General features: G+C 37.9%; 9 protein-coding genes and 1 long non-coding RNA gene across 18 annotated transcripts; 3 read left to right on the top strand and 7 right to left on the bottom strand.

The window, feature by feature from the left end:
• Positions 1–19,447: 19,447 nt before the first annotated feature.
• Positions 19,448–25,255, bottom strand: LOC131329426 (uncharacterized). Its single transcript, XM_058362527.1, has 2 exons — positions 25,118–25,255; positions 19,448–20,644 (listed from the first exon to the last, which is right to left on the bottom strand). The coding sequence occupies exon 2, from the start codon at positions 20,354–20,356 to the stop codon at positions 19,640–19,642; it is 717 nt and encodes a 238-aa protein (XP_058218510.1). The 5' UTR covers positions 20,357–20,644; positions 25,118–25,255; the 3' UTR covers positions 19,448–19,639.
• A 651-nt stretch (positions 25,256–25,906) lies between these two features.
• LOC131329834 (large ribosomal subunit protein eL30y-like) lies at positions 25,907–40,817 on the bottom strand. Of its 5 annotated transcripts, none has more exons than XR_009200866.1 (5): positions 40,639–40,811; positions 40,277–40,406; positions 34,051–34,200; positions 26,265–26,337; positions 25,907–26,173 (listed from the first exon to the last, which is right to left on the bottom strand). XR_009200866.1 is itself a non-coding variant. In XM_058363230.1 (4 exons), the coding sequence occupies exons 1-4, from the start codon at positions 40,779–40,781 to the stop codon at positions 34,051–34,053; spliced, it is 315 nt and encodes a 104-aa protein (XP_058219213.1). In that variant the 5' UTR covers positions 40,782–40,811; the 3' UTR covers positions 33,031–34,050. The 5 variants fall into 5 exon arrangements, 1 of the variants encoding a protein (XP_058219213.1); XR_009200867.1 differs by having other exon boundaries at positions 34,051–34,093; XR_009200868.1 differs by lacking the exon at positions 34,051–34,200 and having other exon boundaries at positions 40,277–40,367; positions 40,639–40,817.
• LOC131329835 (uncharacterized) lies at positions 28,032–29,744 on the bottom strand. The gene is made up of 3 exons (XR_009200869.1): positions 29,559–29,744; positions 28,513–29,439; positions 28,032–28,449 (listed from the first exon to the last, which is right to left on the bottom strand). It is a non-coding gene; the product is annotated as an uncharacterized LOC131329835 (long non-coding RNA).
• Positions 40,818–74,722: 33,905 nt separating the features above from the next.
• LOC131329328 (heavy metal-associated isoprenylated plant protein 24) lies at positions 74,723–77,665 on the top strand. Its single transcript, XM_058362418.1, has 2 exons — positions 74,723–75,611; positions 77,244–77,665. Exons 1-2 carry the CDS (start codon positions 75,455–75,457, stop codon positions 77,537–77,539), a joined length of 453 nt encoding a protein of 150 aa, XP_058218401.1. The 5' UTR covers positions 74,723–75,454; the 3' UTR covers positions 77,540–77,665.
• Positions 77,666–85,375: 7,710 nt separating this feature from the next.
• On the bottom strand, positions 85,376–85,684 carry LOC131328422 (uncharacterized). Its single transcript, XM_058361369.1, has one exon. The coding sequence runs from the start codon at positions 85,682–85,684 to the stop codon at positions 85,376–85,378; it is 309 nt and encodes a 102-aa protein (XP_058217352.1).
• A 4,945-nt stretch (positions 85,685–90,629) lies between these two features.
• On the bottom strand, positions 90,630–92,786 carry LOC131328421 (uncharacterized). The gene is made up of 4 exons (XM_058361368.1): positions 92,480–92,786; positions 91,505–92,337; positions 91,009–91,417; positions 90,630–90,919 (listed from the first exon to the last, which is right to left on the bottom strand). The coding sequence occupies exons 1-4, from the start codon at positions 92,784–92,786 to the stop codon at positions 90,630–90,632; spliced, it is 1,839 nt and encodes a 612-aa protein (XP_058217351.1).
• Positions 92,787–109,082: 16,296 nt separating this feature from the next.
• LOC131329531 (agamous-like MADS-box protein AGL66) lies at positions 109,083–117,461 on the top strand. Its single transcript, XM_058362697.1, has 9 exons — positions 109,083–109,390; positions 111,775–111,828; positions 112,021–112,053; positions 112,525–112,552; positions 115,676–115,743; positions 116,279–116,309; positions 116,396–116,457; positions 116,733–116,832; positions 116,924–117,461. Exons 1-9 carry the CDS (start codon positions 109,227–109,229, stop codon positions 117,002–117,004), a joined length of 621 nt encoding a protein of 206 aa, XP_058218680.1. The 5' UTR covers positions 109,083–109,226; the 3' UTR covers positions 117,005–117,461.
• On the bottom strand, positions 116,527–122,381 carry LOC131329532 (uncharacterized). Of its 5 annotated transcripts, XM_058362702.1 has the most exons (5): positions 121,749–122,381; positions 120,682–120,708; positions 120,004–120,091; positions 119,155–119,290; positions 116,527–116,815 (listed from the first exon to the last, which is right to left on the bottom strand). In XM_058362702.1, the coding sequence occupies exons 1-4, from the start codon at positions 121,857–121,859 to the stop codon at positions 119,283–119,285; spliced, it is 234 nt and encodes a 77-aa protein (XP_058218685.1). In that variant the 5' UTR covers positions 121,860–122,381; the 3' UTR covers positions 116,527–116,815; positions 119,155–119,282. The 5 variants fall into 5 exon arrangements, with proteins under 5 accessions (XP_058218685.1, XP_058218684.1, XP_058218683.1 ...); XM_058362701.1 differs by lacking the exons at positions 116,527–116,815; positions 120,004–120,091; positions 120,682–120,708 and adding an exon at positions 117,268–117,767 and having other exon boundaries at positions 121,749–121,951; XM_058362700.1 differs by lacking the exons at positions 116,527–116,815; positions 120,004–120,091; positions 120,682–120,708 and adding an exon at positions 117,948–118,222 and having other exon boundaries at positions 121,749–121,951.
• On the top strand, positions 117,549–118,346 carry LOC131329533 (agamous-like MADS-box protein AGL104). The gene is made up of 3 exons (XM_058362703.1): positions 117,549–117,679; positions 117,777–117,876; positions 118,078–118,346. Exons 1-3 carry the CDS (start codon positions 117,597–117,599, stop codon positions 118,219–118,221), a joined length of 327 nt encoding a protein of 108 aa, XP_058218686.1. The 5' UTR covers positions 117,549–117,596; the 3' UTR covers positions 118,222–118,346.
• Positions 122,382–132,588: 10,207 nt separating the features above from the next.
• Positions 132,589–138,060, bottom strand: LOC131329871 (low affinity sulfate transporter 3-like). Its single transcript, XM_058363283.1, has 12 exons — positions 137,606–138,060; positions 136,837–136,885; positions 136,529–136,736; positions 136,255–136,429; positions 135,944–136,009; positions 135,620–135,850; positions 135,243–135,369; positions 134,482–134,768; positions 133,393–133,586; positions 133,220–133,302; positions 133,050–133,126; positions 132,589–132,966 (listed from the first exon to the last, which is right to left on the bottom strand). The coding sequence occupies exons 1-12, from the start codon at positions 138,041–138,043 to the stop codon at positions 132,808–132,810; spliced, it is 2,094 nt and encodes a 697-aa protein (XP_058219266.1). The 5' UTR covers positions 138,044–138,060; the 3' UTR covers positions 132,589–132,807.
• Between the last annotated feature and the right edge of the window lie 6,119 nt (positions 138,061–144,179).

The following is a 144,179-nucleotide window of genomic DNA, read 5'->3' as shown; positions in this document are numbered from 1 at the left end:
GGACCAGTAGGTAAAATACCTAAAATGCCTCTATAGATAATTTGCTGCACTTGCTCTTACAACAGGAAACTTTTTAGAGCAACCTTATTAGGCTTAACAACCACACAAAATTCACATCAAGCCCTTCATTTCTTTCATCTCACACTAACATCTTGTCCGTTCAATATATGGGGACATAAAAAAAAACACCGAATGGGAAATTTTTTCCTACTGTGTTGTACATTAGTGAATCAGCATGTACGACTATTGGAAGTTACTCCCCTTTCTTGTAAAATAATTAGAAAAATTTCACAACAATAAAACACAAAGAAATGATGTAAACAGATCAATTTCGATGAGTATTTTGTCATGTTATTGATTGAAGAATTTAGTTTCGTTTTCGAGCAAAATAAAGTACATATTTTATATTTTGTAAAAAGTATAGAATAATGAAGAAAAAGATGAAAAACTGAAGAAAAAAAAAACATGTAGAAGAGAGAGTTAAGGAGAGATCTTGGTTAATTTGAGGTAAGTACATTCTTATAGTATATAGTATAGATTAGTGAATTGGCCACCTACAACTCTTGGAACTTACTCCCTTTTCTTGTAAAATAATTAGAAATTTTTTACAACAATAAAAAACAAAGAAATGAAGAAAACAGGTCAATTTCAATGAGTATTTGTTATGTTATTGATTAAATTTAATTTCCTTTCAAGCAAAATAAAGTACATATTTATATTTTGTAAAAAGTGTAGAATAATGAAGAAAAAGATGAAAATTTGAAAAAAAATACATGTAGGAGAGAGAGAGAGAGAGAGAGAGAGAGAGAGAGAGAGAGAGAGAGTACATATTTATATTTTGTAAAAAGTGTAGAATAATGAAGAAAAAGATGAAAATTTGAAAAAAAATACATGTAGGAGAGAGAGAGAGAGAGAGAGAGAGAGAGAGAGAGAGAGAGAGAGAGAGAGAGAGAGAGAGAGAGAGAGAGAGAGAGAGACTTAAGGAGAGATCTTGGTTATATTTTAGGTAAGTACATTCTTATAGTATAGATTCCTTTCTTTCTCCATCCTTTCACTTATCCAAGCCATTCAATTGTTTTATTTTAAAAACCAGGTGTCGTGCCGGTTTGCTTACCTCGATTTAACGGAGTCCCTAATGCCCGAAAGTACAACACAAGAAAGTCACGGATCCACCGCAAGGTGTGATGTCAAAATGAACATGAGACGCACAAGGTCCCGAATGCTTGGAAATGAAATTGAAACATGAGACATAATAAAAACGAAGAACATAGGAGATGGTTAAGCTATGTGTTATGACGGTGTTGTTTACCTTCAAGTTTTATCTCATAGCCCTTGCTCACTACAACAAAAAACACCAATGTTGACACTATTTGGTGACAAAAAATTGGTGTTGACATGGAATATATTCAATGGTGACTAACAATTTTTCTGTTTGTCACCGAAAACCTTTGAGTAATAGTAGGCAACGTGCTAAATAATGAGGACATTTGGTGATAGAAAATTTGTTGCCGAAGACAAATTTCAGTGACAAGTATAAAGTTGTCCCCAAAAGATCTGAATATTCGCGCTCCCAGGCTCCGATTCATTGAGGCGCGCTCATAAAAAGTTTAATAAAAGGTTTTAAATTCAAGACGATGTTGTTTCATGCGGTTTTGCTTGTCACAAAAAACAAGCCCTAATTTTACTCTTTTTCACGCTGCCTCTCTCCACTTTAACTCTGCCTCTCTCCACTCCTGCAGCCACGCTACCTCTCCATTTTTGAAGACTTCCATTAGTAGCGATGGTGACCCCGACCACAAACCGGCGGCCATCGCTCCGACCAGCCCAGGTATTTTTCTGTCCCTCTCAATATCTCACCTCGTCGTTCTTTGTTTCGATCACAACATGTGTCTTTGCCTCTCTCGATCTCTCTCTTGACTTCGTCTAAACATTTTTTTTTGATTCTATCTTCACTGAAAAGGCAGCACACTTCATCTCCGCCCCCTTTCTCGCTGGCCCGAACTCGCCAGCACTACCACCACACTCTGTGATTTCTGGTATTCCTCCACTCTTCAATCTTCCGATTTCATGGATTTTTTGTTTTGCATGTGAGTTTTTAATTCAATTTTGTAGATTTAAAGTTCAAATCGGAAGCTAAGGTATCCCCTCGATAGTCAAAATCAAATGTGTCTGTTTTATTTGAGATGTTCGATCTTGAAGATTTCGTTTTCAGTATGGGTTTCGGCTGACCATTTATTTTGGAAGAACGAGGTTAAATGTGCTGAAATTTACTACTCCCTCCGTCCCAAATTGGATGTCAATTTTTGATATCCGTGCCGATTTCAATTCCTATATCTTTCGATATAGATCTCAAAAAATATGCAATATAGATCTTGTTTAATATTTTTCGACTAGTTCTATAATACAAAGTTTTTCAACTCATGAAAAATATTATAGATTGAAAGATATAAGTAATGAAAACTGACACAAGTTTCAAAAATTGTCATTCTTTTTGGGACGGAGGGAGTACTTATATATGAAATTTTAGAACAATGAGGGCCAATGTTGGTAAGATATCTGGTCTTTGGCTGCTTTTGTAGTATGGCGATGTTCTAATAGGCTTTGGTCCTTGACTTTTTTTTAATCTGCAAACAGAAACGTCATTCACTGTTGTTCAACCTTGTTATCAATGCTGATTGCAAGATGGTATAAAAAAATATGTACCTATACCAATTTTTTGTACTTTCCTCACTTTTAAAATCTTTTCCCTCTATTTTTGTAACGACCCGGATTTTGGACTCAATTTTTTTTTCTAATAATAATATTATTAGGATTATTTTCTTAATACAATTACTTATTTTTTTCTAAAACGCATAAAATGCATGTAATTATTCTCCATGCATGCATTATTGTTTTTTTTTTCCTCCATCATGCAAGCATGCACCCTATCACCTCCCTAACCTCAATCTCCTGCAATGTCTTCTTCTCTCCCTCTCATAGCTCACTCTCTCTCTGATAAGCACCCAATAATGTATATTCTTGGTGCTTAAGTCCTCTAGTATGTTGTATTTGTACTTATATATTGTCGTTTTTAAGCGATATTGCACGTAAGGTAGGTTTTTATGTTTTCCAAGTAATTCATATAAATAAGGCGCGTTTAAACGCCAAGGAATGCTCTGGGTGCAACCAAGTGTTCAAGGCCACGTGCCACCCCGTGGTGGTGCCCGAAAAGTCATGAAAAGATGGTTTGGAGGTAGCTCGGGTCGCCCAAGAGTCAAGGGAATTGAAGGACATGTGAGGATTTTACCAAAGCAATTCATCTTCTGACTAGTTGAGGGTAGAATCGTCATAACTTTTGATGTACAAACTACTTTTGATCCAAACCACTTGGGTTAGAAAGTAGACTCGACAAGTTTTCCAACGGTCCAAAGAACACCCAAATCCGAGTTCGGGAGTGTCCGGAGCGAGTCCGTGAAGTTGTCCAAAAAATCTGTCAAGTATGAACCGGTATTGGCCAATTCCCAGTACCAGTACATAGAGTCCAGAGTTTATATTTTCCAGCCCGTTTGAAGGCCTTGTACCAGCCAGTACCGGTTCATGCTAGAGAAATATCCACGTTTTGTTACCTTTTTCAACCTTCCACTTTTGGGATATTTTTCATTTTTGGCTACTTTTAGGATATTTTTTAGGATATTTTGTGAGAGAGTAAGGCCACCTTGTATAAATAGGATATCCATCTCTCATCTTTAACTATCTAGTCATTTTTCACTTTAAGTAATTTTTATTTTCTAGAACTCCATTAATGTCTTCTAAGCTTTTTAGTTAAATCCTTCAAGAACACTTGTAAGTCTTTTTTATTTGTTAATTTCTCGTTTATTAAAGTTGCTTGTACGAACTAGATCTTTACTAATATCAAGTTTATTTCCGTTTTTATCGATTAATCATGTTTTTATTTCCTAGCATAAATTCTAGTCTTTTCAATATAAGTGAATAGTTTCTTGGTTAAGTCTTGGGTTAATCTTTCCCAAAGACTTAGGTTGTTATTTGGTTCTCGAACTCCCGGGCCTAAAATCATGGTTCTCGGAATTAAATTAACCTAGTCATTTCGGTCTAAGCGAGGGGTATTAACTCCTTGATATGTAGTTTAGTCAAGCGGTCTTGGCAAGCGACATATTGAGGGCTCGTGGCCTCCTACGTGTTAGATACATTAACAAAAATAGGTTTGTTTAGCTCCGCTTAATCACATTTTTGATAAACGTAGTCGTTAAAGCTAAATCTTCCGGGCGTGAGCACGCGGTCGTGACTCTCGCTTGAGTTATATTGAGAATCGGTATCAGCCTTTGTTAAGGGATGGATGATCCCTAGGCTTGCCTCTTTTAGTTCATAAAACTCTTTTCTAGTCTTTTTCCTTAGTATTTTCACTTTCAAAGCAAAACCAAATTGGCTGTCTTAAACGCCGCAATCCACCATATTAAACCTACAATCCGATTAAGCTATATTTGATTCTCTGTGGGTACGATCTCGGACTTTTTGATTATTATGCTATCGACGACCTAGCCCTACGCTTGGGGTTTTCTCAACCTTATATTTGAAGGCGAGGTTCGGAGGTTAAGCACTCTCCAGCCATTACTCCCTCCATCTCCTTAACCTCCAAGAAAACAAAATTCATCCCCCCTTGCTCCAAACCAAAATTTGCTTCACCACCAAGCAAAACTCGAATTTAATTCATTCCTATCCATTTCCTACTTCCTCTCTGACCTTAAAACCAAGCCCAATTCGTCCATTCCAATTCCAAATCCAAAGAACCCAATCTCCATTAAATTCGATTTTATCCAACCTCTTCTAAATTCACCTATATAAACCCCTCCCCATTAGCCCACGAGCACACCACCATCCCCCCATGATTCACTGAGCCAGAAAAGAGAGAAAAATTGAGGCAAATTCAAGCTCCAATCAATGGAGTTCTAGAGAGAGAAAGTGATAGAGAGAAAAGTGGGTTTGTTTCCTAGAACCAACCGAACCCAAATTGACCATTCCAAACACTTCCTACAATCCCAAGCATCTCCAAACATCACCCAATTCGGTCCCAAGGTTCCCCGGTTATCAAAAACCGAAGTCTCCTTCTCCAAATTCAAGTTTTGGTTCTTGAATCAATTCGATCCAAATTGAGGTATTGTAATCCTATCCAACCTCTCCTCTAAGTATATGAAGTGTTTTTAAGCTTAACTCTATGCCTCAAATGGACCCATGCATCAAAACCATCGCGAAACAACAAAAAAATCGTTTCTGCACCTCAACCTTGCAGCTACAACCTTCGGGCCACAAAGACTAGTCAAAAGCTTGCGTACCGCAAGGTATGACTTGGTCAGACCTTGCGGCCAGCTCTCCCACCGCGAACTCCATTCGGTTTTCATTAAAATTGGTTCGAAACCATTTTGCGACCTTTCAAACCTCATTTTTGACACCCGAACTATTTTTCCTAGACTTCTCACACCTCAAGGATCATATCTTGTTAATATCATATTTTTTTATTTTAATATCTATTTATTAAATTTTTACTTATTTTCGTTCAAAGTTTACAAACGAAAAATCTTTGCGACCTTCCGAACTATGTTTTTGACACCCAAACTATTTTTCCTAGATTCCTTGCACCTCAAAAATGATATCTTGTTAATTTCACTATTTTTTTATTTAATTATCTATTTATTTAAATTTTTACAAAGTTTCTAATCTAAATTACTATGCGACCTTATAAAACATGTCATTAATGTCCAAGTAATTTTTTTTAGACTCTTTACATTCCAAGAATGGAACGTTGTTAACCTCAATATATTTTACTTATTAAATTATTTATTATCTATTTATTTTCTTTCGGCAACTTTCATCAATCTCTTTATTTAAATTAATCCCGTGACCCTCCAAACCCAACTTTTGGCACTCGAACGTGTTGTATAGGACCTTTAGGGCTCTTATCAAGGTCATGAAAATTATTCTAATATTTTTAACTAATTAATGTATTTAATTAGTTTTTAATCAATCTAATTTCTTAGAAATTATTAATGAGAGCCAAGAATTTTTTTATTTATTTATAAAAGTTCTTACTTTGTTATTGACATTGCGGCCATACAAGACTAAGGGCAACGGCCCATTCATAAAAGGTTGTGTGATTGCATTGCTTGTTATTTGTTATTTGATTTATTTGTATATTGCTCCGATATTTGATTTGAATGCTAGATTGGACCCTAGAGACATGGAGTGGTATGCGAATAGAATTCACCTAGATGATGCTAGGTAATGGATGAATTGAAAAGTTTTATTTTTAGATTACCTGTAGGTAGGATTTTGAGATGTGATGAGTTGGATATGATGATTTAGAACTGGCAAAGTAAGCCCAGTGATGATTGATGAATTGAAATTGGCGGGAGTCCAGTGATGAATTGATACTAGCGGGAGTCTAGTGATGATTGTGATGATTGTGAAGTGGTGAATAAGGCGAATCTTAGTTATGTAACGGCATGATAAGCTTACCCTTTGTTGTTGGGATGCACACTCGGTACATAACTTAGGTGTATTTGTGACAGCAAAAGAAAGTGATCTCTTGGGACGGGACATGGCCAGCGGTTGGGGAGGAAAGATCTCGTGGTTGAGATCTTAGATCACACGTCAGGCTAGTGGATAGTAATAAATCGATTATGTGTGAAATTTCTGTTTAATTCTTCCGCATCGATATTATTTTGTTTGCTTGCTAGCTGTATAATAAGACGGATGGTTGGGTTGGTTTATTCTAAATCACCCACGAATACGTTTGTATCCTGGCAAATTGGTTGCTTCGGCGATCAATTTGCTAGCGGGTGCAGGATTCAACAGTGGAGCAGTTTTGAGACAGGAGGAAAATCAAGAGCGGAGATCGAGTATGCTTGGAATCCGTATCAAACCTAGAGTCGGCTTTGAAGTTAATGTATTTTGATTTAGAAAATCTATCTTGGGATTGTAATAGCTAAACCTTTATTTTGGAAAAAATTATATTCGTTTAGCAAATTTCCTTAAGAAATTATTTTATTTTGCTCCCGAAAAATCGGGGCGTTACAATTTTACTACTAATTGCTGAAATTTAGAGGGATATTATAATTCCCCCTTTTTGAATAATTTTTTAGTTTCCTGCTATCTAATCGGAATGAGTGAATCCAAATGGGTAACTATTTAGATCACTAGCATTTAGAATTATAAAATATTGCTATGGAATCTATATAACTAATCATTCACACTTGTCCAAAATATAATTGAAAGAGGAATCAAAAGTTGATTCTTACTTTAAAAAGAAAGGTGTTGCCATGTATTTAGGAAATAAAATAATATATGGTGGTGTTCTATTGTCATAGCCTAATTAAATATTAACAAGTGCCTTTTGTATTATGCATAAGTGCACCAGTGGACTTTTTTATATTGTATAGACTTGCTAGTTTCTCCTTAACAGATTATTCTAGCTTCATCCTTTCCCCATTGTTCTTTGAATCAACTATTTTCGACTGTTTTTATGGGATCAACCATAATAGTTGGCTTAGTAACAACTTGTTTATTGCGTTGACTCTTTTTTGGTGAAATTATTCTTTTTTGTTTGACATCAAAGCTTCTTTTCGTTCTCCTCTTATGCTCACGTGCTTTGATATTTGCTAATAAATGTTTCATTTTAATTCAAGGCACTTAATTGTTTCAGCATGTGTAGTGTAATTCCTGCACCTAATTGTTTCATTTTAACATTACAATGTAAAATTAAAGGCATTAGACAGTCTAGCTAATTCACCTTTTGAAAATTCAGCACTTAATAAATATTTTCAGCACTTAGGAAAGTCCATTTATGCAATCAATATGTCCATGGTGTATTGGATACATCAACAACTTAGGCCTATTGGTACATTAAAGATGTAATAGCTAATCATCTTCTGGATTGATTTCAATGCTTTGAAAATCAAAATTTTGGTCTAAATATTTTTATAAAGGGGAGGTTGTATTATTCTTGACTTTTTAGGTGAAAAAATATGGACTAGAGTTGGATGACAATTAAGAATAGATTGAGCAAAGAGTACCGAGATGGGGTATATTTGTTTGCTGACTTTGCAGTCACAAATTTAGGTTCCGATGATCAGATTCGTTGCCTGTGTTTAAAATGCATGAATATAGAACGCCATATTAGTATTGTCATTGCGTTTCACTTGATACAAAATGGGATAGCTCTTTCTTATAAGATTTGGGTCCACCATGGGGAAACTATACGTATGAATCAACAATTTGTGTCAAACGAAAGCCGTCAGTCTAGTGGAGAAGGTGTTGGGAATGGAGTGGTAGCAGATGAACAGGAGAATCAAGATGATCTAGAACACTTAGTTAATGATTACTATGCAGCAACAATCATGAATGATGAGGAACTAGATGAGTTACCTGACAATGTGGAGACAGAGAATGTGTGCAACTTTGATAAATTAATGAAGGATGCCCATCGAGAGTTATACCTTGGATGCAAGTTTACTTTACTATCGTTTGTCATTAAGCTACTTCATATTAAGATGTTGAATAAGTGGAACAATAAGTCCTTTGATGCGTTGTTGGGGTTATTGAAGGAACTTCTACCTACAAGTGATCAAGACATTCCGGGCAATATTTATGAAGCAAAGAAGCTCTTACGTGACTTAGGCTTGGGCTATGTGCCCATTCATGCCTGTAAGTATGATTGTGTACTTTTTTGGAAGGAGAATGCTGATATTGAAAAGTGTCCGGTTTGTGAGGAGCCTTGATACAAGCTAAATGATGGCAATGGAAAAAAGATTCCTCATAAGATCTTGCGATATTTTCCGTTGACCCCTAGGTTGCAAAGGTTGTATATGTCAAGCAAAACTTGTACAGATTTGAGGTGGCATAAGGAGAAACGAGTTAATGATGGGGTATTAAGGCATCCAACTGATGGTAAGGCATGGAAGTACTTCGATCGACATTATCCTAATTTTGCTTGAGATGCTCGAAATGTGATGTTAGGACTAGCCACTGATGGATTCAATCCCTTTGGTAACATGAGCAACTCCTACAGCTTCTGACCTGTGATTGTTATGCCTTACAACCTTCCTCCATAGAAATGTATGAAACAACCTTATTCTATGATATCGTTACTTATTCCTGGACCAAGAGCACCGGGTTGAGATATTGATATTTACTTAAGGCCATTAATTGACGAATTGAAGGAGTTATGGGAACATGGCGCAGTCACATATGATGCCTCAACTGAACAAACTTTTCAAATGCATGCAGCTGTTATGTGGACCATCAACGATTTCCCTGCATATGGTAATTTGTCCGGGTGGACTATTAAGGGTTACTTGGCTTGCCCAATTTATAACGAACATGCATTGTTGCAAAGGTTGAGAAGTAAGTCAGGTTATATGGGAGCTCACTGATGGTTACCTAAAGACCATCCTTGGCGAAGGAGTCGCCTCTTTGATGGTAAGGCGGACCATCGGGAGAGGCCTATGGACTTAACAGGTGAACAAATATTGTAGCAAGTGAGTAGCTATCTGGACATGCCCCAAGTATGAGTTGCCATTTCAACTCCTGACGCAAGAAAAAAATAGATGGCGAGTGTTGTCTAGTTCAAAAGTTAATTTTATGGTACGATTCTATGTCCATGTTTTCATATTGTACTTGTTCAGTTCTCCATACCCTTGAACTTACTATGCATGAATCGTTATCTTGGATTTATATGTTTATAAGATTTTTGCAAAAGTAAATTTCTTGATCCATAGTTCTATCAAGTTTCAGAAAATCTGAACATCATGTGATATTACTTTTTGGACAAAAAATGATGACTGCAGTTTGCTTGAAATTCTGTTTCTTGATAGAATTGAACTTTGAACTTAATTACTTGGGATACTATTGAGTGTTGGCTATAGATGATTGTCATATTGAGCGTTGGCTGTAGATGACTGCAGTTAGCAATATGGTCATCCTAGGAGTAGAACTTCATTTACAAAGTTATGAACCAGAAGCATGTTAGACACGTGTTTGAAGTTCGCAATATGGTCATCCTAGGAGTAGAACTTCATTTAGAAAGCTATGAACCGAAGCATGTCGGACATGTGTATGAAGTGTGTCCGGAGTGTGTCCATGTTTTACACGTTTTCGACATCGACACTTTGATTCTGGCGAAATTTTGCTACTACATAGATTGCATATCATCAATATTATGTAGAATGACATCAAAATTTAGGTTGGGTAGCTCGCTTAATCACTCATGAATCATGCCATAATTCATCATATAACAACTTGGAGCAAAATCTCTTTCTTTTTCAAATCCTTTTGTAGTCTTGACATGTTACATAATTGCTTCAATTTTTTTTTTGCAATTTTGTACAGGTAAGTAAGGAGATGTAGTTGCCTTTTGGCAGTTAACCAAGATGGAGTTGAAGACTCGTCGGTAGTTAAATAGAACACTTGTTTTGAGTTCTTTTTGTCATTGGACATACTATGAATATGGATGTTTTGTAGTTCCGGTAATATTGTTAAGTTTGAAGTGCTTATTGTTGGATGATGAATGTTGACTTATTGGATATTTGATTTGAACCATATTTTGCTTCTTCGCAATTTAAGTTTTGGTAAGTTGAATCATAAGATACAAAAAAATTTGAAATTTCGTAAGCAGGGGAAACTCTGTAAGGAACAATATATGGAATAAAGTGTATTGCTGCTAAAGTCCTATTTTTGGTGACAAAATAGATTGTCACCGTTGTGTGTCTACTACTACGATAGGTTATTGGTGATACGCAATTGGTTATCATGGTAGGTACTTTTATTGACAACCTTTGCCATAGAAAAATATCTCTTCTGTGGCAGCATGGTGTTGTCATCGTTACTTTCCGTGACATAATCACCTTTGTCGCAAAAAGTCTTTCTTTCGTGACACCATATTGTTGTCACTGTTACTTTCGGTGACAATTGTGTCACGAAAAATCTGTCCTCGGTTACACAAAAATCTTATCACTGTTGACAACATTCCATAACAACTATACAATTTTGTCACCCTTGACTTTCAGTGTCATGGATATAATGACACCTCTTCTTGTGTCACCAAAAATAATATGTGACCAAATTTGGACTTTTAGTGACATTTTTACATGTCACTGAATGTATGTTTTGTTGTAGTGGCTCTTTGTGAAGCCTTGTGTTACCTATATTCCTTCTGATGCATCAATCACTTCATTTGCATATAGCTTGAACACAATTATCTCTACTGGGCACGTGGTTACTTAACCCTATTATTATTTTAGGTACACCTCAGGGATGTTAACACAGAATGCTTGGAATGCATGTTGATTACTTGTTTTGAAAGCTAGCATGGGGAAGTTACATCACTATAACAAAAAAGGCTTATTAGGGCAATCAAAACTGCCACAATAAGGGATCTGTTGGGGCAGTTTACTTATTGAGGCACTACGCCTTAGTGCTGCGCGTATCGATGTAGCTATAGATGTAATGCGGTACTTTTTATGGGGCACATTATAGAGCCTCTAAATCTCTTTATCACTGCACTTGTAAGTGCCGCAATAAGTGTTTGAAGAGGCACACAAAACTGCCACATAAGCATATGTATTAAGGCATTTCATGGAGCTCCTATAGCATGTTATCACAAATGCTTAACCATGGTTAATCATCTATAGCGACATTTTAAGGTGCTGCAATAACTTCATTGATGATGTACTTAGAACCGCCTCTATAGATTTCTTAATAGGGCACTTTTAACTGCCCCAAAAGAAGTTTTTCTTTTAAAAAAAAAAATTGCTAGCTAGATGCTAATTCAATCCCATACAGTACTCTCCAACCATCCAAAACTGAGAACTCAATTTCTTAAACATATAAAATTGTCAATTTACACTTACAAATATTTAGATCGAATTTATAAATACAAGATCATGCAAATCCTACTAAGTTAAAACTAAGATGAAGAGAAATAGTCGATCAACCATATTTACAAGTCACTGAAGCTAAAAAACATCACCCCTACAAAATCCTCTCTATCCTTTCCGGAATCACTATCTCAATCCTTTGCTACTTGAAATGACAAACAATGATATATAATAAGAAACACTCGCTCATCCCGAAAAGGAAATTTAAGTTGTATTATCGTTGCCAAGAATAAAAACCCAGTAAAACTAAAGAGAAAATCACTCACATCTTCATATTCTATGCCCTTTAACAACCATTGTAGTATACCAAACTCAATCTCAGCAAGTATATGCTTGTCTTTTGCAAATAAGGAAGGGTAGAAATAGGTACCTTGACCTAGATATCCTTCAGAAAATGATCATCGTAATCCAAAAGGAGCTTCCTATTGGCAACAACGCCATAGAATTCAGGTGTTCAAAGATTCCTATGGCCAAGATACAATCAATATGAAAAGGGGCATGTCATGTAACAGCTAATGCTTTAACTTTGTTTAATTTCACAAAACAGACAATTCAAATCGAAAGATTAATTAAGTTCTTGAACAAAAACAAGAACATAAACATAAAGTTCACTACGGAGAGAACCATACCAGAATAGATCTAGTAAACAGTGCAAAGGCCTCGACATCATATAACTACTGCCAAGGCTTTTTGACTTCATGAAAATATTCACCACGAGCACAATTTAAATAACCGTTGGAAGTTTAAAACAGCATCAACTATAGATGACAGATTATTTAGATTCATCCACTCTATATCGGAGATATTTAGTGACGTCACGTATGGGCAAGAAACTTCTAGCCTTGAACTGCCATGCCTAAAGAGCTCAATTATCACATTCTTTAAATTTACAGATGTGAAGTTCAGCTTATGGAATCCAACGCACTTAGAGATGAACAACTTCGGACGGAATCTGATTGAGAATGTTCTGTTAACTACAATACCAGTTCATGTCAAACAAAATAGGCATAAGACTGCTTCAGTTATGATGCCACACATTTTTAAGTTCAAGCTAATATCAACACATCTAGTGTAGGTGTTCTACCATCAATTATCATTGTAAGTGCTAAAAAAATGAACTACACTTATATATAATGCAATATCAGATTCCACAATTAAAGCATGCATCTTTAAACTGTTAAATGCCATCCAATGAGGGAAACTGGATTCATTAGATAACCCATAGATTAATTTAATCAAGCAATATGTTTCTAATAGTCCAAACACACATGGAAAAAAAAAATAGTTACCTTAGTTGTATAACAAAACTACCACTTTTCCCAATATATCTTCATTAATGCAACCTTATTAGTTCTTTGACTAAACCATTATTAGTTAAAGAAGCTCTGTGGAGGAAAACTTAAGAGCACGACAAATTAGTTTATAGAAAAAACGATCCCGATCGGCACTTCCCTCATTAGCATCTGATACTCCCCAATGTGAAAGGTTAAAAAGTAAAGGGAAAACAATCATTAAGTACATGTTTTGTTTAGGTAGGTGTTCCAAACATTAAGCACATGAGTTAGTACCAAGTTCCTTTTGAGGTTTTGAGCACATGGATTAGTACCAAATTTCTTTTGGCTGCAAAATTGAAAGAACTCAACCCACGATCATAATCAGGACAATAGAGATAAAACAAAAAGGCACACCTTAAGTTGGATCCATGTATGCAATACTACAAAAGCAGAACATATAGATTGTTGGTGGGTAAAATAGGTACAAACCCTCAACCTTAGCTTGGTTTGGATCCATTACTTGAGGATCACAAGCCTCGTGATTTAAGTACAAGGAATTGTTCTTGTTGCCAGTAGCCCTCTACTTTTAGAAATCATTCAAATAAGTTAATGAACTTTACATACCCTTACCAGTTTCTATTCACACGTAATACTACAAAAGCATGTGCGAAATTGAAGTAATACTACAAAAGTAGAACCCTAGAAATAAATATCGATTAACGTGAACTTTGATTATGAATTCAGAACAAAAGCAGAACCCTAGGTCAAATAATACTACAATGCTAGAACCATTATATACTGCAAAGAAACCTATTTTAGTTTCTATATCAAATACCATACTGTAATCGTTACAACAAGAACTCTACTATAATGGATACTATAACATAATCGACAAAGAAGCCACTATATAGTCAATACAAAGAACCCTACTACAAAATAATACTAAAAACTGCTATAAAGAACCATGTATATGATACTACTTCAGTCTCAATATAATCGATCGAAGAAATTAACCTTTAACCTTTTTTCAGTTTCGATGTACAAAATCAAAGAGGCATGCATACATATCGATTAATGAAAGGATTAACCTTAATCTCACTGCTACAAACCGAGATCGAGCCTTAATTTCGACCCTGCAAATCAAAATCAAGCCTTATTCTCGAAGCTACAAACCGAAATCGAGAGAGATTAGAAGGGCGTTACGAACCTGGCGAAACACAGAGGAAAGGAGAAAAGAGTGGGTTGCTGGGGACCTGGCGAAACATAGAGGAGAGAAGAGGGGGCTGCTGAGAGTTAACTTCCCAATAAAAATCAAAAGCGCGAAATTAAGAGCGGCATTTTTTGGGGGGAAATCACAAACGACGCCGTGTAGTGAAAATTTTGGATTCCCCTCCAAACTTTGGAGGCACACGACTGACACGAGAGAGGACTGCCCTATTAGACCAAGTTTTTGGGGCACTCCTTATCAGATTAGATTAAAAAAATCAATACGAAAATCTGAGGTGAAGATGGAATGCCCCATTAGGTTAACCAAATGCGGCACTCAAAAAGGCAGTGCCTCATTAACTACTTGATGAGGCAGTTTTGTTAAAATGCCCTTTAAAAAGTGCCCCAAAATCTTCTTTTTGTTGTAGTGCATTGACATCTTATGTTAAACCCTTTTGGAGATGTAGTTGTAATTTTTCGATACATAATCTTTGACTTGGAATATGTAATCTCTAAACTTTCTTTCTTTAACTTTGAAAACCTTGTAACTTCTAAACTTATCTTTTTGACTATCTCTTGATGATTCAGGACCGAAGTGTCATTATTGTAAACTTAAGAGCTTACTCGTACTCTTGTGAATGATCTATGGAAAATATTTTGGGGTATTGTTATGTAAATTGCGATGGTTTCCTTTTGAAAACAGTATTAATATTATGTTGAAAAAAAAGTCAAAACATCTCACAGATACGCCTTTTCCTTCTCTCTCCAAACTGAAGCAATTTCTTGCCTAGAGTTTTCCTAAACTTGCCGTTGCCGCCTGGGGGGAGGTGCCCTCTCTCCTTCCTCCCCCCAGCTCGCCGCTCCGATACCCTCCGTTCACCACACCAGGTGGTGCTCTATTGATAAGCACCCAAGAATGTAATGTAGGGTGCGCTAGTGTCTAGTTTCAGTATTAATTTAATGACTAATTAGTTATTGTTAACGTTGTTTGCTTGTAGAGTGTTCTAGTTCTGTTTTATAGGTGAATCGCCAAACAGGGGAGTTTTCGAGGCGTAAGGCATGTCATTGCCCGAGCAGGAGCTGACTTGCCCGAGCAGAAGCTGATTCGAAGCTGACTTGCCCGAGCAGAACCAGATTCGAAGCTGATTTGCCCGAGCAGAACCAGATTTGCCCGAGCAAGAGGCAGGCAGCCAAGGCAGAATTATGGGTTAATGCAGTCGGCATCGATGTCAAGTTCTAAGGTCCATCGATGCCGAGCCCCTTAGTGGTCCAGCCCCTTAACCACCTCGGCATCGATGGGATGTATTGTGTTACATCGATGCCGAGCCCCATAGTAGAGCACTTTAAGGCCGTTGCCATCGATGCCGAGGGACTTAAAAGCGAATTTTCTGAGCATCTTGAGAATATTCCAGGCGCGGATCTTCAGGATATAAAAGCTTATGTCATTTTTGTACAAAAACAAGTAGATAGATTCAAGTAGCATTTTTTCTAGATCTAGATTAGATTTCTTTGCAATTCAAATTGTTCTTGAGTGTTCTTCATTTTTCAATTTTAAATACTTTTATTTCTGCCTTTAGTTGTTAGTTTTTGATATTGTCACTTTAATTAAAGTTGTTTATTTTCTCCCGATCTATCTTAATCTCTAGTTTATTTCAAGTCTTGTTATTTCATTATGCTAAGTAGTTTTTCACTTGCTCTTATCTCTCTAAATATGGGTGAGTAGTTTCCAAGGTTAGGTCATGGGATGATTAGCATCTCATGGCTCGGGCAAAAATTGCATTTTGCACCCAATAAAGCTTTAAACTTTGATTTGAAAATTGATGTGGGGTTCGGGTTTGTTTGACAAATTACCGAGGTGTTAACCTCTTTGATCATGTGTAGGTGGAAGCATCGCCTACCCACCACACATGATGCTTAGAGCTCTGTCGCTCGAGATATTTGCCAAATGAATTCTAGAGCTAGCTTGGTTCTCAAATCATTTTATCTTCCGAATTGAGAACTTTAATCAAGTATCTTAAATTGTGTAATTGGGTGAAGAGTGCAATTCTAACTCGAGTCTTGAGTGTTAATAATTCATAGACCTAGCCTATCTTTTCTCTAGTTAATTCGTTTTTAATTTAGCCTTTTATTTCCACCGTTTAAAGTAAAATAAAGTTAGCTGTCTAAAAGCTGAAAGCCCTTACTTGCATCTACAAATCCGATCAAGCCATATAATTATTCCCTTGGATACGATCCCGGATTTTCGGTTTATTATGCTTCAATCGATGTGTTAAACCCTATGCTTGGGGTATTATTCCACATTATATTGGAGAACGAAGCATCGATCCTAACGGGGCTGGGTCTGACGGCGGTTGGAGGTTTGGGCTAGTTCGGACCCCACCTTGTTTTACTGTTGTTGGACGGATGAGGTTGTGCCTAACGGCTCTGTTTTCCTTTCGGCCAGATGGCCATGGAAGCTTGGGGAAGTGGCGGTTGGCGCGGCGATGGGTGTTTCGCTGTCTCCTCGTCGATCTTGAGGCTGGTTTTGGTGGAGTTGGCTCTGGATCTAGACTGCGTGGGTGTTTTGGCGGTGGTGCGGTGGAGGGAGGTTTTATGTTCTGTAGTGTAGATTTTTGTTCTAACTTTGTTTTGCAGGTTGTCCTTTATTTCAAAAATGATTGGTAAAGATGGCGGTTTTGATCTGTGATAATCCAGTCCGGTGGTGGTGGAGTGGATGTGGCTTTCATGGTTGTGATGCTTTTGTCGTCTTTTGTGTGTCGAATTCTGGCCGGTGGCCTTCTGAGCTCTCAATCGGGCATGGGGCTGGCATTTTGTCGTTCTAGGGTGGTGATATCACTGATGAAGATTGTTTTGTTGTAGGGGCAGTTCGGTGTTTTGGCTGATGGTGGTGGTGGTCAGCCCTCAGGCCCTGAATGCCTTGGCTTTCATTGTTGTAGGCTGGTTCCTGCCGCCGGTCTCTACATCTGGGAGAGGCCGGCTCTGCTTAACAGCGAGGCTAGGCTTCGGTGATTTGTACGGTGGTGTCTGCTGGTGTAGTTAGGGTTTTGTGGGATGGTTTGGGTGGGTCGGTCCAGGCTTGGGCTGGATTTGGGTTTTGGGCTTTCTTTGTGTTATTTGGGTGTTGGGTTGATCTTTATTGTACTATCTATTGTGGACCCTAGTAAACCCTTGGGTGTTATGGGCTTTGCCCTTTTCGTGTATTGTCCAACTTTTTGTTGGATCCCCTTTCCCTTTCCCCGTTTTCTAATAATATTCATCTTTTTTCGATAAAAAAAAATTATGTTGAAAATTGTGGGCTTGACAATTAAATTAATGACTTGACAAACTTTTAGTAGTCCCAAAAAAAATTGATATCACTTAAAAGGTCTTTAACTTGAGACCTCCTGGGGTTAAGTCATTCATTTATTGTCCACCACTTCTCTTATATCCAACTCGAGAAATGCTAAGTGCAAAGAAAATGGACAAAGAAAAATCCTTAAAGTGTATATGAACGGCTCAGATTTAATCTGAGCCGTTTACGTACACTTTAAGGATTTTTTCTTTGTTCATCTAACTCTATTTTCTTCCTGTACCCTTTCATTTCCCAAGACTCAAGTCACTCCTTTATTGGGCAATATCTTTCTAACAATTCGATAATCTTAGTACCGTTTTCCTTTGAAGACTTAAAAATTAATCACCTCTCAACAAACAGAAATCCTATTGGTACCGACGGTACCATAGGGAAAATGCACCGACGGCCACCGGTTTTATTTTTTAAAATTTTTGCGTAGGCCCTACACTCCTCGGATGCCATTCATTCTCGCGTAGGCCCACTCGATTTTATTTTTTAAAATTTTTGGACGGCTCGGATCGGCCGTCCGGTGGCCGTCGGTGCATTTTCCCTACGGTACCGTCGGTACCAATAGCAGCACTCCTCAACAAAACCTTTTCTATGATTTATCATATTGTTTTCTTTCTACAATATAATATTTGCGTGTGATCTAGTAAAATTGATGTTAAAATGTGTAAGTATCAAAGTTGTCAACACCGTACCGGCCAGCGTACCGTTTTCACTACTGGAATGGTACGTACCAGTACCGGGCTGTATCCCGGTACCGTTCTGGATTTACCGCAATTAATATTATATATATGTATTTAATATATATCTACCATTTTGCATAATTTTAAGTATAAACATAAACAAAATGTAAAGAAAAAAAAAGAAAAAGAGAGAAGGTAATTTTGTACCGGCCGGAACACCGAAAAATGTTCGAAACAGACCGGTATCGTCCTGTACATCCGGTATTGGCCGGAATAGGCCAGTATTTCAACCGGAATGGATCTCTAGTGTTTGTGTTCCGTTTAAACACCGGTACGATACGTACCGGCCGGTACGGAACGGATTTCACAACTCTGGTAAGTATGATAAAATGTTACCTAATTTTTCTAATAGTTTCAGGCACAACACGGATATCGCACTTGTGTGATTGTTTAAGTGTGTATTTTGTGTAGTTTTAGATTTTTTTGTGAAAATAATGTCTCCACTTGTACCTTAGCCTTCCACACTCCATGTTTGTTGTTTTCGTTCTTTACGACTCGCGCCAGCTGACCCTCTCTTAGCTGCTTACCCTCCCTTAGCCTAATCACATGGTTCAAAAAGTTCACCTCAAGTTATACAGTAACTGATTGGAATCACTTATATACCATTTCCATTTCTCATTTTTTGCCGATGTGGGACATCACACTTAACTCTCGAGAAGATAATAAATGGAAAAATATTGTTTTCTTTTAAATAAAAGAATACTCCTAAGTCCTAATGAGATGAGTTTCAAACCCCTATTTTTCACCCATTTGATGTAATTAATTGAGTTCCATTCCTCACAAAGAAAAAAGAAAAGAAGGGAAGCAAGCCATGTGGAAAAATGAGCAAACTCCATAAGGCATAACTAGGGAATCCACCCGAAAACAAGGCAAACTGAGAGCAGTATATAAAAAAAAAGGACAAATACTTAATTACCAGAAAATATTTCTTATTCCTTGTTGGGTCGTGACACACCAAAAAAATCCAATAACTCTGTATGAAAAAAAGCCGAAACCCTAAATCCTAAACTCAAAAATTCAAATGAAACAATCTTATCACTACACATGCACTGCACCCAACAAAAATCCCACTTTTTCCATTATCAAAATCTTCAAATGGAAAAAGAAATTAAATAGTAGTAATTCACAATAACAAATCGTAGTAATAATAATCTGCTAAATATGCACAGTCCTGATTGCTGGTACTACAGGCATCCCAAACAAACACGGCCTCGATATCACACTCGTATAGTTATTGTAGCACTTCCCTCCGCCGCCTAAACCTCCACCAACCGCCACCATCGTCTCTTTCTCCACCCTCACCGCCCCTATCACCGCAACCGACACCGCTCTCTCCATCGTCCGATCTCCACTAACCCCATCGTCAGATTCATCAAAACCATCCACAATATCATCTTCACATTCCACATCATCGTCACCATCAGGATCAGGTTCACCACAACCTTCTCCATCCAAATTGGAACAACATCCAACGTCATCATAATAGTCTTCTCTCTCCTCCACGTCGTCATCCCCAACGATCTCCTCGTCCCGAGGGACCAGTTGGAGCGTGAGGCGGCCGTTGGCCCTACAAACCTTAAAGTACTCGTGGCGGCCCACATTCTCTTCCCTTATGATCAATCTCCCGTCGCTGGTGTAATACCTCTTCAAAACCCACGGCGACGATATCGGCGGCGGGTACTCCTTTTTCTCCCTCCTCGTCGCCAACCGCCGATCGGAATCACTACACTGCCCCCGGCTCCTTCCGCCGTCGACCACCACCGATACGTCTGTGTGTTGTTGGAAATCGACGCAGCTCTCGGTCCCGATGTAATCCTCCATCTGTCGGTCTGAGCACCATGTGTGGGTTTCGAATGTGGAAAGCGTTTGCATGGTGGTTGTTTTTAGAGAGAGAGGGAGAGGAACACGAGAGGGGGTTTTTCTGTTTCTGTGATGTTATATTGTGAGGGGTTCTAGAAGGGTATAAATAAGAGTTTTAGAGAGAGAGAGAGAGAGAGAGAGGGGAGGGAATTGGAGAGAGAGCGTTATCGAAGAGAGGAATATTGAAGAGAGGGAAAGGATATGAGATGACAGCTATTATCGAACTATACAAGAATAAATGGATTTATTTTTTTCTGTATATATAAGAGGATCTGTATTTACACGGTTGGGGGGATTGACCTGTAAAACAGATAAGAGAAAAATGAGAAATAGATAAGCGAAGTTAATACGGAGATTATAAACGGATAGTGGTTATCTTTAAACCTGCTATTTGAGGTAAATAGTATAACACTACTTAGTTATTGAGGAAAGAATATTATTTGGTGCTCTGGACCCACCCCTGTGTGGTGCCCAACACTATCCACCATTGCAAGAGTACAAAAACTCATAGAGGATATATATACTAACAGGGCCGGCTCCGATGTTTCGGTTGTCCAAGCCCGAACTTAAGCTTGGTTGTCCGCTCACTATTAAGCCATACAAAATAAAAAACAAAAAACAGTAAAAAAATCAGGATTACATTGTACTTTTAATTTGAATTATATCAAAAAAAAAAAACAAAAAAACTTTAACCCTGGTTTTTTTTTTTAATCCGATCCTCTGATTATAGTACTTTATGATTTTGCATGATCTGATTCAAAAAAAGATTATAATGCGTTTATATTTATTTTTAGCTTTCATGTTATTTTCCTTATTCTAATCACTGTTCATTGTTTAATAATAAAATGAAAAGAGAAACATTACAAACCAACTTGGAAAAATAAAAATCTGATTTAAAAATTGGTTAATTTTTTCATTGAAGTTTTTTAAAGTGGTGCTTGTGCAATGCATATACATACATGCTGTAATATGCAAAATTACAAAAAACTATTGTGAGTCCTTTGTAAAAATAATATACATATGCATGTATATTTTTTATATTTGCATACATAGACAAATACCATTCCACTTCATGGACAAATAGAGAGAGAGAGAGAGAGAGAGAGAGAGAGAGAGAGAGAGAGAAAAGGAACATAAAGGAGTTAATTTTCGGCAGGAAGGAGAGAGAGAGAGAGAGAGAGAGAGAGAGAGAGAGAGAGAGAGAGAGAGAGAGAGATTGAAAAGGAACATAAAGGAGTTAATTTTCGACAGCATTAATTGCAAGTTATTTTCTGATTGGGCATCATCAATTTTCAACCTAAGGTAAAAAAGAATCCTCCAATGCTGGGAACAAGAATCGAACATATTTGCATACATAGATAAATACCATTCCACTTCAGGGATAAATATATATATATATATATAGAGAGAGAGAGAGAGAGAGAGAGAGAGAGAGAGAGAGAGAGAGAGATTGAAAAGGAACATGAAGGAGTTAATTTTCGGTAGCATTAATTGCAAGTTATTTTCTGATTGGGCATCATCAATTTTCAGCCTAAGGTAAAAAAGAATACCCCAATGCTGGAAACAAGAATCGAACCCCGGGCGCCAAGAACGTATCCACACGCTGCTGGCCAACAAACCAATTTCGGCCTTTGAGGTATAACTTCGTCAGAATATAAATATATATTTATAGATTTTTTTTTTTGGTTGACCTTGCTCGGGGGCTTGCGGGGCTTACCCGGGACCGACCCTGTATACTAAAGAAGAGTACAGAACTAAGTATATCTGACTTCGTATGAATGTGTGCTCGTGGAGGATATTAAGCACCATGTCAGGATCTACGGCGGTAGCAAGCTTTGAGAGGGTTCAAGAGAACCATTTAGGGTTTAAAAATACACTATAATTTATATATGTTTTCTTATAATTTGATTGTAGTGGATGTATTTATTTGAGGAACTAATAGTACTTCGGATTCTTGTTGTTGAGAGGAACTAATAATTCATAAAAATATTGATGCAAAATTAATAAATGTAAAAATCATTTGAATAAAAATTTAAAAGAAGAAATCAAATAACTTTTTTAAGCCAAAACACCTATCTTTACTATATGTAGGAGTATTATTGTTATACAACATTCGCTAAATATATATTTTTGTTACCACTAATAAGTTAAAATTCTACTCTGTTAAAGTGATAGTACGTTATACTCCTCCGTATTACTCCATTTTAGAGATGATGAGAAAGGACAGTGTGTGGACGTGTTGTGTATTTTGTAAGTAGAAGAGTTACATAATGGTGTAATTTATTACTATTACTGGTAGGTAGTAGTAGTAGTATGATTCATTTACACATGTGCAGTGGCGGATCCATGAATTTTCTACAGATGGATCACTCTTTTTCGACCAGTTCTATACATGTGAAAGTCGTAGATGAACTCATGTTAATTTTCATGATTCAAGTCAAAAATAAGTATACAAATATGCTACATAAATTCATTTTAAGGGTGTGTTCAAGTTCCAACCCAGTCAAAATTCAAGAGGAGAAGTGTTTTTTTAACCATTGACACAAAAAGAGACAAAAATGCCAGCATCAAGAGTTGAACCGTTGTCATTCATCAAGGTATCCAACTCTCTACCACTGGAATAAGTGAACAACTTTATTAACTTTCGGCATTTTTCATATATATTACTTCCCTAGTCTTGGGGGCCCTCTTTTGAAGCCTTATTTTCAAATGTGATCCATCTGAGCCTACATTAGATCCGCCCCTGCACGTGTGGGTATGATGGGTATATATATTTTTCCTATATAGAGTGGGGCCGGAGAGGCGTATGTAATGCATCATGGGAATCATGCATGGATTGAGTGGACCAAGACAGCACGGTTGGGCAATTGTCGTTACTCTACAGCTGAGCACACTGGAGTCTAGCTCCATTGACCCCGTGCACATCTCTGCTCAATGCACCGTCAGAGACTCAGAGTCAGAAGGTACTGCACCATTTGGGCAATGATCCAGTCAAGTGTGGTTACAACCAGTTCCGTCCAGTTATGAACCATTTGTGAGCTTTTTTCAGATCCACTAAAATGATCACTATAGATCAAAACCGTTCTTTTTTAGAGCTCGATGAGAACATTAACCACGCCAAAAATTAAGTTAATCGGACATCGTTTGATATGATTTCTAAATGCATTAAATTTGGAAGGAAAAAATGTGGTTTATTTTCTTGATGAGCTCTAAAAAATAAATTGTTCAGAACATTTTTATGGACCCAGAAAGAATCCACAAATTGTCCATAACTGGACCAAACTGGTTGTAACCACACTTGACTGGACCCTTGCCCTCAGTATTTTCCAGAAAGAATGCACTACTAGTTGAGTAAATTTGTAGATAAAGCATAAACTACTCTCTCTCTCTCTAGTTGAAAAATCTGATGCCATGCCAGTGAAGGTTTTGGAAATTTAAGAGAGAGAGAGAGAGAGATCTAGTTCTACAGTTCTACTTCTACTTCTACTTCTACCACCCACAATCACAATGCGAGTGAGACAGTGAGAGTGTATTTTGTGTTTATTTGCTATTCCCCGTAAATCAAATTTCCCCTTGTAAAATCCTTTCCCTTCTCTCTTGTCATAGTTTCACACATTAATACTAACATTCATTGTGGACTGGGAAAACTACTTTCATCTACTTTATTTTATGTTACATATGTGAATTTGGAAATTTAACAGATCGTGATTTTTTCCACAATTATTTAAAACTATTTTTCCCGAAACAGAGTGGTGACACAACACATTCTCCATGCAATGCCTAATTTTATGCAAGTATTTTTGCATTTTATCTGACTTCAAATTAAGTAAACATGCATAAAAATCATCTAATCAAAAAAAAAAAAAAAAAGGGAGAAAAAAAAACCACAAGTGTGTATATACTATATATATAGACACACACACGTGTTACGAGTACCTTGGGAACATTCTTAGAACTTACTGTAGTAATTTGATGCTAACAAGTAACAATCCCTCTACGGTTTTCGTTTTCCTCCCTCAACTTCTTGCTTTTGGAAAATTTCGGCAGCGCATGATCGATCTAGTTCCCTATATATATATATATATATATATATATATATATATATATATATATCGGGCTAAACAATTACAATAGTCCAGCTGATTAATCTAAACAACATCTCAAAAGTTTTTTGCTTTGAATTGCATGGACCAGAATCATTCAAGGTGGTCCACTCAAACCGTATAAATTGCATTATCTATGGGTATTTTAGTCCGTACAAGATTTATATATCTGGCATCCAGGATTTTGGTAAATCAATCAATCTTTTTTCCATCGGAGGAACCGGGAAAACAAATCTTTTGAATGAAACATATGAAGGCAATTGTCACGTCTAATTGATTAAGAGAACACGTGTATAGCGTACAATTAAGTTTAAAGAACAATTTTGTATGATCCTAATCTATGGGCGCGCAAGATATACAAATTTAGTTACAATCACACCTGCAGCAAAACAATCTAAGGTTTCGCATGTATGTTCATTGTAATTTACAACCATTCATGCTTCAGAGATTAAACATTCAAATGGCATGAATGCATAGCTTTCGGTTGTGGAAGATTATTCAACAAATAAGGTGTATCAACCAAATCATGCATCCGATCACTAAAAAGACAAAAACCAAATCATGCACGAACCAAACATAAATCAAAGATTTTGACATAAAGGAGGAAAAATTTGAGAGAGAGAGAGAGAGAGAGAGAGAGAGAGAGAGAGAGAGAGAGAGAGAGAGTTACCATGAGAGATTTGATAATAATCCGGAGAAGGAAGCGAATTAAAAGACAAATTGATGAGATCATACGAGCGGAAAAGAAATCTGAGCACGAAGATTTCTTTCCCAACATCTCTCTCTCTCTCTCTCTCTCTCTCTCTCTCTCTCTCTCTCTCTCTCTTTGTTTCTATATATATTGATATTGAAGAACAAGATATAAACAGATATGAACAGGAATGTCATCCTAGTCAAATACCTGTTTTTAGGCGGGGTTTTAGGGATTGAAGTCAAAAAAAGATTCTGAGCCTTGGCAAACAATAACGACTGGGGTTGCTATTTATGGGTAGAAAGAAAAGAGAACTAGGACATATAGTTTAGCCAAGTCATCAGTTTTCCCCCTCTTTAGGAGGAGGACGGATTGGGAGATGCTGCCAAGCAGAGGTGCTTGGCAGCGGTGCCGAGCGCATCTCGGCCGTCCAAAAGTGTTTTGGATGGCCCGGATGTAAAGGTACCGAACGGATTTAAAAAAAAAGAAAAAGAAAAGGAAAAAGATGTTTCGATTCGGGCCGTTGATTCCGAGATGAACGGCCGGATTGGCCGCTCGGCACCCGCTCGGCAGGGGTGCCGCTCGGCAGGGTCCCCGGGTCCACCTTTAGGACTAAGAGAAACCGGTGCCAGGTCAGATCCTACGCGTCATCTTTTTCCTTCAACCTTCATTTTAGCCCACCAACAAAAAAATAATAATAATACCAAACGTAATTGTTGCATCTAAAATTCATCAGAATTTATGCGGAAACAAAGTACAGCTATTTAATTAGTTTATGACTATTGGTATATAAAAGCCATTTAATTCCAAAATTACGTAAAGCATGTCATGGTCCATTCACATCAAACAAAACACGGAAAAAAAATGGACCAACTCGTTCACTGATTGAGCTACATCCAGCCTTAACAAATAACTGGGCCTTCAACAAGCTCCCACTAACAAGTAGTACTATCAAACTCTCATAATAGAACACTTCGTAAAGGATTCAACAAGAATGATGATCTCCAGGCAGTGTCTTGATGATATCCGAATCACCTGATGATATAAAATACTATAAAACAATTGAACCAGCTTGTTATGGTACTATCGGGAAGAAAAGCTTCATACAAGAAAACAACGGTGATACCTGGATCAATAATGCTAAGACATGATACACGGAAGCACTTCCCACATGCATGCTGTTCCAAGATCAACGTTGTCTACCACAGACCAAGAGAGAGAACCACAAGCACATCTTATCAGGTAAGCAACTTGTCACCTCATAACACTATGCCTAGTGCTAAACAGTACAAAAATACTCAAATGACATTGAGTTCTGCTACACACACAGACGATCGTGCACAGATTTCGTTGTGGGGCCCACCACGGGTCCCACAAATCATTTGAGCCATTCATTAAATGTAAAATATTTTTTTGAGGATCTCTGTAAAAGATAATCTCAATCCGATACCTATAGGTGCTTCATTCAACCATCTAACTTTTCATTCAGATTTCCGGATAATGTAAAGTTATATGGTTGGATCGAGCACCTATAGGTATCGGATTGAGCTTATTTTTTATGGAAACCCTTGAAAAAATGTTTTACATTTAATGAACGGTTCGGATGATTTGTATGGGACTCGTGGTGGGCCCCACAATGAACAGATTGTATGTGTGTGTAGACTTTCTAAATGACATTTAACTTTGCCAAAATTCCAAGCAGTAAGTCTGTTTACACAGACATTCCCCACACAGATCACGCACAAATCCATGTGTGGGGTCCATTCTGAATCCCACACAAATAATCCAAGCCGTTCATTAAATGTAAAACATTTTTTCAAGGGCCCTCACAAAAAATCAGCTCAATCCAATGCCTATAGGTGCTTGATTCAATCATCCAACTTTTCATTAATTTGAAATCCAAATGAAAAGTTAGATGATTAAATCGAGCACCTATACGTATCGAATTAAGCTGATTTTTTGAGAGGGCCTTTGGAAAAATGTTTTACATTTAATGAACGGCTCGAATCAATTGTGTGGGACCCGAAGTGGGCCCCACAACAAATCTGTGCACAAAATCTGCGCATTTTTGCTGTGTAGCATTACTGAATTCCAAGACATCGAACCAGAAGTATAATTCAATGCCTACAAATATCAGAATGAACTACGCAACTGCTTTTAGAAGCAAAATTCTACGCAAACCTATGAAGCACTGGGAGGCGCGTCTGTCATGTATCCATATAGGGGTGTCAAACGTGCCTGTCGTGCCGTGCCGTTCCATTCTACTTCCGTGCCAACCGTGCTTCGTGTCGTGCCCATTTACTTCATCGTGCCATGTCGTGCCGTGCCGTGCCGTGTTGTAGTGGGCTATTTTGCTTTGTCCGGCCGTGTCGGGCCGTGCCTTTTTTAAATCGTGTCGTGTCGTGCCGTGCCCGATTAATTAATCATGCCGCATCGCGCCGTGCCTTTTTTTGTCGGGTCGTGTCGTGTCGTGCCTTCTTTGTCGGGTCGTGCCGTGCCGTGCCCCTTTTTGTCGGGTCGTGCCATGTCGGGCCATGTTTTTTTAAATCGTGTCGTGTCGTGCCGTGTCCGATTAATTAATCATGATGTGCCCTTTTTTGTCGTGTCGTGCCGTGCCTTTTTTGAATCGTGCTGTGCCGGCCCGTTTACTTAATCGTGTGTCGTGCCGTGCCTTTTTAAATCGTGTCGGGCCGTGTTGCCATCGATTTTAGCAAGACCCTCTGGTATAATTCCCCACTCTAAACAACCGCTCACCCCCAAGAATTCAAGTCCATAGCATAGCTTCTCATGAAGAGGAACATACGGAGCAAATAACAATCGTGTAAAACATTTTAAAGTACCAGACAATTTCAATCACTCAACGCCAGGAGTCCTGCTTAAATATCCTATCCTGTTTTCACCTAAAATGATTTTGTCATGTGTCATTCAGATAAGCACCATTAAATAGTTGTACTGAAAGTGAAAAGTTCCTAATTCTCGTGGCTGCAACTAACATGGATGACATGGTCCCATCCTGGAAGAACCCAAATACATGGCTTTCCTTACAAGCCAGTGAATGAGCTCGTAGAACTATTCTATCTCTTTCATATGATGTTTCCTCCCCGGCAATCAAAATAAAGATTGAAAGCTATGCATTAGACATGAAACCACAACGGGAAAAATGAAAAAAAAAATTTTCAGTATCAATTTCTTTGAGGAATAACATCAAAGACTTGGTGCCCAAACGCACCCAACAACCGCAACATACTTGTTTCAACCCGCAACCGCTTCATTCACCGAGTATTGCAATCACACCCACACAAAAAACCCAACTGTTAAACCAGATCAAACCAACAATTCGGTTAAAAAAAAAAGAAGGAAAAAAAGAAACATACAGAAGAGAAGGGCTTTGTCCCATCTTACCGGCTTTGGTACGAGTAGTACAGATCCCATCTTACCGGCTTTGAGGAGCACAGATCAATGGCAATTCTGAATCAAGTCTGATAACGTTTGGATACTGATTGCCATTGTGCACTGCATAAATTGAGCCATAGAACAGAGTTGCGCAAAGTGATACAAGAGCAAGCAGTAAACAACTTGCGGGGTGTTTAATTGAAATGCAGTACCCAATAAGCAAATTTAGATTACTCCAACATTATAAAACAACAAAAAAAATACACTAAGTGCCCAATCCCACAGAGAATATTTACAGAATAGATCCCAACGAGCAGATTTAGATATACACATCATTTCGTTGGGATTGGGGGTCATAAATGGGTCGAACAGTTAATTGTTCGAGTTTGATTTGAAACTTAACGAGCTTCAAAACATGTTCAATTTTAAGCTTGTTTATGCGATGAGCCGATCTTGAACGAGCTTTATCGAGCCATAGACGATCTCGAGTATCTCGGAAATTTTTATACATCACAAGCCAAAGGAGCCGAGTAGTAGCTTTTTTGAGCTTGCTATGAAAGCTTAAATGAGCTTTAGAAAAATGTTCAAGCTTGCTTTATCTATGTACCAAACTGATCTTGAACGAGCTTTTAAGGAACAAGCACCAACTCGAACTCAAGCAGCCTGGGTTTTTTATCAGCCCTAACTAGAACGAAACCAAATTCCAATTCATGATGTATATAAATCTCCACTAAGAACTATCAACTTTACCTCTCGCAAAACCCACAATGGTTCTGAACCTCGATAGTGACGACAGAAGAGCCGAAACACCCATTACGGAAATCGCCCCTTTTTTGCATAAAACTGTGGTATTGATACTTGTGTGTTGCAAAGAAGCCATTCCAGCTGCCTTTCCTTCCTTGTATCCACTAATTTTTTGGCCATGGACAGTGGGTAAGCAACCAAACGTATTGGAGAAGATGATATGGAGAGATGCAAAAAAGATAAACCTCTTGTAATTATGCAAAAAATTGTTCGAAATGGTTACCTGGTAGTACTGCAAGAGATGATGAATGATGCAAAGCTGAAGGAAAATGGGGTTTTGAGTGGCCCAACTTGAGCGAGAGAGACGCTGAGAGTGAGAGAGAGAGACGTTGAGAGAGTCAGAGACTCAGAGAGAGGCGTTGAGTCGTTGAGATGAGAGTGAGAGATACCGAGAGGAGTGAGTGGGCTGCTATGGCTTGCGCTTCTCATCTCTTTCTATTTATACGAGCGTGTGATCATGTGCAACAGTCGCACCATAATCCATATGCACTTAATAAAGAAAAATTCTTGTAAAATCTTATAATGCATCACTTGAGAGTCGCCCGAGTAGTTTTTTGAAAATCGGAACCGTCTACCTTTTATGTGGGAGTGATTATATTATTCGTGCGAAAAATAAAATAAATTGGTTACCGTTATATACTTGATCGCACATAACAAAAAAAATTCTATTAATAATCTACGTCCCGATGAGAAGGCTTCCAAAACCCGATAGACCCGAAAAATTGCAAAAGTGATTAAAACACCAAGAACAATGAAATTAACAGTATGGATCGTCATACTTGTGTTGCAATCGTGTGGCTAGTATACATTGGACTATAGCGGAATACAATGGTTTAGAACTAGATAAGTTAGATGTATAGATTTGAAAGGTAGCTACAAACTCGTGTTTTCGAATATTCGATCTAAACCGTTACGATTTAAGATCTTATTAAATTTATCATTCTCCCCAAAATAGGTGATAATCAGATTTTGGAAACCACGTGATCAGAACACATTCGGTGCTTCCAAAGACATTAAAGTCCTATAATGCACCACTTTAGGGCCACCCGAGTTGTTTTTTGAAAATCGGAACCGTCTACCTTTTATGTGGGAGTGATTATACCATTCATGCAAAAAATGAAGTAAATTGGTTATCGTTATATATTTGATCGCACAGAACAAAAAAAATTCTATTAATAAATTTACGTCCTGATGAAAGGGCTTCCAAAACCTGATAGACCCGAAAATTTGCTACAGTGATTAAAACACCAAGAACAATGAAATGAACGGTATGGATCGACATACTTGTGTCGCAATCGTGTGGCTAGCGTATAAGAGGCCCGTTTTTATAAAATAGAATTATATAATATATATTACTTATTCTAATAATAAACACAAATAGATTGTTGGTTTTGGTGGTTTGAGATGTGTCAAGTCCCCAAGAACTTGGGTTCGAACCCCATAGAGATTATTTTTTTAAAAATCAATTTTTTTTAAATTATTATTTTTTCTTATTTATTTTCTATATATATATATATATTTAAAAATCTTTATAAGATAATACGCATTATATATCAATATATGTGTAGTAATTGGTATATTATCATGTTTGAATTTTGATTCAAAACAAAATTCAAACATGATAATATCTTGATCATATAAAATATTTTAAAAGCTTATTTTACTTAAATAAAAGGAAAAGATTAATAAATTATTGGACTATCAAAAAATACATAGAAATAAAGTAAACTATAATATGAAATCCCTTGTTTATTTAATAGCATATATATTTTTTTGGTTTTTCCATACCTCGTGTCGTACCCGTGCCGTGCCGTGCCTAACTAGAACTGTGTCGTGACTCATGCCCCATCCCACTTCCGTGCCGTGCCCGTCTAAGACCGTGTCGTGCCGTCCCGTGCCAAGCCAACTTCTGTGCCGTGCCCGTGTTGTTCCCCCTCACTTCCGTGCCCGTACCGTGCCGTGTGCCTGTGTCGTGCCGTGCCGTGCCGTGTCTGGCTAGAACCGTGTCGTGCCGTGTCGTAACTCGTGCCCCATCCCACTTCCGTGCCGTGCTTGTGCCGTGCCCATCTAAGACCGTGTCGTGCTGTGCCGTGCCAGGCCAACTTTCGTGCCGTGCCCGTGTCGTTCCCACTCACTTTCGTGCCCGTGCCGTGCCTCGTGCCCACTAAGACCGTGTCGTTCCCGTGCCGTGCCGTGCCGCCTTCAAACGTGCCGTGCCCGTGCCGTGCCCGTGCCGACCCGACCCATTTTACACCTCTATATCCATACCAGATACTAATACTTCTTTACAATTACTAACAATTTAAGAGAATCTACTTGATTTTATAAGCAAAGAAAAGGAAGTAGAATTCCTCACCTTCCCTTTTCCCTTCGTACATGTCTCCACAAAAGACTATAAATCTCACCTCCTTAATTTGTATCAGACAAACTAAGCTAACCAAGAGAGTATAACTTGTAGCCTTGATCAGGGGCGGAGGGATTAAAGAACAACTGGGGTCTGGTTATAACTTATGCCCAAATTATACTCATTTGACCCACTTTAATTTTCCATTTTGCCCCAGCCCATGCAAAAGATTTGGTGGTTAGAAATTAATCTAGGGTGGCAAATAGAATCTCATAACCTAGTTTTTTCTCCCGCTATCAGAAACCATTCAGTTGTTCTTCTCAGCAAAAGCGTGGAGAAACCATTCAGTTCTCTCTCTCTCTCTCTCTCTCTCTGCAAATGGTAGAGACTTTGAAGGAAGATTATCGAAAAATAGGAACAAAGGAAGATGGGTTTTGTAATGGAAACCCAAACTCTTCTGGCAAAATTGAAAGGGCAAGGATTTTTCTGATACCACCAAAGGCTCCGATATTTCTGATCATGAAATATGTCTAGAGGTGAATGGGTACCACTCATAACAATCAGCAACTGAAGCGCAGCATCCGATTTCTAGCTCTCATGAAAAAATATTATCTCCTTCAATACTCACAAGGACATACCAATCAAACAAATTATTAAACCACAAGCAAGGATTCTGGCCATTAGAAGTGAGAGGGAGGGAGGTAGGTGGACCTATGGTAAGCTATATTGAACCTTAGGACAACTGGGAACGGAATCGCTGAATTTCAAATAATCATTGCACATTTCTAAGTTTTGGTTTTTAAGTGAGACTCCTACAACCTTTTGGTCCCAATTTATTTTTAGCAGAGCAATAAATCCCTTTGTACTCTTAATAATCATAATGCAGGTACTAGTCGGATAATTATGGAAATAGTATATAGAGGTTTTCTTATATAACATCAATACTTGAGGAAAAAACTGAGGAGGTTATATAGGCAAACCCAATGTCTTAAAACACGGACCATTGAGTGAACCGGAAAAGGGGCTGGGAGGACGGGTCACCGGTTCAACCGCGATAGAACAGTTGTCATAATCTAAGAAGCACGGATACGGATACGGATACGGTATACGGATACGTGATTTTTTTCAAAAAGAAGGATACGATACGTTGGGGGATACGTTGAATATAAAAGTAAATAAATAATATATTATATATAATTTTTAATTCCTAAAATTTCATTAATGATTAAAGTTTTTCATTACACAAGTTTGCCATTTCACATGTTGAGAGAGATATATTTACATACATACACACACACACATAAAGAGAGAGAGAGAGCGAGGGGGGGGGGGGGGGGGGGGGGGGGGATATCGTCGGTGTGTTTCTATTGTCAATTGGTGGGGGAAAAAGAAAAATATAGTCCTACTTGCAATTTTAACCCATATATTTTAAGTAATAACATATTTATCCTCGCGCGTATCCAAAACGTATCGGGATACCAAAAAATAATTCTAAAAGCAAGATGCTTTAAAAAAAACAGATTGGATACGTATCCGAGGGTATTTGCGCGTATCCAAAACATATTGGGATACCAAAAAATAATTCTAAAAGCAAGATACTTTAAAAAGCGTATCAGATACGTATCCGGAGAGTATCGGTATCCGATACAGATACGATACGTGATAAGGAGGCCAAAATAGAGTATCCGTGCTTTATAGGTCATAATTATGTCTAAAACTAATAATAATCATTTCTAAGTAATCATGTATAAAAAATTGTTTAAAATTAAAATGAATGCCACATCATTTGAACTTTGCAGTAAAAGACAAGGAGTCTTAAGACTTTGGACGAATCCCACGTCTGTAGGAAACAGATGTTGAAGGAGCCATTGAATGCATAAAAGGGTTTGTATGCCACGAAATAACGAGTAGCAAACCATTTGGTGCTTGTGTTAACTGAGCCACTTGAAAGACCAGCTGTAGCTTTTATGCAATAAAGTTGTTTGAGATTTTGTTCAAAGGTTGCACTCTCCGGTTCACACTAATAGAAAAAGATATTGGCAACGTCGATTCTACATTTTATGGCTACACAACTAGCATTCCTTAGGACCCGTACTGAAAGATTTGGTGACAGTGTGGGGCCTTACTTCAGGCAGGTCCACGAGAAAGCTGCGAATAGAGCATTGGAGATAGACTACAAGTCTACAAAACATAGCATAAATGCCCAAACTCCTAACTTACAGCCAGAGATAGATAAAAATGACATCAGGTAGATGGTTAGCTCATTCAAGTGGTGTGCTTAGTGCTTACTTTGAGTTCTGCATGGGAGGCCATTAGACATGTTCACCTATTCAGAAGTGGAGAACTGTGACATGGTTTGGGAAAAATGTACCTAAATTGGTTTCTTGGTTGGCACTTGGCACTGCATCAAAGATCTGCAAGGAAAGATTGACTGGAGAATGTGACTTGTATCTTGCATATCAATCCAAGGGAGAGTCACAAACATCATCTAGTCTTTGAGTGTGTTGAGCAATGCCGCAGGCTATGGCAGAAAAAGAAAGTTCAAGGAACTCAGTTGGGTTAGTATCTTACTAGTTAGTAATTGAACATAAGCGGTAGCCCAGTTGGTAAGGGAGCCCATACTCAGTTCATGAGGTGTTGGTTTGGAGCCCCACTAGCCCCTCCCCTTAGGTTAGTAATTGAATGGTGCGTCCAACATGCTAAAGGAAAGACAATAGCTTGTGATCACGTTACCCTGGGAACTGTGAATACCATTACAGACTATTTGTGGTAAAAAAGAAATGTGAAGCCATCCACGAGGAATAAGCGACTGAGTGAAAGCTAGGGCTTATCTAAACAATTATGTGTCTTGGGTAAACTAGTATGCCACTTATGAGTAGTCTTGCCTACATTTTCTGGTTTTTATGATTTATAGGTTCAGTATATTATGTTTAATAAGTAGGTCGTTGTATAGTGTTGGGTGAGCAATGATTGTGAGATTGTCTATAGGTGTAATCCAGGGTACGCACTTACAACTATTTTACCAAAAAAACATATCTGAGAATGGTTCTAGGAGAAAGATATGGTACAGCTAGTAGGGTGGACCATACAAATGTTACGAACGTTTTCAGGGTATGTTATGCATTTTTTTGGTTAGTTACACAAGAGGTGTACCTTAGAAGTGTATGGTACGACTAGTTTTGGAGGATGGTATGCATATTTTTGCTGCCTGGTACATGTGTTTATGGTGTTTGGTACGCATATTTTTTGACTCGTTAGTTATGCATTTTTATGATATCAGTTACACAGTGGTTTTGTGACATTACAATAGGGCTGTATGGTAAATGCAAAAATAGTTAGGGCCTTTTTTTTGGGTTGGTTAAGCTAATCTTTTGTACTAGTTACATATTTTTTTGGTATTTGTTACGGATGTTTTAGGCAACCAAATTTTTTTCCAAGTGTGTACCATAGGCTACTCCATAAATTTAATGCATCCGGAATCATGGCTATCTATGATGCACGGACACAAGAATTCTTAAAAAATGGGGACACGGACACAGCAAGGAACACGCCAAGTGTATATTTTATTTATTTATATTTGTGTTTCAATTTTTTTCCAAGTTAAATGGCAAAATGTGGACAAAACGAAAAATCCACAATTCCAATACCATTCAAACAAAAAAGACATCCATAAGTTCAATACAACCCAATTGAAAAAATACAGTTTGACCCCAAAATTTTGGAAAAAAATACACTTTGACCCCCAAATTTTATTTTAAAATTACACTTTGACCCCTGTCATGTCCCCATCAGTGTCCCCCTGTGTCCCCAACTATGTCCCTCTCAAAAATTTAAATTAAATTATAGGACACGCCACGTGCCACGTACATGTCTCGCTGTGTCTCCGTGTCCGACACTGCAATATGTCGACCTCTAGAGATGTCGGTGCTTCATAGATGACTACAAAACAAACATTGGAGAAGGAGAGCATTTCTTTAATAACTAAAGTTCTAAATATTGACCATCATAGTATCTGCCAACACTACATGGTATCATTAGCATCACCGTGACTTTTAGATCACTTTCAACAGTGTTCTAAAAGTCGGTCTAGGAGTTAAGCGGCTACCCGACGCCTAGATTTTAAGGTCTAGGTTTTGAATAGGCGTTTTGTACATTAGTCGAATATTATTCATGGATAAGCTAGCTAGGTGGGGATTAGTCGGCTAGGCAGCAACTAGTAGGGGCCGGCCCTGACATTTTGGAGGCATAAAGCGAATTTTAAAAATAGGGCCCTAAGTTTTATTACAAAAGAATTATTATAGGTGGCTAATACAGGGTAAAAAAAATTAAACATCATATTTTAACTTCGTAAGTTAACTAAAATAAACAATTTTTTTTTACGCCACTAGAAAAAATTAATCAAACAGAACGAAATATCACCCATACTCTACCTTTTCTCCAACAAATTATGCTATCAACTTTAATTGTAAGAATACCATTTTTAACAACAAAAACTTAATACCTTTTTTATCATAGTTTGTTGAGAAAATAAATGGGAAATGATTTTCACATGCCCTTTTTGATAAGTGCACTCATTTTCTTGTCTTTTAGTGAAGTCTTTGTGTGTACTTTTTTCACTAAAGACAAGAAAATGAGTGCACTTATCAAAAAAGGGAGTGTGAAAATCATTTCTCATATAAATCATTTTGCTATATTTATCATCACAAGTGATTTATCTGTGAATTTGATATTACAAGTAAAAAGTAAAACTTAAAATAAAACAATTAGAAAACATAGCAAAACATTTATGGGGAGCAAAAAATTTGAAATTTGGTAAAATACTCTGCGTTTTCTCTAACAAATTATGCTATTAACTTTAATTGTAAGAATACCATTTTTAACAACAAAAACTTAATACCTTTTTTTATCATAGTTTGTTGAGAAAATAAATGGGGAATGATTTTCACACTCCCTTCTTTGATAAGTGCACTCATTTTCTTGTCCGTTAGTGAAGTTTTTGTGTGTACTTTTTTTACTAAAAGACAAGAAAAGGAGTGCACTTATTAGAAAAGGGGTGTGAAAATCATTTTTCATATAAATTATTTTGCTATATTTATCGTCACAAGTGATTTATCTGTGACTCTGATATTATAAATAAAAAGTAAAACTTAAAATATAGCAAAACATTCATGGTGTGCAAAAAATTTGAAATTTGGTAAAATCTACAACCACTAAAGCATTACTAATTTGTTGTACAAGTAATGCAAGGGTTGTATGTTACATATACTAGATCGAATAGAAAAATTAGGCAAAAGTTTACTTAGCAAGAAGGGCCTCCTAGGAGTACAAAATAACAAGGGCCTACTAGGATTAGAGCCTGGACACTCCAAACTTAATGGATAACCAATGGAGCACTAGTGCCAAGACTCCAAATGCGCTATGAGGAAGATTTAATATATATAATAATAACATATTCTATGGAAGCCAGGGCCCCAATTTTTGCTTAATTTTTGGGGGCCTAAAGCAGCCGCACCTCCTGCTTTACCCCAAGGCCAGCCCTTCAGTAGGTAGTAAGTCGGGAGTTAGTCAAGTGACAAGTTTTTTGCATGATTTTTAAATTATAGGACAAAATTTGTAAAATTAATAAGTATAGGGGGTTAAGTGTTATTTTAACCAAAAAAATGTATACCATGGACCGATATATGTATATGCAATTCTTTCGTCTCTCTAGCCGACATATCAACGACTAAAACCCTACCCCCTAACCCTTTTCTTTCAAGTCTTAATTATTTTGTTGTAGTTCTGTTAGTTGTTCATTAAGTTTTAATTCTTTTCCTCCTAGTCTTGTGTCATTTTGATATATAACTATGGGGCATGTGTGGAGATTTTCTTGAAAAAAAAAATTCAGAAAAACCTATTAATCTCTCAACCCATTTACTCCGCGACTACTCGGCCTAGCCGCTAGGCGACTTTTAGAACATTTCCTAACACAATTAAATTTTGGAAAATAACTACTCCATCTGTCCCTATTTAATTGTCCACTACGGTTTTGCGTGCATTTTTAGCAGCTTATATCTCTCGACGTATATTGCTAAAAATATGCAATATGGAAATGCACGCAAAACCGTAGGGAACAATTAAATAGGAACGGAGGGAATAATTCATAGGCCTTTCGCATATCCATCAAAACATTAAAAAAAGAGTTAACACCAAAACTAAAGATGTGAATTTATAACTCTTTGTTGTTTTTCCCTCACTTCCCTATATCCTTGTGGCTGTCTTTTGGGGCATAGTATAGCAAACGAGCAAGCAAGGAAAAATCATGTTTCAAATTTGAGGCAGTAGTTTCATGCAAATAATGCCAGATTTCCTTCTTTTTTGGCATAGTTTAGAAGCATTTACAATACCCAAAACCCCTTCCCAACCCGTTAACAAAGGTATCCACTTCCTCTTCAAAGAAGTTGAACCCAAAACCTCACTACACTTGAGTGCAACTAATGGAGCCCGAATTCGACAAAGCAAATCATGATCACGCATGAATTCCACCAAGTTTTCTTTAGTCAATTGCACCTAGGGTCAAACTGATTTCAATTTTTCAACTTTGCCTTGACTTCAAAAGAAGTGCCAACGTGGTTGTTTAGTCTTCCAATGGTACGCCCAACATACATAGAAGCCTAGACCTACTAGGGTACTTCTGTCTTCCTGGTTATTCATTCAAAGGGGCGTGAAAACACATAAGAACTGTTGAATAGTAAGGTTTAGAAGATAATCCGAACAATGTTCTATAAAGCGCTCGGCACTAGGCGGGCGGCCGACCACCTTCAAGCTTCGAGACCTGGTAATCGGCCATTAATCGCCTTTTAGCAATTAGTCGGGGTTTTTTTTTTATATATATTCTACAACCTCCCTAGAGTCCCTACCATTAATAATCACAGTTTTTTTAGTTGATGTGATATATCTTCTCTCTCAAAAAATTTCTTAGTTCTCTTTGGCTATCGGATACTCAATGTTAACACTTCTGAATGTTAACAGTTCTCTACATTTCAAATATAGAGACATAGAAGTTCAATATTCATAGTTCAAACCAAATGAAACCACTTCTAAATTGTGTATCAGTATCATACAGTCAATACTTACTAGTTACTTACTACACGGCTACACCAAACGGTCCAAACCATAAATTTACACTATGTAATTACAATACTACACTACTCTACTACCCAGTGTTAAATTCTGTCAAAAAAAAATTACTACTCACTACAGAGAGAGGGGGATCGAGAAATTACACAGAGAGAGAGAGAGAGATTACAAAGCGAGGGGGATCAAGAGAGAGGCATCGAGAGAAACATTACAGGCTTACAACAGTTAGCAGTGAGGCGCAGCGGCGGTGAATGGTGATGAAAGGCGTCGGCGATGACGGGTGGCAGCGATGACTAGCATCGGCAAAGACTGGCGTCGGTGATGAGAGGCGATCGTCGATGTACTGGCGTCGACAGTCGGCGATGACTGGGTTTCTTCCTAGACCCAAATCGATGAGAGGCTGATCGAATGAGAGCCCTAACACTTACACTAATTCGAAGCCCTAAATAACCTGGTATGAGTATAACAGTTACCCCCTTCGTTTTCCAAAAATTTAGATTTACCCCGCCTAATCGCCCATGAACTGATTAATCGCCTATCACTGCCTAGACGCCGACTAATGAAGCGGCAATTAATCACCGCCGAACTCCGATTAATCTTCTAGCCGCCTAATTCAACCTTTTAGCCATTAATCTCATCGAACAGCCCAGATTTCCGATTAATCGCCCATTAACCGGCGATTAATCCCGCCTTTTAGAACACTGAATCCGAATCGAACACGATGAACATATTTTAAGCTAATTGCATGTCGAGTAGTTCTAGGTCTTGTTTGTTGGACTATATCCCTTGCTATTCAACATGTTGAGGTTTTCCACTCAAACCCCAATTCCTCACCAGTGTCTTGTAATTGATTTGACAATTTGTTCACATTCCTATCAATCAATCAACATGGTCTTCAACTATCCAAACAAAGAACTGTCATCCTTCTTTTTCCTTCTCTTCCGTCCTCCTCCATCATTCTACATGTCCTTCTCTTCCATGCACATCACTTCCCTCCAAACAATTTGTAAGGATTACTAGAAACATGACAAGAAAATTTGGACACCGATATGAAAGTTGTAAACTAATCACACGCAACACTCGTGAAGGCACAACAAGGTTTGCTCAAGAAGTTTATGTACGCACTGGCTAACAATTACCATTCTCGCATTCAAAGGACATCCCTCGGTACTCTCCACAGTTAGCAAATGTGAGCCAAGAAGTACAGCTAGAAGTTAGGAACTAGCTAAGACAATCCTATAGGTACAGTTCTAATAAGGCAAATCGCCTTGCCAAAAAGCCAATGTGTTCAAGCAGACTAGTTTAGCTGAAGACAATTGTGGATCAAATGCAGACCAGAGAAGCTCCACAGTACTTTTATGTCTATTGGGCACTATGTCCACATGCATAAAAGAGGAAGAGACTGACATAACATTAGCCAATTCAAAACCGAAGAATGAAGCCGGTTTGTCATCTGGTAACTGAAATTAACAACTTACTTTCCATTGCCAACCTTCGAAAGCATGGCATAGTACTCGATCTCCAATTTCCGTAAAGGCGGACAATTGTTCGAGATAATTATCAGCTTACCTACACACACCCATCAACATTCGATCAAAATTAATTCCCCTGGGCAAAACAAGTACTGCTTTACTTTCAATTTCAATACATGTAAATCACCCACATAAAACAGAAGAATTGAAAATTGAAAAAGGAATAATCAGGAACTAACGAGGCTCCATCCAACATACGATCAAACTTGGTCTTCTTTTGAAAATTTACCGAAGATAATTCAATTCAAAACCAAAAACCATGAACGAATATGCAGAGAGTGAAAAGAATAGGAGAAGAGATACAGTACCGTCTTCTTCCCCGCCACCATTGTCGAAGTAAAATATGAAAACCTAACGAGTCGCGGCCGACAGCGAAGACGGTACGGGTTTGGGCAGCTGGAGTTCTCCCCGAATGACCGCAGCTAGGTTTTTTTTCCCCCAAAAATGCCATCACACCCAGATTACACGTTTAGTTAGCTGATGAGCTGGATTTGGAAAGATGTGATTGTAGACTAAAGGCCGGTTTGGAACCTAACAAAGGAAAATAAAATAAAATAAAATGAGACGAAAAATTTACTATTTAAAATTTAATTTAATTTTTTTTATCCGCAACTTAATTGTTATTTTCCTTTCTCTTTCAATCAAACAATAGAAGGGAAATTTTTTCTTTTTCCTTTCCTTAAGTTCCAAACAGAGCCTTAGGGGTGTTTTGGCTAAGTAATTGAACAATTTTTTTTGTTCTTATTCAATTGCATTTGTTAATTTTGCACTGATTGTTTCATTTAGCCAGAAGTACGATAAAATAGTTTTCATTCAGGGGAATGATGCTATCAAAATAGTTTTTGGTGGAGGTCCTTCAATTTTTTGAGTTATTGAGTCGTAAGGACAAAATATATTTTCACGGAAAAACTACCCTAGGGTAGAGTACTCTACGGTTTAGGCATTTTTCATATGATTTTAGAGTGCAGTTTCCTATTATACGGTTTTAGCAGTTTAGGCAATTTCATAGGATTTAGGGTTTTAGAAACTTTCATAAAGTAGTTTAGAGTTTAGGTAAATTCATAGGATACCTTAGGGTTTTATGCATTTTTATTAACTTTCAGTTATTAGTGAATTTTCGCTAGTTTTGCAAAAAGTATATTTTAGTAATCATGCGACACATTTGTCCTTATGTTTAATTGTAAAAAGTGTCTGTCCTTATGTTTGATTGCAAAAAGTGATTGAGTTCAAAAAATATAATTATGAGAATTTTTTGCTAAGTCTCCCAATCTAAAAAGGAAAATATTATGATCAAATTTTTTTAAAAGTTCACTAAAGAGAAAAGTAATCTAAAACAGGCAGACTTTTTGGATTATTTTTGTCTTTATTCAAAAAATTTAAATTTCATTCCTAATTTTTTTTACTTTTTGGATTACTCTAGTTAATGCAAATCAATAATCCAAAACAAAAATAGACGCAAAATCAATAAATGTAAATAATTTGAATAAAGACAAAATTCAATTATTTAGCCAAAACACCCCTTAGTATTATTTTGTTTCATCATCTGGATGTCACGTGCAGATATTTTGTAATATGAGAGAGATTAACGTAGAACTGAGAAATATGAGAGAGATTAATCTTATAAATCCTGTGAATATAAAAAGATATTTTGTAAGGAGGCATGTTACTGACAACCACTGCTTAATGCAGTTGGTCAGTCATTGCCTCTCTTTTGTGGAAGGTTTTGGGTTCGAGTCCCACAGAGGGCAGGCCCTTTAGGGGGACTAGGGCTATGGATAGTTTCTGGTCTCCCCGTGCTAACTCTAACACCCCCCTGTAAAGCCTCGAAAATTCGGAGACATTAATAAAATATTTAAAAGATTATTTTCACAAAAGAAATTTATAAATTTACTACGTCACTAGTTCAAAAGCATATGTCATTATATTACAACCGTTTTGAATAAATCAACATATTACAATTTCCAAATAAACTTATAAGCTTCCAAAATAAAGTAGACTTAAATTAATCAGAGTAACTATGTGCACGAAAACCAAGGTTTTCAGCTTCTTCCTCATTAGGATTTAACTCGATCGAATCATACGACACTTTTGTTCCATCTTCGGTACCTGGCGTTCGAGTTATCAGGACAACATAGTACCGTGAGCGATGACGCTTAGTAGCCAAAACCCACCCGAACCCATAACTTACAAGCAATAGGAATATAATTGACATGCATTAAAAATAACATAAAAAGAGAACAATCAACTTTTCTTTCATTACTATCCTTTGACCTATGTGAAATCTCGAATCTTATTCACAGATCCGTTCCTACCCATAACCTCTGGCACAAACACTGGTGTGGTCCGACTCCCCTTTTCCAGATCCGGATGAAAGATACCTAAGTTATATACCCGGTATCCCATCCGCAACCATAAATTCAGATAAAACTTCACCGGATGCGCACGCGAGCACATTCGAGCCCGGGTTGTGTCACAAGCACAATACCTCCCTTATGACCCGTCCCAACATCCGAGAGCCGATCACCACCATGCCGTAGCCAGGGTTCGTAAATCCATACTTACAACAGATCACCATCAATTAACCTCCAACAATTCAATCCCCGGATTCCTTGTCCGGAATCCCAATCATAGTCTCTCACTTTATTCAGTATTCTGTTAACCCTATTTCAACGTCTAAGATGATAAATCCGCACATCGTAACCATTCCAAGAACCTATTTGTCCAATCTACCAGTACAACAACATATCACACAGTTCAATCATTTTTACGGAACAAGCTAACAGGCTGACATTAATTAATTTTTCGATATTAACAAATCATGCGGTAAACTATTCATGCGATAAAATTTATCATGCCATATAATTAATCATGCAATTATATTAAGCATGCGATAGCTGATAGCTAACATCAAACCGAAACTATTTAACTTAGAGACTTAGGATATCATTTCATATTCTCTAGGGTGATTTCAGAAGCTATTCAAACTTAAGGGTGTGATTTACAACAAAACAACATGAGGGGCTAAACCGTAACTAATCTAAAACAATTTTTATATAACAAAAACAGTAGCCATGGTCAACGGAGGCAGCGGCCAGGGATTTCGGAAAAATCCAGCGGTTTCGGCCGGGTTATGATCGGCGGCGTTGGGTTCAATTATTTTTATACCAAAACACGAAACAATCAATACGGAACATAGATTATATTTAGAGAGGTGAGTTCCGACTACCTCTCGTCCGGCAAAACGGGGTTCGGGAAGAGACGGCGGCGGGTTGGAGCTCGGAACGGCGATGGAGCTCGTCGGATCGAACGCACGACAACGCGGCTGTGTTTGAGCTGATTTTAGTGGGGAATCATGGCTGTTTTTCAGCCGATTCCGGAGCTGTGATATGGGACTGGAAAGGGGGCTGGTCTCACGGCCATTTGGGACAGAAATGGAGATGATTTTGGTGGTGAGCTTGGCGGTAGTGCAGGAGTTCGGTGGTGGTGGGTGGTTATGGTGTATACGGCTGAAGATGGTGGAGGTGCTCCGGTGGTGATGAACGGGTTGATGGAGGAGTTCGGGCTGCCTTCTCTCTCTGCCGAAATGGAAGAAGGCTGGGAAAAAGAAATGGAAAGTGGGATATAAAATGGGTTTGCATTTTTGGAGAGAGGTTAATAACTCTTGGGCAATGATGTGTTGGATGGGATAGGAGGTATGGTGGGGGAGTGGGGGAGTCTGAATTTTATAGGGGGAGAAGGTGGGTTTCGGCTGAATAAGGGGAGAAGGAGGTCAGGTGATTGTGGAGTATTGGTTTGGGTTGGAAAAAAAAATGATCCAGTGCAACTCATGCACACACTAGGAAAATTATTCGTTGGATACGTGCGCACAATTGATTATGGAAAAAAAATTGGCGTGACGACATAAATAATTTTTTTTGCATTAAATAAAATAACGAGCAAAATATTATTTTTGTTTTGGAAATTATTATTATTTATTAAAAATACCGGGTCTTTACACCCCCACTAATCTCCGCTAATGTATATCGCCATGGGAAAAAAAAAAAAAGGTGGCATGTTACCTAAAGGCTTTTTTTAACCAATTAAAATAGTTTATGAAAAGTCAAAACTTCATGTACACATACCTTGTACGTCCACCGCACGCCGTGCGGGGCCATTCTAGGCCTCACATGGATAATTCAAATCGTTCAATAATTTTTAAAAAAAAAAAACGAGTTGGTCGTGTGAGAAATAAGTTCAATCCATTACGTGTAGATGTTCGATCCAAACTTCCATTGACTGAAAAATCGGAAAAAATGGAAAGATTGGATTTTTTGATTTTTCATTCGAGGGAAGCTTGAATTGAGCACATACACATATTGAATTGAGCTGATTTCTCACACAGCCCACTAATTATTATTTTTAAAATTATTGAATGGCTCCGATCATCCATGCAAAATTCGGAGCAGCGCGCGGTGGCTGTCTTGTGCGCGTAGTGTACCTACAAACGTATGAAGTTGAAGCTTCTCCAAATTATAGATCCTAGTGCTTGGGTCAGCCCAGAATGAACTAGGGGTGAAAAAAAGAAACTAGTTAAACCGAAACAAAAAACATTAAGGCTTTTCAGAAACGGGAATGAGTATTTATTTTTTTAAAAGATAATTTCAAGCTCAAAAATCATATATTTACGTAAATAATTTTTCTAGCAATATAGATTTTATTTGATAGATCTCATTGAGATCTTTTAAACGGTGCAAAAAAATAAAAAATAAATTTTCATTTACATTATTTTGAAGTTTGAAAATGTGAAATAAGCTGCTTATTTTTTAAAAAAATTTCTGAAACGGGGCCTAACAGCACCAAACTATTTAGTGATTTGGTTTGATTTTTAGAGGTAAATGGTTCGGTCTTGTAACGCCCCCAAATTCTGGATACATTAATAAGACATTTTATTACAAAAACAAAGTGAGTCTGGCTCATTATTACATCACAAAGTCTTACAAGAGTACTTTTCCAACAAGGGAGGGACCTAGGGTTCTTAACTACTGCTCTGCCTGCTCTTCCATCCTAGCAAGCTCCGAAGGCTCCGAAGGCCTCCAATATATACAGCTCATCATGTTCATCTATGAGGTCTGACACATTATACCGGCTTCGCCACCAATATAACATGTCAGGGTCACCCAAAAAGGTAACACCATGAGCTACAACGCTCAATAAAATAACCCATACCCTCTAACCCTTGACTTACAAACAATAGACCATAAAATCAACGATTTTTACATAGTTCAAACATATTTGACAAATAATGACACATCTACATTCATTATCCAAACTAACGTTTGTGTCTATGATTTTATGAGTTTCTCCTACGCGACTTCTCGTAGACCATGTCTCCATTTCATAACCATATCAACATTTTCAAAATCGTTTTTAACACACCCAACCTTGGTTCTGCCGTTCCAGTCTCCTGAGTATCCTCACAATGGTTCCGTCGTCCCGGGTTCCCATTGGCACACTTTGCATTGGCTCCTCTCCGCGGATAACCAAGCTACACACCCAACCTCGGTTTCGCCGTTTCGGTCTCCCGAGCATCCTCACAATGGTTCCGCTGTTCCGGGTTCCCATTGGCACACAAAACACACACCACACAATGGGGTACCACGTCCGGCCACATTGTGATTTTCAAAACATTTTACCTTTTTCAAAACACACATTTCCATTAACCACGCTCTAGGTGTCATATTTCTACTTTCTCGTTTTTCGTGTCTCGTTTTCATGTATCGACTCCACGGTAGGACTTCATATGTAACCATGAATCATTCATCGAAAATTTTAAACTAACAAGATCATCCAACTCAATATTATACCACAAGTAATGAAGCAATTCATGTATGCATGATCATAACCATGATCAAAATATGAATACTTCTATCAATGATTAAGTTTCTATCTTTCGAAAACCGTTCTTTCTTCTTTTGTGAAAAGTTCAAAACAACACATGTTTATTGAAGCAAAAGTTCATTATTCAACACGTTCATACCACCACTGGCAAAACGAGTTTGTTAATCATCATGCATTTTAAACATTATAAGCGATAGATAACCTTATCTACTTAAATATACTTCAAGTTATACTTTGAACTAAAGAGTACGGACATTCTACTTTCTAACATACGGTTCTATACGTAGAGTTAGGGGACAAGAGGTTCTACGTATACTTAGAGATGGCATATATAGGACTCTACATATACTTAAAGATAGCGTATATGAGATTCTATCTTACTTCTTGGCGGTTGGTCGATTTTTGAGAGTTAGTTGGTTTTGCGAATCGGCGGCGTAATGGCTCTGGTTTGCTTCGAAAGAAAGAGAGATAGATTTTCTCTTCCTAGAAACAACTTTACTAACTAAACTAGGCTACTTTAAAGATCTAGAGGTGGTTTTTGGAGGTGGTTTGGTGGTAACTCTCAAGAACTTCAAAAAAACTCAAGAACTTGAACTTTGAAACTTGGAAAGCTTAGAAATTCTAGAGAGAAGTTGGAGCAAAGTATGAAGGTGTGAGTTTAAGCTTGGAATGACTTGCTATTTATAGGCCAAGGCTCCTCCCTCTTTCCCTCTCACCCGAATCTCTCTCCCTCTCCATATCTCATTTGTTATTCAACTTGTCATGCTTTCTTTGAAAGATCAAGACCTAGTTCTAGGCTTGCACGGCTAGATTTAGTACTTTGGATTGGATTATGGAAAGATTGGTGGAGGAACGGAGGATGGTACAATGTTTTATATTGGTAGATGTACAAATAAGAACAATGTGAATAGATTTTGCTTGAACAAGTATATAACCCAAGATTGAAAAGATGTAAGAAGATCATGGAAGATCAAGTTAAGGTACAACCAAATCTCTCTCTCTTTTCTCTCCTTCTCTCTCTCTCCCTCCTCTCTCTCTCGGCCATCTCTCTCTCTCTCTCTCTCTCTCTCTCTCTCTCTCTCTCTCTCTCTCTTGTACAATATATATATATATATATATGAGTATGATCAAGTATATATAAAAGTACATAGGTACTATGTGATCTACTAGATTTTCAAGTCATAATTTCCTATTAAAATAACCTAATATGCACATGTGTACTTTGTAATATATATATATATATATATAGTCATTTTCAAATAAGGTGGTCCTTATTTTAGTTAAAATAAGGACCTCTCCATTTCTCCCATTTTTCGTTTGAATTTTGATGATCCAAGCCGTTCAATGTGTTCAGAACGTGATTTTAAGGGTATCCGTGAGGAATCGGCAAAAAAAAAGACCGGGAAGGTCTTCATCCGAGCAGTTTTAATTTGAACCGTTTGATAAAAAATAAACAAAAACAGCTCGGATGAAGCCCTTCCCGATCTTTTTTTTTGCTGATTTCTCGCGTCTACCCTTAAAATCACGCTCTGAACACATTGAGCGGCTCGAATCATCGAAATTCGATCGGGAAAGGGAGGTCCTTATTTTATTAAGTTAAGGTGGTCCTTAGGAGAAGGGGACTATATATATATATATATATATATATATATATATATATATATATATATATAAAAGTACTATGCAATCTAGGTAGATTTCCCAATATCCAATAAAAAATTATAAGATCAAAATCCTTTATTAAAATAGTCCAAATTGGCACATGTTCTTATTATAAAATTAGATTATGTACTTAGGCAATCTAGGGTATTAAATCTACTAGGTACACACACACACACACACACACACATATATATATATATATATATATATATATATAAGTATATCATCACATGAGAAATCTAGAAAATGATTTAATTAAATAACCTTAGTACTTGATGGTAAGACTAATACTATTATCCAATGGGAAATAATTTCCCTAGCGGTTAATGACCAATGGATAAAAGGGCGATGTACTATATACACTAGAATAATACCATATGTCCTTTAGGCATGTATATATAATCATATATATAACTATATATGGGTACTTTAACAAAATCTATTCAATACTTTTGGTAAAAAATTTAGGTTTTCTATTGTCCAATGGATAAAGATTTTCCTAATATTTATCGTCCAATGGGTAAATGGTTAAAAGGTAACTAAATGGATGGGTAATTCGGTTCCTCCAACTAATTGGTTAGAAGCTAATTATATTTGCCAAGTAGGGCTTTTAATCAAGAAACGAATTTTAAAGAGTTAAAATCCAATTAGAAATCAACTAGAAAATTATAAAGCCAACCAAGAGAAATTCAGGAATTTAGAATAAACAACGAGATTTTTATTTACTAAAAATCGGAGTTGTTACAGGTCTTGTTAGACTTTTAGCCAGACTAGAAGAAAACAGTCCGTCTACTTTGATTTTTGCATAACATTTATTGGCTTTTTTTTTTTTGCCAAAAGTTGAGAGATAGTATTCATCAAAAGATTCTCAAAAGGTTGGGAGTCTACAGATCGGACATTCCAATAGAAAAAGTGTATAAGCGCATAGATGCGTCGCCCTACAGATGGGAAGAAACCCCTTATAGGAGGACATATCCCCCCGAGGGAGGACAAAACCCCCCGAATGAGGATATTATTAAAACAAATAAAAAATAAAAGAAGCACCACCGAAACATTCCAACTTCAGTCACGGGATTGAGAGAGAAGACAGTTAAACGGTGGGAGAAAGAGAACAGTGGGAGAGAGATTGGAGGGGAAGAATCTCTCACCTCCCACTGCCTAAGAAGGGAGGGAGGGGAAGGGTTGTTGGCGGTTAGGGTTTGAAGATTTTTAGAAAGAAAAGAGAGAGAAGGCAGCTAACATTTACTGGCTTAAGTTGTTTAATGCCGTTAGTTTTTGTTGCGCCCTTTTGCTTTTGTGCTATTGCTATTTAGACTTCAAAATTATTTAGTCTATATATATGTTGCTTGAAGTCACGTGTGTTTTGCTTCAAACCAGAATGACTGGCCAAATTTGACAAAACCGAACCACCAATATTAATTTGGCTGGGTTTGAGAAATGTCCAAGATTCCAAATTGAAATTGAATTTGATTTGAAAAGTATCTACTATATCGGACCAAACCAAACTCTTAGAGCATTCACATTGTAATAAGCAAATTGGTATGGATAAGTAAACTTAACAACAATGCTAAAAAAATACCTCACATTATAATAATCAAAGTTACAAGTCTTTTAGCAAATAACTAAATTTCACTCATTCCATAACCAAACTTAATAACTTTTACCAATAACCAAAACTTAATAATCAAACCCAATAACCAAATTCAAAACTAAAAAAACTAAAAAACACCCCACATTAGAATCGTTTCATCGAGAAGAATAATTTACTGTGGTCGGGTGCGTGATTGGAACTCGTTTGTAATTGGACATAGGTGCATTGCGTATTGTGAGAGATTTTTTTATAGGGATGCAAAAATAACCAATGTGGAGGTAAAGTTTGTTAAGTTTGATTATGCACTAAATGGATAATCAAATGCTGACGTGGCACATTTTAATTATTGATTTTGATTATTCCCATTGCGGATGCTCTTAGAGATGTATGCCATGGCTCTACCGGGGCCTCAAATGTGCAGTTGCTGGTAGTACCGGCGTCTTCGAATATGGTTATCAATCAGTCAATGGTGTACAATTGTGTTGGGCCCCTTTTAAGGTGGCTTTGGGTTGGCAAACTGTTGCATGCAATGAGTAATTAGAGGTTGGGGGTGTCTGGTTTGGTCAATATATACAGTATTTTTTGGAAAGCTACATATATATCAATGAAAAGGAGGCCAATTGTTTCTCCTGCGCATGGGTCATGACATGATTTTAACAAACTGCCATATGCAAGCTCCGTTTGTTTGGGCGTAAAATGTTTTATCTATTTTTTGGAGTTTGACTGTGTAAAAACTTAGGAAAACATTTTACATGTAAAATATTTTCCATCAATTAGATGAAAATTTGATAGAAAATGATTTACCTTTAAATCTTCCGTAAGTTATTTTTCCGAAAAGAACCAGATGCCTTCTACTGCAATTCTTATTGCTCAGTTTTTTCGATTGTCAGTCATGACCCACGTTCAATTCCAATATTCTTAGATCTCTCCACCGTTTAAGTCCTTCCCTCCCTCTCTATACATTTTTGAAAATATTTTCAAGTGCCAACCAAACACGAAAAAATAAAAATTGAAAGTTTATTTTCTGAAAAAATATTTTACATAAAAAATATTTTACATTGTAAAATATTTTATATCTAAACAAACAAATGGAGCCGTAATTACGCTTGATATTGGAGCATGCTGCTGATAGCCTGATAGTAACCCATCCCGAAGCTACCCGAGAAAATGGATGAAATCTTTGACTTCGATTGGAACATATCCCATTAATAGACCATAGAACTCATTACTCTTGCTTAAGCCACACGAATCAATATCTTCACAAAATGTGGGGCCATGATGTGGTCATCATTGCATGTGTATTTAATGCATGTTATGATAGTAAATGGGATTACTCTGGACTACCGCTTCGTTTGTTTCCATCTAAAATGTTTTTTTAGAAAACAAATTTCAAACTTTTATTTTTCGGTATTTAGTTGGCATTTGAAAAATATTTTCAGGATCGACAAAAAAGTGTAGAAAGAGGAAGGGTTTAAATGGTGGAGAGATCTGAGAATATTGGAATTGAACATAGTTCAGGACTGATAATAGTTGAAACTAAGCAGTGAGAATTGCAGTAGAAGGCAGTGCTTGACCGATTCCTAGACCTAAAATAATGGGTTGCCCCAAGCGTAGGGTTGAGACCGATGTAGCACAATACCCGATAAGACTGGAGTCGAATCCACTAAGGACGGTGAAGTGTGTGCTGTGGAACCTCGGGTTGTAGTATTAAAATAGCTCTTAGGTAGTCACCCCTTGTCTTTTAATTGATTAATTAACTAATACTAACAGATAACTTGCTCAAACGATTAAAAAGAGAGGCACGGTCGTAGGGAATTCGGCGTTCGCTACCCAATCAGAATCCGCTCGCTTTTCAAGGTTCTAAAAATGGTTAAATTTAGGGAGAATTGGAAACTCCGAAAGATGCGAATCCTAAGATTGTCGGTCCCGTACACAGCGGCGAACAGATTTTGGTTCCCCGTTCCCGCTCACATGAGTCCCGGCAATGCCTCGGATTCGTCCAACAGACGTAGTTTTCACCAACTAAATTTATTTAATTAAATTAATGCACGAAAAAGTTGCGAGACAAATCCTAATTGGGTCGCGGCGCGTCTTACCCAGCGACCAAACCTCAGAAAAACTACTCACACATTATTAGAAATAAAAGGAAAAGGAACCCTAGAATTTATCATGCTTTTAAAATGCGAGATAAAAATAAATAACTAAAAAATCTAAATTAAACAAGAACGAACGAACAATTTTGATAAAAAACGAAAATCAATACGAGTTATCGGAGTGCAAACAATTGAACAAAACTTCAAATAACATGAAAGGAAGAAAGCTGAAAGAAAACTAAACAATAATCGAACCAAAGAATCGCGATGGCAGCCCCGTCCGTCTGTTTTTCCTTTCGTCCGTGGGAATCAGATCTCGGCAGCCCCAGTACATTTATGCGTCAGAAAAAGAGAGAATAGTGCTTCGTGCGTGGGAATCCCCTCTGCTGCTCCTTTTTTTTCCTTCCTTTTTATGTCTTTCTGTAGCCGAGTAAAAAGAAACCCTCGTGGGCCCATTGACGAAGGCCCATTCTTCTTTGTTTTGTCCAAACCTTCAGTCAAAACAATTGGTAAATAAAAGATAGCCTTTTAGGCTCAGCGAGACCTGCAACAGAAGGAGCAAAAGTAATATAGCCAAATCCATGATTTAATCGGCATTAATCTATTAAGCTTTCAAACACCTACAATATAAAAATCAAACATTAAAACACTAAGTAATAAAATAAATAGACTTAGCAATGATAAATAAGGGGCGCTTATGTGAACATTTACGCGCCTATCACCCCCCCAAACTTACATTTTGCTAGTCCCGAGCAAAGAAAACAAAATGTAACTAAAGAAAACAAAAAATTAACCGATAGTTCTTTTAAACCCCAGGCGGCCCTGGTAGGACGAGTGAAGTCTCGTGAGGATTTTCAGCAGTGATCATCCACAAAACACCGTGGATCACTTTACACGTGGAATCCAAAACTTATCATACAACTCATTGGTCCATCAAGTAAAGAATGCGCAGCTACCACAAAGATAAAGAATGCACAAATAGTTCCAAACACTATCAAGTCAAGAAATAAACCATGGCACCTAGGATTAGCATGTGTGTGTGACATAGGTCTCAACCAAAAGTGTCCAATAACTAACCGCTCTCTCCGGACCGAGTCTCGACTTCAATCCTCACAGTGTCATGCACTCACAACTAAAATCACTCGAAACAAGGTGCATAGTATGAACTCTCAAGTGTGCGGTTAGAAGTTATATAAATGAAATCAAAACACTCGCACACTATGACATGAAAAGAAAACTTTATAAGGTGAACACACAGTCTCATGAATAGAATACCAAGTATTGGAACTCTCTCTCACATCCATCAATCCACTTCCCATCACCCCTAGGATCAAATAGGACTTTAATTTTGGTTGTAACGTTGGGTAATTGAAAGTGTGTAAATGCTAGGGTAAAACATCACATGTCCGAGAATAGGCAAACAACTTGGGGCTAATTTAACAATGCGCGCCCATTTTTTCCATTCTTTTCAACTCCACCTTATCTCTCCTTCTAACCTTTTAACAATTTTCAGCAATAAAAGTATGATTCCTCATTTTCATCTATATCGGCGCCCCTTTAATTTTTCTCTTTCTTTTTTTTTATTTTTTTATTTTGTTTTTTTTAAGGGGCACCACCAATTCAAGCACAAAAGTTCACAATCTATCCAAAAATTACACCTTTATACTTTTGCCTTTCTCCAAACACAATATGAAAGGTGGAGCTAACCAATAAAAGACTAAATAAATAAGGCTCAAATTGGCTCGCAAGGGATAAATGTGAAAACAAAGGAACGAACTGGCTCAAATATCAAGAAAATGCCTATAATCCTCTCCAATGGGTGTAACATCTATGTGACGAACCAAAACCCAAGGGATATTGTTATGCATTCAAGTTTCAACACTCAACAATCAAGAATAATGAGACCACAACAAATAAATTATTTTCATGACAAACTAAGAGTTAAAGTGACACCACTCGAAAAAAAAAGATAAGGCACAAAAGCTCACTAAGGCATAAGTCTCCGCTAATCCAGCCATCAAGATTGGTCAAGTCACGGCTCACAAGTGGTCAAGGCCCAAATAAAAGTGACGTGCAATAGTGCTATACAAGAGTGCCATGATCAACTTCTTAAGACAAGCTAGCTGCTTCGCTTACTCCGATGATTTATAATGTGAAATAATACCCCAAGCGTAGGGTTTAACACGTCGGTTGAAGCATAATAAATCGAAAATCCGGAATCGTACCCAAGGGAATAATTATATGACTTGATCGGATTTGTAAATGCAAGTAAGGGCTTTCGACTTTTAGACAGCCAACTTTGTTTTATTTTAAACGGTGGAAATAAAAGGCTAAATTAAAAACGAATTAACTAGAGAAAAGATAGGCTAGGTCTAGGAATTATTAACACCCAAGACCCGAGCTAAATCACACTTTTCACCCAACTACACAATTTAAGATACTTGGTTAAAGTTCTCAAATCGGAAGATAAAATGATTTGAGAACCAAGCTAGCTCTAGAGTTCATTTGACAAATACCTCGAGCGACAGAGCTCTAAGCATCATGTGTGGTGGGTAGGCGAAGCTCCCACCTACACATGATCAAAGAAGTTAACAACTCGGTGATTTAACAAACAAACTCGAACCCCACATCAATTTTCAAATCAAAATTTAAAGCTTTATTGGGTGCAAAATGCAATTTTCGCCCGAGTCATAAGGTGCTAATCACCCCATGACATAACCCTTGAAACTACTCACTCATATCTAGAGAGATAAAAGCAAGCAAAAATCTACTCAACATAATTGAAAAGCAACACTAGAAGAAAATTAGAGATTAAGATAGATCGGGAGAAAATAAGCAACTTTAATTAAAGCAACAATATCAAAAACTAACAACTAAAGACATAAATTGAAATATTTAAAACTGAAAAATGAAGAACACTCAAGAACAATTTGAATTGCAAAGAAATCTAATCTAGATCTAGAAAAAGGTACTATTGAATCTATCTACTTCTTTTTACAAAATGATGTCACAAGCTTTTAGACTCCGGGGATCCGCGTCTGGAATATTCCCAAGATGCTCAGAAAATCCACCTCTAAGCCCCTCGGCATCGATGGCAATGGCCTTAGAGTGCTCTACTATGGGGCTCGGCATCGATGTAACACAATACATCCCATCGATGCCGAGATGGTTAAGGGACTGGACCACTAAGGGGCTCGGCATCGATGGACCTTCTCCCTTGACATCGTTGCCGAGCTCAATAGCTCGATATTTGGCCGTCATCTTCTGCCTTGGCTGCCTGCCTCTTGCTCGGGCAATTCTGCTTCTGCTCGAGCAAATCTCCTTCTGCTCGGGCAATTCTGCTTCTGCTCGGGCAATTCTGCTTCTGCTCGGGCAAATCTCCACAGCATCTTATTTTCATTCTCTAAACTTAAGTAAAGATTGCATTTTAAACCTTTCTTTTACCTTTTCTTTACTTTAATTTATTTAATGAAAATAACGAAGTACTCCCCATTTGGAAACAATGGCATTACCAGAATTTTGAGATTTCAATCCAATCAAAATGTTGACCCCCAGCTTTTAGTGTAAAACAGAAAACAACACATTTTTCTATCGAATAAATGGCTCAAAACATGACCTTAATCTTTGAATAAAACCTTGCAATTTTGAAATTGCTCTTAGAAAAATTCAAGGATCAATTACCGCCATTTTTTATCTCGAAAATCGATATTTTTTCGAAAAGTGATTTTTCCATACTTAGACAGATTTTCAGGGGCCGACAGGGTCTTCATTGGTTCCTCAGGTACTTGGACGCACTCCGGCCATGGATGATGTCAAAATATGTCTTATTCACACGATTTACCTGAAAGCACTAAAAACATACCTTATGAGTAAACGCAATTAAGAAGCAACTAATTAAGCGATGAAATTAACTAAAACTAGATACTAGCGCACCCTGCATTGCATTAACGGGTGCTTATCACTAGCAAGTAAAATTACTAAGCCAAAAACAGATATCACTATGGTAGGCAACACACCTCAACTCAATTATTCAATAAGTAATCACAACAAGTGCCAAATCGCATGCGAAATGAAAATTTTTCATTTTTTTTTTTGGATTTTAAGACTCTAAGAGTGAAAAACTTACTAAAGTAATCCCTCCCCCCAACTTAAACCATTCGATGTCCTCATTGAATACAAAAGAATAAAAATATAAGACATAAAAGAAAAAGAAGGGAAAGGTATCATCTCGAAACGAAGAACTACACAAGAAATAACATAGTGGGAAGAAGACCCCCCAACTTGAACGAAGCATCCTGCAATGTTAGTCCTCACAAAAAAAATAATAAAATAAAATAAAAGTAACTAATCTAAGAAAGAGAAAAGAAAAAAAAACTATACAAAAAAGTTAATGACATTCACTCCCATCACGTGAAATCCAACCATTCATCACACTACGAAGAGCAATCAAAATCAACATCTCAACCCACTTCAAGCACTCCGTTAAAAATTGTATGCGACCATGCCACAAAACCAAATACTTAGAATATCTTAATGGCCTTAGCCGCGTTTGAAATTTAAATTCCACCAATTGCATATTCCGAACCAAATTAACTTTCAAGTTGTTGATGAGTGTCAAAAAAAATGAATGGTAAACCATATTAAAATTATCAACACCAAGAAAGTCATTTTGTTCTAACGTGATAATCTCTTGCAATGGTGGATGCTCAATAGGAGTGATGACATCAATATCTATGGCTGGGGGTATTTGATCATCAAGAACAAGTGGACTTTGCACAATTATTGGCAATGACTCCTCAGGAGTCGCGTCATGAAAATCCATCTCAAGTGTAATAGAATACTGTTGCATTTCAGGTGAACTAACTATTTCGTTAGTTACAAGTGACTCTGTTGTTTCATCTTCCAATACACAAGAATTAATCACTTGAAAATTTTCAACTTGATTGCAAGAAAGAGAATCAGCTAATTGATCAAAATAAGGTGGCTCTATTTCCTCTTTTTCCCTCCCATCAGAATTGGTATCCTCAGAACTTTCAGAAAACTCACAAAATTGGAGCTTTTGGGTTAATTCATCTAAGAAATTCCAAGCGTCTTCAGGGGTTTTATCTAGGAATTCGTCAGTGGACCTAAAATCCACCTCACATGGCTTAAGGTTTAAACCACGGCAAAAGATAACCAGAAGACTGCCAAGCTCACAATTAAAACTCGACCAAGAGAATACAACAAATTTAAATCGCTCCCAACACTGTGACAAAGACTCATCATCATGTTGAGAGAAATCTGATAGTTCTTGTAAAAGCATATGAGTCTCATATGAGGGATTGAAATGATTGAAAAATTGTATTACAATCTCACCCCATGTCAATCTTGGACTCAAAAAATTAAACCAATCTAAAACACTATCACGCAAAGATACTGGAAATACATGTAAGAGAGCCACTTCATCTCTACCAAAAGCTTTCTCAAGGTCATGAATGTGCGAAAAATGATTTTCTGAGGTCAAACCATAAAATACAGAAAGTGATACTGAACAATCAAATTGGTTTGCATAACCTCCATACCACCTTGCAAAATGGGCCATTTTTTTTTCAACAATTAAAAAAAATTAATAAAAATAAAGAACTAAAAAGAAAACAAATAAAAAAATAACTATCCGAATTCTTAACACATGTTACTGTCCCCGGCAACGGCGCCAAAAATGCTTGACCGATTCCTAGACCTAAAATAATAAGTTGCCCCAAGCGTAGGGCTGAGACCGATGTAGCACAATACCCGGTAAGACCGGAGTCGAATCTACTAAGGACGGTGAAGTGTGTGCCGTGGAACCTCGGGTTGTAGTATAAAAATAGCTCTTAGGTAGCCACCCCTTGTCTTTTAATTGATTAATTAACTAATACTAACAGATAACTTGCTCAAACGATTAAAAAGAGAGGCACGGTCGTAGAAAATCCGGCGTTTGCTACCCAATCAGAATTCGCTCGCTTTTCAAGGTTCTAAAAACGGTTAAATTTAGGGAGAATTAGAAACTCTGAAAGATGCGAATCCTAAGGTTGCCGGTCCCGTACACAGCGGCGAACAGGTTTTGGTCCCCCGTTCCCGCTCACATGAGTCCCAGCAATGCCTCGGATTCGTCCAACAGACGTAGTTTTCACCAACTAAATTTATTTAATTAAATTAATGCACGAAAAAGCTGCGAGACAAATCCTAATTGGGTCGCGGCGTGCCTTACCCAGTGACCAAACCTCAAAAAAACTACTCACTTATTATTAGAAATAAAAGAAAAAGGAACCCTAGAATTAATCATGCTTTTAAAACGCGAGATAAAAATAAATAAATAAAAGATCTAAATTAAACAAGAACGAACGAACAATTTTGATAAAAAACGAAAATCAATACGAGTTATCGAAGTGCAAACAATTGAACAAAACTTCAAATAACATGAAAGGAAGAAAGCTGAAAGAAAACTAAACAATAATCGAACAAAGAATCGGGATGGCAGCCCCGTCCGTCTGTTTTTCCTTTCGTCCGTGGGAATCAGATCTCGGCAGCCCCAGTACATTTATGCCTCAGAAAAAGAGAGAATAGTGCTTCGTGCGTGGGAATCCCCTCTGCTGCTCCTTTTTTTCCTTCCTTTTCATGCCTTTCTGTAGCCGAGTAAAAAGAAACCCTCGTGGGCCCATTGACGAAGGCCCATTCTTCTTTGTTTTGTCCAAACCTTCAGTCAAAACAATTGGTAAATAAAGGATAGCCTTTTAAGCTCACCGAGACCTGCAACAGAAGGAGCAAAAGTAATATGGCCAAATCCATGATTTAATCGGCATTAATCTATTAAGCTTTCAAACACCTACAATATAAAAATCAAACATTAAAACACTAAGTAATAAAATAAATAGACTTAGCAATGATAAATAAGGGGCGCTTATGTGAACATTTACGCGCCTATCAGGCAGCGGGTTTATTTCAAAAAATAACTTACAGAAGATTTAAGGATAAGTCATTTTCATCTAATTAATGTAAAATATTTTCTCATTTTTTACATAACCAAACACCGAAAAATAGATAAAATATTTTACCGAAAAACATTTTATGCCCAAACAAGCGAACGGAGCCTAAGTACCACCATGCCACCTGGTTGCTATATACTCTTACACTTCATAATAAAACAACAATAACAACTTTGATGATTTGTTTTGCCTGCCTTGTATTGTTTTGAGGATCTGCTGTCAATATATTGCTGCTGTTGTCAAGGATCAACTATTGTCTTGTGCCTAATGCTCTTTCAATTCCAAATTTTGGAGGGCTAAGAGTCTTTGCTTGCCTACCTTTTATTGTCTTGAGGCTCTGCTGCCATTATTTTCCAACTGCTGTCAAGGATGAAGATATGAGGCTTATTCAACTCCTGTGTGGTAGATATAGAATCCTCAATGATATCTCTTTTTAACTCCTAATCTTTTGGAGGCAGTGGCGGCTCCATTCACATGAAACCATGGTCAACTGACCACCCAATTTTTATTTTTTTTTGCTTAGAATACATGTAATTTTTTTGGATTAGCCTTACTTTGAACACCCAATGTAATTGTCAATGAACATCCAATCCAATTGTTTGAACACCCAACCCAAATGTTATTGAACACCCACCCTTAACAGCAATCTGCACAATCGAATGAGAGATCAATGGATGAATGGTTGCTTAATTACTTATATAGAGAGTGATGTATTTGATACCGTTGATAAAGAGGATATCATGCAACGGTTTATATATATAGTTTATATACTTTGCTATTTTTGGGTTGCATTTTAGATGTTATGTATGACTTTTTGTTTATATATATAGTTGTGGTTTCTCGTGATAGTATAGTGCAATTTCTGAACACCCTTAGAAGAATTCCTGGAGCCACCACTGTTTGGAGGGCTGGGAGGTTCAGGGGACGTATTTTACCCTGTTACATACGGAGTACCTATGCTGCATGCCTGCATATTTCTTTTGCCTGCAAACTGCTGGAATACTGGTGCTCATGTTTTGCCCTGTTTCTCCACTTCAACTGATGGACCTATGCTGAGTTTTAAGGATCAATTGAACTCTTGCTCATGATTATCATAGAATTGGATGCTTAATTTCAAGTTGCTACCCCTAGAGTGTTTCAACTGGAATGATCTTGTAGTTTTTGGGCTGTCATGATCGTGGCCTTGTTCAATTTTCATTGAATGTAATTTTTTCCGAAAAATTCCTGACCGGTCACGTTTTTTCTTAGAGTTTCATGCAAACCCCTTTTTTTTAGAGTTATTCCATTCAGCTCCTTTTTAAAGATATTTTTACTATTTTATCCTCTTAAAGAAATATTATATTGCTCTTTTGCAAAAAAAAATTTGAAATGTGAATTCTTGGTGTGAATTTTGGAGGTGTAAATTATGGGTGTGAATTCTTAGAAGTGCGAATCCTTGGGATGAACATTGGTGTGAATTCTAGGTGAATTGTTGGTGTGAATTTTTGCGGTGTGAATTCAGCCATAGTACATCATCATCCATTTGTAGAATTTACACCATTTTTTAGAATTCACACACATTTACAGAAATGGCACAGCCAAAATTCACACCCCATTTGCTCTAGTCACCCCAAAATTCACACTCATTTGCATAATTCACACCAACAAAATCAAACGGATTCTACAACAAAAAAAATCAAACAACAGTATCAAAAGATGGAACGGAAAAACGAATTTCCCAATATGCAAAACACATCATCAACCAGATGCACTCAAAACACTATGGTTCAAGAGAAAAATTTGTCCCGGAAAAAAACAAAGATGTTAACGGATCTACCATTTTTTTTTTTTTGTCTCTATATGTAATTAAATCCACATGCGATGGAAAGCAGCCGCGGCGGCGACATCGACGTTGAGGCGGGCTTCGTGAAGCTCTAGGGCGAGGGCTTTGAGTACTACATGTAGATCTACTCGACTGACGGCGTCATCTCTGTGAATCTGAATCTTGTTGAAGTAGGAGTCGGCCATCATCACCGAACGAACCTGAAGCGGGGAAGGGAGGTCGCAGATTTGAAGAGGAGGGTTTTGGTTAAGAAGGAGGTGGCGCCAGATTGAGAAGAGAAGGTGGAGCTAGAGGAGGCAAAGGCGGAGTACGACGTCGTCAGGAGTGGAAGTTACCGGAGGGAGAGAGAGAGTGGAGGATTCGTCCGATATTTTTTCTTGGAGAGGGACGGCCATGTTCGGCTCAGTAGAAAGGGAGAGGGGTATTTTGGGTAAACGGGGCTGTAAACATGGGTAGGGGTTGACATAGGATGGGATTGGACGGGAACACGGAGACAAAACGGGGCGGCTTGGAAGAAGCCCATTTTTTCTTCTTCTTTTCTTTTTTTCTTATAGGCCTCTCCTATACCTCATCGGTCGGTTATTGATCTCTTCTCGATGTACCATTTGTCGGATTTCTAATACAATTTTATTTCCTATAACAAAAAACAACTGTGACAATACGAGTGGTTTCCAATTTTTTTATTTGATCAGAAAAAAAAAATCATACTATTAAAAATGATACCAGTGGTTTCAAATTGATGAGGGCATAAGATGAGAGAGAATAAATAAGTGAAGATAGATAAACTCTGTGGCAATATATAAGAAACTTTTATCATTAAAATTGTGAAAGTATCGAGGAATATTGGATAGATATTGTATTGAATTCGATAATGAAAGTATACAATGAGACCTATATTTATACAGGGGAGAGCACCTAACTATGGAAGGAAAATCATCCTAATTACAATACAATCGGAATCAATTACAATCAAACTGAAATCAAGGGGATCAAGGAAATCACATCATATAATATCATAGCGAGACACGATTACGATTTTATATGATTACTATATAACATCCCCCCTCAAACTCAAGGTGGTAGTGCAGATGCTAGCTTGAGTTTGGACACTAAATCAAGAAAACGTCTTGGAGGATGAGCCTTCGTGAAGATGTCTGCAGTTTGGTCAGTTGAGGAAACTGAGAGAAGACGAACGCTACCTTGAACAATATGTTGTCGGATGAAGTGACAATCAATCTCAATATGTTTGGTGTGATCATGAAACACATCATTGCGAGCAATTTGAACAGCACTCTGATTATCACAACATAGTGTAGTGGCAGTGGAATGAATAACACTCATATCAGTGAGGAGCCATCGAAGCCATATCAACTCCTGAGTAGTGTCAGCAATAGCACAATACTCTGCCTCAGTACTTGAGCGAGAAACAAGAGATTTTTTTTTGATCCGCACAAGAGATTGCTTCTTAGTTTGCCAAGAAATGAGAGAGTCGCCAAGAAAGAAGCAGTAGCTTGTGGTAGATCGACGATCAGTAGGATCACCAACCCAATCAGCATTAGAATATGCACATAACTCAAAAGAAGAATGTGCTGAATAGTAGAGGCCATGGAATAGGGTGCCTTTGACATAGCTAAGAATACGAAGGACAGCATCAAAATGAGTCGATCGAGGAGCACACATGAACTGGCTAACTATGTGTAGGCAATGTTAGGTCGGGTGACAGTAAGATACACAAAACTGCCAACCAATTGGCGATAACGAGTGGCATCAGGAAGTGGTGAACCATCCAAAGGAGTGAGTCGAGTGGTCAGCTCAAGTGGGGTGGATGCAGTCTTGTTGTCTGTGATACTAGCATGACTAAGAAGATCAGAAGCATACTTAGCCTGAGTGAGATAGTAGCCATCGGATGTAGATGAGATCTCAAGACCTAAGAAGTAGCTCACAGTACCTAGATCCTTCATCTGAAATTGCTTGTTGAGAAAGGCTTTAAGATCAGAAATACCAACATTATCATCGCCAGTAATAATCATGTCATCAACATAGAGAAGAAGAAAAATGATACCACGTGTAGACTTCCAGATAAAAAGTGCCGAATCATATTGGCTAGAAGAGAATCTAAAATTCTGAATAGTGGTGCTGAATTTGGCAAACCAGGCATGTGGAGCTTGCTTGAGACCATAAAGAGCACGATTAAGTTTACACACTTTGTTTGGAGGATGATTATACCAAGGTGGAGGCCGCATATAAATTTCTTCGGTAAGATCACCATTGAGAAAGGCATTCTTGACATCCATTTGATTTAGACTCCACTTGCGTACTGTAGTAACCACATGTAAACTCCGAACAGAAGTGAGATGAGCAACTAGCGCAAAAGTTTCCTCATAGTCAATACCATACTCTTGAGCAAAACTCTTTGCAACTAGACGAGCTTTGTAACGCTCTATAGAGCCATCGGATCGAGTCTTTATCTTGAAAACCCACCTAGAATCGGAGTCTTGCCAGGAGGAAGGTCAACGATATCCCAAGTGTGTGTTTTATCTAAAGACTGTAATTCTTCTGCCATTGCTTGCTGCCAAAGAGGGTTAGAACTTGCCTCATGGTAGGAGTGAGGTTCATGCTGAGAAAGGATAGTAGAAAAACAATGATAATCACGAAAATGAATAGGTACTTCCCTTGCCCGAGTAGGACGACAAAGTGGTGAAGCATCAGATAGAGGTGGTGTAGAAAGCTCAATAGGAGGATCATCAGATAGAGGTGGAGTAGGAAGCTCAATAGGAGGAGAGCTGGGTGATGTAAGGTGCTCAGGCTTAGGAAGAGAGAAGTCAGAAGGAGTAGGATCAACGGACAGAAGCGGCGCCTCGGGATAGGTCGTATAAGGAAGCTCAGAAGAACCTGTATCAACGTCATCAAGGAATATATCTGTAGAAGGGTCAGTGAAGAAAGGAGAAGCAAACACAGCTGGTAAGTGAAACTTGGACATAGAAGAAAACATTTTGTGTTCTCAAAATATGACATGCCGAGAAATGCGAAGACGTTGGGAATAGGGATCCTAACATTTATATCCTTTATGCTCAATCGAATATCCTAAGAAGCAACAGAGACGAGTGCGTGGTTCCAACTTTGTACGCTCATGAGGTTGTAAGAGAACAAAACAAGCACATCCAAAAACTTTGAGAAGACTATAGTTTGGCAATATACCATATAATCGTTCATAAGGAAACTGATTCCCAATGGTAGGGGATGAGACACGATTAATGGTATAGATAGCGGTGAGAGCAGCTTCCCCCCAAAGTCGCTCAGGACAAGAGGCATCTATAAGAAGTGCACGGACAATATCTAAAATGTGTCTATGCTTACGCTCAGCGCAACCATTTTGTTGAGAAGTGCCAGGACAAGACCTATGTGTCAAGGTTCCATTTTGGCGAAGAAATTTTAAAAATTCTGTTTCTTTATATTCCATGGCATTAATTATTAGCATGAAAAACTTTGATTGGACGAGAAAATTGAGTTTGGACCATTTTAGAAAAATCATAATAAATCTGTTGTAATTCAGATTTTATTTTTCATGAGATATAATCATGTAAAACGAGAATAATCATCTACGAAAATAAAAAAATATTTAGATCCGCCCATAGTGGTGTTCGGTGAAGGTCCCCAGATATCAGAATGAACTAAATCAAAAAGAGCAGAGGAGAAAGAGTCACTCCAAGGTAACGACAATGCTGGTTGTTTAGCAAGTTGACAAGAAAGACAATCTACATATTCATCTTTAACAGATCCTAAATGTCCACTTGAAACTAGGGTATGTAATCGACCAAAGGATGCAAGACCCAATCTAGAATGCCACATACCAAGAGAATTAGAAGAATTAGACGTAAACGAACATTGTGATTGACTCACTGGAGGTGCAGAATTAAGAGATGGTGTCACGACTCAAATCTAGCGGACTCAAATCTAGCGGATTTGAATATCGTGACCGGCCAGTGAGTCCGTCTCACCAAAGGCCTCTATTGATTGTTCTTTTTTTTTTTTTTTTAAAAGATAGAAGAAACAAAATTAACATTTGCGGAAACCTTCTCTAACAATCAACAATCACTTAGAGTGATTTATTCATTATACTTATATCAACATAGACACTCTTCTCTTATTCATTACATAACCATGTTACTAATATAATAATATTAATACTCGGCCCGTCTCTCTAATCCTGATTACCTGAAAAGAAAGATTTCAACAAACATAAACTACTGCTTGTTTGAGATTATAAATTATCAGAGTTACATGATCTACCAGGGAATTTCTAAAATTCTTTTTACCGAATAAAAGCAGGAAACATAATTCAGTTTTTCATGATTTGAACTGTAACCAAAATCATAACTTCAGATTTTCTTGGCTTAAACTGTAACCAAAATCAAAACCGCTTATGACATAATACAATATACCATCCAACGATTTCTACCGGTACTGAGGGATCGACCCCCAACGCGTATACAATGAATTGATCAATTCAAACGGACACCCGGCTGTGCCCCTTTCCATTCCGCCCTTATTACGCCGTTCCCATTAGTATCTTTAACGTCTCCTAGATTCAAGGACATCGTTCGGATGTATGGGTAATGCTTTTTCATATACTGTTCAAATCATCATAATTCCATGGTATATTTACTATAAAAGAATTCAAATGTTAAATAACCATACTTTTGTAAGCCAAAAATATGAATTTTACGAAAAATTCATGTAACAGGGATAATTCATAACTCACCTCTTTGATTCCAAAATTAATGATAAGATCTATTGAATCGTACTAGCCCTCCTGGAAATTCCCTTCCTCTTTCTTTCTCTTTTTTTTTTTTTGTTTCTTTCCCTCTCTTTTTCCTTCTATTTATTTGCTAGTGGTGGTGTGTGCTGTGTGCGTGTTGTGTGAGGTGTGTGTTGATATGGAGGAGGGGTTAGCTAGTTATACTAATTGGGTTAGGATATAAACCAAGCATGTTCTTTTCTTGATCTTATCGTAACTAGAATAATCTTGGGAATATTCTTTCGTGCCAAGAATATCCTTGGAATATCTAGGATATCTAGAATTATGCCCAAGCATATTCCTAGAATAATAAAAATCTAAGGGTTTGATGCCGAGAATATTCTTACAATAATAAAATCTAGGGTTTGATGCCGAGAATATTCTTTTGATGCTTAGGATAAAATCTAGGGATACTTAGAATATTCTTTCTCCGGATTCTTCTTCTTAAACCTCACAATGTTACGTCTCGTGATCGACTCATGCCTCAAATTTGACAACGCGATGCGCCATTGGGGACAATATCTAAAAACATACATAGGAAATGAAAATTTTAATAAGTTTCAAGTCATATATATATATATATATATCCTAAATCCTAGCTGTAAATAATTCGCTAAATGTTAACTCCTTACTATTTTATTTTTACCCTTTTTATCATCTTATTTGTATTTTTAAAAGTCGGGGTATTACAGATGAGAACTGAGATGGAATATGAAGATTGATGAGTCGATACAGACATCCGACCTTACGGCATATCCCAAGACTTTTACCTGCCCGAGGATCCTGCACATGACAGCCAGTAGCAGAAAATATAACGTTAAGCCCAAGTTTACACAATTGACCAACAAAGATTAAATTCAATGTAAGTTTAGGGATCAAATATGTATCTGCTAAAGATATGGTGGAAGTAGAGATATGATCGACATGACTGGCATGCATGTGAGAACCATTAGCTGTTTGGATGGCTGGAGTGTGAGAGGCATGTGACTTGGAGGAAAAAATGGTAGAATCAGATGTCATATGGTTACAACAAGCTGAATCAAAGAACCATGAGGATGTACCTGTGGCAGCAGACAAGGTAGTAGAATTCTTACCAGACTCGGATAAAATACCACATTTTGAGAGAATGTCCGCAAAAACATATTGCAGTTCTCTTTTGGTAAAACCGAGTTGACGGAGGGTATTGTTTGAGACCTTCCAAGATGATCCGAAAGTATGACGCCATGACAGACTGCTCCATAATCAGAGAGCACGAATTGAATCAACACACCAGAGATCACATGCAAAATACCGGAGTATAACCGGAAAAAGGAGGCGGCGTGAACCGGTTAAAAAAAATGGTGCTGGGTCGATTTGAAATTGAAGCCGAAACAGAACGAAATTGGAGTTGTGGTGTCCTTGTGTGGGTGGGTCACGTGTGTATGATTTTGTTGCCGACCGATAATATTGAAGCTAGCTGGGTTTTAATCTGGTTGGGTCGGGTGGAATGATAATGATCAGATGAGGTTGACTTGAATTTGGAATTGGTGGATTTGGACTTGAAATGGGTTCAATTGGTTGGAATAGATCGAGATGAACCCAACGTGACTATTGGAAACTGAAGATGGTTTTGATTTTAGCGGAAACTGAGATGGGTTTAGGCAGTAGATGGGAAAATTAGAAACTGATGGTAATTGGTGGAGTTGGCTGTGATGATTGGAAATTACCGTGGTCTCTGCTTAGCCTCCGAACCTCGCCTTCCAATAAGGTTGAAACACCCCAAGTGTAGGGCTAGATCGTCGGTAGCATAATAAACCGGTAAGACCGGGATCGTACCACAGGGAATTCACAAGATAGCTTAAACGGATTGTAGGTTAGAATGGTAGAATGCACTGTTCAAGACGGCCAACTTGGTGATGCTTTGAAACGGTGAAAATTGCCAAGGCAAAAGACTAGGAAAATGCTTAATTAACTTAAAAGAGGCAAGTCTAGGGATCGTTTAACCCTTGACTTCAGCCGTTACCGGTTCTCGATTATAACTCAGGCAAGAGTCACGACCGCGTGCTCACGCCCGAAGAATTTAACTTTAATGACTACGTTTACCAAAAGATGTGATTAAACGGAACTAAACCAACCTATTTTTTGCTAATGTATCTAACACGTAGGAGGCCACGAGCCCTCGGTATGCTGCTTGCCAAGACCGCTTGACTAAACTTCATATCAAGGAGTTAACACCCCTCGCTTAGACCAAAATGGCTAGGTTAATGAAATTCCGAAAATCATGATTTTATGCCCGAGGGTTCGAGAACCAAATAACACCATAAGTCTTTAGGAAAGAGTAGCCCAAGACTTAGCCAAGAAACTACTCACACATATTGAAAAGGCTAGAAATTATACTAGGAAATAAAAACATGATTAATCGATAAAAACGAAAATAAACTTGATATTAGTAAGAATCTAATCCGTTCAAACAACTTTAATAAACGGAAAATTAACAAACGAGAAAGACTTACAAGTGTTCTTGAAAGATTTAACTAAGAAAACTTGGAAGACATTAATGGAGAAAGACTAACCTAAACTAACTACCTACTACTTTTCAAGAGAGAGAGAGAGAGAAGAGTATTTATACAACTCAGCATTTTCTCTCCACAAAATATCCCTGAACTTGCTAAAAGTAGCAAGTATTCCATAAATGGAAAGTCCAAAAAGCAGTAAAAATATCTGTAGGAGACCAATGTTATCGATACCTATCAAAAGGGTATCGATAACATCACTCAAATATTCCCCCGGAGAAGACTGGTATCGATAACAAATGGGAGAGGTATCGCTACCCTTGGGTCTGGACAACTTCTGGATCAAAAAGGGACAAATGGTATCGATACCATTGAGGATGTTATCGATAACATTCTGCAAAACTGTAGATTTCAAGTTGGCTCAGCTTCAGCAAACAGTTCTCAGCAACTTCACAGCTCCTCAGCATCTTATTTTCATTCTCTAAACTTAAGTAAAGACTACATTTTAAATCTTTCTTTTACCTTTTCTTTTCTTTAATTTATTTAATGAAAATAAGAAAGTACCCCCCATTTGAAAACAATGGCATTACCATAATTTCAAGATTTCAATTAAATTAAAATGTCAACCCCTCACTTTTAGTACAAAATGGATCAAAACATGACCTTACTCTTCAAATAAAACCTTGCAATTTTGTAGTTACTCTTAGAAAAATTAAAAGATCAATTACCGTCATTTTTTATCTTGAAAATCGATACTTTTTCAGAAAGTCATTTTTCCATACTTAGACAGATTTTTAAGGGGCCGACAGGGTCTTCGGGTACTCGGAAGCATTCGGAGCATTCCTTGGCGTTTAAACGCGCCTTATTTATACGAATTACCTGAAACACACAAAAACCTACCTTACGTGCAATATCGAATAAAAACGACAACATATATGTACAAACACAGCATACTAAAGGACTTAAGCACCAAGAATATGCATTATTGGGTGCTTATCAATCTTCAAAAAAATCGATGGCTGCAAAATGGTGAGACGGTAAGGGCAAGGCGGAAGATGGTGATGGAAAGGCAAAGTATTAAGCCTTAGCTCTGATACCATGTGAAAGTATTGAGGAATGGATAGATATTGTATTGAATTCAATAATGAAAGTATACAATGAAACCTATATTTTTACAGGGGAGATCATCTAACTATGGAAGGAAAATCATCCTAATTACAATACAATCAAAATCAATTACAATCAAACTGAAATCAAGGGGATCAAGGAAATCACATCATATAATATCACTAGCGTATGCCCGTGCCTGAAGACACGGCTTGAACAATCAACACACAAAAATAAATACTTAACTCGCGTGTAATATACGGCTCAAACAATCATCACACGCAATATACCAAGCTTTTGCTTTCATTTAACTTGGGTGCATTATACCAACCCGTGTTCAAAAAATTCAACTATGCGATAAACAATAATGCAACATATCCATTGATACCGTTTCCAAAAAAACCATATCCATTGATAAATATCATAATCTATTGGTTTTCATTTGAATAATGCCTTAATGAGAGTAATTTATGGGGGGGGAGAGAGAGAGAGAGAGAGAGAGAGAGAGAGAGAGAGAGAGAGAGAGAGAGAGAGAGAGAGAGAGAGAGAGAGAGAGAGAGAGCTATGTAGGTTAATACATTAGGAAATCTTCATTCCATTGATCCAACGGCTATAACCTTACCACTACGTACGATCGAACGGCTGTAGATGCATCTATGTTTGTATGTGTAGATATTTTGGTGGAAAACCACTCTATTTTATAATATAGACTAGGGATTGCCCGTGCCTAAAGGCACGAATCAACGTGTTTTGAACACAAAAAGTGTTTTATCACAAAAAGTTTTTGTTCTTTGATCCCTCGTCAGCTTATTTTGAATTTTATAATAATTAAGAAGAATAACATTTAACCCTTGTGTACGACACTATCAATGATTATCCAAATTACCTTAATTCAAGCCACAAATGCAAACCCTACCATGTTGCATTCATAAGATCCAAGTTCAAACATGACATAAAAGTTACCAAATAATAGAGTCAAATTCATACACAAATGTAGCTAAAAATAGTGCTCCCCATAGGAGGTCTTATACTGCAAAAGGATCATAGTCCAAAAAGTTTGTCTTTAACTGTCTTCATCACTCATGAACCTTACTTCTTCACAAAGAGCAGAATTAAGGACATGAACGTCAACACGAAAATATACAAAAATAATAATTAAATGAGTAAGAATTCTCTAAAGTAAAATGGTGACGAAAATTAGTTACATTAATCATGGATCTCGTCTATTCGCGCTTAGCATAGATTATGAATTTCTCTCTTTCTTCATTAATAAAGGCACGAAGAAAAACTTATTTCTCCTCTTCTTGGAGAGGTTGATGAATTAAAAGAATTGTGTGTATGCTTATAAAAGGAAAACCTAAGTTTAGCATTCTATTCGCTTTTTTGCATAGATTATGAATCTCTCTTTCTCCAAATAAAAGAAACATGTATGTTATTTTTAGTAATTATTAAAGAAAAAAAGATTGTTTCCTTTTCATATATGAATCCAAAAAGAATTGTTTCCTTTTTTACCGTAGGAAAATTAATCTAAAAGGAAACAACTTAAAAACAAATAATGATTTTTTTTCCCCAGAAAATAAATAATGAACTGAATGCAAGAAAATCAACTTTAGAATAAAATCAATTATTCAGTTAATTTAAATTCAAAAATATAATCAAGTCTTTTAAAGAAACAACCTAAAAACAATCAATTGAAAGAATTTACCAGTCATAAGATTAAGAGGTTTATATTAGGATCTATTTTCTTGATCGAATGGCCATAACTTATTGAAAATTCGATCCGACAGCTGGACTTGTGCTCTTGTTTGTATGTGTAGACAAAAACCGCTCTGATTTATAAAATAGATATCTGGACATGATTACGATTTTATATGATTACGATATAATCTAACAAAAATAGTGACACAATTGTATCATATCATGAAAATAGCGACACCTTTATACCTTTACATTACAAGCGGATGATAGGATTGGTCCCTCATTATTAATCGAGGCGCACGTGCGTAAATTTATCGGGACACTTGAGTTATAAAAAAAAATCTAAAGAATAATTGAGAAACCGGAGGGACGTTATGCCATGGGTTGTCCAATATCAAATTTATTAAGTAGTTCCTTCAAATGCCGGAAGGATAATTGAGTACACAATCATTGGTATTTTTTTTAAAAAAAATTGCTTGAAATTGCTCTTAGATCAACTGGATCAAATCAATGTCCATTTTTGGGTGATTGCTATGATTGCTATTCAATCTTACCAATCAATTTCTTGCTTTATTCTTTTTTTATTCTCCGTCCCATTTTGTTTTTGCAATACTTTTTTTTTCTCTTTATGTCTATTGTATATATCTTTCAATTAATAATATTTTTTTATTATTTGAACTAATTTGTATTATAAAATTAAAATCTATCAAATAAGATCTATATTGCATGCATATTATTAAAGATTCATATTGAAAAATATAAGTAGTTGAAATAAAAAAGACACAAGAAATAATGGACAAACAAAATGAGACGGAAGGGGTATTAAATTTGGTAACGATTAGATAGATTCATATTCCGATTGACACATGGCTCATTAAATATTCCGTGGGTACCTAGTATCCATCATAATGTATAATCATGATATAAATGGCTTAAGACTCTTTTCCTACACCCTTCATGCCAAAAATCGTTGATAAGAATATCCACACCAAAAATTAGTTGGAGTTACGAAACATATATTTCTTTCTTTTTTTTCCTCGCACAAATGCAATATGTTCATATATCAAATGATGTTTGATCAAACTAGCTAATTTCTATCATAGATATATTTGTTGAACAAGTTCTAAGAAATAAACGATTCCAATTTGTTTTTCTGAGTCCGCATATGGAACCAAAAAAATTATAGTAAATGGAAGGGACCGGATAGTTATCAAATTGCATGGGAATTGAGTCCATTCCTATGAAAAGTTATTTTATGGTCCTGCGGCACGGGTAAGTGGAACCCAATGCTCTTTTTCACTGCATAAATCATGTGGGACTCGAGACTTAGTGTATCAAATATCAATTCTATACAAATTTGTGGTGGAGAGGAGTATAAGGGACCACTCTTTCCTAGTTCCTACCCCCTTTCACTGTAGTGTCAAGGGAATTGGGAGAATTCAACCACATTTTTAGATTCAAAAGGAAAAGATACCTGCTCTTTTTTTTCCCCCTGATCACAAAAAAAAGATAATGCTTTCAAATTCAAATTTTCATGTACATCTGCCACCTGTCCCAGCAGCCCAACCAGTCGTTGGTCTTTGTTTTTCAATTTTCTTTTCTCCTAAAGTTTTTTTTGCCTACAGTCCCACCGTCCAAACACGTTCACAAAGGAACAAAAACCCCCACCCCACTGTTAAAGTAAACGAAGTCCCTTTCCATGGGGGCAGCACAACGTACACCAAAAGAAGACTACTACTACTACTACTACTACTACCAGCTCTCCATCTTTAATTCGGATTGCCACATGGCCCTCGAATCGACCATTGAATCCTTATCTGACCACATGTCAGCTGGATCGCACAAAACGTGGCACGTGATGTTGCCATGCATGCCATCAATTACGCACTAGCTAGGTGTGTTTTTTTCTTTTTCGTTTTTTTTTTTTTTAGTTTGTCTTTTACTGGAGTAGTTTCTATGCGATATCTTTATTGCATTCAAAAGTTATGCAACCGGTCTCGAAACTTGAATAAACTCCTTACTTTTCGCACCTTTCGTGTACACCAAGCTTTTGAATTAAAGTAGTACGTTCTTCTTTCTCTCCCAAAAAATACTCCACTAAGTAAAAACTAACTAACAAATTAAAGCTTGGGGTTTTGGAAGACCACTATACACGTTTAACCCAAAAAGCGACAGGTATATACTACTCACATTCCTCCCAAATAGGGACAACGGTAAGGTGCTTTTTTTTTTTTAAAATCATTTTTAAATTTTATTTTATCGGAAGCAATGTTAAGGTGTTACACTTCTCGATTGTATTTAGGCAATCATTCGATCTGATTCAGTGGCATAGTTAGCCTACAAACATTTATGTCATCGTAGCTCCAAGATTAGTCCGGTAAGTTGTTTATGTCATCGTAGCCCCAAGATTAGTCCAGTAAGTTGTTGGTTTGCTCTCTACACAATTGATCTGAGGTCAATTTTTGAGGTCAGAAAGATTTTTTTTTTTTAAATTTCTGGTCCCCGGCATGGATGGCTGGCTTTGATCCGACCGGACCAGAGAGATGATTAGTCTAGGTGAGTGTAAACTGGCCCGAATACTCTTGATCGTCGAACCAAGAAGAAAACATTTATGTCATGGTTTAAATTCAATGTTAACTCTTTGTACATTTAATACTTATCAAAAATTAAGTTTCTAATCAATTGATATCTCACATATATCAATCAATGGTTATTCGATCATTGAGGTTATTTCCTTGTTTGCATGTAACACCGTACTTTGGTACATGACATTAATTATATTGTTTGGTGGTCTTAAAATGAGTAACGTGACACATACGATGATAACCAAACATAGTACACTAGTCATGAGGTACGATACTTACCATGACATTATATATTTTGAAAAAATGTTTTAGTATCAAACATACCATAACATAATTTCAGCAATAAATGCAAATGTGAGGATGTTGCCCTTAGTGTTTTTTTCTTGTAATGTCCTATTCACTTATTGCTCTCCATATAATTAGTAATTAGGGAGAGAAATCGGGAATTTCACCTTTACATTCTCAAGAGCTGGCCAGGTTCGTTGTAAGTGGCCCAATTTTGTTCAGCATACATAAGTTATACGGTAATATAGAATCACTGAAAATTAAAGAAAAGTCATCATCACCTTTAATTTTGCACAAATTAATACTAGTACATGCAATGCTTCTATTCTATCTACAGTGTGTGTGTATATATATATATACGGGACGGTTCCGGAAACATCCAAAAAAACACCTAAAAAAACACCTTATAGTTTCCGATTAAATTTTGATGATCCGAGCCGCTCAATGTGATTTTAAGGGTACTCGCGAGAAATCAGCAAAAAAAATGATCGGAAAGAGCTTGATCCGAACAGTTTCAAACAGTTTTTTATTGAACGGTTCAAATAAAAACTGCTTAAATCAAGTCTTTCCCGGTCATTTTTTTTGCTAATTTCTCGCGGGCACCTTTAAAATCACATTCTGCACACATTAAATGGTTTGGATCATAAAAATTTGATCGGAAACTATGAGATTGAGATTTGGGGTGTTTTTTTAGGTGTTGTTTTGGACCTCCTCATTTCTCCCATTTTCCGATCAAATTTCGATAATTCGAGCCGCTCAATGTGTTCAGAACGTAATTTTAAGGTTACCCGCGAGAAATCGGCAAAAAAAAAAATGAACAGAAAGGGCTTCATCCGAGCAGTTTTTGTTTGAACCGCTCGATAAAAAACAAACAAAAACTGCTTGGATGAAGCCCTTTCCGATAATTTTTTTGCTGATTTCTTGCGAGTATTCTTAAAATCACGTTCTGAACACATTGAGCGGTTCGGATCATCGAAATTCAATCGGGAAAGGGAGGTACGCATTTTATTAAAATGAGGTGGTCCTCATAAGAGCCGGACTACAGTCGCTCAATGTGTTCAGAACGTGATTTTAAGGGGACCCGCGAGGAATAACAAAAAAAAAAGATCGGGAAGGCATTCATCCGAGCAGTTTTTGTTTGTTTTTTATCGAATGATTCAAATAAAAACTGCTCAAATCAAGTCCTTCCTGGTCATTTTTTTTGTCGATTTCTTGCGAGCACTCTTAAAATCACGTTCTGAATATATTTAGCGGCTCGGATCATCGAAATCGGATTGGGAAAGGCGAGAAATGAGGAGGTCCGCATATAAGGTCCTCATTTTAAGGTACTTATCTAAAAATTTCTATATATATAAGAAGGTTTCGGTAGAGCTAGAGAAGTTAAGCACAAGAAGAACACGTCGAGCTTGAAAGAGATACAGTATATATTAGAGCTACTAGAGATCGAACACGTACAGCTAGCCTAGCTAGCTCGCGCGAGATCCATTTTCTTCTCCTTTGACAACTACTGTAGTAGTATTCTCTTCGTCTATCAAAACAAGTAAGGTATCCACAAGATTACCACAAGTCATAGAGAAGTTAGCCGACCAAAGAAAAAAGTCATAGAGAGAAGTTTCTTCGTGTGTAGTACGTTTCTAAAAAAACCCCCCGCCTTATTATCCGTTGCATAATCTGAAAATCTTATACTCCATATAGGACCTCAACCATTTGGTTTCTCTCTCTCTCTCTCTCTCTCTCTCTCTCTCTATACTATAATACATTCCATAGGTGTGTGTATGTGTGTGTGTGTGTATATATATATATATATATATATATATATATATATATATATATATATATATTCGTGCATGTGCATAATAAGTGCATTTAAGACCATAATAAGTACTATACCCTTCTCTTCTCTAATTGCCATTCGATCATCAGCCTCTCGATCGATCTTATACTCATCAGATTTTCAGTACCACAAAGCCAGCAGAAACAAAAGCATCATATATATTGTCTAGTCAATAAAATTTCCTGATATCGTCGGTAGTACTGTACAATTTACCCTTGTTTAAGCTAGCTAGGCCAATCTCAGATAGTACTAAGAAAGAGACAGAGAGACAGAAAAATGGGAGTGGCTGGGACTTTGGAGTACTTCTCTGATTTATTGAGTAGTTCCAAGAAAGGGAAGAAAAAGAAGCAAATGCAAACCGTATCTGTCAAAGTCAGGATGGACTGTGAGGGCTGTCAACTTAAAGTCAAGAATGCACTATCTTCTCTCAAAGGTATACATGCATGCCGTTCTCTCTCTCTCTCTCTCTCTCTCTCTCTCTAGCTATATATTAATTAAATATTGCTTCATCTTGGAGTACTGTTTGGCTATGAGCATAATTAAGCTGCATAACACACGTATATCGTTCTGATTGTGATTTTTTATTTAACTATCATATCTATTCAAGACCTGCACACAGTTGCGGAGATACATGAGGCTGGTGGCCGGGAGTCGTCAAAAGCAAAATATGGAGGAGTATCTTAATTTTACTGGAGGAAACTCACCGTGTGATCACGGCCCTCTATTGGATGTTTAGTATTTTAGAGTTACAGTATATATGAGACTTTAATTTTTCAATTTGCAAAAAATATTTACTGATGCTATCTTACTACTATTAATTTCTTCTCTGAGTTCTTTCTCTCTCTCCCATCAACTTCACGTACCCTACAGCAAAATCCTCCACCCTTGTAACCTATCAAGTATAGTAGGAGCACTAGGAGAGTTTTATTCTTTTTGAAACTCTCTTAATGTTTTTTTTTTTTCTATTGTTCCGATTTCATTATTTATTTTTATGATAATGAAATTTACTTGTCATTTAAAAAAAAGACAACTAATTTCTTGGTTTTTCGAGTTTTTTCTTAGTCACGAGGTTTTCTCTTCTGAAACTTTAGGTTTTTTTTTCTTTCTTTCTCGAAGCTTCTCTTGTGGAACAAGAAATATTTTCAAAAGTTGGGAAAATCTTTTTGAAAAGCTTCGTAAGGATAGTTTTTTTTTTTTTTCCTTCAGCTTTTTTAATTTTATATATTACTCTTTTATAAGAAATATGCTAAAAGCCTAAAAGAAACTCTCATAGGTTACTTTCTAGATGCTATCGATTCTTGTTGGGCAAGTCTACGAGGGCATTTGTTATGATTTTAATAACTCCTAGTGGACTACCCTTTATCGAGTTTCTAATAAAAAAAATTGCCAATTACAAAAAAATACATAATTTGTCGGGAATTAGGTCAGGTGCATATATAAGCTGGCTCAAACATCTTCCTGAGTTATTAAAAAAAAAAAAAAACCCTCATATGATTTGTCCTTATTCATTTTATTTTTTGAATTTATAAGTTTTGCGTTAAATTTTTATGGATAATTGGTTCGTCTTGACGGGAGAAATTAAAAAAATAAAAAATTATAGTTTTTACCCCTTTTTTGTTGAAATTTCTAATTTTAGAACTTACTGGTATTTATGCCATTATTCCATTTTCTCTCCCTTGTTTTTGTAATCCATCACGATCATCTATTCATCTATATGTTCTATTTTATTATTAAAAAGGGAACGAAGTCTCCTTTTGGTGTCGACATGCAAGATCTTGAGGTGGCTCACACTTAAAGTTTCCGAAATTACCCAATAAGAAATTGTTTCTATCACTTTCATGCCTTCCCTCTTCAATAACTACGAGGGTAAGTAGAACAAATCAAATCTATCAAACCCCCTAAAAAATGATCAAGATTGCACACACGTATCATGACTTCGCGAGGGCACGAGTTGTTAGTCTGTTTAAGTGTGTGTAAGTATATATAAATATAATACATTTGTAGATTTACCGGAATTAAGGAACATGAATGTGGGTTTTGATTGTCGTTTGGATCGATCGAGCAGGGGTGAAATCAGTAGATGTGGACTTGAAGCAGCAGAAGGCAACCGTGACCGGATTTGTTGATCCCAAGAAGGTGTTAAAGAAGGCCCAATCAACTGGGAAAAAGGCAGAGCCATGGCCTTATGTTCCATACAATCTGATAGCTCATCCTTATGCTGCTCAAGTTTATGATAAGAAGGCACCCCCTGGCTATGTCCGAGCCACCGAGGAAACTGCCATTGCTACTCTCAGCACAGTTGAAGAACAATACACCACCATGTTTAGTGATGAAAATCCCAATGCTTGCTCTATCATGTAGATATCTATATCTCTACACACACACACACACTTGTACAATTATTAATTTATCTACACTTAGTGGGAGATTATGCATGGGTACGTTGATCAGGTTTTTATTTGATCTTCCTCTAAAAGGGTTTTTTGCATGCCTAATTAGTTGTGTTTACGGACAAGAGTTTGTTTGTGAGACGGCTAGTAGTGTCGTCCACGGTCTTGCTTCATTATCTGTATATTGTCAATTCTAATACTACTATATTGCTAGCTAGGTAATATTAGAAGTCAATTGCCATATAGTTTGGTCTCAAATTTAATTTGTAAGCAGAATATATATTTCACTAAAACTCATCCTGCATGCAAAGTAGTACGCTTGTTTGCACTTCCTGATTGGGGAGTGAACTCTCATGTTAAGTTGTGGCAATTTGTGGGTTCTTTCTAGATCCAAAAAGAAATAATGATCAAAATCGTTCACTTTTTAAATCTCAACGAGAACATGAAGAGTAATAGAAATCATGTTGCTTGACGATTTCTTAATCCTAAATTAACGGATTGCCCCAAGCATAGGGCGGAAACCGATGTAGCACAATATTCGGTAAGTCCGGAGTTGAATCCACAGAAATAGTAATGTGTACTGACTAAAAAATCGAATTGTTACTGATTAAACTGGCTCTTAGGTAGCCACCAATTGACAATTGATTGAGATTAACTAAAATCTAGAAATTGATTGTACTTTTCAAATAATTAAAAGAAAAGTACGGTTGTAAAGTTCATATTACTCGCAACTGGCCCGGACTCCTCTGCTTTAATCGGTGTTCTTTAAAATGTTTGATTTTAAACTGAAAAAGATACCACGCAAGATGCGAATCCTTATAGTCGCCATTTACCCATGCGCAGCGGATAATCAATTTTGGACCCCCATTTCCCCATTCACATGGGGTCCAACAATGCCCAGGTTCTTCTACGGGAAGTATTTTACCAATCTAAAATTATTATTTTTTACATTTTTTATTTCGAAATAGGAGCAGAATATATCCGAACCGGCCACGGTGTGTTAATCGCCCCGCGACCCTACCTCGGCGTCTACTCACTCATCATTAAGCAATAAACAAAAGAAACCCTAGATTGAAACATGCTTCTATTTCGCGAGATGAAAAACAAACAAGAAATATAAACTAATCAAATATCAGCGAATAACTTTTATTAAAAACATAATTTAAAATGAATTACCGGAGTGCAAGTAATTGAACAAAGTTTCAAAACTTGAAGGAAAAACTCGGAAGAAAAGTAAATAATATTCAAAAGCCTCGCAGCCCCGTTCCTTATTTTCTGTCGATTTCTGCGTGGGAATCAGTTCCCCTAAAACAAAAGAACCCTTTTTGTTTTTTTATCGGCAAAAATAATTTCATTCATCACAAGGATTTAAGATGAAATCAGTATAATACAGTAGGAAAAGAAATGCATTGAGCAATTTTTTCTCGCGAGGTCTTAACCTACTTTTCCGCCTCTTGAATTTTTAAGACTATGACGCTGTTAGCAAGAAACCAACAGACACCTAATGGGACAAGCCCAAAAACACCTAATGTTTGAACAAACCCCAAAACACCCCAAGCCCAAACAAGCACACCAATTGCAACCTGAACGGGCCAAACCCTTTTTGTTTTCTATATAGTTGCCGAAAATCCATGAGAGGAGAGAGACCAACCTTGCCAATCCTGGGCCCTCGTCTTCCATGTGCCAACCCAAAGATTTAATTGCTGGTCCATTAATGAAAATATGTAATTGCCTTTTTCCTATTAGACCCACCAACACATGTGTATTTTGTAAACCAATTTCAATTCTAAGAGAACATAGACGTTGATGGACAGTAACAGTAAATCCCAAGGCCCAATTCATGATTCAATCCTCTCAACTTTGGCCATGTTCATTAATTTAATAGGTTTTTATGATGTAAGCTTCCAAACACATACAAGACAAAAATCACATTATTAATCTCCAAGTAACAATATAAATGGACTTAATAAAAATAAATTAGGGGGCGCTAATGTGAACATTTACGCGCCTATCACATGTCGATCAGAATTCAGGACATAAAATTTCATCATGCATTTATTTGCCTTAACCTGTTGGCAAGTCAAGCACCTAGACATAAATAGTGTTACATCCTATGCCCTTCCAGTGCCAATATTGGCAAATAAATCATGATACATTTTTGTGCCTCCTAGGTGTGCGGCAAAACGAGAATGATAAAACTGAAAAAGTACATCGTCACGACATGACTTAGGAACAACACTCTGCCTAAAAATTTCAAACTCCGATCTAGGTGAAGAACCCACCTATCTACTCATTTGTTTGAATGGCATGAAGAACCCACCAGTCTACTTCACTGCTAGGACTGCAAATGAATTGAGCCATTCGCGAACTGTTCGAGGCTCGGTTTGGTAAGAGCTCGTTCGAGTTCGATTCGTCTACTAAACGAATTGAACTTGAACCTCACTTCTAGGCTCGTTTCGTAAATGAGCCGAACAGTATTCGGCTCGGTTAGATTCGTGAACCTATACTTAAATTTAATTAATAATTCAATAGGGGTCTATTTGTAAATGTAAAATTTTTTAAGGTTGTATATATAATTCAATACTTATTTTTCTCCCAAATTCTATGCGATCAATGAGAGAGTTTGGGTTCGCTTGAGTTTAATGAGTTGAGCCGAATCGAACCTGAGTCTTGACGAGCTCAATTCGAGCTTAGATTTGGCTCGGCTCGATTCATTTGAGTTTAACGAGCCAAACTCGAGCCAAGATGTTCAAGTTCGAATCGAACCCGAGCCGAACTCGAGCCAGACTAGTATCTTAACGAACCCAACCCAGCCAAACCCGAGCCTTGAAAAATTTTAACGAGCCGAACTCATACCTTAACAAACTCGAGCCGAACTTAACAGGGTTCGGCTCGATTCGGTTCGTTTACAGCCCTATTCACTACCATAAAATATACAATTATTAATTATTTGAGCCTCAATCACTCTAGTGAGAATCATAGGTCGTACAACATGTTAAACAAGGCGGCTTGCCCTTCAGTCTCGTTAACTTGGAAATTAAACTCACCATCTTTAGGTATTTTCCATTCTCGAATAGCTACGCTAGCCAAACTATTAAGAGATTCCTACTAAGTGCATCTGCACGCCATATAATTTACCTTCCCAAGGTGGTATAGTGCAAGTCAAAATCGTAGTCCTCCATATACTTCATCCATCATCCTTGCCGAAAATTCAAATCCTGTTGAGGAAAAAGGTATTTAAGGCTCTAATTATGATCTGAGAACACTTCAAATTCTCACTGTACAAATAATAACTCCAACTTGAAATTTCAAGGCAAATATCACCGCCGCAACCTTCAAGTCGTGAGTTGGATAATTATGTTTGTGGGTCTTTAATCAACGAGAACCATAGGCTACAACCTTGTCTCCTTGCATCAAAACACATCCCAAACCATCCCGCGTGAAGCATCAGAATAAACGGTGTAACTCATGCCCCTCTCTGGTATCAATTACATGCGCCGAAGTCAATCTCCTCTTCAATTACTGAAATGCAAGGTCACAAGCTTTGTTGCATATAAATTTAACTCCTTTTGTAAGGCGACTCACAGGAGCTGCTAAACATGAGACTTCACACAAATTGACGGTAGTAGCTGGTCAAACCCGAAAAACTACAAATTTCAAACACATGCATTCTTTGGTCTCCAAATTTGTGACTGTCTCAATTTTTAAAAAATCTACCGAAAGTCCATCTCCGGATACTAAACGCCTAAGGAATTTTACATCCGAAAGCCAAAACTCACACTTCTCATATTTGGCGTAGAGTTGGTACTCCAACAAGAGTTGAAGGGCAGTCCTCAAGTGCTCCTCGTGTTCATCCCTTGAAGGAGAATATATCAAAATATCATCAACAAATAAAACCAAAAATTAACCCATCTAGATATTCATGGAACACACGATTGATCAAGTTCATGAAAGCCGTTGGAGCATTTGTAAGACCAAAGCCTCAAGAGTGTAGTGTACAAAAAGTGGCTTTGAGATCTCCTCATCTTGATTTGAAACAGTTTAGTTTATAGCATTCGTTGAACAGTAACTTCAGGGCCGATCCTAACATTTTTGGGGCCTAAAGTTAACCTTAAAATTGGATCCCTACATATAGTTATATATAATACACCTCAGAATGATACTGTATGAACTAGTTGAAATGGGCAACACATATATGCCTGTGAAAAACTTATATATATATATATATATATATATATATATATATATATATATATATGTATATATATATGTATGTATATATATATGTATGTATATATATATTGGAAAATGTGAAAACTAATATCATATCATAGCTACTAAAAATTTCCCTTAATTTCTAGCTCCTTAGGAAAAATAACAACACATTAAAAAATTTGGAAGGAAGAGAAAGAGGTGGGGTTAGGAAAAACTAATTCGAGGCCGCCTATTATATGCTTCTCCATAGCCACTGCTGCATGTCGACGTGGGTACAGAAGCAACTATAAGAATTATTAGTGTTCTTTGTATTAATTCAAGGCTTGTTTATTAGGCCCTCAACATCTAGAAGGCCTTGTCCAAATATGAGTAGGTTAAAATTTAAGAGTTAATTCTGGGCTGATCCTAATATTGGATTCCGTAGCTCACCAAGTCCTATGAGGTAAAAGTGCAATGCTAACTAAGTCCTGTGGGTGTGGTTTTACTTCTTTACCCCACTTTAAATAACAACATATGAACACAACCCATCATTTAGGGTTTCAAATGAATGCAGCCCCTCTCTCTCTCTCTCTCTCCTCCAGTCAGCCCCGCCACCACTAGCTACTCCTTCACCGATCTCAACCAGGCCACCGGCCACTCCTCCGCCGCTCTTAGTTCCACCGATAGCCGCGTCCATGGACATTGATGCCTCCGCCACCTTCGTTTGAAACTTCAATCGCTGTTCTTGCCATGGTTCACAAATGAATGCCCCATCTCATCATTTTAGGGTTTCAAATCTCCCAGCCCATCCTTCCACTGCCGCCTTCTCTTCGACCAGGATCACTCCGTCCGGAGGCGGTGCGACGCCGTCCTTTCACCTGTGCGTGACCATCGGCCACTCGATGGCGACCGCCTTCTCCGTCTCCATCTTTTCAGCTAACAGTGTTAATTAACAATGTTAATTATAAATTTGGACAAAATTTAACACTGTTAATTATAAATTTAAATAGAATTATTATAAATTTAAACAGAATTTAACACTGTTAATTGTGGCAGTGATTAACACTATTAATTGTAAATTTGGATAAAATTTAACACTATTAATTATAAATTTAGACAGAATTTAACACTGTTAATCATGGCTATGGTGGCGGCGGCGATGGTGGTGGGGGTGGAGTGGTGATATAGTAGGTTATATAGGTCAACTATTAATTAACAGTGTTAATTGTGTTGTAAATTTATGTAAAAATTAGCACCGTTAATTTAGAGAGGAATTAATACTATTAATTTTGATAGGAATTAACACTGTTAATTGTGGTGGTGGTAGTGGTAATGGCGGCAGCAGCGTTGCTTCGTCGCAATCTAACCTCTTAGAAAGGTTCACACCTCAAGCGTAGGGCTAGGTCGTTGAAAGCATAAAAACCGGTAAGACCAGAATTGTTCCCACAGAGAAATCTTCTTAAGCGAATTTGAATTAGATGTTGCGTAGAGAGTTGTGGCGTTCAAGCGACCAACTTTGGTATTTGATTTGAATGACGATATTTAAACTTGAATTTAAACTAGATTAGAGATGGTTGAGTCAAAGGGATTGATTTACCCACGACTTAGCCGTCAAATGGTTTCTTCATCTAACTCAAGAGTGGACCGAAATCGTCTGGATTCCACTAGAAGAATTAAAAGCTGAAGACTACTTATAACTTAATTCAAAGCCCTAATTCAAATTGAACTCATTTAACGCAAGTGAGAGACGAAAAAGGATTGTTCGCACGCGTAGGATTATTAAGCTCGTAGCACAAGGCAATAAACTTCATTGATCAAAGAAGCCACCAACCCCATGATCAAAACTAGACATCATGGGTTTAATTCATTCAAAATCTTGAAAGTAAGCTAAAGTTAAGAGAAACCATTTAAACCACTAAGTCATAGAGTGAACCTCACCCCATGACCAAACCTATTAACTACTCACTCATGGCAAAAAGACTAGAAAAAGAGTTAAACAAAGAAAACATGATTCATCGATGAAAACGAAAATAAACTAGATTTTATAGAAGATCCAAACCATACGAACAACTTTAATACTTGAGAAATAAACGTAACTTAATTACTTGCTAGTGTTCTTGAAGAAAACAAGTGAGAAAAGCTTGAAACTTACCAAAGGAGCTCTAGGAATTCAAAAGACTTAAAGTTGGAAAGATTATATAATGGCCATAAATGGCATTAAAAGCTATTTATAAGGCTAAACAATAAGCCAAACAATGGACTAAAAGGCCCCCAAAATATTCTAAAAATAAGCCTAACGTAGAAACTTTCCATAAATGGAAGGTTGAAACATTCAGCACAAAAAGCTGGTTCGAAGGGCATTTGTACCGGTACCAACTCAACTGTCTTCAGTTTCAGCAACATGGTACCGGTACCATGTTTTTGAGGTACCGGTACCTTTCTCTATTTTTTGCAGAATAGGTGCATCTTGGCACTTCAGGCCTTGTGGTGCCCCAACAACCATTCGATGCTTGATTTCTTGACCAACGAGACTTGATGAAGGTGTGTCATAAGGCCTAGGTCCCACGGAAGTCCTCGGAACCATCCTTGATGCGTTCGCCTTGCTTTATGAGCTTTGGCTCACTCCATGTCATATTTGACCACCGGCCGTTCTCTAAGGCTTCTTATAGCACCGTTTAGGCTCCATTAGCGATGAAATGAGTGCCGTCGGGCAGTTGGATGCTAGGCTGCACCCTGGACCGTTCCTTGGCATTCAAAATTGCCTTATTAGCACGTTTTACCTGAAACACACATAAAAATACCTTACGTGCAATATGGGATAAAAAACAACTATTTAAATAAATAAAAGCCTCAACTTGAACTTTGCTAGTCCCTAGCGAACATAATATAAAACTTAAAAACTTAACAATCCAAAAACTTAACAATCCTTTCGATAACACAACTAAGGAACATACTCATTCCGTATCCAAACTAGCAAGAGTTCAAAAATCATGGTTTATCTATACTACAACTCGCAGCTAGATACAAAACAAATAACTAAGTACAGAGCATGTCCCACGCAAGTAACAAAAGGCTTGTATTTACATCCAAAGAGAGGATATGCCAATATCGCAAACGCACGCACCCGCTAGCTGCCATATCCCATAAAAAGTGCTCGGAAAATAGGAGATAGTGAACAAAAATATTATGCCTCATATGTGGAGAGCACTTATAACAGAAATGTTAATGAAACAACTAGAAACTTGATTAACGAACGAAAGAAAACATGCCACAAACTAACTTTGCTAAGCATCAAATATTGAATCAACATGGAATCCAGGCGTACTAAAGATCAACTAAGGACTTCAATAGCATATGATGACCTTGGTTAACAAAGAACGGTTAGCAAAATGGGTGGCGGCCATATCTAGCTTGATTAACTACCCTTGACCGCCACCGACACAAGAAATCACCAAGTCAAGGGTCACATGCTGGCCTTACAAAAACTTGCATAGCTAACTAGTTAAAGTCCAACTAAAACAAAGACAATAAAAAGATAAGATAAAAGGTGGGATGTCGACCACCATACACCCTGACCAAGTAAAGGGATTTTCTAACTCTAAAACCACCAACACTAGTCCTCATCCTCATCACCGTCATCACCATCACCCTCCTCATCATCTTTTTTACTATCCTCTTCAGTCTCATCCTCTTCTTTTTCCTCCTCTACACTACTATCGACCAACTCTTCCTCAGGAGGTGGCTCATAAGTGGCTGCACCCTCCTCCACAACATATTGCGTATGCCATTGTAACTCATGCCTGAGCTTGCCAACCTGTCTAGCTAGCTGCCTCATTTCCTTGTTATCTTTCTTCCTCTTCTCCTCACCCTTCCACAAACATTTCAGAATAGCAACGTTTTGACAAAAAAGTTTGTTCCACATGCTGTCTTTTTTGTCCTTCAATTCGGGCCAGGCTTTGAAGTCAAAAAGGCTTTTGAGCCTTCTCGGGGAGCGCTAGACCGCGGCTTGCTCTTCTTCAAGAAAGCTCCAGTGATTGGCCTAGGGTCGAGACGTTCCATCTTCTTGTAATCATTACCTTTCACACCTTGCTGTTTGCACAAAGTATTTATCATGCAAGGAAATGGCATCCGGGCCGATGAAATCGTATCGTTCTTAAAATCGACTAACTGATTGAAAATGAACTTCGCCCAATCCACCGCTAGCCTCGAATTCATGAAAGCATACATTAACTCCACTCCTCACTCTTCTGACTTGGCTTATGGTCCAACCTCATTGGATAAAGATTATGGTGAAAAGCCTTATTCAGCACCCTAATATCATCCCGGAACTCCCCAACCACATGTGGAATCTTTGCATTCTTTGGGTTCGTGTACAACACGTTGTTAATCAATCCATCATAAATTTTCTCGTTGCGGGGGTAATTCACCGTCTCCAGGGGAGGCCGCTCATACCCCAAGTACTTGGCAATCACTGTAGGGTCAATCATAATATCCTTGCCGCCTACCTTACAGGTAATCCTAGCAGTGTTACTCGTTTCAAAACCCGCCGGAAGGGTTTTCATGTTCTGGTAGAATTCAGTAATGCAAACAACATTATACCCCTCCAATCTACGAGTCCAGAAATTCATACCTCTACTTTGTATACGCTGAATCACCAAGTGATCAATCCCAATGAACTTCACCTTAACCTGCCTCTCATTCTTGAACCTGCATTTCATCATTCCCTCCTTCCACTCAACCCATTTATCAGCCTGAACCTGTTTCCCAGTCCTCTGAAGGCGCTTTCTCGACCTCCGGCCCGATTGCCCAGCCATCGGTTCCTCGGAGCCCGAACTAGCCTGTTCCTCCACAATGTCCGGAGTAGGGGCACTAGAACTCGCCCCCTGCTTTACCCTTACCCTTCTCTCGAACCATGATCAGATTATGGAGAAATAGGGAAAATTTCAGAATTTTTGGCTAGGGTTTGGAAATTTTGAATTCCAAGAGGTGGGGTTGATTTTGGGTTTGTAGAAGTGGATAGTAGGGTAGTTATATGTAGGAAAGGTGGAGAATATGGAGATTGATGGAAAGAAAATAGTGAAAATTCGAAATCCAAGGAGAGGGGGCAGAAAATTTTGAATTTTTTTAGAGAGAGAAGATGGGTTACCTTGATATTGCTTGAAACCCTTGATTTTGTGGAAGAAACATGGTGATTGATGGAGGAGATGAAGGTTTTGTAAGAGATTGGGAGGGATTTTGGTGGTTATGGGGATTTTAGTTCGTGGGTATGGAGGAATAGAGAGAGCGAGAGCCGAGGGGTTTGAAATTATAAGGCAAAGATCGTGCCTTTTAATCACATCTGTAACTGTCGAAATGCACTTGGTACCGGTACCAAATGCATGAGGTACCGACACCAACTCAACTATCTTCCTCTGGATCAAAACGGTACCGGTACCAATATTTTGAGGTACCGATACCTTTCACTGGTTTTCTGCAAAAGCTCTTCCCTTGGCCATTTCATGCCCCGACCACTTGTAACTCACCCGAAACACCTCCAAACCACTTGCAACATTGTACCACACCTTCCAAACCACCCTCCGAACATCTGGATCCCTAGGTTAATGAGAAAAATATAGGATACGGACTAGGATACAAAATAGGACGAGGGGACACTTTTGTGGTTTAATCAATCAAAGAATGCCTCGTATCACTTCCTAAGTACGCCATAGATTCCATAACCGATTCAACATAGATATCAAACACTACTAGGCATGAACATGAGATTAAATACCTAAACTAAGAGTGTTAGATAAAAATGACGGGATACGGGTAAAACTTACTTAAGAACAAACTCAACACCAAGATCATTCATCCTTTAATCATGCAAATGAGTTGTAATGTAGAGAAACACTCAAGATTACATCAAACTCTTGCCATTTAAGAACTTAATGAGCATGTGCCAAGTTGTGTTGTACCAAAAATTATGTATTATGGAAGGATTGCACTGATAAAAATGAAATTTTTACCAAAAGAATAACAGCATATATATATATATATATATATATATAGTGTGTGTGTGTGTGTATATATATATATCCCCCCAACTTAAAAAGTGCTATGTCCTCATAGCATGGAGAACAACAGTATTGAGAGGGAAAGAACAAAAGAGTGTACCTCTGGGAGAATGTTAATCCCCATATACCTCGACCAAGTTGGAGGCTTTTGCGTCACCTTCATCTTTCGTCATACGAATGGCTTTCAAGGTCGACTCATTCGGCTCTTCCAACGGAACCACAGCTAGTCACACAGGGTCATAGTCAAAGCTTTATTGGACTAACAACCGTGGCACGTAATCGCACCCATGCTTAGGGCTCCTGAATGCCTCATTCACTCCAACTTTAGACCCAATCCACCAAGGTCGGTGTGGTAGCACGTTCAGCCTGCAAAAGACTTAAGCTCGAACTACCTACTAAGAGACAAATGACATTAGAATCACCCGGCTCATGTTATCCGGGCGCCAACAAACAAACAAACATATATACATAAGAAACATTAAAAACACCACCCGATTTTCAAGCAATCTCACAAGTCATACTTTTCTTCCCGTGTCTCACTAGCAAGGTAAAACACGGGTGGCTATACTAGGTTGTCACATTTGTTACATCAACACCCGAAGTAAAATTTACCGCTTGACCTCGCCAAGCAATTAAGCCCAGTATTCCCTATGATCGAAACAAAGTGAGACAAGATAGAGCCTAGTGCCAAAGCACGGGAATACCAAGTCTCACCCAAAGACCTAAACTGCCCCCGATAGGGATATATCTGGAAAGCATGGATCATTAAAGGTAAACTACTACAAAGAGAACTAATGAAAGCCCTTTTCAAAGATGCATTGGTGAGATCTTTCAAGTGAAAATCCCAAAACTTAACAAGCATGCATATATGTACAAAAAGATAAACATTGTCTTTACTAACCGGAGCTGGGCACACGATCCTTTTTTTTAATAGCGGCATGCGGAGCTATATATACCCAAGTCAATGGTGGGTACCCCCTACCCGGGGGCCGGGTCCAACAAACAGTTAAGTTCAGTGGTTACGCTTTCGCTCCCCGTGCATAAATAGTTCAAAACAAACTAAGAAACAAGAGCATCGGAATAAACGGGATTGCCCAATTCCTCATCGGGCTCGCCAACTTCAAAATGACCAAGAAACGGCTTAAGCCGTTGGCCATTAACTTTAAAAACATTCCCATTGGATTCATTTTCAATTTCTATGGCCCTGTGAGGGGGAACAGATTTAACAATATAAGGACCGGCCCAATGGGACCTTAACTTGCCCACAAACAAATGCAATTTAGAATTGTACAAAAGCACCTTTTGGCCTATTTTAAAGTCCTTTCTAAGAATGTTTTTATCATGCATAGCTTTGACTTTGGTTTTATATGAACAAGAGCGATCATAAGCATCAGACCTTTTTTCCTCGAGTTCATTGAGTTGAAGCTTCCTCTTAGAACCGGCAAGCGGCATTGAAGCATTCATCTTCTTTATCGCCCAATAAGCTTTGTGCTCCAATTCCACCGGAAGATGGCAAGGCTTTCCATAAACGAGCAGATAAGGAGACATTCCCAACACCGTTTTATAAGCAGTACGGTTAGCCCACAAGGCGTCGGTCAACCGAAGTGACCAATCTTTGCGGGTAGGATTAACCGTTTTCTCAAGAATGCCTTTTTTCTCCCTATTAGCTAGCTCAGCTTGTCCATTAGTTTGAGGGTGATAAGCCATCGAGACCTTGTGCTCAATTGCATACTTCTTCATTAAAGCCGCAAACGATCGATTACAGAAATGCGTGCCTTGGTCACTAATTATAGCTCTTGGCATCCCAAACCGTGCCAATATGTATTCCCGAAGAAACTCGACCACAACTTAGGCATCATTGGTGCACGTGGGGATTGCCTCCACCCACTTGCTGACATAGTCAACGGCAAGCAAAATGTAAAGGTAGCTGAAAGATGTAGGAAAGGGCCCCATAAAATCGATGCCCCAACAATCAAAGACTTCAATGATTAAGATGGGAGTAAGGGGCATCTCGTTACGTCGGGAGATCTTTCCAAAAACTTGACACCGTTCACAAGCCCTAGTAAACTCGAACGTGTCTTTGAACAAAGAAGGCCAATAGAAACCGCATTGCAAGATTTTGGCCGCGGTTTTCTTGAAGGAGAAATGGCCACCACAAGCCTTCGTGTGGCAAAAGTTTATAATACTCCGATGTTCGGAATCCGGAACGCATCGTTGGATGATTTGATCGGGACAGTACTTAAATAAATAAGGATCATCAAAGGAGAACCTTTTCACCCTTGAAAGAAATCGCTTCCGCTCTTGAGATGTCCAATGTGTTGGAAGTAACCTTGTGACCAAATAGTTGACAATATCCGCAAACCATGGGGTACTCAAGACACTACAAAGTTGCTCGTCCGGGAAGGTATCGATGATCCAAAGTTTAGTTGTACAATCTTCAAATTCCAACCGCGACAAGTGGTCAGCCACCACATTTTCCACTCTTTTTTTATCCTTGATGGTAAGATCGAACTCTTGGAGCAAGAGAATCCATCGAATGAGCCGAGCCTTAGCGTCTTGCTTGGTGAGCAAATACTTGAGAGCGGCATGATCGGTGTAGATGACAATAGGCGAACTAATCAAGTAGGAGCGGAATTTATCCAAAGCAAAAACTACTGCGAGCAGCTCCTTTTCGGTAGTGGAGTAGTTCATTTGAGCACCGTTCATTGTTTTGCTTGCGTAGGAGATAACACAAGGCTGCTTATCCCTTTTTTGGCCTAAAACAGACCCGACGGCATAGTCACTCGCGTCGCACATAAGCTCGAACGGGAGGTTTCAATCAGGACTTTGTACAATAGGTGGAGTTGTAAGACTCAACTTGAGCTTCCGAAACGCTTCCTCACAATCATTTGTCCACTTAAAAGGGACGTCGTTCAAAAGAAGATGGCATAATGGCCGAGAGATGGCACTAAAGTCTTTGATGAATCTTCGGTAGAAACCGGCATGCCCGAGGAAGGAACAGATGTCCTTGATGCATTTGGGAGTGGGGAGGTTGGCAAAGAGATCAATTTTTGACTTGTCAACTTCAATGCCCTTTGATGAGACGATATGGCCCAACACGATGCCTTGCGTTACCATAAATGGCATTTCTCCCAATTAAGGACAGGGTTTTTCTCCTCGCACCGCCTCAACACTTTGTTAAGGTTGGCTAAACATGACTCAAAAGAGTCTTCAACTACTGAGAAATCGTCCATAAAGACCTCGACAATCTTCTCCACCATGTCACTAAAAATACCCATCATACACCTTGAAAAAGTGTCAGGAGGATGCACAAGCCGAAACGGCATGCGCCTATAAGCGAAAGTCCCGAATGTGCAAGTAAACGTAGTCTTTTCGTGGTCAGCCATGGCAACCTCGATCTGGTTATACCCAGAATAGCCGTCTAGAAAGCAATAAAAGGCATAGCCAGCTACCCTTTCTAAAATTTGATCGATGAACGGAAGAGGGAAATGATCCTTTCGGGTTACCGCATTCAGCTTGCGGTAATCAATACAAACTCGCCACCCGGTGACAGTCCAGGTTGGCACAAGCTCATCTTGGTCATTTTTCACAACCGTTAACACCTGACTTTTTAGGTACCACCTGGATAGGACTCACCCATTTAGAATTCGCAATCGGATAGATTATCCCCACATTCAACAATTTAACACCTCTGCTCGAACCACATCCTTCATTATAGGATTCAGCCGTCGTTGTGGTTGGCGCGACGGCTTTACATTATCTTCAAGATAAATGTGATGTGTGCAAAGGGAGGGAGAAATTCCTTGAATATCAGCTATGGTCCATCCAATAGCCTTCTTGTGCTGCCTTAATAGTGCGAGCAACTTCAAATCTTGATGATTCTCAAGAGTGGAGGATATCACCACCGGAAAAGTTTCGTTGTCGCCAAGGTAGGCATACTTCAAAGTGTCAGGTAGGGGCTTCAAATCAAGTTTAGGTGGCTCAACACTAGACGGCAAAGTCTTTCTCTCAATGGGTGGCAACTTCTCAAATGTAGGAATCCACGGTTCTGCCCCACAGACTTCCTCTTCATCTAGTAAAGAGCAAAGATAGTCAACCTCCAGCGATTCTAAAAAGTCAGCTTCCTCAGCAGTAAGACACACCTCTAAAGCATGATTTTGAACTAATGAGTCGATACATTTGATAGCTTGAACATCGTCATCATCTCCCATTTGACTTCCAACATGAAAAACGTTAACAGCCATCTTCATATTCCCGAAAGTCATGTTCACGAGACCACTCCGGCAATTAATGACGGAATCCGAGGTGGCTAAGAATGGCCGTCCGAGAATAACGGGGGTCAAAGTTGGAGAAGAAGCCATGGGGCAAGTGTCCAACACCACAAAATCCACCGGATACACAAAGTTGTCCATTTGTACCAAAACATCCTCCATGACGCCCCTTGGAATGCGGACACTTCTATCCGCCATTTGTAATGTGACTTGAGTAGGTTTCATCTCCTTTAAGCCAAGCTTTTCGTAGACTGAAAATGGAAGTAAATTAACGCTTGCCCCCAAATCCAACAAGGCCTGCTCAATCCTTTTTCCCTCAATCATGACGGAGATAGTAGGACACCCCGAGTCCTTGTACTTTGGCGCAATGTTCGTTTGAATGATCGAGCTCACTTGTTCGGTGAGAAAGACTTTCTGTTGGACGTTGACCTTGCGCTTTTGTGTACACAAGTCTTTCAAGAACTTGGCTGATAGCATCCATGATTGGAATGTTGATCTTCACTTGTTTGAAAAGCTCATATATTTCCGCATTGGCCGCGACATTCGTTGGTGCTTTCAATCTTTGGGGATAGGGTGCCGGTACGGGAGAAACTTGTGGAACGAGAGGGATATTGTCCATTGCCTTTGGAGCTTGCTTGGGAGATTCCCCAAGTAGTATCGGTTGAATCGGCTCCGGAGAATTCTTTGAAAATGATGTCATTGGTGGATTAACAATTGCATTATCGACCGCCTTTCCACTCCGCAGAGTAATTATTGATTTGGCTTGCTCGGGGTTAGTCACAGAAGAGCTACCAACCAAGTTTCGACCTTGAGGGTTTGCTTGAGGTTGAGCGGGGAACCGTCATCTCTCTTATTGCAACAGGCCAACTGAAGTAGTGAGCTTCCCCATTTGCGTTTTCAAATCCCCCATAGATTGGGAATGTTGCTTGTTCACGGCGGTTTGCATTTGGAAGAAAGATTGCATCGAATCTTCCAAAGATCGCCTTTCGGGAGGAGGTTGGAATTGGCCTTGGCCTTGCGAGAATCCAGAAGGATTGAAACTAGGAGGCCCTTGACTTTGTTGAAAATGTGGTGGCCCTAAACTTTGCGGGGATCGCCACGTTTGAGTTTGAACCGTGGGTGAGCCTTGAAATTGTCCCACTTCATTAGGTTGACTCCAACGGAGTGCCAGATATTGCCTAAAAGCTGGATTGAAAGTATTAGGATATGGTTCAAACCGTTCAATAGCACTCACTTCTTCTGGAGATATGCTGTTAAGAACATTTTTCAGAGCGGGGATGTTGAAACATTCACCGGTTGTATGCCCCGCCATCTCACATAGAGCACACACCTTTCCACCTTGATTATGGATTTGACCTCGTGGGGCCCCTTTAACTCCATTTGATCTAACTTGCGGGTAAACTGATCCACCCTAGTCTCAAGAGCATTAGGTTCACTCAATGAAAATTTTCTAGAGCCACTCGGGCCTTGATTTGCCATAGCTCACTCGCCTACGTCGATGAAATTCCAAGACTGATTCTTGACAGCCAATTGCTCCAAATAATCCCATGCATCTGCGGCTGTTTTATCTAGAAAATCTCCATCGACCATAGTGTCAATGAGTTCGTAACTTGATTGGGAGCAACCGTTCAGGAAATGGCTTATCAATAGAGGCTTTTCGAGACCATGATGTGGAACCGAAGCGAGCAAATCCTTGTACCGTTCCCAACATTTATAGAATGTTTACCTTTCTCGCTGTTTGAAGTTCTGAATTTGTTCCTTGAGGAGCTTCATTCTATGGGCGGGGAAAAACTTCTTGTAGAACTCGGCCTTGACACCAGCCCAATCTCACAATGATTGAGGTTTAAGAGAACTGAACCATTGTTTCGTTTTATCCTTTAGGGAAAAAGGAAATAACCCCAATCGTGCGTTCTCCAAGCGCCCGGCATCCGGGGTGAAAGTGTTTATGATGTCTTCAAAATCACGTATATGGTCGTATGTGCTCTCTCGGTCCAGACCATGAAATTGTGGTATAAGATTATGATAACCTGCCTTAAATTCAAACGAGTTGGCATTAGTAATAGCAGGGAGGACTAGGGGGGATTGCTGAACCGGACTTCCCGGATTCAAGATATCCCTCAAAGTCCTCACTGGAGGTGGTGGTTCACCCATTCTCTTTTTAAGATTACGACCCCGCGGACGTGAAGGAGATTTTAATCTCAGACGTCAACGAACAAAAGGAGGGGATCTTCCTCTCAGGGTTCCTTGAGGTGATAATGAACGACAAAGTCTATTAGAGTTTGGACTCCGATAGAAACCAGTCATGCACTACCAACTCAAATAGAGAATTAGAGAAAATTCCAACCACAAAATAAACCAAAGCAACGACTATTCTACCACTTGGAGATATGTACAACAAAAGAAAATAAACAAGCTATACTTACGCTAGTTTCATTACACCTCAAGTCGATGGGAGTATCAGGTAGAGGTTTCCGCTAGAATAAGTACAAGTTGCTTAAAGTAATAGAAACGGAATACTTACAATGGTTTGGCGAACCTCCAAATAAGCATATAGAAGAATTATCCCCGGCAACAGCGCCAAAAATGCTTCGTCGCAACCTAACCTCTTAGAAAGGTTCACACCCCAAGCATAGGACTAGGTCATTGAAAGCATAATAACCGGTAAGACTGGAATCGTACCCACAGAGAAATCTTCTTAAGCGAATTCGGATTAGATGTTGCATAGAGAGTTGTGGTGTTCAAGCGGCCAACTTTGGTATTTGATTTGAATGACGATATTTAAACTAGATTAGAGATGGTTGAGTTAAAGGGATTGATTTACCCACAACTTAGCCGTCAAATGGTTTCTTCATCTAACTCAAGAGTGGACCGAAACTGTCCGGATTCCACTAGAAGAATTAAAAGCTGAAGACTACTTATAACTTAATTCAAAGCCCTGATTCAAATTGAACTCATTTAACGCAAGTGAGAGACGAAAAAGGATCATTCACACGCGTAGGATTATCAAGCTCGTAGCATAAGGCGATAAACTTCATTGATCAAAGAAGCCACCAACCCCATGATCAAAACTAGACATCATAGGTTTAATTCATTCAAAACCTTGAAATTAAACTAAAGTTAAGAGAAACCATTTAAACCACTACGTCATAGAGTGAACCTCACCCCATGACCAAACCTATAAACTACTCACTCATGGCAAAAAGACTAGAAAAAGAGTTAAACAAAGAAAACATGATTCATCGATGAAAACGAAAATAAACTAGATTTTATAGAAGATCCAAACCATACGAACAACTTTAATACTTGAGAAATAAACGTAACTTAATTACTTGCTAGTGTTCTTGAAGAAAACAAGTGAGAAAAGCTTGAAACTTACCAAAGAAGCTCTAGGAATTCAAAAGACTTAAAGTTGGAAAGATTACATAATGGCCATAAATGACATTAAAAGCTATTTATAAGGCTAAACAATCAGCCAAAAAATGGACCAAAAGGCCCCCAAAATATCCCAAAAACAAGCCTAAAGTAGAAACTTTCCATAAATGGAAGGTTGAAACATTCAGCACAAAAAGCTGGTCGAAGGGCATTGGTACCGGTACCACGTTTTTAAGGTACCGGCACCAACTCAACTGTCTTCAATTTCAGCAACATGGTACCAGTACCATGTTTTTGAGGTACCGGTACCTTTCTGTGTTTTCTACAGAATAGGTACATCTTGGCACTTCAGGCCTTGTGGTGCCCCAACGGCCATTCGATGCTTGATTTCTTGACCAACGAGACTTGACGGAGGTGTGTCATAAGGCCTTGGTCCCACGAAAGTCCTCGAAACCATCCTTGATGCGTTCGCCTTGCTTTATGAGCTTTGGCTCACTCCATGTCGTATTTGATCACCGGCCGTTCTCCAAGGCTTCTTATAGCACCGTTTAGGCTCTGTTAGCGATGAAATGAGTGCTGTCGGGCAGTTGGATGCTAGGCTGCACCCCGGAGCGTTCCTTGGCGTTCAAAACCGCCTTATTAGCACGTTTTACCGTCTTATTAGCACGTTTTACCTGAAACACACATAAAAATACCTTACGTGCAACATGGGATAAAAAACAACTTCTTAAATAAATAAAAGCCACAAGTTAGAGGATTTGAGCACCAAGATTGTACAATCTCTGGTGCTAATCAAGCGTGGTAGTGGTGATGGTGATTATGGTGGCGGCGTGGTGGTGATGGTGGAATGGTGGTGGTAGTGGTGGCGGTGGTGATGGTATAGGAGGTTGTATGGGTCGACTGTTAATTTAATTAGACAAAAATTAACATTGTTAATTGTGGTGGTGGCAGCGGCGTGGTGGTGGTGGCGAGATGGTGGTGGTGGTGTGGGTGGTGGTGGCGGCTGTGGTGTTGGTGGCATGGTGACGGCAGTGGTGGCGACACGGTGGCATGGTGGGGATGTGGTGGGGGTGGTGGCGATGTTGTGAGGGCGGCGGTGGCAGTGACGTGGCGGCGGCGGTGGGGTGGAGTGGTGGTGGCTGTGGTGGTGGTGGTGGTAGCGTCATGGTGGTGGCTAAATCGTCTCTCTCCAATCACTTTTTTTTACGAAGGGTATTTTTGTCAACAAAATAATGAAGAGGCTCTTTGGGCAGGACCTAGTATGCTATTATTCACCCAGACATGACCGGCCAGAAAGTTCCCCCAAATTTGAAGCTTACTCTTTTTTTTTTACTCACAATTAATATAGATAAAGCCTAATTTATTAAGTTCATGGCTTGATAGGAGTAATACTATAATTTACAGACACGAAGTGGGTACAAACACGAAGTAGGTTAGGATCAAAGAGTGAGAGAATACAAGACACATGATATAATAAAAAGACACTGGCTTTCATTAACTTGAAGTTTACAGAGGTGAAGCTCTCCTTTTATAGACGTAGTAGGGAGGCTTAAACAGAGTTTACATAATTGGTGCCCGTCTATTTTTCTACTGCATAGTACAACATCTAAGACTTTTGTTACAGGGCATTTACTACTCTAAGACTTTTCTTCCTAGTGACTTTACTTTATAGACATAACATTTATAGTTTATACAGACTTTACTTTCACCCTCTCCGGAAAGAGGATAATACTACCACACTTTACATTACAGTACACACCAATAATATGAGACAACAAGAAACAGTAAACACCAATAATTTGCACCCTTGTCACTCTGGATCATCTGAACTACTTTCTTCATCTCTGTCAGTCAAGTAATACTGTTCCAAAAGATAGCGGATATTTTGGCGCCATTCTTCCGGATAAGTATCATTGAATTTCCAGTTTGCAAATTCATAATGGAGGAGAGATGAGGGAACGTCTGCAGGTGTCAATCCATTAAGTGAACACATTGTTTGAGTCATGACCAGATAATTTCCACTGTGGATCTCAATGCTCGGAGACTCTTGATATGCTGAAAGAAATATAGTGTGATACTCCTTTCTCCAAGTGATAGAACCATCAGGATTAGGAAGACATCTGTTGTTGCGAGTTGTCCAAAAAGCAAATTGGAGGTCTTCGTCTGGACCTGTGGTGACTTGTCTGATCTTCTGTTGCCAGTAGGGTATGTTGCCAAAGAGCAGAAGAAATTTCAAAAAGAAATCTTCTGGAGGTTGAACTTGATTGAACGTCGCATGAGCCAGATAAACCAAGACTGCTGATTTATTAAAACAGACACTTATAGCATACACATTGACTAAATACCAAAAGAGGAGATAGGTTTCTTTTTTGAAATAAAAGACATTATGGTAAGACACTTCAAACTGGGTTAGAAAAGGATAGACAGGGTGAAAAGGTAGACCTTTTATGGGACCTTCTTCAAGACCATACTTGAAAATATAGAGATGTTGAAGGTTTTGACACATTTGGACACATCTAGAAAGAAGGGTTAACTCTAAAAGATGACACTAAAGGTGGACAGGGAGATTGACTGGGTGGAAACAGGAAATCATGGAAAAGCAACCAGGAACAAAGAAATGTGGTTTTGTTTTTGAAAACTGGTTGATTTCTTTTTTGAGCCTTGATAAAAAATCAGGGAGGACATTTGTTTTTCCTTTTATGTGAACAGCATCAAAACTCCAATTGGAAAACCAATTTGCCCATCTGAGTAACTGTGCTTTTAGGAGGTGTTTCTGTTTGAACTTGAGCATACTGGGGAAACTCATCATATCAGTCTCAATTAAAAAATGATGACCGATTAGATGAAATTCAAACTTTTCAATGCTCCTTTTGATTGCAAGAATTTCTTTGTAGGTAGAGTGGTAATGAAGCTCTGCTGGAGAAAATACATCACTTTTGTATCCACAAATTCTGCGCTTTTGATCTGTATTTTCTTCCAAAAGAATTGCTCCCCAATATAGATCAGAGGCATCTGTCTGAAGGACTCTCTTTCCATCTGAAGGTATGGTTAATGGAGGAAGAGTTTTGGTTAGGGCTTTGAGGTCTTTTACAGCTTTGGTACAAATGGTTGACCAAAGAGGAGGGGTTTTCTTTAGTAGAGCTGAGAGAGGAGTTCGGTATTGGGCCAGGTTGGGAATAAAATCAGCCATGTAGTTAACAATTCTAAGGAACTATTGAACTTGTTTGACTGTGAGATTTTCATCTGAAAAATGGTCAAGTTGAGAGGCTATATGAGGCTGGAGGGTATATTGACCTTTAGAGATATGCATCCCTAAAAAATCAATTTCTGGTTCGGCAAGAAACATTTTTTTCTCTGAGAGCATGATACCATGGGTTTTGACTAGAGAATGAAAAATTTGTAGTAGGACAACATGAGACTCAATATCTGGAGAAAAAAGTAGGATATCATCTATATAGACAAGGGCTGAGGATAGAATAGGAGCAAATACCTGAATCATGGCCTTTTGAAACAAGGATGGAGGTGTCTTCAATCCAAAAGGCATGATTGACCACTGGAAGTGGTGGTTTGAATGCAAAAACCAGTTTTAGGGTGATCATCTGGATGGATGCCCAGCTGCCAAAAACCTGCTTTTAGGTCAAACTTTGAAAAAATTTGAGCTTTAGGTAAGTTTGCAAAAAGAACACTTCTTCGAGGAAGAGGGAATTTGTTATCCTGCAAAAAATGATTAAGAGGCTGGTAGTTGATAACCAGGCGAAGCTTTCCTCTTATCTGCTCTGTTCTTTTGTTGACGTAAAATGCTTCACATGCCCACTGAGAGGTTGTGGGCTCAATCAAACCTTCTGATTGAAGTTGCTGGAGTTCTTGAAGAGCAAGCTGGTAGTGATCCGGGTTCATTCCATGATGGGTAGCTTTGGTGGGGTTGATGTCTTCATTTTTCTTAAAGGGAAGAGAAATGAAGAAATCTGGATTTTTCCAAAGTGGATTGGAGCATTTGGTGAGGAATTGGGAATGGGATTCAGCACAGAAAGTTTGGATTATGGCTTCTTTGATGGTGGAGAAATTTTCTAGAGAAAAGAGATTTGGTTGGGTGGTCCAGGGTAACAAGTAGTTTTTGTATTTCAAACCTTTTTTGAGCCAGGAAACTTTGCTGAGATTTTGGAGAATATCAAAGCCTAACAATAAATCTTTTTCTGGGAGATCAGAACCATAGACTTGATGTTTTATGGTGTATCCTGGGAAAAGTTGAATGGAAACAGGCTTACTTATCAAAGTGATGACAAATGTTTCTCCATTGGCTGCTGTAAAGAGTCTGAAACATGACTGCCAGTAGGATCTGGGAAGGATTGCTGGATTGAGAATAGAGGCTGCTGCACCAGTATCAAAGAAAGCGATGACTGGTATGGGTTTCTCATATTTGCCAAGCAAGATTTTGACCTTGGCTAAAGGCTGAGCCAGCGTGATGTTGGAAAACCCAATTGTTTGGACTTCATAGGGGAATGAGTCAGGATCATCAGAAGAGTCACCTGATTTTGAGGAATCGTCTGAATCACCAAAAGTGAATGCAAGGACTGCTTCATCTGTTGCTTCATTGTCGATAGAAAAAAGAGACTCGACATCAGCATCGTCAAGATCATCATCAATGAGAGCCAAAGAGCTCACCAATTTGTCTCTTGCTGCCTTATTTGGACACTGTTTTGCATAGTGCCCTTTCTTTCCGCATATGTAGCAGCGATCAGACTTTCGCTGCCCTCTGAATTTTTTCTTCTTGAAAAATTTCCACTTCTTCCGGCGTGAGAACCTGCCAGATTTTGGAAACTTTGAAAACTTGCCAGGAGATTGGAACTTCCATTTCTGAAAGTGTTTGGACTTTCGGTGTGAAGGACGGCAAGTGCACTTCTTGTCTTTGCACTTTATGGATAAGTCCGGTCGGTCACATGCTTTGCCAAGAAGTTTTCCCTGTTCTTCAAGAGTTCTGAGGAATTTCTGGTGATTGCACAATTTTTCCAAGGCAATCAAAGAATGCTGGTAAATACCATAAAGAGATGTTGCATTCAACGTTAATCCTTTTGTCTGAAGTAACCTTGTCGTCTCATTTCCCAATGGTTCAGGAAGGGAATTGAGAAAGGCTTGCTTGAGATTGACATCATCCATGCCGTTGAGAAGATAAAATCTCTGAGACATGCGATCATAATGAATCTCGAGATCTTTCCTTTTGAATGAACAACACTTCATTCTGAGATATTCCTCTCGAACAAACTCTTTTGTGTTGTTGTGGTCACCAAGAAACTCAGTATGCAAGGCTGAGATGAATTGATCAAGGGTTGGCAATTGTTTAAGTTGTAGCTGTCGGTACTCACCCAGAGCTAAGTACCATTGACGTAGACGGCCAAGAAATTTTGCTGTACACTTCGTAATGACATCACTGAGTGTAGCATTAGAAGAGAGCATAGCAGCAGTGCACCAAGCATGGATCTCATAAAGTTTATCCAACCATTTTGATGGGAGAATGTTATCAAAGGAGAAACCTTGGGTATGGATATTGGAATGTGAGAAGGAATCAAAGGTTGGGATTTCTGGAGGTGAAGGTGTATCAAACTCAGGACCTTCTTCAATGATAGGATCTTCAACATTTTCCTCTGGGTTTTCAGGGTTCATCATGAAAACATGAGAAATTGGCATAGAGTCTGCGGATTCAGTATTTGAACCAAACTCAATAGTTGGTTCAGGAGATGGAGCTTCAGGTATAGTGGCCAAGGTATGTAGGAGGGTGGAGATTGGATTTTTAGCAGGGCTAGATGTTGGTTGGACCATTAACTGGGGGGACTTTGAGTTTGGGTCAGATGGTTTGGAGGGAGTAGAGGTAATTGGAGTAGATGTAGATGTAGATGGTGGAGACGGACTTTGTGGAGGCTGGACAGGTTTTATCTGGGGCTTTGGGAAAGGAAGTTTGGTGGAGATGGTCTTTTTGGTGGAGGAAGAAAAGCTGATGAGCTCCCAAAGATATTGGACTCTCCAAATCTTGAAGTAGGATTTATAGGTAAGGGTTGAGACATTTGAGGATACCCAAACAAACTTTGTTGAGAGTAAGAAAGGAACATGTCAAATGGGCTTTTTTGCTGAGAATACTGCTGAGCTTGAAGTGAGTGAAACTGGTTTTTGAGGTGCTTCATTTCAACATCCTTTTGAGAAAAAGCTGCTGAAAATGCTTGGTTGGTATATGCCATCTGGAGAAGCTCCTGGTGAACATTTTGAATTTTCTGCTGCAAATCTCTGATAAGAAGTTCCAAGGTGGATAACTTCTTATGAACAACATTCTCCAAATTTTGTTGGGAGTTAGCAATTCTCTGAAGAATTTTGTTCTGAGCTAGAGAATTTGCTGACTGCCAATTTATTGCTGCTTCTGCTGCTGAAACGGCTTTGGTACTACCATCAGGGAGAATGGTAGTAGAGTCTGAAATTTTATGCCGATGGGTCGTCTTTTCTTGGGAATTATGAAATTTCAAAGGAGGAAAATCTGCTTCTGTCCAGGAGGGGGATGAGGTGAACATAAAACATCCACTCGGTTGACTTGACGAACCATCATCAGATGGAGGTTGAGGAGGAGGTGGAGATTTACAAGGAGTGGGAGGTGACGAAGGACATATGCGACATGGTTCTTCAAAGTCCTCGTCATCTTCTAGGAGACTGTCTTCTAGACACTCATCACAGTCACAGGTATCAAAATAACAATGACCTGTTTCTGGATTTTTGAAATAGAAGACTGGAAGGCCATTGGGATCAAAATATTTAATTGGAGGACCAGGCCTAGAACCATCCACAAACATGTTAATTCTTGAGGGAAAAATAACAGGATGGGTTGAAGATGAGGCAGAGGTTTCTTTTGGAAAAGTGATTTCCACAGTACCATCAGGTTTGGTGATGAAAGTTGGGTTGGATGTTTGGACAGGTATGGGCTTGTTTTGATTTTTCTCATAAGCTGTAACCCAAGATTCTGGGAGAAGCTTGAGAAGCTCAGGACGGAAAATTTGTCGAGGTACATGGACACAAGAAGCTTGGTGAGGTGCGTTTATAGTGAGGAAAAGGGCTTCATCTGTGGAGGATGGTAGGGACATGTCAAAGGCATGATTTTGAAGATGATAGGCCATTTGGTAGTGAAGGGTGGCTGCATATGTGGAGTAGATTTGGGAGGCACCACCAATTTGAACCTGGACCTTCAAGGCGGATAGCAGATGAGGATCTGCTAATGGCATGTTGAAATTGGGGTAGAAGGTAAAAATCACAGTTCCAGCATTTAGGGTGGTTTGGACTGTAGCGATACATGCGTGCTGATACTGTAGAAACCTGGTATCGACCAGAGGAAGTCTGGAAGTAACAGGCAAACCTTTTCTACCATGGAAAGTAACAGCCAAGCGGATTGCACCAAAGTGAAGATCGGTAAATCCTTGTTGTTGCCAAAGGCGAGGCAAATCAACCGGGATTTCCAGAGGTAAAAGTTGTTCAGCTTCAGTTGCTGCTATGAAGCACTGATCAAATTTAGAGGCTTGAACATACTCTTTTACGGAGGTTGGGCGTTTTGTGGAGAAAAGTTGGGTGACGGTCTTTTTTACAGAAGTTTGTGGCCTGACAAAAGCATTATAGGGATTTAGGAAAGGAAGATCAGTAAGTGGAACTTTACTATCATCAGGAAGGTACTCAAACTCATACAAATATTCAAGATTAGAAGAAGAAGATGAGGAATTTCTACTTGTGGAGGAACAAGAAGGGACTAAGGATGACGTAGCAGAGAAGTGGGTGGTAAACAAATGATTCATTTTAAGAGTAGAATTCTGGGTTCTCCTTTTCCTTAATACAACAAACCTTTTCTTTCTCAACGTAAAAGATTTTAACCAATTTTTGATCAATAAAATTTTGTATACCAGGGTAGATAAACCGAGACACACTGCTTAATAGCCAAAAGTCTCAAGGTACTTTAACCCACTGATACAAAATTCTTTTAACCAAAATAGTTGATGAAGTTTCTGATGTGGAGGATCCTTAAAAGGCAACCACGGAGCATACACTTCAAGTTTTCTTTTAGAAAAGATTTGAAGTAGTTTTGGAAAAGAAGTTCCCAGAAGAGGGTTTAAGCTAGAATGGAAGACATGGCTTTGATACCAAATTTACAGACACGAAGTGGGTACAAACACGAAGTAGGTTAGGATCAAAGAGTGAGAGAATACAAGACACATGATATAATAAGAAGACACTGGCTTTCATTAACTTGAAGTTTACAGAGGTGAAGCTCTCCTTTTATAGACGGAGTAAGGAGGCTTAAACAGAGTTTACATAATTGGTGCCCGTCCATTTTTCTACTGCATAGTACAACATCTAAGACTTTTGTTACAGGGCATTTACTACTCTAAGACTTTCCTTCCTAGTGACTTTACTTTATAGACATAACATTTATAGTTTATACAGACTTTACTTTTTACTATTTGGGGTTGGGGCACCTAAAGCAATACTAGCACCGGTTGCGTTAGGCTAGGGCCGGGCCTTGCTACCTCAGAACCGAAAATCAAGTTAATAAAAAAAATCTATTTACAGTTATCAACAATCTATTTATGGTTTATTTTCTAAATGATCACGCTGACCATCTATTTTATTCAGAAGCAACTTTATCCTATTAAATAGCAAGTCATATTTGATCAATTTTGTTTTTTTACTCAGTTCTATAAATTTACCAATTCGAATCATGACAATAAGATTTTCGTGAAGTCCATCCAATTTTTCTACACCCCGTAATGCAGTGGTGCACTATAAAGACTTGTTGTCGGTGAGGTGTGTGGTTGTAGAGTTTTCTTTCTTCAAAGAGATACAGTACTTATCTATATAATATGGGAGGGTGGTATATATTTTCCACCGTTGGATTGATACATATTTTTCAACCGTTGGATTGGAAATACATGCCTTTGAATCCTTTTACATGACTTTGAATCAATCATGCTTAATATTCGGAAATTAGTGACTAATTATGGTAATCTATAACTAATGAAGTTATCCTAATCCTAATGCTATAATCCGCCAAAATTGTATATTCCGGAAATTGTATAATCAGCCAAAATGGTATATATAATCCTAATCCTAATGCTATATTCCGGAAATTAATTAATTCCATCATGCCTTTCTTTTATTGACTAATAATATTCCAAAAATCTAATCTTATGCCAATTCAATCATGCATTTTCAGCCAAAATTAGTGAAAAATTATGCCGGTTCAATCATTCCTTTTCAGCCGAAATTAGTGGTTAACTATGGTACTCTATAATCAAGCCAAAATTGAATACACATTATGGTAATCTATAATCAGCCAAAATTATCTCCAAAATTTGTAGGGCTGTCCAAGAAAAACCAAGGACCGTGAAACCGGTCTAGACCGGACCAATCCGTGCCTTTTGAGTTTTGTCCGTGTTTTTTTGACCCTAGGATTAAAGGTATATTCAGAAAAGGTAATGTGAGATTTTTGGTGATTGGTTCCCTGTGATTTTGGGAAATAATATTACCACACTTACCAAATCTACGAAACTAAAGGAAACGCGTAATTTTGAACTAAGATTGAAATTGAGATCTTGGGTGATTGGTGGGAAAGATTGTTACCACAATTACGAAAGTTTCGGAAACGTTCTCTGTAATTTGATTTCCATCTATTTGAATCTTGCACTTTCAATTTTGTTTCAACGTAGTCCTTCCGTCAGCTTACCAATAGTGAGGTAAGTTTGATTTCTTGAACGATTTTTTTCAGTTATTACACAAGGGATTCAAACATCGAAGGATTTTTTTTCAGTTCTCAAGCATGCCACGATTTTTTTCTTGAACACATTTTACTCATATTGGATTTCTTTTGCCGAAAATTGGGAGATTCTTGAACGATTTTTTTTAGACCTCATGCAAGGGATTTAAATATGGATTTTTTTTTCCAGTTCTCATGCAAGTTTGATTATTTACTTGAATGATTTTTACTCATATTAGGTTTCTTTTGGGAAAATTGGGAGTTTCTCGGATGATTTTTTTCAGGTCTCATGCAAGGGATTCAAACATTGAAAGAGTTCGATTTTTTTCTTGAATGATTTTTACTCATATTGGGTTTCTTTTGCTGAAAATTGGGAGTTTCTTGAATGATTTTTTTCAGGTCTCATGCAAGGGAAACATCGAAGGATTTTTATCAGTTCTCATATAAATTCGATTTTTTTTCTTGAACGATTTGTACTCATATTGGGTTTCTTTTGCCGAAAATTAGGAGAAAAAATGAGTGTGAGAGAATAGTTTTTTTTTTTGACAACCTTGGGCCTTTTACGATAATCCTAACTTTGTTGTTTTCTTCTACCTTCTTCTTAGTTTCTAATATTTTACTACAGGAAAGATCAACAAAAATACATTTAGAGAAATTCTGCGTCGAGCTTAAATTTGAGGTACTACTATTTTTTTTCTTCTTTTGGTACAATCACATAAGGTAAATATGTAGTTGAGAAAAATTAATATAATCATGAGGGAAAGAGGGATACACCTCTATAAAGAAATTTATTATATACTCCTATGCTATACGTTATGTGCCTACCCTAATTGACTCAATTTGGTTTGATTGAGACACAAGAGCCAATTTAGTTCTTTAAGTTCCAACACATTAGATTACTGAAAAATGGTGCAAGTTTAGAAAGTGCTTTCTTAACTTTATTCCAAAAGTTGTATTTGATTGAGAGCAAGACAATTGTGGGCATTTTTTATGCTGTATTATGTCTTGATCAGATATTCTAATCCTACACTAATGTTGGTCTTCAAGCTTGGTGGTCTGCATCCAGGTGTTTGTAAAAGTGCCTCATACAAATAGAATTGAGGCTAGAGATTACTTGGGCTAATTTAAGTTATCCAGTGGATGTACTTGGGCTATTGTTTTTTTGTTTTTGCAAAGTTGGAATCTTTGGAATGGAGTTGATTGTAAATTTCTTTTTGCCTTGGCCTTAATTTGTTGAATACCTATGTCTGAGCTGTGCCTTCTGTTTCAAAATTTTCTTCACGATATTACGACTGATTTTTTTGAAGAATAGTTTTTCTATTGTAGAAGGTATTTCTCTCTATGAGGGCATTTATACCATTCAGTGGGGTGGTGAGGAGAAGACACATGTTATTATAATTCTGTTTTCGATCCAGTCATATGTTATGTGAGGTATACCATTTCTTCTTTTGGTTCTGATCGATTTACTTGGTGATAAACCGATCATAGGTTATGCTTTCACTTTTGTTCTATAACAACTGTGATTGTGTTAGTGACATTTACATTATAGATCGATCTGCAGTTTGGTCTACCTGATTATAGCATAAAAAGTCTGGGTTGAAGAACTCAATCAACTGAAGAGGTACTGCCGCCCTATTTGTCTTTACCATGCCCACCACAATTTCATTTTTCTTGATAGCAAATGATGGGTGGATCGATGTTGTACCTTTAAGTCATTTTCTCTTATAGCATTACGATGACTGGGTGGAGAACAAAAAAGATTGGAAGAAGAGTGAATAGAAAGCATTCGGCACGTCATTTTTTCTGCCAGTTTTCTCCTTTCTCCCCTTCTAATTGATGTAAAGTGGAGACTATATTATTTGGTTGCAGATAAACAATTTTGGTTGCTGAGGTCATGAGGTAGAAATAATTTTAGGATAGAATTGGGCACCCTATGTGTATATAAATTTTCCGTGATGCTACTTTAATTTTTTTCTTATACCACCACTCTTATAGGTTGTAGACTTTTGTTTCTTACAGTATATGTAATTTCCTGAGAACAAGAAGTTTTGGTTATAAGGTTGACCAAGTGACGAGAACTTGAGATAAAAAACTGTCATGTGAACTTCCTCACTATTTTCTTTTGCTTTTTTGCCTTCTTATGAGGCACTGACACTCTTAGAGATCTTTGTATTTGCGTCAAACACTCCAGGTAAACGTAAATCTTCTTTATTGTGGGTCATGTTGAGGACACGCACAAAGACATGACAGGGTAATTTTAACAAGTCAATTTTAAAAGCTTTTCGAGGTTGAAACTATAAAAGTATTGGTCCAAAAGCAAAACATGTGCTCTATAGGCATGCACCATGAGTCAATATTGCATTCAATAGGCGTTCTAACCTAAATATTTTGTGGTTAAAGGTTTGCATAACTAAAAACAATTATTTTAAGAAATGGCGTGTTCATGACTCCACTTTTTTAGAATTATCGTGCCCCATATTGGTGTTTGTGTCCGTATCGGGGCTACATGGATGCCTTGATACTAATTGAGTTAAGATTTTGTAAGCTGATCATCTATTTTCCATCTCTAATGTGTAGAGGCAATGGAAAACTAGAGAGTTTGATTTGAAGTTGTGCAAATCTGCTGCTATTTCTCCTTTTACTAATTGTATTGGATTTGCATTGAGGTTACATCTACGAGAATAATTTTGCAATTATTAAAAGGAAAATCGAAGGCAAGGAGAAATGGCTCAATAAAGACAAAGATCTACCATTAAAGGGGAGGAAAAAGAAAAGGCAACCGGCCTGTTGGAATAGAAAAGAGAAAAATTGGGTATGACTTTTCATTTGAGTGACTTGGTTGGTTGGTGCAAGGTGTGGCAAGTGCATTTGGAACATGGTGTATCGTTCTTTTTGCTTCCTATTCTTTTTTTCTTTTTTGATGGGCTGCTTCCAATTCCTCTTCATGTAGTGTTACAGGTCATATTTTGGAGCATGACTTCAAAAAAACATGAGAAATCTATATAATAAGAAAACCTTATTACAAGACATGACACACCATTGTATGATTATGAATCGTGAAACATGTGCTTATATTGGAATGGCGTCTTTTGTGAATATGACATGTTTTCGTGCATTCTTTTAATATATGTCTCCTCAAGTCACATATTTTCGTAGTTGTGTATCGTTCCTATTTCCATTGGTGTTTTGGATGGTGTGTTTTATTTTATCAAGTTTTATGCGACAATGAGTTTTTGCATGCACAAGTTGGGGATTGCTAAATTGTTTGTTCTTTATTTGCTAATTCAAGTTAACCAAATCAATGAATATGCTTGGGCTATTATTTTTTGCATAGTTAGAATCGTTGGATAGTGAGCTGGTTGTTCGAGCCGTGCCTTCAGGCACAGGCATGCGCTAGTCTATATATATATATATATATATATATATATATATATATATATATATAGGGTGCACACATCTCTAAATTATATATATACGACTGATCGACATGAGTTCCAACGTACGCAATAAATTGTTCTCTTATACGGTATATTAGGAGTATATGTTGCTTTTCCAATGATCTGCCGTTCTTGACACCACCCCTGTGTTAGGAAGCATACGAAGTGGGCCCCTGCTGTTGGAAACTAAACTATATGCATGTGGGCTCGCTCAAGCATCAATAAATAATCCCAAGTCCTCTCCTGTCCAAGAACTTCAAAAACTACTACTGTATGATCCAGCTGAGAACCCAATCAAACCAATTGCACCGTTTGGGCGGATCCAATGAAACCCCATTTGTTTCCTCCCCCCTCCCCTCTCTCTCTCTCTCTCTCTCTCTCTCTCTCTCTCTCTCCCTCCTCATACCTTTTTGAAGGATCTTCAGTTTATACGTATTTCTTCCCATAGCATTTTAATTTCCCTATCTGCAGACAAGAAAATATCATTTTCAAACTCATTTTATTTGGTTTGTATAGGCATAGACGTGTAGGGAAGATTAAAATGGGCTGAGTGAAATTGAAAATGAAGCGGATAGAAAACAACACAAATCTACAAGTCACGTTTTCGAAGCGAAGGAATGGGCACATCAAGAAGGCCTACGAGATTTCCGTACTTTGTGACATTGATCTCGCTCTCATCATGTTCTCTCCTTCTGGCAGCCTTACTCATTTCTCTAGCAAAACAAGGTGATATCGTTACATTTTTTACATGTGCATGTGAATGGTTTGCATGTGTTGACTTTATATTCGATATTTTTGTATTCTTATAATATATCTTGACTTCGATAGTACGTCGTCCAACATATATGATTCAATTATAATTTTATTGGAGGAGGATTTAATGTTGACCAATGTATGGGAATCGTTTGCTTGCATTGTCTTTATACGATATTTCTTACATTTAATGTCGTTCTGTATGAGTTCAAGAGTTGTGCACTTAATTAATTGGAATGATTCATTATTTTAGTTAAAGACAATTCGATGTAGACTTTTAGAAATCTTTGTTAAATTGATCAATTAGTTAATAACTTAAAATATGATCCAGCTTCTATTGGTTTTGATAAGAGAGAATTGTGTTAAGTTAGAATTCCGTTTGACCTTCTTCTTTTTTTCATTTTTCTGTTTTGATTCGTCGTGTATATGGCCAATTGAAAGATTGAAGAATTTTCTGGAATGGCATGTGACTGTAGCTGTCCGTCATTCATGCAAAAACTCAAGCGTAATTTAAGAAAAATTATAGGGAAAAAAAATCCGAAATGATCCCTGTAGTTAAGTGTTTGTGTCAACTTAGTTCCCGTAGTTTTAATTGGCTCGATTTACACTATGTGCTTTCCCTTTTGCTCCAACTTGGTCCAATTACTAACTACCGTTAGCCTTTTTTACACCAAACGCGAATTGGCCCCCCTTTTTTGTGGTTAAAACAGTAATTCTCCCATTTCCCTCTGTGGAACTACTGAAACTTCAACATCCCTAATTAGGAATCAGTGCATGGGCCAAGTGTAGGAAAATGAATGGAATGACAGAGCACTATTTTTTGTAACCACTTGTGTTGCTAAGTTAAGTTTAATGTAAGGTTGAGTGGTTTGTTATGTCTATATATTAGGTTATGACTTGCTAAATTTGAAATTGAGTTTATGTAATATTCTGACTTTTAGATATGGTTTCTTTATCATGTTGTGACTTTTGGATCTGTATTATGTTGTGACCATTTTTTTTTTTTTGATCGGCAAATGAAACAATTATATTAAGGCTCGAAGGTTACATCGAGGGGCTTAATCGAAGTAAGCATAGAAAACTTACACGATCAAGCAGAAAACAGAAAAAAAAGAAAGAAAAGGGGTTTGGACATGGTTCTATATGCATTTGAGGTTGCGTTCTTTCGAACTAAACTTAAATCTAAAATTTGTCCTTAATTGAATTATTTTCGCATTTGTTAGTTTTGCGCCAACTTTTATGGGTTATTGATTCGTCTCGACGAAAGGAATCGGAAAAGTATTTTTTTTTTTTACTTTTTACCAAAGTATTTTGAGAAATAACCACTTTTCAGCGTCAAAATGTCTTTTTTTTTTTTTTGCTAAAAAATGGTTATTTCTCAAAATACTTGGGTAAAAGTAAAAAAAAAATAAAATTTCCGATTTCTCTCGTCGAGGCAAATCAATAACCCACAAAAGTTTGGCGCAAAACTAACAAATGCGATAAAATCAAATAAATACAATTTTCAAATTTAAGTTAAGTTCAAAAAAATGGGTATGTAGAAAAATAAGGCATCTTAGTATTTATACCAGTAGTTATGTTGCCTCATGGCTGATCATAAAAATGTTGAATTGGAGGGCAACTTTTTTTTGTAGAAAACTATAACCAAATTTTGCTCATTACCAAAATCCAAAATCCAAACTTAATACCAGTAATTAACATTAGGAATGGAAGAATGAGCTGTTTTTTGGTTCAGAGGTATAATAGGGCAAGAGGAGAATGAAAAAATTACTGTTTGAACCCCATAAAAGGAACCCATTTGTGTTTGGCATTAAAAAGGCTAATGGCAGTTAGTAATTGGACCAAGTTGGAATAAAATGGAAAGTACGGAGTGTAAATCTAGCCAATTAAAATTGCAGAGACCGAATTGACACAAACACTTAACTACAGGGACCATTTCAATTTTTTTCCATATATATATATATGGAGAGAGAAATGGTCTGCCACTTACTAATAATTCATTGGTGGAGATCTAAATGGTTTAATTGCCACTCACTAATTCAATGGTGCATATATTAATGCTGAATTTTTGTGATCTCTTTTTTCACACATGCAACTGAGTGCTATTTGTTTTGATGCATGTATTGATCAGGCAATCTAAACAAATTTGCATGTGTTGCTTGTTCGTTTGTGCCTCGATCTTAACTTGATTTTTGTTTGCCAAATTCTCTCTCTCTCTCTCTCTCTCTCTCTCTCTCTCTCCGCGTACAACACTATACTAGAAGTCTAGAAGTAGCTTTTCCATTGCTTCTTAATTTGTTTTAATAGTACTAGTAGCTAGTACTGGACAGAACTCATTTCTTCATATTTGGATTTAGGATCGAACACGTGTTTCATCGTTTCATAAATCTTTCTGACCAAGAAAGAGTGAGGTATTTATGCACTTATTTAACCATATTTACATACTAGTACTTAATATAATAAACAGTTTCTTTGAGTTAATAAATTAAGTGTCTTCTTCTTGTCCTCCTCCTTTTTTGCTTTTTCTTTTTTTTTTGTGTGTGTGTGTGTGTCCTCCTCATTTCCTTTTCGCGCGGACTCCTTTCTTTTCCTTTTCCGTGCAGTGGCATATCTTCCCCAAGCAGAGACAGAGGAGAGTACGTACCCAATCTTTCATCCTATTACTCTTATTTACTGGGACTAGATAGCACTCATTTTTTTGATCAGCTACCACCCAAAAATAAGTCTGATATATCAACAAATTAATCAAGCTACCTGAGTTCTAATTCATTGTGTTTCCTGGCTGAAAAAGCCCATTGAGATCAATTTATTAAATTATCTAACATTTTGTTTTACCCGTTAAGTTTTCAAATGAAACTTGAACAAGCTACTACTGAACTTGTTCAGCTTATGATATATAACAAATTCAATCTACTCGAGATCGGCTCATCATAAACACGTTCAATTAATTTCAACATATTTATAGAGATTGACAAGTTTTTTTTTTCTAAGCTTAAACACTCAACTGGTCGGCCCATTAATTTATCATCCCTACCCAAAAAGAAAATACATCATTAGTATGTGGATTCTTATGTACTAACTTTATTTTTGTATTTTCTTCTTTGCAGCTCTAGTGATACGCTTGAAATTAGCGAGGTAATGGCCCCGTTTACTATTATGAAGCTTATATTTGCTTGAAAAAAAAGGGTAGATGAATGGTTGTTGTTGATATCTATTGTGGATAATCACTTATTTAACTTTTCTAGCTTATTCAGTAAAAAGTGAGATTATTTTCAGCTTCAATTCATAATTTTTTTTTTTTTTTGGAGTTGTAAAACAAAAAAACTTAAGTAAGAGTGCTTCTATAAAATTATTAAGGTCAACTTAGCCATTTGATTGAAAATAAGCTATTTTACAGTGTATTTAATCAAATAGTTTGAGCTTCTATTCTACACCAAATATATCTGCATCTTATTTTAAAATATTTAAGTAAATAATCATAATCTCAAAATTTAACGTATAACAAATGGAACCAATATAAATAACAGTACAACATTTTAGCATACAAATTAATTAACGGTATTTACTCAAGTAGTATTTCATTATATAGTGTTTGAGTTTCCATTTTTTAGCTTACATTTTTAAGGTATATTCTACAGTATGTGTGTGTGTGTATATATATATCATCAGCTTTTTTTTTTTTTTTGAAAGGCGAAAAATTTATTAATCTTTGGAAACAAATTACAAAGATTAAAAGGAACCTAGACAGCTTCAAGCTGGAGCAAGAGAAAACCCACAAGGGGAAACAACAACTCCAACAATCACAAGCCAACAAGGACTCCAAGGGAAAACGATAACACACCAAAGTTGGTAAGAAACCAACAAAGAAAACACCCAAAACCCAAAGCTAAACCCAAAAGGGGCACACCCAAGCCAAAACATCAAGACAACACCCGAAACGACACCTAAGAGTCAATCCTTATGTTGGAGATCATGCGCTTTAGCCCTTTCCTCATCTTCAGCTTCCATAATCGCTAATCGTCGAGTGAGATCCTTCTCGTCCCCCGAATAGCTAAGGCCCATAATCTTGTTAAGGGACCAAACGGCCTGAGCCTCGTTTAGATGAGTCATGTTGATGCCTACAGAAGAGATTGGTAAAGCAGCAGCGGCAACAGCTGATCTAATCAGAGCGCAACTTTGCTTCTTTTTTCCACCTTTCTTCTTGGATTTAGGAATGCCTAGCATGTTCTCTATCGACTTCTGCTTCCATTTTCCTTTCTCCGTATCCTTAGTCACCTCAATTGGATTGAGATCAACAACTAACTGTAGGCCTTCAACATCCTTGTCATTCAAAAAACCTACTTCCGAAAGATTATAAAAGCCTTCATCAAGTTCTGCTCGCTCTGTAACTGTGCCAATATCCAAAGGTCCATCTTCTAAGCAAGGAAAATTATCCCTTGCAATAATAGTTCCATCAGCCAAAGATTGGGATGTATCCTTAGTATTAATTTCGGCCTCAACAGGTTCAGAGAAGGCCACTAACTGATTATCCCCTTCAAGATTAGTCTCCTTGGGCTTAGAATCAGTGGGTTTCACTCCCTTGTCCTACGATCAGCTCCGCAACCGAAGAGGTTCCATTAGTATCATTTTCAGACACCGGAGTATCCATTTCATCATCCTCCTCCTCCTCCTCTTCCTCTTCCTTTGATTCATCTTCTGAGTGCGAGGTAGAATGCAAACTTAATCTGGGAATTTGTTTCTCCGCTTCATGTGGTTGGTCGCATGAATCTTCCATCACCTTAACTTTGTAACTCTTTTCTCCAACCTCAACGATAATCCATTCATTAATTTCCTTGAAAATATTAGTGGCGATTAAAATCTTAGCCTCCGCAAAAGATGACATCTTCATCGTCGATTCATCCGTAGATATGAAAGAACCCCATAATTCTCCAATGGATTTGAAGGAATTGTTGCTCCATCCATTGAGAGGCATTCCATAGCAACATAACCATACAAATCTTTCAGCGCATGCCGCTTGTCCATCCCATGGTTTAGATTCAGAGAACCACCTTTGCAGACAATTTTCTTTAATTAATTTCTCCATTTCCTCTCCGGATGAACAAGTTAAAATCACAGACCTACCACCAAGCGCCTTAATATCAATATTGTCTAATCCCATCCCTGCCATCTGGACCTTTAAATCATTGATTGAAATTAACTTGCGTAGTTTTGCCACTGCGCTGCGGTAAAGCCACCCATTTCCAGCAGAATTTAAAGATATCCTTCGACACATTTGATCACTACTTTTCAACCCCTTCTCTGACTCCTTTTCAACACCACCGCCTTTGTTAATTTCACCTGATACAATTTGGGCAAAAGATATTCCTTGATTGAAGATCTTATGACCATTTTTTCGTATGTCAAAGTGAGTACCATGATTCCCACGAATCCCTTGCGAACTTGTTTCCACATCAGGATGATGAAATATGGGAACCTTCAAAGCTGATTTGGTCATATACTGTCCAAAAGAAGCTTCTTTGACAAAAAGCTTCTTATCACTAACCCACAACCCATTGGATTTTGAAATTGCAATCCCTGCTGAAACGTGACAATCATATCTAACAAACCCAAATTTGGAACCAGTTCTTTTGCTCCGTTTATAGGGAATGAAAGCATCTTTGACAACACCATAATTATTGAAAGTTTTCCTGAGCCAACCTTGATCAACCCCCTCGGGCAAGTTGTCAATGAAAAGAGTGAACAAAGGTTGATTTTTACTTCCTAACTCCCCATTCTTATTCCTCTGCTTGTTAATCACAGGGACCCATCCTCCCTCGTTATGGCTCCGAACAGCCATGGCCGCACGGTATAAAGCATACAAATACCGAATAGGGAGAATACCACTTATCGACGGATGAGCGGCCCAGAGCAGATCAGGGTATTCAACCCGAGGACTACACAGAGCCCAGAAGACGGCAGAGGAAATGGCACTGGATGAAGGACAAAGGCGAAAACGAACGGAGATGGGAAAGATTGGGCGAACGGATATGGATAAGAAGCACCAGCGAGGTTCGCCGGAGACAGGGCCGGCAATTGACGGCTAGGTTTTGGGCCGGTGGCTAGGGTTTGGGGGTTTCGCCTCATTTCGCTTCATTTCGCCCTAATCCAGGAGTTAATCTGTTGATGATGATCCTTTTATATCATCAGCTTGTTAACGCAATAAAGTAATTATATGAACTCATAACGCAATAAAGTAATTATATGAACGCATATATGCAGTGTTTGGGCCGCACCCTCAACCAGCTCAAGACTGAAAATGAAGTTGCCCTTCAACATACAAAGACAAAGTACGTAGTACGTCTAGCTATCTCGGATCCTCTCCCCACTTTATTTTTCATTCCTTTCCTTTCAATTTCTCTTAATTTCCCATATATTTTGTTTTAATTAAATTCCAATTCCAAATCCATGTATGCATGTATGTATGTATGTACGGTGTACATGCATAATCCTAGCTCGATCCCTGTTCCTTCCTTCTAATTGCAAGTCCATCCTAGCTTGTTGCAAAAATTAAGATTGCCAAAGTCATCATTTTTTGGCTAGCACAAAGCCCAAATAATAATAATAATAATAATAATAATAATAATGTTACCGTACAGTTAGGTGCCATTTTGGCACAATCTCAAATTAAAATTATTGGATAAAACTCATCTCATTTGTGAAATTACGGCAATAGCAAGACATATGGCTATAAGATGGACTTGCTCTAAGTGGGAGTCTTCTGAATTTATTTAACTAACTTCTCATTTACAACAAATTGTTTGTAATGACTTCTTTTTCATTGCCTACATGCATATACTATAATCATGCTTAATTTCTAACCAGTACTCAAGGAGTCACAAAATTGCGGGTCGAGGTAAGATAATTCTTTTGCCACCTGGATAACTTATCTATGGTCTCAATCAAGGATTATTCTAAGTCTGATTAATCCTCACATTTCAGGAAATTGTCCAGGAAATAGGTTGGTTAAACCAACAACTTGAGACAGCCGAAGAGCAATTAAGGTTCTTAATTTTTTCTACTAAAATGCCTTCTAGAGAAATTAAATTGGATTCATTTAGTCAACCACGTACACATATTGCAGAAAGTGATTATTACAGTACCATTTAAGATTGAAAATACATCGTACAATTAAAAAGAGTTTTGAGACAGGTCATCTGATCCGGTCCGAAGATAAAATGGCATAGTGAATTTTGTGTTCAGCCGAATTTGTGTACGTGTAAGGCATCATAGCCACAAGTAAGTGATTTTTTTTGTCTTCCTGAAATTCTATAACCAGTATGTTTGAACCTGATACATCAAGTATGAACTCTTTGGAGGAGCTTGAGTCATGCCAAAAACAAATTGAAGACATATTGTCCACTGTCACAGAGCGAAAGGTCAGTGGATGCAAGGCTAATATACCGAAAGCTATTTGGATGTAACCAATTTGTTGATTCTTTTCAATCTTTCCTTTTTGTTATAATGCAGGAATGTTTGCTAAACAACTATGCATCCTCTTCTCATACTCCATCTTGTCTGCAGGTAAATTACCTGAACTTCCTTTCATAATATAAAATGGTGTGGGATTTCGAGTCCCAAAAAAGGGATCCGATAACGGATTATTTAAGGCAATTTGTGGGCCATTTTCGTGCTCACTTTGATGATACTCCCTCCATTCCTAGTTGTTAGTCCCCCTTGAGAATTTCAACTTTTTAAATTTATGTGCAAAAAACTTTATATTTACAGTATTGTTTACGTTTGCTAGATACTTTTGGAAAACCATCAAATCTATACTTTTTTAGAAAGGGATCAACATTTTGGAACAACCCAAAAAAAGAATAATGGACTATCAATTAGGAACAAAGAGAGAGTAACTGGTGATATAAACAAAGTAGCTTTCTAGAGCTTGTTAAAACCATGCTAAAGATCACATTGATCAGATATCAATTGCTTTATAGAGAGGATCCAAAAACCTTTGGCAATCTATTTCCCTATCTCTTATCTATTCTCAGCAGTACGGTGTTGTTCAGTACGGTGTTGTAGAATAAGTGCTTTTCAGATCCCCTGCCCAATGCCTCCCTCAGCCGCATACAATGGCGTTTTTCAGAAGTCGCTATAATGTAGATATTTGTAAAACATTTGACTGGATTGCACTACACGAATGCAGCAGCAGCAGCAGATGCCAACGTACTTTGAGAACAATCCCCAGATGTTCAAGTCGTCTGTTCCTTTCATTCCACTCAGGTATTCGTAGCAGCAGCAAAAATAGAGTTTGCATTTGGATTGAACTTCAAAATTAGACGTTTGTTCCGTCAGATGTGAAATTGTATTTCTGTTGCAGGGAAATTCCATCAGCAGTTTATGACCCAATGTTGCAAGGGACAAGCTCAAATATGGATCTACAAGGCATGGCGGAGTGCCACCTATTTTCTCCAATTCAGGTTTCTAGTTTCTTATCTGGGCGTTATTTTCATCCTACGTTTTCACACACACACACACATAATCCCATTCATCATACGTTAACTGGAAAAATAAAGTGTTCATCCAGGATTTAATTCAGTTGGACATGTTGATAAGTACATAAAACATATGCACTTCTCGTTTATTTCGTGCGGAAAGGTTCAATTATTTTCCCACAACAGGGGATGGAGGAGCCAGGCATTGCAGCCTTTATGCCACATGATCTCAGAGAGTATGCATCAAGCACCTCCGGTGAGAAGTCAGATAGCAAAGCCAGTAATTATGAAGGTGAACTTGGTTACAAGTTGCCTTCTCCCCAGGATTAATCTGGCAAATTGACAAATGATGAGGTACTAAACGATTTGAACATCTGATAAATAACAAACTGAGGCGGCATTTTTCAGGAGGTACAAGTTAAAGGTCGTAGTCTTGTGAGAATTGTCTGAGTGGATGCAAGAAAAAAGGAAAGAGGAAAACCAAACAGCCGGTGGTTGTATTCTAAAGTTATGTACATAGAAAAAGTCAAGGTTTGGTCCATTACAATAGAATGTTTGCTGTTATAACCTGTCAATTAAAAATAAGAAGCTTGGGATTTTACAGCTTCTTTTCAAGAAAAGTTTTCAGGCCGTAACAAATCTTTAACTTTGTGATTTTCGTGGTGATGATGCCAGTCTTTTTAAATTTAAGGAAATAATCAGGTTTCCTACTTGGCAAAACACATATATACGCTTCAAAGGAACAATTGTTTTCCACTACATAGCCACATTTTATTCTTAAAATTTTGGAGAGAATGATATAGTACAGTATGGAAATTTAATGTACATTTTATACTATATAGGGTGATTCTCGCAAGGTTGGGGGAGGGCGGGAGGCCCGGGCCTCCCCACCCTAACACTTAGCTCCATCCCGGATGTGACTTTCCAAAGAAGAAGAGGAGAAAATGGGAAGTGACCAATAATGATTTGATTTAAAAAAACAGAATTTACTATTAATCTTCCTAAATATACTGAAAAGGACCATTTAAGATATACTATACGAAGGTAAGACACTTTACAGAAGTTTCAATAACACATCCTCAAATATCATAGAGCACGGCACACAAAATTTTCTTTACCGCAAAGCAGCAAGAAAGGAAAAAAGATTGAGTATAACATTCCACCCAATCTAGTAGACATCAATCAGGATGAATGCGAATGAAAATAAATGTTTAGTACCAACATTAAAATCTGGTAAGCAAAATGCATCCTGGAAAAGCAAACCTCAATATAGACTATTGTCGAACACTGAAGGCTCATGCAAGAAAAGCTCCCTGCCATTCATCTGCACTACCCCTGCAGCTATGTCCTCCGCACGTTTCCTTGCAGCTTCAGCTTTTCTAGCTGATGCCTCAGCATCCTACACACAACACATATGACAACTGGTTATAACATGGGAAAATTAGCCATAAGGACGGTAAAATAGTTTTCATTTAGGGGAAGAACGCCAGCAAAATAGTTTTCATTGGGGGTCCTTCAACTTTTTGAGCTTTTTAGCTATAAGGCCAAAACATGTTTAGGCACTTTCATAGGGTTTTAGGATGCACTTTCCTATTATAGGGTTTTAGTTGTTTAGGCACTTTTCATAGGATACCCTAGGGTTTTAGGCACTTTCATAGGGTACCCTAGGATTCTAGGCACTTTCATAGGCACATTTGTCCTTATATTTGATTGCAAAAGATGTTTGTCCTTAAGCTCAAAAAATGTAAATACGAGGGATTTTTGGCTAAGGCTCCCTTATAACATCTATGAAACATTGAAACTTGATCACTAGCTTCTCCGTAAAGCAACAAATCTCACATCACTCCAATAAACTTTCTTATACATTTATGAGAACTCAATGAAAATAATAAAGCACATATATAGCATACTTTGCTTGGCTACGCAAGTGCAACTGAGAAGAGCAAAATGTAGGACCTCCTATTGTTCATGGAGTACAGGTAGGAAAAGTCGAATATACCCATCATGGATTGAAACTCCACTTCTATAAATATAATTTCTTCATCCTAGTTTTATTCCCGAGTTCCTGATTGGTCTCCTAAAGTGCTCAGACAGCAGGAAATTGAAACTTACCTCCAATGTCATTCTTATTTTTTGCCTTAAAGTGCCCAGGCGCATACTTATCTTCCATCTTATATGGAATCTTCCAAATGCTAGATTCCTGGGACACTCAACAACTTGAGTATGGATTTTAAAAAAGAATGTGTCTGAAATCTCTGAGTTGGACACTTGTCTTCTAATTCTTTCCCTTGAAGCGACCAGGGACGAAGTTACCATCTATGTTACATGAACTCACATGAGTAAGGATATGGCAAAAGAGTCAGAAATTTATAGTTGGACATGGACTCCAATAAAATATCAATTATGCTACTTACACATAATCACACAAACTCACTCACATCAAGCATGGGCCCCTCTGTGTGTGGGGCCCATGCTTGATGTGAGTGAGTTTGTATGATTGTGTGTGTGCCAATAGAATTATTGATAAAATATATATAACAGGTCTCAAGTTCACTGTAGATCTATGAATAAAACACCCATCTCATAGTATGGATGCAATGATCTATGGCACTTTGTAAGCACAGTTCACCTTAGAAAATTGAATATTTATTAGAAGTCCAAATATATTGTGCCGGGGTCGTTTATATGAGATGTGAATTGGATGAATCCTACACTTAAGACACATACCCATAGGGGGCATGCCAGACTTGTGCAGCTGCAGAAATTTAAAAAAGGAAGTTCAAGATGTACCTTAACTCTAGCAACTTTAGTTTTTACCTACACAAAATCATATATGCTATTACAAATAGTGTGATCGGAAAATATATAAATACATAAAATTTACAATTGTCCTCGACAAGTTTTCACATATTGTGCCAAGCAAGACTAAACCGGCGCATGAATCTGCTAATATTATTTTGAGAAAAATGTGGCAAATAGGTGTTCATGAGCGTGGGCTTTGTTTGGACTAGTATATTAGGTGTTCAACTACAGTTTACCTTCACTCATGGGTGTTCATAACATGTAAACGCAGCGTTGAAGTAAAACTTACATTTAAACTACTATTAGTAAAATTTGATAAAGAAGTATATTTAGGGTGATCAGCTGCACCGCCGCTAATGCCAGATACCAATGTTGCTTCAAATCTTGAGAGTTGTGATCTTGCAATAGTCAAAATATGGTCTATTTATGTGATGAGTTTTGACAAATACCTACATAGGGTTGTAGGCCATAGTAATATGTGGTTTGATTCTTTGACCTAACAACTATCATACAATCAGATCTTATATGTTTGGAAATTTTCTTAGAATCCAAAACTTCATGAGTTATTTAGTTTATAAGTGCGTGCGTGTGTATGTGGACGTTTGTTCAAGTAAACAACCACGAAATCCACAATGGGTTGTTTGTTTGAATTTTTCAAATTGATTTTCTTCGGATTCATACACCTTGATTTGCTAACCTGATTGAACATAATACGTCCAGTGTTAATGTTTTATTTACTTAAGCTCTGTATCGCAACCACATGATAAGCACCATCAACTAGTCTACCAGCTTTGATTAGCAAACTACTGGTTCTCTTGCTTTCAGGTTTCCTCCTATCTAACTTTAACAGAGATATAACTAAAACATTAGAAACACAACAAAATAAACTCCGATTCGCACAAGAATTCGTCCAATTGAAGGCTATTACAGAGCTTTAATGTATGGAAACCGAGTAAAAGTCGAGAGTTCCTAGCAAAGCTCATTTACCGGATGAAAAAAAAAAACCCTAGAACAATTGAGAGAGAGAGAGAGAGAGAGAGAGAGAGAGAGAGAACCTTGTGGCGTTTCCAGGAGAGAAACTGGGCCTGCGTCAAGGGATTAGGGGTGGGGTTGGGCCCTGATCTCTGGTTTGCTTCTCCATTTTCCTCCTCTGCACCCATTCCCATCTCGTCGTCCAAGTGCTCAAATTTTTTTGGTTTTTGTTCGAAGCCTTTGCCAAGGTGGAGTTTCGGTGCGTACCCCTAAATCGACGTCATTCGGGTTTCATATGAAAGGTTTTTGGGTTTTCTATTTGGGCCAAGCTATTTACAACCACAAATCTTTTATACACCACAAATCTTTTATACGAGGCATATTTAAAGCCTAACCCACAAATCTTAAACAATTTGCTAATTACAACCTTAAAAATTTTCCTTAACTTTTAAAATTGTCCCTACATTCCCAAAAATGACTTTTCTCCTAAAAATGGAACCTTGTCCCCTGTACCACCACCAAATCCTCTATAACCACCACCGACAAATCCTCCATAACCAACCCACCACCTTGCCCTCCATTTCGAACTCACGGGCAACGTCACCACCACCACCACCGTTTTGCCCTTCTCCCTCTCTCCCCGTTGCCCTCTTCTTTGTCCGTCTGTTCACCACCACCACCACGCACCGACGACCACAACCGCCAGCCAGCTCCAATTACCACCAGTCACCGCCATCACCAATAACATACTACTTGCCAAAAAAAAAAAAAGATGAACACCAATCGGACATTCAGTCCCGAAAATCACTACCAAAATCAGAAATTAACTTCCGAAAATGTTTACAAAATTCAGATTCTAAAATCCGAACACTCTATAATGCATCTTGAAGATGCGTCACGTCTTTTTTCTCGTTAAAAAACGCAGATTCTGAATACATAATGCTTCGTATAACGCATTTCACAAATGCGCGATGGGACTGGTTTTGGGGCGGCATCGTCGTCGTCCACTGTCTCCCCACCAAATTACCCACCTTCGCACCAATAAAAAAATTCTCGTCACGGCCGACAATCTACTCTACTCTGTAGACGTCGCCGTCACAAATCCCACTGCCACAAAGCTTGTTCTCCCTACGGCGGAAGAACAACCAGAGAATTGGGTACACGTTTACAACTCCTGAGAAATGGAATGGGTTGGGGAAGGAGGTGACTATGGTGGGAGGAGATGGGTGGAGGAGATGGTACGGTGGGAGTGGGAGGAAGTTAGGAAGAAGAAAGGGGAGGAAGAGGATGGATTAACCTTTGCTATCCAAAAACAGCGTCTTTCATTGGTAGGGGTATTTTTGTCCATTTTTGTAAGGGCATTTTTGTCCGAAAATGATTAATTTTAAAACAGGCTACGTATAGAAAACTTGTGATTACAAATAGCTCAGCCCTTCTATTTTTGCAACGTTGTTACATGTTACGAAAAATAATCAAGCAAAAAAAATTATGTAAAATTTCCTTATACAAAAGTTATGATAACTTTTATCAAATACTAATTTAATAAAAAATTATGGTGATATTTATTATATACTAACTATGATAATTGTATGGCAGTAACCCAATATATCATAATACATTTAGAGAATATAGTTACACTCGCTAGTCTGAAACATGAGTGGCCAAGTTCTTTTAGTTATTATATAATGAATTTATTAGAATAAGTGAATTGCTAGTAGAAAATACAAATGACTAGGTTTCATAGGAATTATAACATATTTTATCATAACAACTGAATATGCAATAATCAAATGTACCATAAATGAATTTACTAGAGTTTCTACCGCATGCAAAATAAATTTACCATATTGCCTTTGTAGATTCACCAATTTCCAATTGTCAAATCAACTATTTTTTGTTCCATATGGAATGAAAAATTAACATGATGCATGCTAGCTAATTATTCAGAACAACCTCTCAAGACAGAGTATTAAGAAAATGAGAAATGAAGTATTATAGTATGCGTATTAGTATTTATTAGGAATGTCAAATGGGCGGGTTTGGATCAAATTAGGTAAGTTATTAGAGGGTTAGGTCTTTATTGGGTCATTGACCCATTTAGACCCAATTAGTTATGAGCTCAATTACCCATACTGTCACGACCCTAGCCCGCCCCTAAAGGCTCTAGTCACAACAAAGCGCCCGTGATTCGATCACTAAGGCCATATCAAAGTTAAACATCTCATTAGCAAATGACTAAAAGGGACACAAGTACGAATAGTGGAAGCAAAACCCCATTTTATTTATATATGCCAAAACTAGAAGTCTTTACAAGGATCTCTACATTGCAAACCACCCAGAGCTGTGCATATTTACATGCAAAAATGATCACCAAAAACCACTCCCTATCTACAAGTCCACATCTACTTAGCGCGACCAAAAGAAGACTGCACGTTACCACTCTATTCCCCGGTGCCTGAAAGGTGGAAAAAATTCATAAGCCAAAGCTCGTATGAATGATTAATACGCAATTCACATGCTTTCCATGGACAATGATAAAACCATTTAAAAACGAATCATTTCTCGTAGCAACATAGCATCGTAATGCACATCCTCTATTCATTTCATGTCTACCAGGCGTCCCCGGTAATGGATAATTTAAGACGTCTTTCGTTATCCGATTTAATAGCCATGTCTTGCTAGCCTTTTAGCACGTGTCCCCTAGCAAGCTGGGACGTGGGAGGATGCCATTAATAGATATAAAACATATCCACCTTTCATTGATATGCCATGGAGTTCATATCAAAGTATAAAACATCATTGAAGCGAAAAGCTTATAACAAATCATGTGTTTCGGATATTAATCACTCACCTCGTATCCATGTATCACCCGAACCTCCTAAGACAATTAGGCAACAAAAACATAATTAGAGGATGTCATACAAGTCTATTTTTAATGAACACAAGATCCTAGGGTAAAATTATAAACTTACGTAGCTAGCTTTAAACGAACATAATCTGCAGCTCTAATTTCGGCTCAAAATCTGACTTTGCACAGGAATAACAAAGACACAATCTTCATGCATTTTTTTAGTTCTATGAGTCTAGCTTCAAAATCAGAAAACGGTTTGCTATTTCGTCGCTCGAGCTCAAAATTATAGCCGTTTCCCCTACACGTGTCTGTGCAGTCAGCACAGTCCGAAACTGCGCGCTGCGAGGTTACGAATTTCTACAGAATTTAATACTTTCATTCTGATCCCGAAATTTTTACCATAGACAAAGGACTCATAGAGGAACTCTCAATAAAAATTTCATAATTTTTGGAGTTTAGAAACTGCCTCAAAAAAATTCCCCAAAATCAGGACAGATTCTAGGTTTCTCAATTCAGCAGATTTCCAGAAAATCACCTCTTGTTCTTCCTGCGATTTTCAACTCTTAAACCCTTCCAAACTACTTCAAACTCACATCAAAACCTCACTAATCATGCTCAACCTCATAGATATAGAAGAGCTACTTCAAGAACATCAAATTCATACATCAAAACAAGCTTTAAACTCATCAATTCAAGAGATTCCAGTGGTATTCCTCCCCAAACCCAAATTCATCTAATATATGCAAGATTCATCAACTAAACATGAAATTCAACTACTAAAGCATGGAATTCAACATACAAAACATGAATTCAAGTAGGAGATGTAAGAATTACCAAATTATATCTTCAATTTCAAGCCAAGCAAGATTTTCCCTAATTTTTCCTCTCTTCTCTCTCTCCCTTTCTCTCTCTCTTTCTCTCTACGTTTGTGATAGGAATAAAAGAAGAAGAATGTAGAATCCCCTATTTTGTTTTGCTAGGCTTAGGAAAAAAAATTATTGTGTGTGTGTGTGCCATATGCCAACTTATGCTCCAATTTCATTTAGCTAGCAAATTAAGCCCAAAACACATCACAAAATTAACTTAAAACTTAATTAAAGATTAGGGGTATTACACATACCCAATCCAACCTATTTATTTGAAATCAAACCCGACTCGCCCATCAACCCAATTACATATATATTAAAATTTAAAACGACTAAAATACCCATATACACTCAAATGACCATATTACCTTTATACATTTAAATGACCAATTTACTCTTGTATACTAAAATTACCATAATACCCCTATATACTAAAATTACCAAATTACCCCTATAGACTAAAATTACTGAATCGAATGGAGATTCTGCTGAAATTTTAGCATCCAGTAAAAAATGATTTGAACGAATTGACTATTGACTAGATAAAAAAAAAGAAAAAGAATTGACTATTGTCAACTCCAAAAGTTTCCTTCAAAAACCAAAAAAAAAAACCTTTTTAAAAACAAATCGAGCTGAGCAGCTCGTGGCTTGGCTCGACTCTTTAGTAGCCAAGCCGAGCTTAAGCACGCGTTTTTGGCTCGTTTACTAAACAAGTTGAGCTCGACACTCCAAAGCTCGGCTCAGCTCGCAAAAGTTTGGCTCGTTTGAGTTCGAGCTCGAGTTTTAGGCTCGTTTAATATTTGATTGGTGTGCTTTAACAGTGCTCATCTCTCTCTCTCTCTCTCTCTCTCTCTCTCTCTCTCTCTCTCTCTCTCTCTCTCTTTATTTTTCCTGTAACGACCCTGATTTTTTGTAAATAAAAATTTCGTTAAATATTTGAATTTTATTACTTGGATTTGCATTTAAAATTCTTTTTTAATTTCTAATAATCCGTCATAATTAGATTTGAGACTTAAAAAATTATATCTCTTTGCACCGGACAATCTAGTCATTTTCTAAAAACAAGTACGCTTGTAGAAGCACTTGTATATTTTCCTAGTAAATGAAATAAAATCTTAAAACTATAATTCTTGACTAGAAATCCTACATGGCAAGTAGAATTAGCTTCCAACCAACTAGTTAGAGAAACCTAACTACCACTTCACCTAGTTACAATTTTCTAACCCTAAATGGACCTTTTTGACCATCTTTGAACCTTGTGAACCCTCCTAACCCTAATTAAACCTTAGACCATTATAAGTAATCATTATGCCCATGACTAGTCTTTTCAAGACCATACTTACCTTCTACCCATTGGATAATAGTTCATAGGAAAAATTTATCCCTTGAGTAATAGAATAAGTCTTGCCAAATCCAAGGGGTACATATAGATTTGACAAGTCAAATCTAAATCTCATCATTTTGCTTCCAATAGAAGCTTCCAATAGAAGCAAACTTAGCTTTATTCTTCCTCTCCATTGGAAGGTCACTTTCAAAAATATTTCTTATCATTATTTTCCTCTTTAACCTTTGGGTAATAATTTGTAGGGAAATTATTATCGATGGGTAATAGAAATAAGACTTCCTAATGTCTAGAAATGGTACTATCATAGACTTGTCTAAAGACAAGTTTATTCTTCCAAGCAACCATGTTTATGTATTGTCACTTGAAAGCCCATAACCTTTACTCTTTTCCTAGAATTAGTACTTTAGTGTACTTATACATATACATAGGCACATATATATATATATATATATATATATATATATATATATATATATACATACACACACACACACATAGTACTAGAGAGAGAGAGGGGGAGAGAGAGAGAAGGCCGAGAGAGGGAGAGGGGAGAGAGGCCGAGAGAGAGAGAGATGGGAGAGGGAGGCCGAGAGAGAGAGAGAGAGAGAGAGAGAGAGAGAGAGAGAGAGAGAGAGAGAGAGAGAGAGGGAGTGATGTGTGTGTATGCATGGGATTTTGCACACTCAATCAAGTCACCTCTTTTAGCCCTTCTCACATTCAACCTAAGTACTATTTGACAACCCATTACTAGACTTTCTTTTGTTCTTTTTTGCAAGCAACCTCTTATATGACAAGACAAGACCATACCTATCATAATTGCCCTTTTAACCATTGGACAATAATTGCTAGGAAAAATTTTATTCATTGGGTAATAGAAGTTAGTTTGGCTATAAATAGCATCTCATCTTTGCCATTCAACTTACACCTTCCATCCTTCAACTTCTCTCTCTAGAATCCTTGCATTTGTTCTTCTTGTTCTTAGTGTTCTTGAGTTTTTCTTGAATTTCTTCATGAAACTCAACCTAGACTGCCACCAAACCACCACTAGATCTTTAAAGTAGCCTAGTTTAGTTAGAAAAATTGTTTCTAGGAAGAGAAAATCCATTTCTTTTCCTTTCAAAGCAATTCAGAGCCGTTACGCCGCCGATTCGCAAAATCGACAACCGATTCTCAAAACCGACCAATCGCCAAGAAGAACAGTAGAATCTTCTTATCCCCTATCTCTAGGTATAAGTAGAATGTCCTTACTCTCTAGTTCTAACTATAATGTAGAATATCCTTAACCGCTTTCTCTAAGTATATAATGTTATCTATCACTTATAATGTTTGGAATGCATGATGGTTAACAAACTTATTTTCGCTAATGGAAGTATGAGCATGTCGGAATAATTGACTTATACTCTAATAAACATGTTGTTTTGAACTTCCCACAAAGGAAGAAAGAACGATTTTCGAAAGATAAGACTTTCTCGTTTGGTAGAAGTATTCGTATTTTGATCTTTAGGATGGTTATGAGCATGTATTTTGATTTTCACTCCAAAGGCGTCCGTACATGTGACGTTATGCTTTAAGTGGTGATTTGAGCATGATTAGTAATATAGAGTTAGATGATCTTGCTAGTTTAGTTTCAAGATTACAATGAATGATTTATGATTACGTATGTGAAAAGTCCTACCGCGGAGTCGTTGCATAAAAATGAGACACGAAAATCGAAAAAGTAAAAACATGACACCTAGGGTGTGGTTAATGAAAATGCGTGTTTTGAAAAGGTAAAATATTTTGAAAACCACAATGTGGCCGGACGTGGAAGCCCATTGTGTGGTGTGTGTTTTGTATGCCAGTGGGAACCTGGTGCGACAGAACCATTGTGAGGATACTCGGGAGACCGGAATGGTGGAACCGAGCTTGGGTGTGTGGCTTGGTTATCTGTGGAGAGGAGCCAATGCAAAGTGTGTCAATGGGAATCCAGTGCGGCGGAATCATTGTGAGGATACCCAGGAGACCGGAATGGCGGAACTGAGGTTGGGTGTGTAAAATGACGATTTTGAAATTGTTGATTGGTTATTGAAAGGTGAAACCAGTTACACGGTCTACAAAATGACGCGTTTGGACACCAACGATAGTGAATAGTAAATGCAGATGTGTCATTATTATCTGTTTGTTAGATATGTATGTACTAAGTAGAATTTGTTAATAATATGCCATAATGTTGTAAGATAAGGGTTACTGAGTATGGGTTATTCTATTGAGCTTTTGTAGCTCATGGTGTTACCTTTGGTGACCCTGACATATTATATTGGTGGCGATGTTGGTATAATGTGTCAGACCTTATAGATGAACATGGTGAACTCTATACCTTGGAAGCTTTCGGAGCCGAAGAGCTGGCTAGGATGGAAAAGTAGGCGGAGCTGTAGTTAGGAACCTTAATTTCCCTCTCTTTGTGTAATTATGGGGATTATGATATAATAATGAGCCAAACTCTATTTAGTTTTTCAATAAAATCGTTTATTTAACGTTCCCAAAATTAGGGGCATTACATTTCCTCTCCTCCTCTTCCCTACTTGGAAGTTCCCATAGGGTCGTTAAAACATTGCTATGTTGTTTTAGCAATTATGCTAAATCTGCATGTTTATGATATTCTCTGCATAACTCTTCTTAAAGATGTTAAAAACTCCAGTCTGTATGTTCCTCAGAGAATCTCACCCTTGGATCAATTAAATCCCAGTGGAATAGACACATCATCTCCTCAATATTTAGTTGATTCAATTTTGGATTCCATTAAACGCAGTACTGAGTTTCAAGTATCAGAAGAGGTTTGCACTTTGCTTTGCACATTGCAAACCCACTTTATGAACTTCAATTCGTCAGTTGGATTTTTCAAAATTTTGCATTTATGCTTCTTCTTTTTTATTTATTTATTTATAATCAAACTCAATACAAATACAAATTGTAAACAGCGTTACAGTAATAATATGCTTATATATTCAATGAATAAAAGCAAACTGTGTCGCAATTACTGTTTTAGAAAACACTTTTGTTTTCCGCCCGTCAAATTGTAATCAAATTTTGCATTTATGCTAGCAGAATTATCTACATTCTCGAAATTGTTGAGGTAATTCGCAACGGCAATGAGCTCGGATTCTATGTCGGAGTTGCCTCCGCCGATTTCCCTGTCGATGGCTATGACGAGTGGATTTGATTGTGACGACCTCAGTGGAGGAAGAATGAGATCGGTGGAAGAAGAATGAGATCGAGATGGACTAATTTCAATTTGTATTGTGTTTTTTCTATTTTTCTTTGATAGGTCATGTTCATGACTTATTGGGTCATTTAAGTTGACCCATTAAGCCCCATTTAAGACCCAATTACTAAATGGGTTAGATGAGTTGGACCCATTCTAACCCAACTAATAAATGGGCTGGATTGGGTCTATTTTTTAATGGGTGGGTTTGGATTTAATTTGCCACCCCTACTATTTATTAATTATAACTTTAAAGTTCCAACCCATGACTTTCTATCCTAAAACACATTCGAAAACTTTAGTGATGTGGCCTCTTATAGATATGTTTTTTATTTTTTATGATGAGTTACAATTTTAAAACATATTGAATGATTATATGCACATTCCCAAAATCATGTAGTTAGTGTTGAATGCTTAGGTTTTGAGATTCAAGGAGCTCGATCGTTACTACACAATCTGTCAAGGTAAGTTAAGATAGAAGCAGTCCTTCTGATCAAGCAAGCGACCAAGGAATTTCATTGATTGCATTGCCGGTGCGGCTCAAAGCAAGAAGTATATTCCGTTGATGCGGTAGTAAGATTCAAGGAGATAGAACCCTGTTTCAATGGATCTTTGAATGGAAGGGTACGTAGTCCTTTCCTTTAGTCATCTAGCTAGCGTCATTGGCTCGATCGGCAAGGACTAATCTATGGCGTGGCTTATCTTTTATAGTTAGGCTTAGTATGCTAGCTACCAGAAGAGTTAAAGTTGGGCCATAACGCATTTGCCTTGTAGTGGATAATTAATTAAGGATAATTGATACAGATGGACATGTATAATTGAAATGTCTTTGCTTGCTATTATATCGCCTCTCGCCCCGGCTACAAGTATTCTCATAGTTTATGGATTTGAAGAAAAATATTTCCCCTTTTCGGTTGGATTAGTAAACTTCAAAAATTAGGTAAATATACATACCTCTCTTCTATGCGAATCATTTTCTCAGGGTTACCCAATTTGTCCGAGCCCCAATCAAGGAATATCAGTATCATTTTGGCCTCGCATTGACCCTTCTCTCTAAAGGTTCTGCCTGTTTATATTCAGATTTGTTATCTTCTATATTCCATCATATATAAATTATAATTAAGATGATTAAAATAAAAAATCTCGAGAACAAAGGATAGACCAAATGGTTATATTTCACATTCCGGCTCAATTCTGTCCTCGCTACTCTAGGACAGACTAGTTACAGTTGGTTGTATTGTAATATATGAATATATGTATGATGTTTTGTGAAAAAAAAAATTTGAAATTTTGTATGCACAGGTATAATGTCTGTTAGTATTATTGGCGGTTTTAATTGGAAATTCATAAATCATTGGAGTCTGTAATTTGGTTATTTTCCGTTTGGGTTTGGATGGTAGAGTCTTAGGGTGAGTCTAGATATTCCACCGGGTCATTGAAGCTCGCGGAAAAAGGGGATGCTCATGCCAAAGGTTGAAGTCAGGTTGAGAAGGTAAATCCGTGCATTGCATCCATAAAAATTACTATAATTTTCCATGCATTTGTTTTTTTTTGTTAAAAAAACTTTGTATCTATGCCTTAGAAAATGTTGGTTGCCTTGGTGGGTCTCCATTTAGACTATCTGCATAAGTCATTAAGTGTGTCTAAAACTCTTTTGTGGAATAGTTCAAAATTTTGCAAGGCATGCTTGTTCCTTGTGTGAATCTCTGAGAAACAGAGAGTTGCACTTCCCTGGCGCCTCCCTGTTTGAGCTGGCGCTTTGTGCTCCTAAAATTCAGAGGCAAGTGCCTCATTGGCGCTTCCTAGTTTGCAGGTGCTTAGCGTGTGCAACGATTTCCTTTGATTGCTGGTGCTAGGAAGTATATTCCTGATCGAGCATATATAAAGAGATTCTTCTCCTATCTTTAGGGTTAAAGACTGCATCAGATTTTCAAGTAAGAGAGACTCCTTTCATTTTAGATCTACAAGTATTTTCGATGCATAAAAGATGATTTAGGCTTGGTGTTTGATCATCCTAGCTTGTCGATCTAGAGATATACTCTACTATCAATGTATATTCTCTAGGTTGATTCCTTCACAAAAAAACTTACATTTTCATACTTCATGAGTTGTTGCCTTGTTGGTTGAATCCTACATGAGCCGAATGGTTTTTGTTCCGGGTAGCTCAGAGATCAAGTTGGTGACGCTTGTGGAGTCTGTCGAATTGAAGAGGAGTACCGGGTACTTGTTCAAGAGGTGGAATTAGGTGTTGCAACGAGTCTTGTTGGTAATTCCTGATTCGGTTTATCTCTTGTAATTAACCCTCTTTAATTAATGAAAAATAGTATGATTAGCCCGTGGTTTTATGCTTGGGGCCGGTGTTTAGGCCCCAAAGAGTATTCACGTATATCGACTTGTTCCGTCTCTTTAGTCTAATTACTTTATTTTGATATATGTAATTGTGTTAAGTGAAATGGAAATTGGTTGATTGTAGTATCGCGATTAGACTTGGATTTTAATTGGTCGTCCTATTCACCCCTAGGACTTGTTAGTGCTTAAGATAATTTCAATGTCGCAAAGGTGTACGCTGATTTTCTAACAAAATGGGGGCTTGAAGTGCAGTGAATAATTGGACATCAAGTAACGAAAGTCTTCTGCTTTTCATATTCCGATTCAGAATTCACACCCACAAGAATGATACAAAAAAGCGGCTTCCAATTCCAAATACATGGCACAAAATGATCATCCTTCCACCACTTGAGTCATACATCTAAAATAGCAACTCTTTTCACCATTAGTCTCTACGTACCTAGCAGCTGAGAAATCCGCTTACTGTTGTATGACCCTGTAAAGCCATCCATCAAACAGAAGTGCAAGGATCAACAACCATTTTCGACCCAAAACAAGCGTCAACTGCATCAGAAACACTCAGAAAAATCCACCCTTTTCCAATTCTATCCACAAATTTAGCTACTTTTAGCTTGTGAATCACTTTCCACCTCGGATTTCCAACAGCTAACTGCAAAAAGCACAGACCAACATTCATTTACAAACCTAATTCTAACGGAAAATTCATTAAGTTAAGATTGCAGCTAGCCTCACTTGTATGCCTCGTCCGACCAATTTCTTATGCACTTCTTCTAGTGCCAGGATTCCTGAAGTGTCAATATTCGTCACATCTGTTGTAGGAAAGATCAAGTAACTTTGTTGGCAAGATCAATGCAAATGTATCAGGAATTTTTTGGAAACAAAATAGAACAGTTAAAGCTTACTGGACATGTCTAGAACTACTACGTGGATCCCTCCATTGGAATTTTCTTCTGTTCCATCCTCTTCGATTACCCATCTCATTATCCTGGAACCGAACAGTGACCACTATAAGCAATTAGCAATAAGATTGCACGTCTAACATAAATCAATACCCAGTGCATTCCCAACAAGTTACCTTTCTCTGATGAAATTGGCATTGGCAAAACAGAGTAAGCCGGAATTAACACGGATTATCACGATGCCTGGAGTTTTGCTTGCCATAGGATATTGTTTGATGTCACAAAAGATTTCTGTTTCTGGAATTCTTCCCAGTACTTCTATTTGTGGCCTAATCGAATGTAGTATTATCTTAGCAAATGAGATTGTGACCTGCAATAAATCCAACAAATGATTAAAAACCATTCTAAATTTCAAATGTTTCTTTTTACGGTTTAGGGATGCATATTGTAGCACTTTCCTTCAGGGTTATATGCTTGTTCTGTAAACTACCTCAATTATCAATTTTCGCCCTTTTTCGATCATCTCTATTACGAAGTTTCTCCTGGAAAATAGTACTGCATGAGATAATAATAACATAGGGGAGGTTTTGTGTTTTTCTTATAATATTAGTCAAACCCGCACTCACCAAACTTGAACATCATCCACAAACTAAGACAGACTGCTGGGTTCAAGTTGAAACATAAAGACAAGGGAAAGGGTTGGCCTATATCACAAATTAGTTAATCATACTCTGGCTAAATTATCAGTTTCCACTATATAAGTGGAACCCACCTTTTCTTCTAGCAGAATAGACCAGTGTCAACTTTATCCCCATATATTCATGTCTGAGCCTTTATTTTTTTCGACGGTCATTGGTGTCCAGAGCAACTTACACGCACCTCAACTAATCACTTCCTCAGTTCAGTCAAAGGCAGGTCATTCATGCCGGGACTAGAAAATTCACAAAAAATTAATAACTTTCTTGCCACCTAACCGAATCAAACTCTGGTCAATTGCATGGAGAGCAAAGCCACCAATCAACCGGACTAACCCAATCTCCACTCTGTCTCTCTGTTTGAGGGGTCAAGTTGAAATGCTATGCCATGGGCAAGTTGTAGTTCCTGTAGGACCTTTTCTAGAGATGATAAATAATTGTAACCAAGTCCTAACTATTTTCAGGTGCATAGATGCAAAAACTGACCAGTGAAGAAAAAGGTTGAAAATTGAAATGATCAAAAAAAAAGGAAAAAGATTGAAGAGGGGAGGGGAGGGGAAAATTTATTACCGCTGTAAGAAGACCGATCTCAACAGATGCAAACAAGACACCAAAAAAGGCTCCAGTGCAAGCAAGGAAGTCTAGTTTATCGACCTTCCAGATATGGTACGCTTCATTTATATCGATAAGCCCCGGAAGAGCAGATAAGATAATCGAGGCGAGGATTGCCAAGGGAGTGAAGTACAAGAGCCTAGTTAATAATTCCAGTGATACAAGCACTGTGATGGCCATGACTATATTTGATACCGCTGTTTGACATCCTGCGCTGAAGTTTACAGCAGTTCTTGAAAAAGAACCTGTCAAAATTTACCAAAAGGAAAGACAGAAGTTTCACATTTGTTTATGAGGTTGTCAACGTTATTCATATATAATCACTTGGATTTTGCCTTCTTCCTATTCTGGTGGTATAATAGATAATGAAAACAATACAACTCATACTGATTTTTTTCCACGAAAAATATGTCAACACATTATGTTGGCAAGACTATCTTCACTCTAGATGGATCCCATACTCTGTATTGTCAATACCAATACTTTAGAGCCCGTTTGTTTGATTGGATGTGAGGCGTGAGCATCGAATTGGACCACAAAGTGCACGATATACACTACCATGTGGGTTTGGCATCATTAATCCGATCACTATTAATCTGACGGATTGTATATCCAGTGAAGTTATATATCACTTCATTATTCATCTCGCCAAAGAAACGGGTCCCTAAGGTTTTTTTTTTATTTTTTTAATGGAATTAAAAAGAAAGAACTAGGCTTACCAGTAGCAACATAGCAAGATGTTAAAGATCCAGCAATATTCATAAAGCCCATGGCTACCATTTCCTTATTTCCATCAAGATGGTATCCTTTAACGGAAGCAAAGGATCGACCAACAGCAATAGATTCCTGATTAAAATGGTTAAATGGGAGGTTAAGAGTCAGTTATGGTATTATTCTCTCTTTCAAAATAAGGAAAATATTTTGAACATAGATATTCAAACACTCATGTATTCACAACCGTCCGATGAGTGTGGGCCTCACGTGATTGTCTAACATCAACGTGCATCGAACGATTCTGGACACATCTGTGTCAGTAACACTGCTCTAGAACTAGAAGTAAATAATGTGGAAGCGGAAAAAAATAAAAGAGACAGACTGTAAGAGCAACAATGGCGATAACGAGGCCAGTTTTGGCAGCTTGTCCAACATGTGGGCCTCTAAGTTGTAACTGATGAGCCGAAATTGGACTCAACCCTCCTTTGAAGTGTTTCACAATCTTAACACCATGCTTATCGGCTTTTGTTAAGTAGACTATCAGAGTGGACAGAATGACTGAAATAAGAGGAGCAATTGCCGGCACCCAGAATAACTTTTTGTTCCTTCTGCCCTGCATTTAGCACAGAGTTATTAGTAGTCCATGAATCAAATGGGGAAAGAATAGCCAGATGAGAAAAGGGGACTCAAGAATTCCACTACTTACAATAATTCTGGTCAGTAAAATGAAGATGAAGAACGAACAACCAAGGACAACATTCAAAGGAGACCACTGTCATGGAAATTAAGCACAAATGAGAAATTAGGACTGCGTGTGTCATGTGTGCACAGACTTTCGTGGAGACAGATCCGGACACGGTTTGATGCAGGTGGGTCTCACAAAATAATGAGGAGCTCACATGCATTAGACATTTCCGGACACATTTGTATATGAAAGAGATGTGCACGGAAGTCTGGGTGCGTAGCATTGTTCTAAAAGGATAGTGCATTACAAAATACGCCTATTTGAAAACTTACAGGGTGGTGAAATGATCTCAAAACAGCTCCTAGCACGGAGACAACATCAGTTTTAGCTGTGAAATGGCTGATACCAAGAAGGCCCTTCAGTTGTTGAAGACCAATTACAATGGCTGCACCTCCCATAAACCCAACAATGGCAGCATGAGACAGATAATCCACAAGAAATCCTAATCTGCACATAAGAGAATAAATTCCTTTATTCAGGAGGATATTATATCAAGAAATTCAAAAAATAAGTAAAAAAACGAAACAGTTCAGAAGGGAAGAGCACCTGAATAAGCCAAATACAGCTTGGAAGGCTCCGGCAAAGAAAGTGACGGTAAAAACAAGTTTCCTATAGGCAATGGGATTGGCAATAGGATCCTCTATTTTCTGGATCATAGAGGAAAGAAGCAACGAAACCACCGCTACCGGTCCAATAGCTATTTCTCTTGAACTCCCCATTAGTGCATAGATCAGAGGTGGAACAACACTAGTGTCTGAATTACAGCATACCCAAGTCAAAAAACATGAGTTGTTACTACATTCAGTCAATAATGTCATAAATTTTGGAGAATCAGAGATGTATTTTCGACTTACATAAACCATACTGAGGATCAAGTTTCGCTAAATTCGCATATCCAATACTCTGCAACACATTCAGTTTTTTGACATATCAGATATGGAAAAAATGTATGGTTACGGTTTCCAAATCAGCTTTTCATAATTCTGTTCAGAAACGTGTTTGGATGACGATTACTGAGCTTATTTTCTTGAAATTTTATAAAAGAACCATTTCTGAAAAAAAAAAAAAAGCATTGAAAATATGTCTTCAAGTTCTTGAGAACTATCTATGGATGAACACTGGCGGCTCTACATTGATCAAATGTATTCAAATGAACACTCTAAACTTTTATATATTTCAAGGTCAGCCCATTATATGAACATCCTATACATCAATTATGAACACCAAGCTCAGTTAAATTTCAACAGCCCAAAGCCATTGTTATGAAAAGGCTAAATTTTCAGTTTGGAGAAGCGATCGGAGGATGAAAAACTGAGCTTTATTAATAAAAAATAAAGGCAAAGAACATAAATAAAAAATAAAAAAAATGTTCTATGTCCCTGCGTTATACCACTACAATAAATTCAGTTTATTCGATTGTTCATTAGAACTGTAACTTACTCAATTATCACTGCTATAAAAACAATCCTTGAGCCACCACTATCGGTAAATAATGAATGAGTTATGACAATGACGTGCTTGTATTTTCAAAAATGATTTCTATGAAGTACTCTGCAAAATGATTTCTCGAAACTGCAAGTGCAAGTATTTTAAGCATTTGTGCAAAGTTTTTCTTATGTTTACCTGAGGAATGCTAAGGCTTGCAAGTGTTAGACCGGCCATTAAGTCGGCTTTAAATTTCGACGCCTTGTAATTTCTAGCCCAGCTGAGGATTGGAAATAGACCCCGTAAGAAGCAAACAGCGCGTCTTGATTGAGGTTGCTTTGGGGATGAAGAAGAAGATGAACAAATGGTTTCTTTCACAGAACTGATGAGCTCCTTGAACAGATTTGGAGGGTCAGGAGAGTTTAGAATCCATTGAGTCCTCTCTACCCGTCTTCTGTCATCAATTTCAGTTTGATGTTCTTCCAGTACAGGGAAGCTCTCAGTAAGTAGTGAATCCATTAATGTTTCTTGGAAGGTGTTTGGGTGAACTTCTGGAGCTACAACTTCTTTTGAAGTGACCTCCTTTATTGAACATACATACTTATGGAGCGAATTTTTTGACATGGAGCACAACATGTTAACATAATTCGAACACGATACAAAATTAGCGGGTTCAAGTTAGCCTTTTCGTAACATGAACATGAATATAGTATGACACAATAAAACAAATAATAAACAATTCGAAGTAGGGTTGAATTTGGAGTACTAGACATTTTTCACCCACGTAAAAGAAATTTAGTTATTGATGCTAACAATAAATATTCAAATTAGTGTTGTAGGGGTCTACTAGTGATAAGTATTCAATAATGTAAATTCTTGGTGCTTAAGTCCTCTAATATGTTGCGTTTATACAGATACGTTGTCGTTTTTATGCGATATTGCACGTAAAATAGTTTTGTAAGTGTTTTAGGAAAACCGTGAGAATTAGGCGTGTTTTGATGCCATGGATAACCCTCGGAGGTGTCCAAGTACCCAAGGCCACGTGGCGTTGTGCCACCAAATCCTAAGAACTGAGAAATGAAGCACTGGAGTGAACCGGGGTTGCTTAAAGGCCAAGGGAGGAAGATCAGCCTTGAACCTGTCTCTAAGCCATTTGGTATCGATACTATGTCAATGAGGCATTGATACCAATTGGTTCCAATCTGTATAGAAATGGGGGTATCGATACCATGTTAAGAAGGTATCGATACCCATCGTCTACGAGGAAAGTCACTACTATCTTGGGTATCGATACTAGTGATTCAGAGCCAAAATAGAACTGGGGGTATCGATACTCTTTTGCATAGGTATCGATTCGCCCAGATTTGTGCTGCTTTATCAGCTTTCCATTAATAGGTAGATTTTTGGGATATTTTTAGAGAGAGAGGGAGTGTATAAAATACACATCTCTCTCACTTTATTAAGGATCTAGCTTTTTGTATCTCTCTCCCTTCTTTCTAGGATTTACTCAATTGTTGCCCTAGTTAATTTTCTTTAAGAACTCAAGTAAGTTTAGTTCATTTAATTTGTTGATTTCTCATTTATTAATGATATAGCTACACTTTGGATCTTCATTAATATCAAGTTTATTTCAAGTTTTATCTTTTAAATCTCATATCTCAATTTCTTACGATGCTTTGTTCTTTAGCTATGTGTGAGTAGTCTTTTGGCTAAGTCTTGGGGTGACTTCTTCCCAATGATTTAGGTTGTTTCGGGCTTAAAAAATGGGTTCCAGAATAGACTAAACTTGTGATTTTTCTGTCTTAACTAGAGTTAACTTCTTTGATGTCGTGTCGACAAAGAAACTTGGCACACGGCATGCTTGGAACTCTGTCACTCTAAGTGTTTGATAAATTTGTTCGAATGAGTTTATCTCTATTCCGGAAAACCATATCATTCGGTAAAACAAAGTTCAAAGCTAAATCTTCTGAGGGGGAGCACACGGTTGTGACTCTCTTTTGAGTTATCTTCGAGAATCCATAAATGGTTAAATCACGGAAAGGACGATCGCTAGACTTGCCTCTTTTAATCTAGTTCAAACCCGTTTCTAGTCTATTGGAGAGAGGGAATTCCACCCTTCAAAGTAAAACCAAAAGTTGACCGTCGAAATGCCGCAAACCCTTGTTAAAACCTTCTTACCGAACAAGCTATATTTACGCTTGGGGTTTTCAATATTTTCAACGGTTAGGTTGTGACGAAACAACTAATGATATGTGACTTCTTTTAACTAAATAAAAATTCATGCAAGGAGAGCGTTGTAGTGCGTTAATAATCTTAATTTGGCTCGAGCCTAATGTGATTATTTTAGCTGATTTTTTATTCAACCCAATGAGAGATTGAATGAAGAATGTGGGTAGAGATTACAGCATGTATTTTTATTTACCCGAAGGTTTACGTTACCTAACTAAGTCTAGATTTGTGAGGCGCTGCCCCTGAGCCTCGATGTGAGAATTGCCCCTCGCCTCTGCAACCTCACTGGATAGGTCGAATTTCCATATAGTCAGCGAAGTCACAATCCAAAGTTAAATCCGGCTTCACAACAAACCCTAACAATATATAGGCAAGAGAACGTAAAATGTTTGAGTTACTTCTAAAATTCTAACTTTGAAGTAGCCTAATATGATTTGACATCCAAGACCGGGTTTGGTACTTGTTTCAAATTCAGGGAGGTAGGCATCCACTCTTACAATTTCCCCCTATAAAAAGAGGGTGATTTCATCTAGATGGCTGAAGAAAAAAGAATAAAATTGAACGAACTTAGAGATGTTAATTACTCTTCACATCCCAAATTATTGAGAAATTTTTTGGTGCCGGGTTGGTATATCCCACATGGTACCCGCTCGGTATATCTGGGCTGTCCAATACACTTTTGGACGGCTCGGATTGAAACCATCTTTCTCCTCTCACTCCAACACTTTCTCTCTCCTCTTTTTCTCTCCAATTCCGAGCCGTTCAAAAATGCAATGGACGGCTTGGATGCGCTGAACGGGGACACCACGTGGTACCCACCTGGCACTGAAATTTTTTCAATTATTAGTCTGTTGTGGAAGGTGAAAAGAGAAAATTGAAAGGTTGACAGATAAGTGAAGTCTTATTAGGTAGTTGCAGCTAGCCTGTGTTTGATGACCTTTATTTTTATGCTTTGTAGGTCAAGTTATTGATGACCTTTATTTTTATGCTTTGTAGATCAAGTCAGGATTTAGGAAGGTGTTTGAAACATCTTTACTAGGCCGGCCTGGAATCCCCGCTAGGTGTTACTATTGGCAAAGAACGATCGAATATAATCCCCTGATATATATATATATATATATATATATATATACAGTCATTTTCAAATAAGGAGGTCCTTATTTTAACTAAAATAAGGACCTCCCCATTTCTCTAATTTCCCGATCGAATTTTGATGATCCGAGCCGCTCAATGCGTTCAGAACGTGATTTTAAGGGTACTTGTAAGAAATCAACAAAAAAAAAGACCGGGAAGGGCTTCATCCGAGCAGTTTTTGTTTGAACCGTTCGATAAAAAACAAACAAAAACTGCTCACATGAAGCCCTTCCCGGTCATTTTTTTTGCTGATTTCTCGCAAGTACCCTTAAAATCATGTTCTGAACACATTGAGCGGCTCAGATCATCGAAATTCGATCGGGAAAGAGAGGTCCTTATTTTATTAAGTTAAGGTGGTCCTTAGGAGAAGGGGACTCTATATATATATATATATATATATATATATATGTGTGCGCAATTTGGTTGGGCCCTAGCTCCTTGTTTTCCTACTGCTGGTACTGAAGTGATCTGCTGTCTGCACAATCCTTTTTTTCTTTTTTTTTGAAACGGCAAAAATATTATTAGAATAAATCGATAATGGGTACATTGAGGGAAGAAGAGGGGGAAAAGGATTAAAGGGAAAGAAATGGGAAGAAAAACTTCCAACAAGAAGTTGAGAAGAGAACAAATTTTTTAAAAAAAAACACAATACAATAGGTTCAATGTAAGTCCCGAATCAGATCAGTTCCAAAGCACATCCAAACTGAATGGACATCTTCCAATCACAGTTGCCAGTTGCCATCATGGCATCGCATCAACTCATCCATTTTATGCACCATTGTGAAAAAGTAAGTTCCAGGAAAGGGTCCGCGGCCACGACTCCAAAAGATTTGTATTATAGGGTCAACTTAAAAGGCACGGAATTCACATGACCCAACGTGAAAAATGACTAGAATTAATGAACAAAATAGTATGTGTACCAACTAAAATGAATACTCCGAAGAAAGACGGACAATTCTTAAAGATTTGATAGAGGAGGAGGAGGATAATGAAGGTGGTAATAAGGTAGACTGTTATCTAATTGGTCTCGTTCTATTAGGAAGGTTTCTTAGGTGGAACTGTAATAAGGTAGTATTGGCGTTATTCCGATGTGGCCGGTAGAGGTTTTTGTTATGATATCTGGGTTCTCAATTATTTGTGCTAATGGTGTTTTGGTATTCTTCTGTTTTCTGGTTGTGGTTGTTTTTTTTCTTTTCCTCTTTTCTTTTCTTGTTGACAAACCGGTGTCGGGGTCAATTTGGGCACACCTCAACTAATTGTGGTGCCCTAATTAAAGCTAACGACCAAGCAAACTTCCAGCAATCTCAAGGTTTGAAAGGTTCAACTTTTGTGAGATTCGACTTTGCGACCTCTTGTTGGGCAAGCCCTTTTGATGTTTTGTTTTCTACAAACTTCTTTTTTGATTTTGAGAAGATGTTTTTATCTACTTTTTTTTTTTGATAACCAAGTATTCAGCCAATTTGCACGTACCTCACCGAATCTTGGACCCTGAAGCTATCAACGGGGAAAACCTCAGGTTCCCCCTCGAAACAGATAAAGAAAGGAGGGAATTAATCACATTCATCTCTTATGCTTTCATGTTTAGTACTATACTTAGTAAATCATCCAATTTGATGTCCCACAAAAGAATTTCGAAAACAGATACTAAGTACGTCCTAAACAAATTGATGGCATTGAAGATTTTGATTCTAAGACCTTAGGAGGGAAGTAAACTACTAAGTTCCAAGTCTTAATTAACCACTAGCTAGACGAACCATTGTGATGATCTACTTCTTGATTCCTTAACCTAGATCTGATTTTTTTTATTAAGGTTCTATAATAGATTATTTGTCCTTGCAAAAGAAGAAGAAGAAGAAGAATGTACATGTAGGGAGGAGATTAGCCAAGAAAAGAGGTCCCCCATTCATTCTCAATCAAAGCTTCTCGATCGTATGGCTGGGTCTCCCAAAAATCTAGTTTTCTCACTTTACATAGTGCTCTTTCAAAAAGTCAACATGTCCAGTCTCAAATCTCAATCATGCTTCCTAAGGCCGACCCACTACGTACTTGGATTCCCTGTGTTGCGGTAGCGACTGGCCCATAGCCATTATTCATAGAAGATCTGGAAGAATAATAATTTTCCAAGTGAATGATTCATGAAATACTAGAAGGTAATGTAGAAGGAATTGCACCAAATCTGAGCGTTGTTTCACATTCTTTTTGAAAATTTTGAATTACAATTTCTTGATTACAGGTGAGATGGGTGTTAACTTACATGGAGGTTAAGGAGAAAGGGAATGGTTCCTGTAGGGGTTCGATTTGACGGGACCTTGACCTGAGCTAAGGTTCTCCCTCCGCTAATCCGGTCTCCTGTCTCTGGACCTGCAATAAGTCACTAGGGCTATGGAGGCCCAATGACCTTCCGACGATCAAGTTAGATTTTCAGGGGAGAGTGTAGATCTAGGGTTAGGGAAGATGGCATACATTTCCAAGTGAGTATCATTTTGTATTTATAGACCTAGGTTTTCTTGGCCTCCAAGCTAGCGCGTGGAAGATACGCTCGGGTAACCTTTTCGGGTGACGTTATATATGACGAAAGGAATAGAAACGGTTAAAAAGCACATGACCAGATCTGATCCCAATGATTATGCCTGCTGCATGATCTTCATGGGGCCCATCTGGCGTAACTGCCTCCCTCAGGGAGCTTCGGATATACCGAAGCAGGAACTTGTGCTGAGAGCATTCTCCGAGATCAGTCTTTTTACCGAGCAATGAACCCAGCAGAATGCCCGAACCATAGGTTCCAACCGACTCGTTGACCGAGCTCCCACGGGGCTTTGGCTCGGAACATCTGGCCAGGTTACCGAGGCGATAACCCAGGCCACCACAATAGCCCCTCAACGCTCTGGAGCCTCACAACTTGGCTCTTAGGGGGTTGACTCTCCTCGCAAACCGTCTTGTTCGAGCCTTAACCACCCATGTTGCCGAAGCGTTGAGTGGCTTCGGTAAATATCAGACCACAAGCCTTAGCGACTGAAGCCACGTGTCGACCATCACCATAGAGCCAGGAATTGGAAGCTGTCTTGGCACGTGCTATGTCAGTTAATTGGTACGAAATGTCTCTTCGGGAATACGCGTCAAGATATCAGTGGTTTGGTCTTCCTGTATCCCGACCTCGGCGTAGAACCCCTTGATACTGACCGTCCGATGAAGACACGTGTCAGAAATCCAACGGCTTGATGCACGACACTTTGTTTCCCGCGTAACTTTTTGATCCTTCATTATAAATAGAGAAGACAGAGACGGGTCAGACACCCTTCCTCTGTTTCGAAGACGTACCACCGCCGCCGTCTGCTCTCTACTTTCGATCGAGACTTTGAGCGTTTTGGGCACAGATCTTTGCACAAAACTCAGGTATGACGAACCCCTT

Source organism: Rhododendron vialii, chromosome 6a, assembly GCF_030253575.1.
Source record: "Rhododendron vialii isolate Sample 1 chromosome 6a, ASM3025357v1".
Lineage (NCBI taxonomy): Eukaryota > Viridiplantae > Streptophyta > Magnoliopsida > Ericales > Ericaceae > Rhododendron > Rhododendron vialii.
The sequence above is the reverse complement of the archived record's forward strand: the minus strand, read 5'-3'. Positions and strand labels throughout refer to the sequence as shown.

Bases quoted from the DNA above. Each gene is read 5' to 3' on its own strand.
- LOC131329426 (XM_058362527.1), bottom strand. From the start codon at position 20,356: ATGCAAACGCTTTCCACATTCGAAACCCACACATGGTGCTCAGACCGA.
- LOC131329834 (XM_058363230.1), bottom strand. From the start codon at position 40,781: ATGGCATTTTTGGGGGAAAAAAAACCTAGCTGCGGTCATTCGGGGAGA. The intron at 40,548-40,638 runs GTACTGTATCTC...GTAAATTTTCAA, and splicing joins TGGTGGCGGGGAAGAAGACG to AAGAAGACCAAGTTTGATCG. The intron at 40,368-40,509 runs GTTAGTTCCTGA...GGGTGTGTGTAG, and splicing joins CGTATGTTGGATGGAGCCTC to GTAAGCTGATAATTATCTCG.
- LOC131329328 (XM_058362418.1), top strand. From the start codon at position 75,455: ATGGGAGTGGCTGGGACTTTGGAGTACTTCTCTGATTTATTGAGTAGT. The intron at 75,612-77,243 runs GTATACATGCAT...TCGATCGAGCAG, and splicing joins TGCACTATCTTCTCTCAAAG to GGGTGAAATCAGTAGATGTG.
- LOC131328422 (XM_058361369.1), bottom strand. From the start codon at position 85,684: ATGTGGAACAAACTTTTTTGTCAAAACGTTGCTATTCTGAAATGTTTG.
- LOC131328421 (XM_058361368.1), bottom strand. From the start codon at position 92,786: ATGACATCATTTTCAAAGAATTCTCCGGAGCCGATTCAACCGATACTA. The intron at 92,338-92,479 runs GTGAGCTCGATC...TTCCATTTTCAG, and splicing joins AAGTCTTTCTCACCGAACAA to TCTACGAAAAGCTTGGCTTA. The intron at 90,920-91,008 runs GTTTAGCCAACC...TGGTAACGCAAG, and splicing joins TGAAGACTCTTTTGAGTCAT to GCATCGTGTTGGGCCATATC.
- LOC131329531 (XM_058362697.1), top strand. From the start codon at position 109,227: ATGAAGCGGATAGAAAACAACACAAATCTACAAGTCACGTTTTCGAAG. The intron at 109,391-111,774 runs GTGATATCGTTA...ATTTGGATTTAG, and splicing joins CATTTCTCTAGCAAAACAAG to GATCGAACACGTGTTTCATC. The intron at 115,744-116,278 runs GTACGTAGTACG...ATTTCTAACCAG, and splicing joins CTTCAACATACAAAGACAAA to TACTCAAGGAGTCACAAAAT.
- LOC131329533 (XM_058362703.1), top strand. From the start codon at position 117,597: ATGCAGCAGCAGCAGCAGATGCCAACGTACTTTGAGAACAATCCCCAG. The intron at 117,680-117,776 runs GTATTCGTAGCA...TTTCTGTTGCAG, and splicing joins GTTCCTTTCATTCCACTCAG to GGAAATTCCATCAGCAGTTT. The intron at 117,877-118,077 runs GTTTCTAGTTTC...TTCCCACAACAG, and splicing joins ACCTATTTTCTCCAATTCAG to GGGATGGAGGAGCCAGGCAT.
- LOC131329532 (XM_058362698.1), bottom strand. From the start codon at position 120,207: ATGGTAACTTCGTCCCTGGTCGCTTCAAGGGAAAGAATTAGAAGACAA. The intron at 119,291-120,003 runs GTAAGTTTCAAT...TGTTGTGTGTAG, and splicing joins AAATAAGAATGACATTGGAG to GATGCTGAGGCATCAGCTAG.
- LOC131329871 (XM_058363283.1), bottom strand. From the start codon at position 138,043: ATGTTGTGCTCCATGTCAAAAAATTCGCTCCATAAGTATGTATGTTCA. The intron at 135,370-135,619 runs GTCTGTCTCTTT...CATTTTAATCAG, and splicing joins TCGCCATTGTTGCTCTTACA to GAATCTATTGCTGTTGGTCG. The intron at 133,587-134,481 runs GTAATAAATTTT...GATTTATTGCAG, and splicing joins AGATCGGTCTTCTTACAGCG to GTCACAATCTCATTTGCTAA.